General features: G+C 40.1%; 3 protein-coding genes across 7 annotated transcripts in view; all 3 read left to right on the forward strand.

Annotated features, from left to right (window-relative positions):
* The first annotated feature begins 11,640 nt into the window (after window positions 1-11,640).
* elna (elastin a) lies at window positions 11,641-50,278 on the forward strand. Its single transcript, XM_072392507.1, has 45 exons — window positions 11,641-11,913; window positions 21,422-21,487; window positions 21,946-21,993; window positions 23,491-23,589; window positions 23,858-23,884; window positions 35,019-35,054; window positions 35,144-35,215; window positions 36,042-36,071; window positions 37,453-37,524; window positions 38,010-38,057; window positions 38,182-38,244; window positions 38,619-38,636; window positions 38,730-38,804; window positions 39,973-40,014; window positions 40,105-40,188; window positions 40,273-40,323; window positions 40,439-40,534; window positions 40,847-40,897; window positions 41,013-41,081; window positions 41,394-41,444; window positions 41,560-41,640; window positions 41,964-42,014; window positions 42,130-42,198; window positions 42,522-42,572; window positions 42,688-42,756; window positions 43,009-43,059; window positions 43,175-43,243; window positions 43,504-43,554; window positions 43,670-43,762; window positions 44,031-44,066; window positions 44,177-44,263; window positions 46,128-46,226; window positions 46,559-46,642; window positions 46,759-46,818; window positions 46,919-46,951; window positions 47,098-47,169; window positions 47,307-47,345; window positions 47,649-47,768; window positions 47,965-48,054; window positions 48,709-48,798; window positions 49,033-49,122; window positions 49,241-49,270; window positions 49,354-49,386; window positions 49,708-49,794; window positions 49,887-50,278. The coding sequence occupies exons 1-45, from the start codon at window positions 11,838-11,840 to the stop codon at window positions 50,048-50,050; spliced, it is 2,973 nt and encodes a 990-aa protein (XP_072248608.1). The 5' UTR covers window positions 11,641-11,837; the 3' UTR covers window positions 50,051-50,278.
* Window positions 50,279-60,141: 9,863 nt separating this feature from the next.
* On the forward strand, window positions 60,142-104,943 carry limk1a (LIM domain kinase 1a). 3 transcript variants are annotated; one of them, XM_072392508.1, is made up of 16 exons: window positions 60,142-60,406; window positions 62,700-62,799; window positions 81,159-81,297; window positions 93,471-93,580; window positions 95,565-95,771; window positions 95,869-95,974; window positions 96,167-96,366; window positions 96,593-96,779; window positions 97,051-97,137; window positions 98,357-98,488; window positions 98,669-98,728; window positions 98,993-99,058; window positions 99,405-99,573; window positions 99,689-99,744; window positions 100,921-101,078; window positions 101,497-104,943. In XM_072392508.1, the coding sequence occupies exons 1-16, from the start codon at window positions 60,349-60,351 to the stop codon at window positions 101,663-101,665; spliced, it is 2,004 nt and encodes a 667-aa protein (XP_072248609.1). In that variant the 5' UTR covers window positions 60,142-60,348; the 3' UTR covers window positions 101,666-104,943. The 3 variants fall into 3 exon arrangements, with proteins under 3 accessions (XP_072248609.1, XP_072248610.1, XP_072248611.1); XM_072392509.1 differs by lacking the exons at window positions 60,142-60,406; window positions 62,700-62,799 and adding an exon at window positions 70,886-71,055; XM_072392510.1 differs by lacking the exons at window positions 60,142-60,406; window positions 62,700-62,799; window positions 81,159-81,297 and adding an exon at window positions 89,085-89,292.
* Window positions 104,944-133,414: 28,471 nt separating this feature from the next.
* Window positions 133,415-144,179, forward strand: part of septin4b (septin 4b) — a 14,358-nt gene continuing 3,593 nt past the window's right edge. The window contains exons 1-11 of one of the 3 annotated variants that reach the window (XM_072392513.1): window positions 138,745-138,856; window positions 139,791-140,099; window positions 140,426-140,522; window positions 140,638-140,724; window positions 140,809-140,932; window positions 141,097-141,231; window positions 142,163-142,280; window positions 142,360-142,461; window positions 143,172-143,268; window positions 143,448-143,610; window positions 143,777-143,876. In XM_072392513.1, coding sequence (XP_072248614.1) covers window positions 138,761-138,856; window positions 139,791-140,099; window positions 140,426-140,522; window positions 140,638-140,724; window positions 140,809-140,932; window positions 141,097-141,231; window positions 142,163-142,280; window positions 142,360-142,461; window positions 143,172-143,268; window positions 143,448-143,610; window positions 143,777-143,876 — 1,428 coding nt within the window. In that variant the 5' untranslated portion in view covers window positions 138,745-138,760. Of the gene's footprint in view, window positions 133,637-138,744; window positions 138,857-139,790; window positions 140,100-140,425; window positions 140,523-140,637; window positions 140,933-141,096; window positions 141,232-142,162; window positions 142,281-142,359; window positions 142,462-143,171; window positions 143,269-143,447; window positions 143,611-143,776; window positions 143,877-144,179 lie in introns of those variants that run through there. The other 2 variants (XM_072392512.1, XM_072392511.1) reach the window with 2 other exon arrangements.

A 144,179-nucleotide genomic window follows, 5' to 3' on the forward strand; every position in this document is an offset into this window, starting at 1 on the left:
GTAGTGATTACAGTCATTAAAGCATAAGTGGTATTTAAGATATGATCAAATCAAATTACTCTTCGCAGTGCAACAGGGCTCTCTGGAAGCCACTGAGAGTGAATATTCAGTGTGTAGTTCTTTGTGGTTTTTTTGTGTCTTTGTTTTCATTTGAGTCTCAAAGTCAGTCTCCTGAGCTCACTTTACACAAAAGCTGAGTGTATCTGTCTGGTGCAGCAAGAAGTTATTATGAGCAGATCTAAATAAATGACTAAATTGTTCTGCTGAAATAATTATGGACCTCCTGCAAAAGTCATTACCTTGATGATAGCATATGTGTCTAAAATGATAGTATACACCTCTGCATCAGTGGTGCCCTGACACGAGTTACCTTTGCCTTGGAAAGTAATGGACAATCACAGATATCTGATGGGTTGAACTGTACATGTATTTATGCTAAAAGCAGCAGAAACATCTGACCGCAAAACATGTGTCCACTGCATTTCTGTCCATTCGCAGTTAAACTGTGTGTTTAGTTTGTATTGAGAGAACTTGGTGACGTTTCTGTGCAGAGTTAATGTACGGCTTCCTGCTCATGTGATACAGTTTCAGGTAACATTTCTTCATGTGGCAACAGACTTGAGTGTTGAGTGAAAATGTTTTTTCCAAAGTAGTCCTGAGCTCATGTGGTTATATTGATAATGATACCAGGATGGTTCCTCACACAGTGCTGCCTCAAGGCTCGAAGGTCAATCCCATCCAACAGGGGTTTCCATCCTTGGCCATTAAGCAGGGATATTTCCCCAAACTCCTAAATCTTTTCACAATATCATGACTGTAGAAGTTAAAAGAACACAGTTGTGTGTCATTTTGTCTTGAGAAATATTTTTTTGCAACCAGTGATTCTCTAAAAATTTGATTCAAGATGGTAAGTGACAACCAATCCTTTCTTTAAAAAGACTGAACCTTTGGTAAATGCTTAATTTCCAAATCCTGTCCCCTTTACCAAGAACCAATGATCTGCTGCTTGATTGTAGAATCTGTCACTTGAATATTCCCTAAACTTTTCCGTCTTTTCTGCCAGTCTCCCAACATTTTAGTGTGTTACCGTCATTAGCTTTTAAATGTGTTTGCATTTTCCAATTAAAAACAAATTGCTCAATGAATCTAGTTGACGAATTGTCTCAATGACCCTGAGTGAGAAAAAAAAACAATTTATGAACTATTTAACATATTGTTGTCTTCAAAACAACATCATCATTTCCCATCGGCCAGTGTAAAACAGTCGAACCTCTGAATATAGACATCACTAATACCTCAGCAACACATACTCTCACAATGATTTTCAGAAACATTTTTATAAAACCTGTGGAGTGGACATTTTGAGCTAAAAGTCTTTAATGGCTGCTTTCTGCCTCAGACATAGTATTTATCTGCAAGAAATATGGCAATTGGGTTATGTAGCGTGCTTGTTTGTGGGGTATCAATGTTACCAGTGAACTTTCTCAGAGGGGACACTGGTTCCTCGGATTCTGCTTTTCTTAGTGAACCTAAAGGCGATCTGTCAGTGCATGCACAGTGGATTTTATGAGAGTGCAACAGGTTGTATCCCCTTTTATCTGTGCTCTTCCTCCTGTGCCTTATCAGCTTGAGTTTTCTGTGATAGTTAAGTCTATGTTTTGTAGGCTAACCCACAGACAGCCACGAGAGCAGGTTCCATTGATCCCTAGGGGCATCAATGATTTCAACAGGACAAACGCAGCGTTTCTGCTATGCAGGTGCCGTTTTCTCAGCTCCATCATCATCATCATCATCACATATTTGCTTTTGAAAGATGAGAACGTTTTTTCAAATAACCTAAATTGCAGAATAAGCTGAGAACTCGATTAAATTCCATTTGTATTGCTAACACAAACAAACTTATCCAGCTTATCTATTGAAGGTTTCAGTTTATCAGTCTTTCCCTAATATAATAAAGGATAGTTGTGAAGCATATTTATGAAAAAGCCATTTTACACCAATTTCACATTATTCAATAGATATTTAATAAGTATCACATGGGAACTTCCTTCTCTTGGCTTCAGAGCCAGTCCGAACAGTTTTTTTTTATAGGGGACAGAGGGAAGTTAAAACAATATCAAGGAAGTGTGATTGTGTGCCTGTCGGAAATGAGAGCCACTGCACTTAACTGAGCCCTGAGAAGTGTGGTTAAACTAACTCCAACAAAGTTTCCCGCAGAAGTATTTCGTTTCTATGTAGCTTTGATCTGTAGAAACAGGAAGTATCAGTAGTGATGTCCCTTGATAATTGTGGGGCTGACTTTTTAAGTTGGTAAAAGTTTGTGACATGCATGGGAATGTCCATGACTTCCTTAATTAGTTTTCCCATGTCCTTGGTACACCATGACAGCACGTCATTAGCATCTCACTTAATGGCTGTGGTATCCAAAGCATGTCTCTTGCTAGACACCATCTGACTTGATGAAAAGTCATTTCATCGGCCTCTTATATCGTCCATGAATTCTACTGCCAACGCTCTCTTTCCCTCTTTGGTAAATGGCACATTGCCGTAATTCTCTGCCCCAGAGTCCCAAAAACAGCCTGAGAAATTGTCTGATAAGCTAAATATCAAACAGTCTATGAACATGTACACTGTTTATTTTTCATCAACATTGCCTTATTCTGCCAGTACATGTATTTTTCTCTCTATTTTTTTTCTTTTCATGGAATAGAAGCAGTGGGATCCTTGTATGTTTAGTTTTTCTATTTTTGGCAACAGACTGCACTGAAAGTCATTGTGCAACTTCATTAATACAAAAAAAAAACATTGGATTTAGTTAATTATTTTTTTCCAAAGTGTAAATACAAATAAATTATCTAGGCAGGAACATATTATACAAGCTTCTTTTATCTGAAGTTCAAATTCATGATCTCAAAACTAATATTTTAAAGCAAGTCCATAGTCTGAAGATGATTACCTGTCAGCTCCAAAACCCTATAAATACTTAAAGGTTTCTTTACTTTGGTACAGTACTTGTTGACCTAATATTTTACTTTGACCATACAGTGTTTATTTTTAATTCTAATACTGAAAATGATAACATTTAAAATAACCAATGTCTAGTAACAGTCACCAAACATACTGTAGAAGCTATTCAGCGTAACAATCTGTGCTTTACTTTACACTCTTTGCCTGGGTTAACCCCAGAGAATTGATTTATTGAGACTCTGATGTTCTACTTGAGTGCTTGCAAAACACCCCGAATCTTTAAGATTGTAATGCCAAACATGAGTCATCCTGCTTCCTGGTTTGGCCCTCACCAGTTTTCCTTTGGTTCCTTGGTTTGGATCTCATGTTCTCTGGAACCTGCTTCATCTTTAGATCAATGTTAGCTGCAAAGAAGCCACATCTGGATTGAGGTCTGGTTGTGTGTGTCACACTTTGGATGTAGGCCAGTCTACATGTCTGTGTTTGTTGGTGACATCACAGACCATGATGATGATGATTTTTGCTCTGCAGCGTCCCAATGCAAAAAGATGAAGACAAAATGTCTTCATCTGTGGCCTGACGATTGTGGTTTGCTTTCGGCTTGTCTAATTATGTCTGTAATGGCATAAATGTATCTCAGAACAATCTGTACAGTATGAGCTGTTCTAAGTATCTTTGGCATAGTATGGTGCATAAGATGGAACTGCCAGAATCACTTTTTGATTATTCCATGATGATGATATCAGAGCTGATTCGATGCGGCACCCCACAGCAAGATGTAAACACTTATTCAGGGAACAAAGGTTCTTTGTACTAATGGAAATCCACACGCACGCTTTGAAACAGTGATTTTCCTCAAGCTGCAAGAAATGCACAAGAAAACACCACCATCTGTATAACCATAGTAGTTGTTTGAATCTGAGAACGTTGCAGGGAGCCAAATCAGCTCAATGTGAATGCAACCAGGTGACATGTTTACGATCAGTGAAAAATGTTGAACTCATTACATCTGACATGATGCCAATACAGTGTAAGTAAGTTGGCCATGGTGGGCTGGGGCCATAAACTGCACAATTTACAAATATACTGGACATAATTATCTTGTTCTGGCAAACTAGCATTTGTATCTCCCTCACATGATGGCAACTATGCCTGTTTTACATAACCAAAACAGACCTGCTTGGATTATCGTCATACACCGAAATTAACAACAGCAAAGACCTTAATATCAAAGCGCTTCCTGATTCATTTCCTGATTTCACCATGGCTGATATTTGGCGTGGAAACATGCAGGAAAGACCATCCTGTGTGATAATTGTTTTGTCAAAAATTTGACAAATGAAAAAGTTCAATCTAAACAAATTCTTCAGATCAAGAAAGCTTTCAAATGCGTCAACAAATCAATTGTGTCTCAGTCCAGCAAAATCATCACAGACTGTTGTCTGATGTTTTGCGCAATACCTCTTGCCTCTGGTGCCACGGTATTTTGAATGAAATATTGCCACTGATTTGAGCCTCTGATTTATATAGTTGCTAAACTTGCATAACTGAAAAAGTGTTGGAGCAGAAGATTATTTATAATGTCTGTAAATAAAGCCTCCACTGGAATTCAACCATAATGAGTTGATAAGGTTTCTTGTGGTAAACTTGAAATATGCCCTACAAATTTAATTTACTTTCTACCAAAGCCAAAAGTCAAAACTGATTACATTTTGATCTTTGGCCAACTGCGCCCACTGGAGCAGTAGTACCTTTTAAGGAAGGATCTTGTCTAATCCTTAAGACAGTTTGTCCCAGTGAAAGAATCTGAATGTAGCAGCTTTTTGCCATGTGATGAGACCAAAAGAGGATCCAAACACTATTTTTTTGTCAAAGTGCAATGGTAGCTGCACAGCAGTACATTGTGTCATCTAAGAAAATAAGAAATTTATTGTTTCAGGTTTTCATCCAAAGTCTGTAAATGTTACACACTTCTCTGAGGTACTTGTTTTTTATTTGTGACTTAGAATGTAATTCAGACAAAGGTTTTATTGTTCTGATCTCTGTTTCTCATTACAATAGGTTTCCCTTTCATTCATTCATTGAGCTTGCTCGTCTGTAACTGATGTATAGTGCATCTCCCCAGCTGACTGAAGCAGGAATATCTGAGTTATGTCTTTATAGATTTAATGAGTTATTGTTGAGATTAAATGTGAGGTGTTTGGCTTAGATATTTTCCTTTCATCAGCCAAAGTTCTACTAGCAACACCAAGTTTTTAGTGTTGTTTTAACATAGTCATTACGCTTGCTCAGCTCCGACTGTTTTGACAGCTTTATTCGTAAAAAACTACAGTTTGTTCAGATTGTGTAAGTGAATGCACATTGTTTATGCAAAAGCATGCCCTCTGTATCTTAATGCCACTGTTGCTCGAAATTTGCATTAACCTTGCCTCTGAACTAGGAATGAGCAATGATTGTCGAATTTTTGGATAGCCATTGACCAATTGTAAATCGAATATCGTATTGCAATGGAGCTATTCTGAACTAACTAGAAGCTATTAGTAATGTGCTACTACAACCACAAGGTGACAGTGATGCAGAAATGTTTTCCACCTGTCTTGAAAACAACAACAGGAGGGTGCTTCACTCTTGCCAGGCTCCGGTACAACATAAATGGCACTCTGAACTTAGATGCTAATGATGCTCCAACGGGAAGAATTTGTAAAGCAAAAGTCTGCAGCGGTCAAACAATACTATGAGGAACTCTTTCAAAAAAACAAACGAAAATGTCATTCAAAATAAACTCTTCGAAGTAAAGTTAGCATGCAAAATGTTTACTATGACGAGGCACTGTTATTCACAATTGGAGGACCAAGCAAATTTTCTTTCTTTTCTTTTCAAGTGTATGAAAAGTTTGTGACAAGTTTGATGATATATGATACATTTGGCACAATATGAAATATAGCATTGCTATATAGCAAGTGACAACATTACAAAATGAACAGCGGTCCGTTCAAAGATGTTCACGTTTACGAAATGACTTGATCTACGACCATCAACTTTTCAGACATGTTCCATCTGGTACTGTTTGCACAATCATACACAGAGCAAAGGAATGCACACCCAGTGATTGTTTACTGGTTTCAAATTTTTCTTAATGTTTACACAATTTTTGCTCAGGATTCAACGTCATTAAACTTTAGCAGCGCCGAGCAGCAGGATTAAATGCCTTGAAACTAAAGGCTGGTTAATATGTCGTCTTAAGGCGCTGTATTTTAGTCAATGTTTCTTACCTGCTCCATTCTTTCACAACAGAATTATAATGTGAATGAGTCTTTACACATGAAAAAAGCTGCAGATGAAAAAAAAAGCCATACCTCACAATGAAGGATAAGACAAAAGCAATTGCATTATGTCCTGTGTCATTTTGAAAGAGAAAAAAGTTAATTTATGTTGCTGTATAGTTAAAAGGTAAAACTATTGCATGTTTGTTGAAAAGAGTCAGCAATTCATTATTTGATAGCAGCTCTGTGTGACCTCTTGTCAGCCTCCACTGAAGTCCATGTTTAATCTCAGCTTTTTTGGCAAAAACACTGTCTAACTCAGCCCAAAGGAGGAATACCAGACATGAGCTAAAATAGATGTTAAGACTTGCAAATAGATTGAGGAAAACATTGCTCTCATCCAGAATACACTTTTGCTTCCCAAACAGACCAGTCAGCAGGGGCTTTTGGTCTTAAATCAAACATGGAAAGACTAGTACCATGTGTAATACTGCATTAGGTCATTGTCCTGATGTTTGGATTCTTATTAATGATTTACTTTAATCACGGAGTTGAAAACTGTTCAAATATTTCAGTGTTAATGTGTGGTTTTTTTTTGTTGTTGTTGTTTCTTGAGTAAAACAGATGATCTCTTTTATTGTAGGAAATATCATTAAAAAAATATAAGGTTAAAAGAGTTCATTTTCACTATGAATGATGTATCAAAGAACGCCAACTGAATGAGGTCTGATTGGATTTAACTTCCTCAGGTGGTTTTTTGCACTTAAAAGAACAAAAACTAAAAACAAAGTGATTTCTCTTTCTCATGAAAAATGACTGTTTTCATATGTATTTTATGGTCATCTTGAATAAGTCAGAATGCCGTGGCTGTGTGCTGTAAGAAGGCAACATTAAGGTGTGTTTGCACAAAAAAAAATCAGTGGCACAAAGTTACATCTAACTTACACCTAAGGTAAAGGAAATAAACATTAAGGGAATATGAACATTAATGGAGGACGTCACCACCACAAGGGATACTGCGTATCTTGGAAAGCAGAAACCATTAGCATACATGCAACAGTCTGGTCTGTCAGGTCTGTGTCTGAGAGAGTAATGACTTTGGCTGCAGCTATTGCCAGTAAAAAGGACCTGTCCTTAACCTCCTTTACTTGTTTTCCAAAATATTTGTCTCAGGGCAGAACATAAAGATGGACACTGACGGTTTTTGTCATCGATGAGGTGTTGACTAAGTAATGGCCTAAAGATGTTGAGAAAATATGAATCTGCAGGTCTTTATTTGCAGGAAATCTGTCCTGGTACTAATAAAGCTCCGGTTCAAATTATGTTGACGTAATTCCTATGAAAACTCTATTCAATTAGGAGTCAACAAAAAGGTTTGGAAATGTATTTATTAGAAAAAGAAAACACAGTACAGTGAGACCTTTTCTGCCTATTTCTTTTCCTCCCACTAAGTTTTTATTTCACTGTTACATTAATTGCGACAAAACATTTTACCCATTCAGAAGTAATGGTTTGATGAAACAGCTGGCTATTGAGACAGAGGTTTTATGAGGAAAGGAGAGGTTCACCAAACCTATTACAGAAATAATGAATAAGGCGAATTGTTCTTTGAAAGTTATGCTTATCAGGATCATCGTCTAACACAGCCTGTATAATACAATGTGACATCATATATTTATTATTTCCCAAGCATACGTGCTTGTCCCTCGGAGGTATAAAAGTTTATTAAAGTTCATTCTGAGAGCATACACACTGATATTGGCAGTGGGGAAAATTTTAATCACCTTATATTAGCAGGTGTACCACAAAAACGTTTGAATACTCTATTTACTGTCATGATTCAGCTCTTTATTGTCGTCCATCATTTGAGTTGCAGTAACAGAATAACTGCAGCCTTCGGTGAACTGAAGCTTTGCTTTAAGCAATTCAGAATTTTTATAAAGGCTTGGATGTGCAAGTGCTCAGTCCGCAAGCAAGGTTAGGAAAAACTTAAAAAGGAAGATCTCAGAAATTTATTTGCAGCAGCTTGTTGAGATGACTCAAACACTTTTTGTTCTCATAGGTGAAAACACCTTTAATTTGCTGTATTTTCTCAAAGCATCATTGTTTCTTCAATCTTTAACTTCTGCTTTTTCTTTTTCTCTCTGTTTCACAGATACTGTGGAATCTCTGTTTCTCTCTCCTGATCCCTGTGGCAAAGTTTGCATACAATCTGTTTTTGTTTAGATTTTTTTTTTAATCGACCGATATTCATCTTAAAATAATGTGATTGGTGCTCACTACTCGTGCACCTCTTCGGGCCTCCACTGTGGCTACAGGGAGCAGCCCTCTGTGACTCAGACATGACAGGTTCAATTCTGTTAAAGTTTCCACAATTTGTTATGACTTTTACAACCCTGAAAAGCTTGTTGACCATCTCATTTTGATTCGAGCTGAACTAAAAAGTCCACACAGCTGGGCAGCCGTGCACTGTGTTACCTCAGAAAATAAAACAGGAGAGTTGCTGTGAGAGGGCACGCAGCGCAATCATCACTTTATGCCAATTATCTTGCTGTTTATATCATTTGCATTTGCTAACCTATCCTTACTTGAAATAACAACAACCTTGACGATGCAAAATAATTGCTATTGTGAAGCAAATAATAAATAATACAAAAAAAAACAGAAAACTTGAGCATGTATAATTATTCACAACCCTCCTCCCAAAGTCATTACTTTGTACAGCCACCTTATCCAGCAATTACAGCTGCATATCTCTTGGGGTATGTCTCTATGAGCTTGCACATCAAGCCAGTGGGGATTTTGTCCATTCTTCAAAGCCAAATTTACTCCAGCTTGCTGAGGTTGGATTGTTTCCATCAAGACTCTAAATTGGATTTAGGTTCTGGGCTCTGACAAGGACATTCCAAGACACAAAAATTTCCCCTAAATTGAGTGTTGCCTTAGCAGCATGGTTTGAGTCTTTGACCTGGTGGAACGAGAACTTTCATCCCAGTCTCAATTTTTTGGAAGATTAAAACAGGTTTTCCTCCAGATTTTCCCCATATTTAGCACCCTTCATCAGTCCCATAATTCTGACTGGTTTCCCAGTCCCTGCAGATGAAAAAGATTCCCACAGCATGATGCGGCCACCGCCATGCTTCACTGTAGGGATGGTGTTCTTGGGGTGATGAGAGGTGTTCAGGTAGCACCAGACATAGTGTTTTCCTCAACGGCCAAAAAGTTCAATTTTAATCTCATCTAACCACACGACCTTCTCCTATATGTTCAGTGAGTATGCCTTTTGGTGAACTTCAAACATGCTTTCCAGAGCCCAGCTCTGTGGAGTGTACAGCTCATAGAGCCCTATGTACAGATAGACCAATCTCCTCTGTGGAACTTTCCAGCTCCTTTAGGGTTACCTTTGCTGTCTTTGCTGCCTCTTTAACTAATGCCCTCCTTATTTGGCCTGTGAGTTTTGGTGGACAGCCCTCTCAAGGGTGATTTGTTGTGCTGCTATATTCTTTCCATTTTGTCATGATGAATTTAATGGTGATCCATGGCATTTTAAATGTTTTGGATGTTGTTTTTATAATCAAACCCTGATGTGCACTTCTCCACATTTTTTTTTTTTCCTGGGCTGTTTGGTCTCCATGGTGTGCTCACCAGTGGTGCCTCTTGATTAGTGGTGTTGAAAACTCTGGGGCCTTTCTGAAAAGGTATATATTTCATAAAACAATCAATCTGAATTTTTTAGACAGATGTCCAACTTACAGTAAGTAGCACATGGCTAATTACCTTATGGGTATAGACAGCATTCCCAAGGCTATATCTCAACCGTTGTAGCGATAGTTATATGTCATTTATATCGTACACTAAGCTCTTATTTTCCGCACATGAATGACATAACTGCATCTGCATATATTACCACGCTTATGAGATAATGACACAGAAGCATGAATGCAACAGGTAATGTCATTATGGCACAATTTTGTTTGTTATTCCTTTGGTATTAAATGCTTATTTCAATGCCCCTCTCTCTGCAACACTTGAACTTTCTAAATCTTTGTCAATCGATTTTTAGTTCAATTTTTTGTCTATCAACAGCAATGGTAAATCTTTAGTAATCATTGGTATTGCAACATTAGAATTTTCCTTCAGGGATTAGTAGTGTTATTGAATTAAATTGATTTTTTTTTTCTTTTCATTGGACTTCTTGGAGCCTGGTCACTAATACTTCACAGGCTGGTGGTTGGGGACTGCTGGCCTAGACAACTACAATGTATCAATACAATCTGTTACCTCGATGTGTCGTTCTCGTAGAGCTATTGTTCAAACTCTTATTTAAAAACATGTGACTTGTTTTATACCATTAGAAAAGTTTTTTTTTAATGTCAAAGCTGTTCCCAATAACCAAGAACAGGCTGCTGTGTTTTTAAAGAGTGATGTGATGCACATGTTGCAAAAACAAAAATCAGCTGCTGTTGAATCATGATACCTTCTCATCCAGATTTCATATTCATCATACAGTATAATGTTGAATTATTAAATAATGTTATGTTATAAAAATTAAAAGCTTGATAAACATGTTGATATCGATGGTTGCTACCGGTATTGGCTGATCTTACTCTCAGTATTCAGTGATTGGTGATTGACTGCAAAAGTCCTGATGGACGCATCATTAGTTCAAAGGCACTTTGCACTGTTCTGGTGGCCTTTCGTGACCCAATATCTGAATAAAATACTTTATTTTGGGTTTGCTTTTTATTCTGTCACCTGTCTATCGGGTTGAAATATTTTGGGGGAAGTTGGTTTGAAGAACTTTTGTGTTGTTAAGAGCAATGCTGCGAGGTTTAGGTTTATCTGGTCTTCTTAACAGTTCCCTCACTAAAGACCTTTTGAGCTTTCACTGTTACACAACACCCAATAACAATCATTTCTTGCATTCTTTGCTCTCTGTTATCTTTTTTACATTAACAGCCTTCCCATTTCTTTACTTCCACATGGCCATGTCAGCTTATTCAAGAAGCTAGTGACACCGAATGTTTTTCTTCTTCTATTTTTTGGAAACATGCCGCCAGTTGCTGTTCTCATTTTCCTCTACCTCAAAGTTTTCTGGTCTTAGAGACAACAAAAAGAAGTGTGTGCTGAAAACACTTCCAAAGAGAGCAGGTAATTATTCTGCTATTCGCTTTGCTCTTCCTCACTCTCTTTGTTGACTGTTACAGATAAGTGTGCTGCATATCCATGTAAATGCTTGGCAGACAGTTCAATTCCTTCTGGATTGGGGGGGTGGGGGGTTCAGTGTGTGTCTGTGTATGTGTGCGTGTGTATATCTTTTCCTCTCTCTCTCTCTCTCTCTCTCTCTCTCTTTCCTTACTGGCAGCAGCGTCTGTGCTGTTGGCAGGAGTGACCAGAATAAAAACAGCAACACCAGACACAGAGGGGGGAATAAAGCAAAGTGATCCATTGAACAAGAGCCGTTGTCCTCTCTTAATTCCACTGAGTCCCGTATCTTTTATCTTTCTCTGTTTCTTTACCACTCTCTGAGACCTTGGGGAAGTGGTAATTAGCTAGAAGAGAATAAAACCAGCTGATCGGGAGAGGGGTGGTGCATTTTGGAGCGAGATGGCTAACAGAAACATTCTCTTGCTCTTCTGTGGACTCTTCCTCTTTGCACTGATTCAGCCCTCTCTTCAAGGAGGTAAGTGTGCTACATGTGAACACAGCACAGCCATGATATTTGCTGCGTCAGTCATAGGCTTCGAACAGGTGCACATTTAGTCTTTTTCTCGTTGTATGAAAATAAATCTGTCATCAAAAGTTTTGTTTTTTGTTGATGCTTATCCAGTATGAGAGTGACAAGGAATACTTTTTTTCCAAATGAAAGCTCTCATATACTAAAACTATTTCTGTTCTGTTTTTACTATTTCTGTGGCAGCAGTGAGACTTTTCTGTAAAATAAAACTTAAGCTTCGTGATAAATTTTTATTGTTTCAGTTGTTTAAACCCAACAGTTTTGGGGTTGATTTCTTTAAAACATTGCTCAGTATATTTGGTGGTTTGGTCATTTGAAATATAGATAGCTTTATATCACCACATTGTAAAAGAAAACCCCACATAAATGCAGTGCAAGTTGTCCTCACATCATATTTGCATCACTGACATATGCCCATTGCTGCAAAGTTAGTAGTGAGAAGTTTAAAAGTGACGGTTCATTCTTCAAACTTGTTTCTCATGAATTAGAATTTGAACGTATTTCATACCGTTAAACTGACTCCTGCATGCACACCAAAGCATGAATATGTATATATTCACTTGGCTGCCGATACAATCCTAAAAAATGTCAGACAGACATTCTTTCTCCTTCTCTCCATCTGCTCAGAAAAACCACACGGTTCATATTCACCCCTGATGAACCCCTGGATGGATAGACTGTATTTGAGATTCACCCAGAAAGCTTAGACCAGATCCTCTGTTATTGCAGTGGGCAGATATGACGGACTTGTTCCAAGCGCAGTTTAAAGTTTTGCTTATCTGTTTCAGACAGAGAGGGAGAGAGAGGTTCTGAGCATGCCTTTCCTCCCACTATCATACAGCAAGTGAGTTTTCTTTTTCTCCTCTTTTTTGTTCTCGGCCTGCATTTTGGCTGAGAATCTCCAAGTTATTCAGCCCCCAAATGGAAAACATTTTAATCATCTGGGGCTGGAAATGCTGTTGTCAAGTCCATTTTTTGTTGCATTTATTTGCTCAAAAGTCACAGCTGTTGTGTCCCAGGGAAATGTACAAAGGCAGTTTGATTATGTTGTTAGATTCCTGACATTTTTTGTACATACAAAGTTTCACACATCCTTTTTAATTAATTTAAGACGACAAAGTTTGCCAAGCCTGACTTTTTCAGACTGAACTTTGTGTCAATTTTTTTCTCTCCATCTCATAGAACATTTATCATTTATTTTCTCTGCCATCCACATTTCAGTTAAAAGTTGAGGTGCTGTCAGGCTAAATATATAGAAGATAAAGGATCCAACCACTGTCAATATTTACTTAGCAGGACAACTTTGATCAAAAGTTAGTGTTGAATCCATCTTTATCAAACATTCGTCTGGAACTTAAACTGGTTCCATGTGTGTGCTTTCTCTAACCTGAACTAAAAAAAAATCATCAAGGCATGGTCCAGGGGTTAATCATCTGTGAATAGCATGAACATCAATATCACTCAATCCACCCATTTAATGCCTCTGCCCAGAAAACGCCTCTCGTGCTTGAGAATTTCACCCTTATGAATTATGAATTATGATGGAATGCCAGTCCTGTCTGGAAGCTTTCCATTGACAAGTATAGATGAATTATGGTCTCTGAGGGAACATCTGGAGTGTTCTTTGTTAATAGATGTGCCCCCTCCCAGGCTTCTTTCTGACTGTGTGCAGGTAGGTTACAGTTTGGTTATTGCTTCTTTCACTCAGATAAACAAGGCCAATTTGCCTCACATTTTGCAAATGTATGTGTAATGTGTGTCAAATAGAACATGTTTTTCAGTCGCATGTATTTTCCTTCCTACATTTTATAATTAATTCAAGCACAAACCTTTAATTTACATTGTGTATGCCCAGACTTTATCAAGTATCCCATGACATACATACATACATACATACATACATACATACATACATACATACATACATACATACATACATACATACATACATACATACATACATACATACATACATACATACATACATACATACATACATCAATAGTCAATAGTTTGCTTTAAAGTACAGGCACAGTTAATGGCATAATTCTAACTGGCAGAAATGGATTCTGAGCTCAGATGAAACGAGGAAAATAGCTCTTCTTTTTCTTCATAGTTTCCAAAGACTTTAAGAGGTTTTGTGATGTTTTCTTTTGTACAGTTGGAAGCCCATTGGTCTAATTTGGCTCTGGCCAGCTCAACTCTCAGGAATTTAATACATAAAATAAGTAGAATTTGCTTAGCATTAGTTGGTGTTAAAAGAAAACATTGTAGAGTGGATGGCATGCATTAGCAGTCACACACTAAGTACACTACTTATTAAGAGCAGCATCTCTGTCATGCACGTAAACTAATTGCCTTGATACCTCAAGCAAGTGGTACTCGGTAACATATGCTCTGGACACCTCTTTGGCTCCAATCCCAGTTCTTGCAAGGTTGAGTGCCAACCAGACTAATGTGACATTTACTGTATGCATCCCAGAGCTCAACAACTCCACTCTGCTTTTTAAGAAACAGAACATTTGGACCACTGTTTGAGCAAGACACAGATGTTCTCTACAGCAAGGTTTTGTTTGAGCTTCTTTATTTGTGGTTCCACTAAAGCATTTTTAATTGCAGTGAGGGAAATTTAATTCCATACTCATTTGGTAGGATCTGTTTGGCTAGAAGGGCTGATTAAACAAGGTTTGTTAATGTTAAAGAACATTATTTTATATATCCATGTGGTACTCTGGCATGAATCATGTGAAAGTGTTAAGAGATTGCACGGTTCCATCTACATTTTACAGTTTTACATCAAAGCGTGTTGCCTGGCTGGGAAGCCTCTCTCTCTGTATCAGAGAACAAGCCAGAGGCGATTACTAACATGTTGGCCAAAGGTTTCCCTATCACATTTTTACTGTAAGTACCATTAAAAGTGTATGTGGATCAGACCAGAGGTTTATAAACGGATAGGAGTTGTTTAAATACACACAATTCAGAAAGAGTTCCTCTGCATATGTCTGCAGCACAACCTCTGAGTATACCTTTGTAAATCTAAAGGACTTCAGTTTCTTCATAAATGGACGGCTGAGTTGCTAACGATTCAGATGCCTACAGGTTTCACACAAAGTTGTGTCTTACAGTTACATTTGTAAATGATGCTGTGGGGGTATTTCCTTAGTAGTCTGTCCTCCCCTTGGCTTGTAACACTTATCAGTTGACGATTTGTTTAGTTCTTACTCCCCAGCTAGGGATAAATATCAATCCAAATATCTTCCAGTCATATGTTTGGTCTGCAATAGATCAGTGCCAAGTGCTCAACAAAGAAGCAGATTAACTCAGATGATTCATTCCAGCCACTCTGCAAGCCACCCTCACCAGGCTGAGAGCTGCAGTCTGAGCTACCTGCTATCAGGAATTTTCTCTTCTTCAATCCCTTGTCCAAAATTTTGTTAAGTTTACAAACAATATGACAAGATAAGAACAATATTATGTCCGTTTAAAAAAAAAGAATTACAGAAGTGAGAAATTGAGTGAGAAATTAAATTCAGATTAAACATTTGAACAGACACAAAAAAATCCTCTGTCGTGAAACACTGCATTTGTGCAGTTTATTTGCATTATGTACCACATGGATATGTGCATTATATGCATTATGTGCATTTGTGGTGTAGTTTCCTAGTAGGACTTTGAATAAGTTTAAAGGAAGGAGAGGTGGATGTAAACCTGACACCTTTAAGGTTTGACAGTCATTGGTCTAAACCAAACAAAAGTTTTTCTCCTTAATTTAATTAAGGAGCTGAGCTCCTGCATTAAATGTGATTTGAAAACCACAACAGTTTTAAAAAAAATAAAAAATTGTAAATGTCCTATAATGAATATTTCTGAGGTCACTTTAATGGAATCGCTGCAGTTCAGTCAGGTTCCATCAATTAATTTGTTTTTATGAAGGTCCAGGGAAAATTCGGCAAAAACTGAAATGATACCAACGGTGAATTGTGAATGCAGTCATTTGTTGTGCTTTGGACCGGTTTCTGTGTTAGTTCTACTTGATGTGATCCTATAAATCCGTCTCTGGAATGCAGTCATAATATGAACTGTTTGTTCCACTAGCTTGTAGTGATTTCACATTTTTGATGCTTATCTTCAAACTTGGCTTATTACTCTGTCATGTTCAACTCTGCAGGCCACCTCTGCTCCAGACCAACTTTTTTGCTTTTGAATTCTTGTTTAATCTTGTAATGATCCACTGTCAGCTTCCAGAGGAAAGGCTTCACCCAAGACCCCAGAGGGCAAAAAAATGACAGAAAGGGAATCTGGTCTTGAATGCTCATGCATCACATCTGCTTTTGGGAAGACCGAGACGAGGTTGAGCAAGGCTAGAAAGGGAAGTTTAAATCAGGCGCATGTGGGAATGAGATTAGTTTTCTATTTTAAAATTCTTATTTTTGAGATGCTCCATAAATTTTTCTCCTCCATCCTTTCAATATGTTGTGGAAAATAGTCGAAGCAAACAGTGACTGAAAACCGCAGGCCTGTGTCTGATAGCGGCAGATGTAAACAGTGTTAACTTCACTGCACTGTTCTTGTTCTCGTTAGTTTTTCAAGTGGAGTCAAACTTGCTCTCTTTTTCTGTGACAGTGGCATGAGCACAGCAAACAGTTAGTAATTTCATAATGCATTTATTATTTTGTTACAAGCAATAGAGGCAGGGGTGCAGAAAATAACACCATGCACTGGGATCACGGCTGGAGTGTAAGTCTGTTGTAAAAAGAACACCATAACTAGTGTGTTTCTGAGGTTATTTGTAAATGTTTCGCGTGCACTCACATGAGGCTGTTTTACACCCATAACAGTCATGCTCAGTGTTCAGTCATCTCCAAAAACCAATTATTAAACAACCACAGCAAAGGGTCGAGGAAATGTCACATTACTCACCAGCTTGTTGTAAATGAAGGCAAACAAAGCTCTTAAGAGCCACAAAGAGCAATTGTAAAAAAAAAAAAAAAAAAAAACTGCTGTTAACTTGGGAGTTTCTACGGAAAAATCCATCATTGGGTTTGGTTTGATTTTTAAAACAAAACAAGTTCTGACTTACAATTTCCTCACTTCTCTACTATTCAGTCATTATTTTTGGGTGCAATAACCCATATCCCCCATAAACTGAAGTATTGCAGCCAGAATAAATGTACCACTTAAACAGTAATTTGTGATACATCATAATGGTGTTTTCTGAAGTTTTTATTGCCAGTGTTAATGCTAAATAATCTTGCCAGATAAACAGCTGATAAACATGCCAATTCTTTGCAGTCCAAACCAAGATTTAAAAGATATCTTTATGCAACACTATATATTCGAGGAGCTGGACGGAGCCTCTTCCGTTTGTTGGTTTGTGTTTGGTTAATTGCGTCATTTTATCAGAATTCAAAACAAGGGAATTGGAGAATCCAAAACACTCTCATACACATATGTTGTGTATGAAAAGGATTTTCGTCTCAGCCCCTGAGCTTTTGACATATTTTACTTGGTGTGAATGAAAAGTTGAATCTTCGGGAGTTTGAATTCTAGACATTTCTCTGCTTTAGTGTTGCTTTATTAGACGTGAAGTTTGATAAAGTGAAATTGTTGATGTCGACATTTTTTTCAAATGTGTGTATAACTTCTGTGAAATGGCTTCTCATAATAGGTGTAAGATTTTTTAATATAGAATATTCCATAAATATAAGAAGATATGAGTGTATCTTAAGGTAAATTATAAAAGTCATATGATACATTTATCATATAAAATGGTGAATTCTTCCCAGATTTTACGATATCAGTCAAATATTTTCCCTTGTCAGAATGTCAGTGTTTCCATATAGGATCAAATGTATGGAGCCAAAGGGAAAATCATGAAATTAGTTCTGTTGCTTCATATCTGAAGACCCTGCTTACATCCCATATGTATGTTAACAGTTTTCCTGAAGATAATTCAACCTTGTAGGCAATTCCACAACAGCTCAGATGATGGCAATAAATCACATCTTTGTCCCCGTCATGAATGCAGAGGGTTTGTTATCAAATTTTCACTGTTTAAATATGATAAACCTAGTTTAGATAAACCTGCTTGGTTTGGATAATCACGTTGGGACAAGAGCAACACAAATTCCTCTATCAACCATCAATAACTCTTCTGTGAATTTTGGCAGCCACATAATCTCAACTCTTGTTCTAGATTCGCATAATCATCCTGCAAAAACACTCCCTCTCAAACTATAAAGCTTAATTTCCTTTTTCAGTGTATATAACTGCCTGTATTTCTAGCTTACCTCGCTACCTGTCTCCTGTGAGCATTAGAGTTGGACAAAACTCAAATCCACAAGTGGAATGGCAATAAATCAAAATCAGTGTCGGGATTCCTGAATGCATTTACATAATTGTTCTATTAATGCACTTGGAACTCTCTATAGTAATTACAGCAGTTTAGAATAATGGCTTTGACCTGTTCAGTTTAGAGCAGACATTGTCATTTAACTGAGAACAAAAAGAATCACTACTTACTAAGCAAAACATGAGTTTTTGTGCTTCTGAGGTTTCCTTTAAAGCTGGCAGTAATTTATTGATGGTTCTTTACTTCCTCTGTCATTTTGTTTGTTTCTTTAGGCCAGCTGATGGTTTCTTCAGACCTGCACATATATTTCTTCATAGTACAAATAAGGTCAATCTGCCACATGTATGAGCTATTATTGTGAGCGTCATTGCCGCTCATGTAGATGAGCATGAGAGTGACTTCTTCTTTTCTTTGCTACAGTATCGTCACACCAGTGTATAGTAGCTAAATACTGAAAGGTTGGGTTACAGCACTTAATCAGTGATTATTCTGGAGGTGTACCAAGCTCTGTGGAGTAGCCTACAGCCTGAGTTTGTTACAAGCTGCACCAATGGACAGACATAATTCAGGATTTTTGGAGAATTTGGAATAATTTCTCACCATGACTTTGTCCTTTTGTTTTTTTCGTGATACATAATTCACAGCCATTGTAATTGCAGTGAATAACATCTCTACTATCACAAAATAAGGCTAGTTTTCTGTACTCATGATCCTCACAAATTTCAGAAGATAAAGAAATTGACATAATGCTGACCCTTGTAGCCACGTGGAAAAGATGAACTGGCCTTTGGTGTATTATAAAGTCCTCTTTTGCATATGTAACAATCTTTCACAGCAGATATGTACACATAAGTCATACGGTAAATATATTTCTTTATACTGTCAGACTTAATCATATCACAAACACTCAATGAAAAGTCCTGACTGGAGTCAGCTGAAGAATAAATTCTTCTTCATTTGATCCCTTTTGCTTGGTAAGTCAGTCTTGTGCTCCACACACATTCCTGCATATCCCCATGATATGGCTGAGTTCTCAATGAATGTGAGCACATGATGATGACCTAAATTAGACAATTGTGAAGAAATCTTCAGATTTATTGTGGAAGGCCACGTCACTTGGAAAAGGTGAGTGTGTACCTTGGATGCCTGGTCTGTGTGAACCTTATGCCCTCTGTAAAAATGGCACAGTTGCATGGTGAGATTCTGAGCAAAAGGAAAAGTGGAGCAAACTCCCACTTCCATTCGCCTGCCGAGACAGGAAATCCTCCTTTTGATTGCAAAATGAAGGAGAAAAATTGAGAACAATCACAGCACTCATCATGTGGTCATGCACCTGAGATCGGCAACACAGAGCTGTTAACATGGGCAGACTGTCAGATGATCATAAACACAAACACATGTTCACACGTATTACTTACATTCTCTTAGCTTTTTGCTAATCAGATACAGGACAACGTTACTTACTCGTCATTTTTCTTTAAGCCAGCAGGATTTTTTTGTTTTCTCCAGTCAGTATTACAAGGCTAAACCTCAAGAAATTTGATAAGTTCTACCACTGTCCAGCTCTCTGATCATACACATATGCCACTATAAATGTTCCCATTTACACTTCTGCTGGGAAAAGAACACATTCTCATACTTTTAACATGATCACACAGACTGTAAACCTTTCTTAGCTCACTACGTTTTGCTGAAGAAATTATTTAGTCTCAATCACGAATAAATGTTCTTACCATTAGAGTTTGATTGGAATTTGGAGTGTCACAGTAAATAATAATCTTTTCTGGCCATCTTCAAAACAAACAACCATGAACCATGCCAGCACATTTAGAGTCAGCAGCACAGGCTTGCAGATCGTCTTACCTCCATGCTGTCATTCCACCATTTTCTTTCATTCGTAAAGATGGCAAGTTTCCTGCTATAACATCTTCTCATTCCACCCCAGATGGCTCTTAAGAGTGAGTTTCTGGATTTTACAATTCCACTGATTCCAGTTGTTAATTTCCTGACCTCAGCTGCCCAATAGAAGGAATACTGAAATTACTGAGGTACAAAATCCAATGAATATGTCAAAGTTCATAGCTGAAAAGGTGAAAACCCTTTTCAATGCGCTGAAGCTGTATGCCAACAGGCTCTACGGTCTGCATAGATTTTCTTTTATACTTTTTTGACGTGTCTTGAAAATTAATATTCCTTCAGACAGAAATGTCTTGTAATGCTCTTCCCCTAAAGGCCGCACTCAGTGGTCAGAACTGAACACCCAGTGTTCACACAGTGTTGTCTAATAAACACATGAACGCCTTTGACATGTGGTTTAAATTAATTGGCCTCTCAACACATGTAAGAGCCATTAAAGATAATCATTGGGGTCCTGCAGTCCTTTTCTCTCATTTGCATTGTGTATTTGTGATATGAACCAGGTTTTTTCCCCTCAAAAAATATGACTTTATAATTTTGGCCTCAGCACACCAGTCCCATTGGATTTAGCTGTTAGCTGTCCCAGAACAACTTGAGTCATTCTTTTTGCTCCTTTTTTAAGATTTCTGCTGTTATTCCTTGCACACATGAGGCAACTATGTCTGGGATCCAGAACGACCATCTCAGGAGTAACTTTGAATTGCAGCCAGAAATCAGCCAAAAAATAAAGCTGGAGGATGTAGGTACGGGTTGAGGGTGTCCACAGAGCTGTAGCAGTTTTCTGAAAGAAAGCCTCCAACTGCAGCGCCTCATCAGTATTTAAAAACAATTCAAATTTGCTCCTAATTAAACTTACAATGTTCTGTTTTTTTTTATAAGCTTTCAATCTGGTTCTGGCAGGAGATGCTGTGTTCACGTTTCATTGTGAACTCAATTACAGCTATGATGTGGGCCAGATGTTAACATCAAGGACATTTCAGTGTTTCTGTCTGGCTTTAAATATAATTAATGATGTGTTTGAGAATGTTTGCCTAATAAATGAGATTGTTGTTTGGTATTCATAATTACAGGCATTGCGATTTAAAAAAAAAATTGTTGTCTATAAACTGCATGGCAGAGTTTTTTGCAAGTACCACACTTACTGGTGATAAAGGTTGACTTTTCTTTTTCCTACGTGTGTTCCAGGTGTGTATGTACCTAATCCTGGATTTGGAACAGGAAGCGCTGGACCAGGAACTGGATTCTTTCCAGGTGATAACATCCACCGCACTGTCTTACGAAATATGATCCAGGACACAAAAAACAAATCTGTTTGTCTTTAGCAAAAATGAAATGAAAATAAAACTGGGCATAATCACCTTGTCAAATATGAATGTACATGTATAAAAATGTGTCTTTTTTCACATAGAATACAGATTACCATGTTGTACTTGTGCATGTGTACAGTATGGGGATAATTTGAAATAGAGCAAATGTTTAGAGCTATAAAAATGTCTGTATGGACCCCTGCTCCGTCATGATATAAAAAACTCACAGGGGTGCATGTGTAAAATGGTTCAAGATACAGCAACACTCTGTCCAGGTGTTCTGTGAGAAAGTAAGACAAGTGTGACAAGTGTAAGATCATAAATTACTGATCCAAAGACTGTCCATTACCTTTATATGGGTGTAACATAAATCAATAATCTGTATGACTTTTATTTTACCAGGGTCTACTGGAGGAGGCCCTGCAGGCTATAAACCAGCTAAAGCTGGAGGTGAGTGGGGGAATCAACATTTAGGATTTTTCCACCAATGCAAAGAAAAAAATTTAAATAATTGCTTCTGGTTCATCATAAACTGGTGCAGGCATGGCTCTCTCTCTGTGATTTGGATGAATAAATATCAAACAACACCTTTCACTGTATTATTTCATAGAACAAGATTTTTACATTTTTACCTCACATACAATTTTGATCTAAATTTATTTTTGGCTCATCTTCACTTGAGAAACATTCTTATATTGAGCCGAACTTGGCTTCATGCAGGCTGATTTCTGCTATTTTTTTTCATCTATGAAATCTTTCCCTTCATATTTCAGGGTTTTCATATTTCCGTATAGTTGTTGTTTTGTGGAAAGCAGTGTTGCTTTCTCATGTTGTTGATTGTCAGATGGCCATTTGGCATGATGCACAGCCACAGATATTCTCTCTGGTGTTTGTCACTTCACACATCTATAGCAGATACACTCAGCTCTGCAACGCAGACCACTTTAGCAGCAGGTCGCCAACTGTATGCAGAATCTTGGCGTGGCTTCATATCCGATGTGTTGAATAAGTTTGACCCTGTGAATGTTTTTATAGCTAAGAGTGCTAAAGTCAAAGCTGCAGGAGGAGCAGTGCGGTGACTTTTGGAGACTGACATTTTATGTTATGTTTATGTTAAATGTGTACATTAAGTTGGATCATCCAACTTTGTCAACATATATATTAACAAAGAAAAACAGATCACTTTACTGAACATAACTTTTCACACTTTTGCTTTTGGTTTGATCTGATCAGCAGGAAACACATGGTGAAACTTCCTTGTCACAGCACCTCAGACTAAGAAGTAATTTAGTCTTTGCATACTGTTGTGGCAATAAACAACAAGTTTAAGCAAACCGCTGTTATAGGCCAGTTTATTGCCTTGAAATTAGAGATTTATTACTCTTAATTGTGATCTGATGAATAAACCCTAAATTTTCATAATAAGTACTTGATGACATGATAGGGACATTGCAGGGTTTTAACTTGGTTTATGGAGGGCTTTTTAAGCTCATCATTGGTGACAGGCGATTGTTTTTCCTCTGCTCCCCAGGAATTCATTTCTCTGTGATATTTTACATGGAGGCACTTTAATCTCCTGTAGATTAAAGTGGGCTAATCAGACACTTTTAATGCTGATAGACTGAAGCATTTACTCCCTTAACAAAATTCGTACAGGGCTTTCAAAGTCTTACATACATAAACAACATAGCACCAGGTAATTATCTTGTTCCATTCTGTATATACAACACCTTCCAGTTTTGTACAGGCCAATACAACATGATTTCTCTCCAGACTGATGGGGAATGCTTTAGGGTTTGAATGAAGCTGATTAGGATGCTTGGCATCATTGTTTGTAATGGTATGGAAAATCCCTACATTGTTAATGAATGCCAGTTTAAATGTTAACCGTAGTAATGACCATGACAGTCTTGATTCTAGTCACATATCTCCGTTTGACCCTGACAGTAGGAGGTTATGGAGCTGGAGGCAGAGGCGTGGGCCCCGGTGGTTTGGTGCCAGGAGGTGTTGGGACTGGTAGCCATGGTTTTGGAGGAGTGCCGGCAGGTATGAAGATTAAAGAAAAGAAAACTTGCATGAAATTACTTGCTTTAGCGGAGTCATTCAATATACAATTGCCTTTAGGAGCTGCTGTCAGAGCTCATATTCAGTTCCAGCATCTCAGCACTCAGAAATAGTCACAAATGCCTCCAAAGTTGGAAACAGAGTAAATTACATGTGTAACAAATAATCTTTTAAATGTTGGCTCAAAAAATATTATTTTTGTCATATAATCATACACTCCTCACATACTTTGTTTGTTCTCACCCAACAGTTCAAGGCGGAAAGGCCCCCAAACCAGGTAAGTTGAAACATTTGCAAATCTTACTGTATTTTTGTGGAAAGTAATATTTGCTGTACATCCATATAGTATAGATTTCCCTTCTTGGAAGGAAGGAAATATGATGTATTGTTATTGGGTGGAGAAAGTAAGGCAACGTATAGACTTCATTGTCTTCACACACCATCAGAGTAGGCAGACTTACACAGATGCAGGGAGTGGCTTGTTGAGTGGTTGTCACCAGGTTTTTCTTATCACCCACATGTTTTAGCCCTGTAGCTGTTTAGGGCATCCTGACTCCGAAAGACCATTCAGAGGTCCCAGCACTCCTTCACCTCTGCTGCGTTAATAGTCTTAAGGAGTGATGATTGGCATAGTGCAAACAGTCATCAGTGCCTGGCAAACAATGGTGCCAGAGCACTGATGAATGTTATTATAATATTGCAGCCTTACAATATATGGAAACTTCTGTGTTGAAACTTGCCACGGCCCTTCTCTCTGATACTGTACTGTAAATATTTTCCTATGCTGTATTTTAGTATGCGCCCTATTGGTACTCAAGCAATGTTTAGCTGTTGTTTAATTTCCCTAAGCTCTGCTGATACAATCTCAGCCTACCTCTCTGTGTTTCGAAAGATAAGAAACCTAGCAATCATCTTGTAGTCCTGATAACACATGGAGCAGGTTACAGAAGGGTCTCCTTGGACTGCCACACCCAAACCCTCTGACAGGACTTGCCAGAGGGCCATATTGTGAAAATGACCTAATATCCAGTATTAGGCGGAAGTTGATTTTGGCCGGGAATAGCAGAGCATTCCTTGAGAAATATTCTTAACTTTTATTTGAGTTCAACCTCTCCCTCTCCCTCACCAAGTGTACCTGGAAGAAATTAAGTAAGTGAGAAAAAGGGAAGTGAACCATGTTGAGTTACGATTTGTAATCCATACTAATCTCTATCGTATGGAGTGAAAAGCTCAGAGTTAACTCAGATATCAGACATTTTTTTAAGAAAAATATGAGGCTTAAATTCAAAGAGTTGTAATACATGCCGCTTCACATCAGTTCAGTAATCTTTGATCATGGGTTTTCATCAGTAGAATATTGACATGAATATGAGAATTTTCTGTGTAGTTTCAAAGTGTGGAGTTCCTATAATTATACAAATGTACAGTTCAACTATATATAAATCACATGCTATGTTAGTTAGAATCCATCCAATCAGTGTGTTCTTTTGTACTGCATAGAAAATGCCAGATGAAATTATACAAAACAGGCACATGGAAAATCACTTTCATTTTTTTTTTAAAGATACACAAATGTCAACACTGATAAAGTATATGTACAGGTATACCTAAACATACACAAGAAAAGACTTGCCAGTCAACTCTTTTGTGTAACTCATGCAGTGACATTGCATTCCACACATGCACCTTGCCTGGTCAGTAATGGAGAACAGCAGCTGATTACGTGAGTAGCGTGACTGCTATGAATTGCAGCGCAGCACATGCGAGACCTTGTAGATGTTACAAGAATGATGAAACCTGTCAGCATTCAATTTGACAGTACACCGAAGGCAGGAAAGAAAAACTTTGTTCTCATCAACAGCTGTTGGACACCATCCTTTGATGCCTCAAGCAAAGGTGGATTCAGCACTCATGGAGTGATTACCAAAACTTGGCACTAGTAGGCAAGCCTCTTGTCACTTTGAGGCAGCTTGAAGGTGGTTAACATGAAACATAATGTTTGCTGCTGGGATAGTTTTACAACATTATTTCAAATTATCTGTTCTAGAAAGAAAAATAATCTATCTGAATAGTATGTGGAAATTGTTATGGTTTATGTGTCTTTGCGTAACTTGCCTGTCTACCCTAAAACAACAATATAAAACTGAAAATCATGAGCAATATGTTTTCTGTCCGAAACTGCCAATAGTAATTCCACACAACACCATATCAGTTTTAGAGCTGTGAAAACTTACGTGAGCAGTCAGAATCTGTAACGATTTTATTTAGACACTATTGTGTTTCTAATATTTTGTTCCTCCCGTTTGTTAATGAGGGTCCTCGTCGTCTTAGGAAAGAGACTTAACTGCCTGATAGTAAGTCAGTAAGTTTTTTGTGTCTGCTCCAGAAAGAAGGAAGTACATCTATATTATGCATTTGTTAAAATGGGTTTACTGTTCATTGGTGCAGTTGTAGTGCTATGTAACTCAGCACCACCGTGCCCAGCCTCCAGAATGACTTCAGGAAAGTAAAAGCTTATTATTGGCATTTTATTAGTGTTTGCATTAGACTACATTAATTTTAGATAAGGGTACTGAATAAACTGACTGCTGACTGTAAATAGTCTTAATTTTTATACCTTACCTGTACTTTGGCTTTTCACTGCAACTAAACAGATGTAAAAATGATGAGCACTGGAAAATCAAAGACAAAGACAAAATTAATTGTAATTAGAAAATTTACTGTAAATGCATTTTTGATGATTGGTTATATTAGTCAGTGTAGATAAATATCTCTCGCGGTTGTCTTTGTCACACTCGTGATACGTGGAATCGTTTGACTTCTGTGACAGCAAAGCAGCCTGCAGTCAAAGCGCAGCTTCTGTACGTTGAAAATTTAACATTTACATGAGTGTTAGCGGTCAGAGCCTTGAACAAAATTGAACATCTTTTTGATGGTGAACAGATATTCACTTGAAATGTTCTAATGTGATGTTCTAATCATATATATGATCATCTTGCCACTGTAACATTTTAAGCAATAAACCTTGGTTCATTTTAAGAATGAATCAGTCTGGGATTTAAGATGCATGGTCAATCAGTACATATGATTATTCTGGTTAATCTTGAATGTGTCTGGTTTGCCATTATGGTGACTGAAGAAGCAACAAGTGACCTTTTCTCCTTCACAACAATAAGAAAGATATGTTAGACATCACGAGGTAAGATGAGAGACAAGGTGAACCAAGGAGGAAGGAAAGGATTAATAATACTTATGAACAGGTCACACGTGAAATGCATGGACCGTCCAGCTCTCATCAACACATAGGATCATTTGCACATTAATTTGTGCAATACACATGCTTAAGAAAACCTTCTGAAAGACGGGAGATTGATAGATTGAGGTTAGGATGAACGTGTTTCACCACAAGAAGATGAGCTTGGAGAAGGTTTAGTCTCCAGGAACACATATGTTTTTGATTATTCAGACTCAGACCTGTCCTCGGAGCTGCCAGAGACTAGAAGCATCTGCGTGTGAATGTGCTTGACCATGCGTGTGTGTAAATATGTTTCTGATCTTCATATCTCCGAACTTACAAGTGCGATGCCGCATGCACGCACAAATGTAAATGGTTAGTGTTGTTCTGCATGCTGTTTTGGTGACATAGTTTTCTTTTCAGCACACTGACAGCTATACACAGAGAAGCTTGCTTATCCACTCAAACCTTGAAAGACTGAACTTTTTTTACCCATCTATCTTTCCACTTAGTCTCCTTAATCTGTCCCACACTGAGTCTTCATGCAAAGCTTTTGTGATTTTGGAACCTGAACTGTCTGCAAAAAAACTTTGTTGTAGCAGAGCCATTCCACCCCCGCGTTGGACTCAGCTTACCCAATATCTGCACAGCCATCACCGCTTGTTTGTTCACATTGGAAGTCCCTTTTGTTTCTTAAACAATTTTTCTTGGATGATGTCACCGGTTTTTGTAATTGCAGTCTTCAATAATCACACTAATTCGTCACAGGAAATTGATATTAGAGTAAAGTAAGATAAGACAGGGTCTTAATTAGTATTTATTAGTGTCTAATCAGTTACGCATACCATACATTACAGTTTCAAAGTGTGGAATTTTCCCCTTCACTGAACTAGTGCTTTCACTTTGACTCCCTGATAGCTTCCCAGCCTTTTACCAGCCTGCTCTATGTCATGTTTGCTTGGTTGATTTTTAGTTTTTTGTTTAGTTTTTTCCTTTTCCCATGTTCACAATTGATTAACAATCTCTTGGCATGCTTTCACTACCTCTCCTCTGCTCTCCTTCCCAGCAGGTCTGGAGTATGGACCACTATCCTTGTCCATCTGGCAACGCAGCTTAAGTGTTGTTTATGTAGTGATAGCGAAATTTCTTGCTGTTATTTTCCTAAAAGCCTTTGAAGACAGATGGATTGTCAAATAAATGTGTTTTAGTCATTTGTCAAAGTGTACTGAAGTCTGTTAGATTTGAGGGATGTCTTGTAGATCTGTGGCTGTCTGAGTAAAGAGCCTTTTAAAGTTAAATATTCACTATGCAAGTTGATTGTAAAGTATGTGCTCCATGCTTGGTGAATATAAAGGGTCCTTCATTTACTTACATGGCAGTGTTATAAACAGGGCTAATAACTGATTCCTGTAAAGCTCAAATCTAAGTTGAGTTGTGTTTTAGGGCAGGGCAATTACGCAAGTTTACAGAAATTGTGATGTACTGCATGGGTTCTCTCTGCTTACTCCGGCTTCCTTCCTTGATCAAAAAGACTGTGCTGTGATTCTGAATTGACCCTTGGCGTGACAGTGTGTGTCCATGATTGTTCGTCTCTGTGTGGCCCTGCTGTGGACTTATTTTGGAGTATTTGGCGTGCTTTTTTTATTCAGTCATGATGTTTTTAGCTTGAAGCTGCGTGAGTCACAGAAATGTTCTCACTTCAGTGAAACATCTCTCATGGTTTTGCAACATTTATCAGACTCGGGGCTGGGCTAAATGACCTGTGAAAGCAAATTGTTCTTAAATTACATCAGTGTTTGCCCTTCAGGCCTCATGCCGATGTTTTAGTCAGTGTAGCAATACCTCTACATAGTAGTAAATAGCATTTCCAGTGTCAATTACATTATTCATTGCTCATTGTTTTGTCCCATATGTTTGTCATAGTGAGATACCTCCCATGGCTGCGCTGTGATCACAGCCTTTATAATGACAGAAGAACTTGGAAAATGCTTTTGAATCTGACTCAAGGAATCTAACGTCAGCGTTTCTATTTGCATGTTTTGAGGAGAGCAGACCTATCGAGCACTTGTCTCCTCTCTCAACCCTGAGTTGTCAGAAAAGTATTCAGGGGAATGGCAGTCAGATGCATATGTGGACCATCTGTGAGATAAAGTATACTTGGCCAACTTTGCATACCATGGCCACAGGCTGCATTTGTTGACTGGTTTTCTCATCCTGTGCATAATTTTAACATTTGAACCTCCCTGCACATGGAACAAACTAATCAGAAATGATCAGTTCTTCAAATTGTTATTCTTACATGCACTCAATGTTCTGCTGTATACTCTAATGCTCACAGTGTGTTTACTGTAGCTTGCTTTGAGGTAACATGAAAAATGCCTGCTTTGCTTTGTAACACGCTTTGAGGGCATGTGCCAAACTAAAATAGTTGATGGTATGAAAGCTAGGTAAGAGATACCCTACAAACATGGCTATACTAAGTGTTTGCAGAGGAACTGTTACATTCCTTTAGAGATGGATAAAAAGTAAAGTAGGCAAGGCTCTCATCTCCTAGAAAAACAAGGAAAATGGTGAGACTTTAGCTCAACTTGAAAGCCTATAGCATAGCGTGTTCTGCTCTTGTGAGGCGAGTTGTATAAACAATTACATCAGGGACAGTGGATGTGATGTAAAGCACGGTGCACAAATTAACACTGTTTGAATTAAGAGACAGAAATAATGGTATTTGCACAGATGTGTTTGGGTAAGGAATATGTTTGTGGAGGTTAAAGACTCAAAGATTCAGGCTGGTGAGGTCTGGCTGTCACAGACGTCAGTGGGCATGGCAGTGGGGCTTGTAATCCACATGTCGTGCAATGGTGACTTTTACAGTTGCATTTAATTTGGAGCAATTTCTTAGAATTACTCGGTGCCTCAGAGATGATGTATGTGTTCGATGCCTAATTGGTGAAACCCTCAAGAGATCGCCAAATCGTGTAAACTCCTAACACATAATGAAACAAAGCACTTTCTCTCTATAGTAAAGATACAAAAGAGCTATGTAAAAGCAGAAATTATCCCCCATACCAACTGACTCATGACTATCTACACTAACATAGCACTTCTATTACCCTGATTTTGACCTGGACACTGTCCTAAAAGCAAAGTTGTTAGAAAACCTTGGACAACCTCTCCCAGTTTGTCAGTAGGAATTCTCACAGTTTTGCACTTGGGATTGTCTGGCAGAAAGGGCGGCTCAATTTTAGGACCTCTCATTGATAGTGTCAATGACTGCATGGAAAAAGAAAAGCCAAAACAATAAAAGGCTTGCCGCTAAAGTCAGGCTGGCCCACACCAGCAAGAAAGGAAGGAGTTTGTGTGAATAGCTAATTAATCCAATGTGTGATTGGTGCTGCTTCACGCAGCAAGATGACAATGACTGACAGCACACACCAAATGTTGAAATCTTGATAAGGAGCAGAGGAGGTCAAGGGAAAGGGAGGGGGAGAGGATGCAAGCAGAGCTTCAGTGTGTCCACTTGTCTCATAGAATCTGGAATCACTGCAGCACCTCACGTCATCACGCTTTCATCCATCTTGTCCTCTGTCACCTTGTAAGAATGCAATCTGTTCACCAAGTTGGAAATGAAACAGTGTGATAATTTGATACTGATAAGAATCTGGTTTCTTGACAGTGAAGGACATGATGATGGTATTAGCTTTCACAGTGAAGCTTTTATGGGACCACAGCCAAACAACAGAATCTGCCTGTCAGTCACAGAGAAATGTTAATTCTCTGGGGACCTCCAGAGGATCTTTAAAGATCTGTATAGTCTCTATGAAGATCACATTATAAGAACTTTATGCCATAGCACACATCTGTGCTTCTTGCAACTATTATTTGTATGTTTGTGGTTTTCATCATAAGGACAATGAGGGCTTTACATAAGAATGCAGAGTTATCATTCCTCTGTCACACCCTTGTCACTTTACATACCATCACTGTTTTCTAAGTGAGATAACAGAATTAAATAGATATGTGAGTAGCGTTGCTCTCTCCACTGGCTTTTCAGCCAAAACAAAAAGAAAACCTTTGTTTCGCTGATCCTTTTTTTGATTAACTATGGGTTTAAATGGAGAAAACAATGAGAAACAAGTCCCAAAATATTTCCTGGACATTCCAGAGCTCCAGTTATAAGGTCTGCTTTTCTTGCGTCTGCCGTCAGCTACAGTGGATCTCTGCCATGGAATTCTTTGCTCTCTTAAATTAAACCCTTCACCGGGCCCAGCTGGTTCACAAAGTAGAGAGAAGGGGAAAGTGGGAGGAAAACAGGAGATGGAAAAGAGCAAGCAAATGCTTCTTTTCACTTCTCACGTTTAGCTTCCTCCTGTTGCTGCTTCTAACACCTCATGTCTGGTCAGCACAACCGCTCAGACAACAACAACAGAGAAAGGAGTGAGAGGAAAAGGAAAAAGGATGACCAAACAGGGAGAGAAACAGTAAGAGAAAGAAAACAAGAGGCAAGGACATTGTTTTGATTAATGGATGTTGTATTCCTCTGGTCCTGAAACAGAGAATTGCCTTACCTAACCCCAATGGAGAATGAGCAAGAAGTTTCAGTGCAGAGATTGAAAGCAGATATTTCTGTTCACACTGGCTCACATCCATCTCTTGTACTGGACCACAGCTTGAGAACATGACTTGTGACTGAAAGAGCTCGCCGTACTGTCTGGGCTGTTCTACTCGAATGTCAGTCCTCAGTTCAAATTGTGATGTGCATGACATGGTACAGCAGGAGGCAGTGACTATGGCTGCTTGTCCCTCAGCACACTCTCATTCCTCTGGAAAAAAAAAAAGACTCCTTCTTTGAAAGAGGAGATTTGTATTTTTTGTGTGTTCTTGCTGAGATCATTCTTAAACAAGCACCACGAATGAATCACCACTGTTGGGCAATGCTCAATTACAACCCTGTCCCCCACCCCCCAAAGTTGAGAAGCTGTAAACAGCTTGCAATGATTTCAAAATAATTTAGACATTATAATTTTTTGAAAACAGCATAATGACAACAAGCCAATTATTGAAACTGACAAATTCTATTGTGTGTTTTCTTTTCTTTTCTGAATTTCTGAGCCATGTTTAGCTGTGTTGCAATACCGCTGTTTAAGAACTCTCAAAGCTCTTTTGAGCAGCGGTGAGGGGTCATTATAGTCTTGAATGTGAAATGTTTACTGCCACATCATTCCAGATTTCAGCTCAGCAACCTGCTTGTGCACTTGCCACTGCATAGCTGTGAAAGTCAGCAGTTCTTTCTGGGTGGAAACTGGCGAGTAAATCCTGTTCCTGTCACACTTTTCTTTTTGTTATAAATCTAAATAGAGGAAATGATGATGCATTGCAGTGCCGCATCATTTACCTTCCATTTTCCTTAGCCTCCATTCTACTCTCCTGTGTAGTATCAGTTTTCTGTCCTCTCCATCTTCTAAGTAGTGTATTGATCTTTTGTAGGGTTTCTTTATCCAAGGTCCAGAGGTGGTTTTCAAGTGCTCTCTAGGGTTTCCTATTATAGCTTGAGGGTCACTGTGGAAATTAGACATGACATTACTGCACTGAAATCTTTCAGCTTGTCAGCAATCAACTACATATTGGGAGCAGCCCCAAAGAAAACAGATGATTTGATATCAGGTTCTGGGTGCAGACTTTCCATGTGTGTGGTTCATGACAACAAGCAACATTGGTGTGGCCTTCTAAAACCGTGTGATCTTAGAGTCTTGAGTTAACATTCTGTAATCACAATAGTCCAACAAAAGCCTTCTTGTTTGAGCTAACAAGATGGTTTACGTTTGACCAAACAGAGATCTTTTGTACTAAAACTCTACCTTCCATCGCCCAAATATACATTCAGGGGACGGATGCCAAACCAACAAAAGTTCAAGTTTTGTAAGCATGTCTTCAAGCTTTGACCCTGAAAATATACTACCACCAGTGTAGCAATTTGTTTTCTTAACTTGAGAGTGTTTCATTTCCCAATGTTTATTGTTCTCAGCTTTTTTTCTTTTTTTTCTTGTCTAAACCTTGTGTCTGCTCAAGGCCTGCGCTCACGCTCTCACACACACATGCACATCCACACGCTGTCGTAGACTGACTTCTGCGCGTCTGCTTCTTGTCTCCTGATCTCAGATCTGAGAGTTGAGCTTAACGTGGCAGGTGCTGGTTGACCCTGAACATGCCTGCCAGAACCAGGTCATAAGCACATGTGAGCACAGGTGGGCCAGATGATGGATGAATGAGCTAAAGGTCTCCAGAATCCTGCCTGTCTTCACTCTGCTGTATATTTCTAATTGTCACATTGATAAATGCATACACATTTTAAGTGGCCAGGAAGACGTTCTGTTATCTAGAGTGTAAACCAGATGTTAAAGTAATTTTTAAGGTGTTAAGCATCCACAACTCTTGTAGTAGTTCCCATGCAATTTAAGGGATGTGGTGCTCACTGATAAGAATGAAAGAAATGAGACAGAATCAAGAGACAAGAGAGGTTGGAGAAGCAAAAACCCCATCAGTCTTATTTATATTACAATTGATTAGTCTTTATTACCTGGAGGTGTTTCTGAACATGGATGACTGATCAAGTGGAATGAAGCAGAAAGGTTTGAATGAGATGAATTATTGCAAGGACGCTTAGCTTAGCGTCTGGGCTTGCATTGCATGCTCGGTGTTTTGCCAAGGCCTTGGCAAGACCAGGGCCCACATTTGTTCTGACTAAGCCATGAAACTCCACACCAGATCTTTCCCTCTGACTTTCTCTGCACATTCCTTCTCCTCATCAGTATCATTACCTGCACCCCACAGTTTACTGGACCAACTCCACTCTGGTCTCTCATTGTCTCCGTCTCTCTATCTTTTTTTTCCCATGCAGAGTTGTTCTCACCCTTGATTATTTGGCTTATAGCTACTGATGAAAATAAATTCCTTGGTGGACAAGCTTGTTAGCAGTTTCTTCTCGTTTCAAAAGCAGCCATCAGTCTGGCCTCTCTGTCCCAGATTGGAGAACTTCTTCAATTTCAAGCTTCTTTAAATTCAACTATGAGAAGTACAGATCTGATATAGATTTTCCTAACATATTGTAAAACATTAATTCGCACTAGAAGTTATGAATCACACTTGCAGTTATCTGAAGATACTTAAGTACAAAAGAATGAATAAAAAATACCTTCAGTTCTTTAAAGATTTTACATTGATTATGCAATGACTTATTTTGTATTCTATGCCAAGTGACAGGTGGGGAGATAATTTGATATGTATCGAATTTCTTTTTCCAGGAAATTAATTTTTTACATTTGGCAGTTGGTCTGCCAGTGGTATAAGCCTTTATCTAAAAATCTTCAAGTTCTTATCAGCCTTAGAGTACTTGTGAATATGTTTTTTTTCAAAGATTCGTGGATAAATTGTAAATGTATATTTGATTGAATGCTTTCTAACGTTGTCCTCAACACTAGTGAACTTATTTTGAGGCTCTTCTTATTCAGCCTCCTTCAGTTGTCAAGCAGGTGGTGAGCGCTTTGTTCCCACGTTGTCCCCCCTCTTTCCACACTTTTTACATTTCCATTTATTACTATACTCTTGTGTTTTGTTCTTGTCAGCAAGCACAAAACCCAATCTGGGATATGACTTAATATATGTGTCAAGGAAAGCCTAAAGGTTTGACGTCCATGGATTAGCGTGGAGATTTTGGTCTCAAAACAAACAGACTGCTCCCTCCAGTGTTTAGAACTCAGCATAACCAGATGGAGAGCGTTTTTTTGTCATGTAATTTCTATTGAGTGCTATTTTGGTGGGAGTAAACTTGGTTCCCTATACCCAAAGTACAGTCCTTGGCTCTAGAAGCATACATGTAAATGTTTTCAATCACATTTAATTAAACACACATGATAGTGTGTGTTATAGCATTTAATTAATTTTTTCAGTACGCTGCACGGCGTACTTGCAGGTCCTGGAAAATGTTGTGATGAAAGATGGAGTGATGGCTTATTTTTCTTGAAGGATAATTACTGAAACCACAAATAACTTATTATTGCCCCAGTGAAGAAAAGCTCGTTATGTCTTCCCTTGCCTCCATTTACCATTTGTTGTACACTACAGCTCACTCTTTTTCTTTTATTTGCTCTGTTTCCTGGATATGATTTTTTTTCTTATCTAGGGTATGGAAATCTAGGAGCTGGAGGCCTTGGAGGAGGTGAGTGTTTGTAGTCTAGAATTGAAACCAGACTTGGTGCTTTAAGAGCTACATAGTCACTCACTTTTAAAACATTTTGTATTGTTTAGGTGGTTATGGGGGATATGGTGGAGGCACTGGGGGCTTTTTCCCAGGAGCTGGACAGAAAGCTGCCAAAAGAGGTAAAGCTTATGGAAGAAATGTCATGCTAGAAATATGACTCTGGTTTCCTATGGATGGATAAAATGCCATCAGTTATTAGTTACATACTCATTCAAAAATAATTGTGAACAAAGAAACTAATGATTATTCATTGTGGAACCAGACACTGTAGTCTTTTTCACATATGCCTTTTCAAGCTGGGACTTTGTTGCGTATCCTTTTATGTGTAAAAGTACATTAAAGAGGTAGAACAGGGGTTCAAAGTTGATGACACACCTTTGAGCCAGGAATGGAGGTGGTAACAGAGTCAAAACGCATAAACACATCAAGAAGGCATCACAGAGCTAGCCACTCAAACCTATGGCGCTGTAGTCACTCAGCTGACTCTGCAACGTTTGCTTGATGCGTGCAAGGACACAGGGATAAGGACCTGAGCCATCTCTGTTTTGCATGTGGAAAATACGAGGAGGAACAGCAGTGGGGCAAGATGATTTTTTCACCTGTATGGTGCAATGGATACGTGAAAGATGCTTATCCTTATACTTTATTCTTTTCTGACTGTTTTTGATTGCTGCACTGATAGCTTGTGCCTCTCCACGCTCAGTTAAGGATGTCTAAAATGTCCAAATTCAAGCACTAAAGTAAATTATAGAGCTGTTGTGAAATGCTCCTACAAAAAAGCCACATGAAATGTTGTTGTTACAAAAGCAAAACTCTCATGTGAAACATGAGTTACTGTACCTGTAAACATACTCTTATTTTAGTCAGTTTTGAATAAGTAAAATAAACTGGACAAATATTTAACCTTTATAACTAAAGGTGAATCTCTGGTTGTGTTGCTCACAGGTGCAGGAGGCCCTCTGCCGCCACAAGGGGGTAAGTCCGTCTTTGGTTAGTTGTCAGACTACTGAACAGCCTGTAGACTGTGCAGGCTGAAGTGTCGTCAGACTTTGATAAATCTGCATGCTTGGATGTTAGACAGCCAAAAAGAATGTTTTGCATTAATGATTGCTCAGCATGAAAGCACTGTTTGGCAGTACATTTGTATCGTATACTTGCAGAGTTTAGACGGTCTGGACCTCAGCAGAGAGTGATCTGGCCTCACATTCTGGGCTGTGTACATGCACATGATTTGCTTTAAATTAGGCAGACTGATTAAACAAGAACTCAGGGGGCCTCAATCATGTCCAGGACTATACTATGGCAGACAGCCGATTCTTAAGTATTGGTTGGCAGTGACAAAACATCACTCCCTGGAATCACTCTGTAGTGTTTTCGTGACACTCAAAATAACAACTCCTTACTCTGAAACAGCACAGATACAAAAAAAAAGAAAAGACACATTACCTTGCCAAGCTTTTCGTCACCTAACCACACAGACCTCATACTTCCAGGCCGTGCGCAACGTCTGTGTGGCAAAGTATTGGAAACTTAAGACTGAAAATTTAAGAAATTTTAGATAAATAAACAAATGTGTGTTATCTGGCTGCCAAGCTCCCTTACAATGAAAACTGACAGCTCATTTCCTGCATAAAGAGATAGCCAACGAAATGAGACATTTGATGACTTAAGGAAAATGAAATGCCTGCCGGCTGCCTCATCTTATTACAGTAAACATCAACCATGTTGCTTTTTTGCCCAAGGGTGATGACAGACTGGTAGGGCCAGATTAACTGCTCTCAATCCCAATAACCAGTTAGTGCATCTGGCATAAACCACAGACAGGCTCTTCGATGATGTTAAGTCTAACAGGGCCCTCTAGTGGCCATGTCATGGACACTCTCTGCAAGTCTTTACTCAGGAGAGTGATTTTGAATTCCAATTTAACCTAACATTTAAAAATAATCATTCACTATCTGAATTATTTTCTGGACACTATGAACAGGAGGAGAATTTCTGACCCCTATTGTGTCTGCTAGAAACAAGACGGACACATCACTTTCTCCATTTTCTTATTTTTTCTTTCTTTTTAATGAAAATAACATTTCAAGATGAAACTGGCTTCATTTCAGGCACGCTAGAATCCATTTCTCTAACAGACAGTTTGGGCTTAAAAAAAAGTACTTTTTCTAATGTAAAGCAATAAAAAAAATAAATGAAGACAGCTGTCAACAGTCTTTTGGAGGCATAAATCAGTTATAATTGTTTTCAACTCGGCTCCTTTATGACAGAGATGTATGCATGTGTAGTTTTTCTTTTTCATCCATACTCTTTTCAAGGAGCGAAGTAACATCTATGTCTTTTCTTTTTTTTTCAGCACCTGTTATTCCTCAGACAGGCCTGCCAGGAGGGGGTGGTGGTGCAGGAAAGAAAGCCGCAAAAGTGCCAGGTTTTGTAGACTCAATAATAAACTTACAAGGCTGAAGGTAGACAGGACGCAGCGCTTCAGGCAGCTAAGACACTTCAAAGACAAGTTGCTATTGCATGTAGCAGGTGTTTGATGTGGCTGGAAATATTTTCAGAAAACGTCATTCTTTGCAAGTTAATTCAAATCTCTTGCAATTGGATAATTAACTGTTTTAAAGGCTGGTTGCATTTCCTTTTTGTGTAATATGTTCTGGTTATTTCCAGCTCAGTAGTATTTTTGTAGTATCTGTTTTAGGGGCTTCACATCAGCTTGTTGTCTGATGTTTTGGATGCACTTTTGAGGCACTTCAACAGCATGACCACAGAAACATTATACCAATGAATAAATCAATAAAAATACTTTTTTTCCAACCTCCATCCTGTTTGGGGTCATTTTGATAGTTTATTGTCATGCATGTGTCACTGTGGATGAGCTAATACACCATGTCCTCTCATTGGCTGTGTCAGGTGTGGGTGTCCCTGGACTTTATCAAGGTGGAGTGGTGCCAGAAAAAGGTTTGTTTCCGATCAGTCTCAGAAATGATTTACCACATTTGTCAGAACTGTTGGTGTTTTATTTTAAGTTTTGTACTTTGATACTAAGAAGTTGTTTTCGTGTTGCATGTGACCCCCCCTTCAGGGTTTGGGGGCCGTGGAGTTCTGCCAGGAGTCCCCACTGGAACTAATTTAAATCCCAAATCAAGTAAGGTTAAGTTTTATCTTACTCCTAAATGCTGGCTGTTGTTCATTTTCCAGCACTTCTACCATGGTGAAACGAGAGAAAAATAAAACACACATTTTACATAAGACACAATATCCTAAAAGTGGAGATCTTAAGTGGAACACAGACAAATTCTCAGCATAGATGTGGTGGCCAGAGAACATTTCAGGTCAAGAAATTATGCTGATCTGAAGACAATCTAAAGAGTTTGGCCACACAACCAAAACAGAACATATGCTATTCAGTTTAAAGTCAAGTTTTACCGCTGCATCTAATGTTATAACTGAAATAATCGTCTTTCATCCACATTTCATCCACATTTGTCTGAAATATGTGATTTTCTTATTGTTTAACAGGTGGAGGACAACAAGGAGGTAAAGGCCCAGGTTGAATTTGTCTATAATTCATTCTGATATTTTTTTTGTCAGTATTGCCGGTACTAGCCGAATGCATTTTCTCTGCCACAGGAGGACGTGGGTTTGGTGTGCAGATGCAGCCAGGTGTCTTCCATGGTTACCCTCTCAAATCTCCTCAAATGCAAGGTGTGACATGAATCCACAGTATACAGTAACCGCTATTTAGAAGTTTCTCGTAATGTGAGTTGTTCATTATGACTCAACTTTTTCTGTGTTAAAGTTCTTTTCTACAGCAAACAGTGTCTACACCCTGTTTTTTATTACATGGGTGTGGGGGAGGGGGTTGTTAGTAGTTTATTCTAAATAGAGGAGTATGTTTCTGGGCCACCAGACAAGTACCTTTTTTTGTTCCTGATGGGTTTTTTTCCAAATGTCCACCCATAGCTCCCATGCTACTGAGACTGCAGTTGAATTAACATTCTCAGTCATGGATACTAAACTGTGCTACGATATGGTGAATTACCACTTTAATCTTGTAACCAATCAGGATGCTGCAAAATCCCATCAGTGACAGAACGACACATTTAAAAACTTAACTTATTTTTAATTATGTATGTAAGTGATCTCCTCCGAAAGGTTGTCATATGTCATGTGCATGATGAGAGTCGAAAGACAAATATCTACAGACATTATTGTTGTTGTGAGAGCATTACAAAACCAGGGCTCAGGGTGCCGAGAATGTAATTTGAACAGCTTAAGTCATTCAGATGCTTTGGCAGCTGATGGATGTGGTTTACTGACGTCTGTCATGTGAAATGTACAATCTAAACCTGGCATGCTTGTTGGTAATTTGTTGAATAAAGACCATGTGAAAGAGACAGAACAGACTGCACAGGCCTAGCACAACTGCAGCCACCAGACAAATAAATAACCCTGATACTTTACCATGGTGGAGGCCAACCATGAGTAAGTGAACAAATTAATGAATGACCAAGTGAGATCATGAGGGGCTTTCTGCCAGCTGCTTCATAGAACAACAAAAAAAAAACTGTACAAACTACAAGAGCAATTGGAGAACGCAGAGCTCAGCCAAGATCGTTCAGCACCTTTTAGTTGTTAAATGAGGCAAAATGGGGTCCCCAAGTCTGTGCTCTAACTTCTGTTTAAACTTATCAGTGTTTCTGTCTCTGAGATATGATCTTGATGATGTTTATTCAAAGTATCTTTATATATGTTGGCCAGCAAAACAATCTTTAAACTAATGACTGTTGTATTTTAGACTTGTTATTTTGGTATTTCATTAGATATAACTGTGCATGTTCTTCCTCAACTTCTCAACATTTATTCTCTTTAGGGGGCTATGGCGCAAAACCTGGAGGTGGCCAACTTCCGTATGGTACAGAAACTTTGTTTTTTAGATATTTAGATTTGAAATCAGTAAAAATCCAGCAATGAATGATGTGTCACATAACGATGTATGTTTCAGGTTATGGGACCTACGGCAATGTGGGAGCAGGACCAGGAAGAATAGGTTTTGCTGGGCCACAGTCTGGATATCCTGTTGGAACGGGTGTGTGTTTTTACAAATGATACCATCAAATAATGTGGAGAAAGGCAAAGTAAAGTCAGAATGTTTTGGGGTTTTTTCCTGCAGGAGTGGGGCCTGGTGGCATCTCACCTGCTCAGTCTAAAGCTGCCAAATATGGTACAATATCATACTGATTACCGAGAAAATTCTTCCATATAAAGAAGAACATTATGAAAGTTGTTAAACATTAGTACAGAATATGTGTGACTTAAATCTGCATTTACTGTTTCAGGTTTGGGTGGTGGTGGTGGTGGACTGTATCCAGGGCAGGTGCCAGGGCAGGTGCCAGGGCAGGTGCCAGGTCAGGTACCAGGTCAGGTGCCAGGAGGTATAGTACCAAGCATAAAGAGCAAAAAACAATTGTAGTCTCGTGAAAATAGAGCTGTTGGGCAGTAGGAAATGAAAATTTGCTGACCTTTAGTCCTTACTACTGCATAAATTGGATGAAATTACAAAAGAGACCCAGCTACCTGTTGTCTGCCTGTAAGTTTGTGATATTACACAAAACTGTATATCACACCAAAATGAAGGACATTTTATTCATTTGACAATCCCTGGTTTTTGTCGTGTAAATTTCATATAATTTCCTGTCTCAGAATAGTAAAGTAAAGTCCGAATGTTTTGGGGTTTTTTCCTGCAGGAGTGGGGCCTGGTGGCATCTCACCTGCTCAGTCTAAAGCTGCTAAATATGGTACAATATCATATTGATTACCACAAAAATTCTTCTGTATAAAGAAGAAAATTTAAAAAGTTGTTAAACATTAGTACAAAATATGTGTGACATAAATCTGCATTTATTGTTTCAGGTTTGGGTGGCGGTGGTGGACTGTATCCAGGGCAGGTGCCAGGGCAGGTGCCAGGACAGGTGCCAGGAGGTATAGTACCAAGCATAAAGAGCAAAAAACAATTGTAATCTCATGAAAATAGAGCTGCTGGGCAGTAGGAAATGAAAATTTGCTGACCTTTAGTCCTTACTACTGCATAAAATGGATGAAATTACAAAAGAGACCCAGCTACCTGTTGTCTGTCAGTAAGTTTGTGATATTACACAAAACTGTATATCACACCAAAATGAAGGACATTTTATTCATTTGACAATCCCTGGTTTTTGTTGTGTAAATTTCATATAATTTCCTGTCTCAGAATAGTAAAGTAAAGTCAGAATGTTTTTGGTTTTTTTCCTGCAGGAGTGGGGCCTGGTGGCATCTCACCTGCTCAGTCTAAAGCTGCCAAATATGGTACAATATCATACTGATTACCAAGAAAATTCTTCTGTATAAAGAAGAAAATTAAAAAAGTTGTTAAACATTAGTGCAGAATATGTGTGACTTAAATCTGCATTTACTGTTTCAGGTTTGGGTGGTGGTGGTGGACTGTATCCAGGGCAGGTGCCAGGTCAGGTACCAGGACAGGTACCAGGACAGGTGCCAGGAGGTATAGTACCAAGCATAAAGAGCAAAAAACAATTGTAGTCTCATGAAAATAGAGCTGCTGGGCAGTAGGAAATGAAAATTTGCTGAGCTTTAGTCCTTACTACTGCATAAAATGGATGAAATTACAAAAGAGACCCAGCTACCTGTTGTCTGTCAGTAAGTTTGTGATATTACACAAAACTGTATATCACACCAAAATGAAGGAAATTCTGTTAATTTGACAATCCCCGTTTTTTTGTTTTTTTTTGTCGTGTAAATTTCATATAATTTGTTGTCTCAGAATAGTAAAGTAAAGTCAGAATGTTTTTGGTTTTTTTCCTGCAGGAGTGGGGCCTGGTGGCATCTCACCTGCTCAGTCTAAAGCTGCTAAATATGGTACAATCTCATACTGATTACCAAGAAAATTCTTCCATATAAAGAAGAACATTATGAAAGTTGTTAAACACTAGTACAGAATATGTGTGACATAAATCTGCATTTATTGTTTCAGGTTTGGGTGGTGGTGGTGGACTGTATCCAGGGCAGGTGCCAGGGCAGGTGCCAGGACAGGTGCCAGGAGGTATAGTATCAAGCATAAAGAGCAAAAAACAATTGTAATCTCATGAAAATAGAGCTGCTGGGAAGTAGGAAATGAAAATTTGCTGACCTTTAGTCCTTACTACTGCATAAAATGGATGAAATTACAAAAGAGACCCAGCTACCTGTTGTCTGTCATTAAGTTTGTGATATTACACAAAACTGTATATCACACCAAAATGAAGGAAATTCTATTAATTTGACAATCCCCGTTTTTTTGTTTTTTTTTGTCGTGTAAATTTCATATAATTTGTTGTCTCAGAATAGTAAAGTAAAGTCAGAATGTTTTTGGTTTTTTTCCTGCAGGAGTGGGGCCTGGTGGCATCTCACCTGCTCAGTCTAAAGCTGCCAAATATGGTACAATATCATACTGATTACCAAGAAAATTCTTCTGTATAAAGAAGAACATTAAAAAAGTTGTTAAACATTAGTACAGAATATGTGTGACATAAATCTGCATTTACTGTTTCAGGTTTGGGTGGTGGTGGTGGACTGTATCCAGGGCAGGTGCCAGGGCAGGTGCCAGGACAGGTGCCAGGAGGTATAGTTTCAAGCATAAAGAGCAAAAAACAATTGTAGTCTCAAATTACAAAAGAGACCCAGCTATACATTATTACCTGTTGTATGTCAGTAAGTTTGTGATATTACACAAAACTGTATATCACACCAAAATGAAGGACATTTTATTCATTTGACGATCCCCGTTTTTTTTTTTGTCATGTAAGTTTCATATAATTTCCTGTCTCAGAATAGTAAAGTAAAGTCAGAATGTTTTGGGTTTTTTTTCCTGCAGGAGTGGGACCTGGTGGCATCTCACCTGCTCAGTCTAAAGCTGCCAAATATGGTACAATATCATACTGATTACCAAGAAAATTATTCTGTATAAAGAAGAACATTATGAAAGTTGTTAAACATTAGTGCAGAATATGTGTGACTTAAATCTGCATTTACTGTTTCAGGTTTGGGTGGCGGTGGTGGACTGTATCCAGGGCAGGTGCCAGGGCAGGTGCCAGGACAGGTGCCAGGAGGTATAGTTTCAAGCATAAAGAGCAAAAAACAATTGTAGTCTCAAATTACAAAAGAGACCCAGCTATACATTATTACCTGTTGTATGTCAGTAAGTTTGTGATATTACACAAAACTGTATATCACACCAAAATGAAGGAAATTTTATTCATTTGACGATCCCCGTTTTTTTTTTTTTTTTTTTGTCATGTAAGTTTCATATAATTTCCTGTCTCAGAATCATAAAGTAAAGTCAGAATGTTTTTGGTTTTTTTTCCTGCAGGAGTGGGGCCTGGTGGCATCTCACCTGCTCAGTCTAAAGCTGCTAAATATGGTACAATCTCATACTGATTACCAAGAAAATTCTTCCATATAAAGAAGAACATTATGAAAGTTGTTAAACACTAGTACAGAATATGTGTGACTTAAATCTGCATTTACTGTTTCAGGTTTGGGTGGTGGTGGTGGACTGTATCCAGGGCAGGTGCCAGGGCAGGTGCCAGGTCAGGTTCCAGGTCAGGTACCAGGTCAGGTGCCAGGAGGTATAGTACCAAGCATAAAGAGCAAAAAACAATTGTAGTCTCATGAAAATAGAGCTGCTGGGCAGTAGGAAATGAAAATTTGCTGACCTTTAGTCCTTACTACTGCATAAAATGGATGAAATTACAAAAGAGACCCAGCTATACATTATTACCTGTTGTCTGTCAGTAAGTTTGTGATATTACACAAAACTGTATATCACTATATAATCCCTGTTTTTTTTTGTCATGTAAGTTTCATATAATTTCCTGTTTCTAAATAATCTAACAGGAGGATACGGGGCTGGATCCAAGGCTGCTAAATACGGTGAGACGGTGTCTGTTTTATGAGCATTGTTGAAGAAAATGCCCCCCGCCCATGTTCTTTAATAAAACCTCTAACATACGTAAACCAGTTTGATATTCTGGTGTTCCCAGGAATGGTTCCAGGAGGTGCACCAATCGGAGGTCCACAAATACCAGGAAGTGGTGGATATTCCCAAGCAGCCAAAGCTGCTAAATATGGTACGGTCTAGAAAATATTGTTTGCAATTTTTTAACATAATATTACTCTGTTTACTTTGATTTGTGCTGCCAGAGCACACAGTGACAATTCTGCACCACGTTTGTATCTCCAGATGATAATAGAATAACTTGTTTGCATAAAAGGGTTGAAATTGATTGATTCACACATCAAGTCATGCATTGATAGCTCTCAGAACCCTTTATCAGTGCATGGATTGTGTAGGATATAAGAAAACTTCCCAATCTGAGAATTCAGCTTTGTCTTTTCTGTAAATTAACAAAGTAAACAAGTAAATACATACTATTAGCATTTTATTCCTGAACGATATAGAATAGACTTTATTGTCATTGCACACCAGGGTGCAACGAAATTGTGGATATAGACTTTGTTCACACAGATCCAGAGATGTTTAGACATTAACACATTACCACAATTTCTGGTATTTCTGTCATGAATTATGTATTAAAAACTCAGCTATAATTTGAGAGATTTCATAGTTTGAAATATAGGTTGAGGAATACAGTTTTTATGATGTTTAATCCTCTTTTTTCAGGGGCTCAGATGTAATTGAACAAACTTTCCTGAGTAAAGTCCTCATTTTAAATATTTTGTTAAAATACTTTTGCAGTCAATAACATCCTGATGTCCGGAACCAGCGGACATCACCAATGAATGCGTCTCTTCTTTGTTATGCTTTTCCAGGCTTTCATTCCAGCTGTCTTTGGTTATGAATGGTTTATTGGTCTGTCGTTAGTTTTGTTTTCAGCAAGTGTCTTACAACAAAACTGGATTCTGACTTGCATTTGGCTTGTGTGTTTTTTTTTACCTTGTAAAACTCTGGGGCTGCTTTTGGCTGCAAATCCTGGGTCACTGTTTATCTGGACTGTGAAGCTCCATCCAGTCAACACAGCTGCATTTTGCTGACTCTGAGCAGACAGTACACCTTCAAATACTAAAACGCCTTGAACCATATGTATTTGCTCTCATGAAGTTTTCTTTTACCGGTAGACTTGAGGATTAATGACATATCTGCCTCCTGTAGAATACTTCTTACATGGCAGTATGTTGACTACGTTATGAGTCAACAGCGCTTTGTTCCTTTTTTAGAGTAAGACAAACCATTGATTTGGCTGTTCTTTACTGTCATTCTACTAGATTTGTTTTGTTTTTGCAGCATTAGGATGACTTGTTTGACTTGCTCTTAAAGCTCCTTTTTGTCCTATTAAGAAGAGCTTTTCTTAGTATTAAAGACCTGTAATTCCTAAACTTATACTTCAACGTGGATGGAAATATTGTCAAATTGAAATGAGAGTGGGTTACAGTGGGTTGTGTGACCAGTTAGTTTACTTTAACCTCATATAACTCTATTATGAATATGCGTTTGTAAACAGCTAATATAGGAAAGATTGTGCCACTGTCCAAACATTTCAAGGCCTAAATGTAGTATCAGTGACTGTACCTGAGTAGGACAATTGACCACAAATTGCAAAATAACACAACAGCAATTTTATATAAGACTATTTCTACCCCATTTATTGCAAATAATGCCTGATTATCTTAGTTTCGGGATCCTAAATCTGGTTGCAACTCGTTTATACACAAGCATGGCTTAATTGTGGGGTTTCAATCTGCTCTGTAACAGTGGTTTGAGAGCATGAGACTGTCATATTGAGACAGTGTGGATATTATCCTCTAGACTGGATAAACCTTTACTGTTTGACAACAGAAACTACTCACAGAGTCACTCTGACAGTGGGTTGGGTGACCAGTTAGTTTATTAATGTATGTAAATTTGCAATTAGCACTGCAACCTGCTGCTGGCTACAACTGAGACAAGTTTTGAGATAAACTTATTTCCCACAGGATTGGGAGGACCCGGAGGCACAGGAGGAGGACTTGGGGTACAGGGAGGACTGGGGGGCACAGGGGGATACACCGGTGCTTCCAAAGCTGCAAAGTATGGTAATTACATTTTACTTGGATCAGACATTACAACTTGTGTCTTGATTCCTTTTTGGTCAGTGATGAAATAAGCTGCCTGGAGCTTGAAAAAGGCAATGTTCATTTTATTTTACACTTTGACATTGCTGCGTTTCAGATACCAACAACTTTTCTGCCTGCAATGCCCAGACTTACCCCATTACACTCTACTGCAGCTGTGGTTACACTGTAAAATGAAAATGCAGTGAAAGTTGGATGTATTATTTGTGCTTTATGTGGAATACACAGCTCGAGCTGTTTGATTATATTGCTAATTGTAAATGTAAATGTGTAAATAAATTTGTCTTACACAGGAGCAGGGGGACAAGGAGGAACAGGAGGAACAGGAGGTCTGGGAGGTGGAGGATACTCTGCTGCATCCAAAGCTGCTAAATATGGTAACTGAAAATTAAATCTATGGACACATCAAAGGGGAAAAAAAATATTATACCATATTCGTTGCCTTTCAATAACGATTAAGTTAGTGCATATGATCACTTGATTTGTTTCAAAGGTCAAAGCGGTACAGGTGTGGGTGGAGGCGGAGGAACACAATTTTTTCCAGGATATGGATGTAAGAGAGAGTTGATTTACAGGAGCCATAAAATAAATCTTTAGTTATCTAAATCTTTGTATGTCAAATCTTTAATCAAACTATGTTTGCCCTTGTGCAGCTCTGGGAGCTGGTGCCAAACCTCCTAATTATGGTGAGATTTTTACATTTACCATTTTTATTACATATTCATTCATTTCAGTATGTACAGTTGTACAACAATTAATTCCAAGGTTACTAGACTTTATTTGGTTTGCAAATATGATAATGGAATTAGCTGGCAATGGTACAAATTAACAGGAGTCCAACAACCAGGCCTAGGAGGCGTCCCAGGAGGAGCAAGACAGATACTACCTGGGGGTGGCTATGGTGGTACGTTGTTAAAATGGAACTTTAGCTCGGACAAAAAAATTATTTTGTACAAGTCAAGTGCATGTGCTGTTTTTTTCGTACCTATCTTGTGTGATTTAACAAATTATCAGTCCAAAAAATTGTGTGTTTGATCGCAGGTTATGGAGGTGGTGCTGGAGTCAAAGCACCAAAATACGGTATGCCTTCCTAACGTTAGACCATATGTGAGTAAGATGATTGTTTTCAACTGTAGGAAGGCCAAGAGCGCAATTAGAACTGAGTGCTCTGTTCCACCTATAGCTAACATACAAAACAAAGTAGATAATTTAACTGATATCAGTGCAACAGCTGCAAAACACAGCTATGGAAATGTTCAGATGAACATTTCAAATATGTTCTGGTGGAAAAACTGCAGTTTTCAAACATTAACGTAAGTTATTTGAATTCAATTTTATTGATAATGCAGCAAGGATTCAGTCCTCTTTTTTTCTCTCAAACAGGATATTTTGGAGGAGCTGGAACAAGGTTAGGAGGACTGCCACAGTCTGGAGGAGCAGGAGGAATACCTTTTGTTCCAGGAGGTGGACAATACTCCGCAGCAGCAAAGGCCGCTAAATATGGTAGAAAAATTTGCACAAAAACACAGAAACTCTTCACAATCAGTGACATTTATATAAAAATAAACTGACCTTGAACAGGTTTAATTTTCAGTAATTACAAGTGTCTTCTTGCTTTATCTACTACTACCTACTACACATTTTTTTCTTCTGTCATTTGCAAATTAATGATGCAACCTGCTCTGTTTCTCTGAATTAGGTGTTGCAGGAGGAGCTGGAGCAGGATTGGGAGCAGGAGGAGTACCAGGAGGAGGACAATATTCTGCTGCTGCAAAAGCTGCTAAATATGGTATTATGAATGAGTACACAAACACAAACATTATGGATCAAAAGTGCATGTTTACTCTATAACTGCCTCTCATTACTCTCTTTATTACTCTTTCAAATATTTTCTGTATGGCTTTACCTTATCCTACTTTTTAAAATTGTATGTATTCAAACATAAACTGCCAATTAATACTATTTTCTAGTGTATAAACTGTGGTGGAAATTTTAGTAAGGCACAGAGTCAATTATTTTCTGAGGAGATAAGATGCTTTTAATAGTAATATCTTGCAAGAGAGAACAACAGTAGAAAATACAGAGTTGTTCTGACAACTGAGACAAAGACACTGACTTATATTGCCCACTTGTCACGTTATCCCTCCTTGGGTATAGTTGATTGTTCTTCTGCCTTTGCTCCCCAACCATCAGTTGAGGTTACCCAGACACAGTCGTAAATATCAGCCTCACCCCTGCCCCCCTTAAAGTGCAGCTGTCTCATTATAACAAGCCCACCATTGGAAAGAGGAATTTAAGAAAACAGGACAGGGTGGTACCTTGTAGCTGGGTCATTTGCAGGTTATACACAGTAACACTCAATACAATGCATATAAGAATTAATTGTCCATTACAATGGTTATTTTATTGTATTTAACTTTTTAACTCTTTTTCCTTTAACTAGGTGTTGCAGGAGGAGCTGGAACAGGACTGGGAGCAGGAGGAGTACCTGGAGGAGGGCAATATTCTGCTGCTGCAAAAGCTGCTAAATATGGTATTATGAATGAGTACACAAACACAAACATTATGGATCAAAAGACACTCAGTGTGTGTTTATTCTATAACTGTCCGAATATTTTCTGTATGGCTTTACCTTATCCTACTTTTTAAAATTGTATGTATTCAAGCATAAACTGCCAATTAATACTTTTTTCTAGTGTATAAACATGACATAAAATGACATGTGGTCATTTTGTTGTATTTAACTTGCTCTTTTTCTTTTAATTAGGTGTTGCAGGAGGAGCAGGAGCAGGATTGGGAGCAGGTGGAGTACCAGGAGGGGGACAATATTCTGCTGCTGCAAAAGCTGCTAAATACGGTATGATAAGTACACACACATACATACAAACACAAACTAATTTCTAGTGTATAAACTGACATATATGGTCATTTTATTGTATTTAACTTGCTCTTTTTCCTTTAATTACGTGTTGCAGGAGGCGGAGTGGGAACTGGAGGAGTAACTGGTAATGTACAATTATCTACCCCTTATTTCAGAATTTATGCAACATCATACACTGTGCGATGATGAAGGTGTGTATTTATACAGGATATGGAGGCGGTGCAAAAGCACCAAAATACGGTAAGTTGAACCAACCTATTTAAAATACATAAAATTCTAATGAATGGGGGAGGGACTGCCATATATTTCGACATATTTTTGTGTTCCCTGTGAATATAGAACCGAAGGAGACCTAGGTTCTTAGTGTCAAGATGTCACACTTACAAATCCACATGCAGCTATATACAATTTCCTATAGAAATGAGAACACAGTAGTAGATAAATTGGAGACATTAATGTTTGTCGTTCTGTAGGAATCAAACTGTTAAAAAAAGATGTTTACGGGAATGAAATCTAGAAATCATGGCATCAATTCATAGATTTTATGTGGGATTCCTGCAGGAGTCATCACTGGAGGAGGACTCGTTCCAGGAGCGACTCCATCTGCCAGTGGTGTTCCAAATGGTTCTCTTGTTCCTGGGAAACCAGGTGAAACTTTGAAGAGTTCATTATTGTCATTCATGTGCCTTTTTATGCTGTACAAGTTAGGCTTCAGAATTTAAGTTTTAAATCCTTTACAGGAAAGGATGTAGGTCTTGCTGGAACGGCTCAACCAGGTACAGTTAAATACCAAAACCATGCACACTTACACATCTATGCTTTTGCAACAGCTATATTCTGCATACTCATTGCCTGCCAACAAATCTTACACATTGGTTTTATTGCTAGTGCTACCAGCTATTGACCACCTTTAGCTTACAGGATCCAGCTGTGGCAGTATCAAGGTCCACTTCACAGCTTCTGCATTTTATGGCTTTTATCACACTGCGCCTGTTAAAAGCACACTGAATGAAACCGGAACCTGTTGTCTTTTTGGCAGGGCCAACGCCTAGTGCTGAACTTAGGGAGACCCCAGAGGTCCCACAGCCCAGTAAGACTGCTGCTTGCATACAGCTTTCAACCACAAAGTGAAATATGTGACATTTATCTTTTTATGGATTTGTTACTCTGATGTACATTAGTAGGATTCACTCCTGTCTGTATTTGTGAATGTGAATATCTTCCAAACATGGTACCTTACTGTGTCATAGTGTCCATACTTGGCAACCAACTGATTACAGATTTAGGTCTTAAAAGCACGTTATGGTGTCCCAGACTTTAGTAATTGTTTAGCTGCTGTAACGTGTTTATTTAGCTACTTTTGGCATCAGCTTTATCTGCTTTGTCAAATAAAAGAATATTTACATGAAGCAGACACATGTGCTGAAAGAGGAATTGATTTGAGCTGCTGGTTTTCCCACAGTATTAGGCAGTTGTAGCCCTAGTTTTCTTTTTTCTTATAATAACCCCTTAGCTTTTCACTGCAGCTTGCTGTGCTTAATGAATTATTCTCAACATCATTCTTTACATATTGTATCTATTTGTTGTGAGGTCATGAAAAGCGTACTTGACCCAGGATGTCATCTTCCCATTATAAACAGATAAAGGCAATTTGAATGTCTGCACTTACAATATTAGAATTGTTCCAGTTTTGTGATTTTCAGAAACTGTATAAGCTTATTGAAATCATTGCTTTCACAGTTACAGTCCCTTTAACTAACTTTTCTTTTTCTTTTTTCTTTGTTCTTATGTGAAAACAGGCGGTAAGTAACAGCATTCATTGCATTTACTTCCTTTAACGCTAATGTAAGTCTCTTTTGGTTTTAATGGATTTTTTTAACCTTGACTTTTTCTCAACAGTTGCTGGTGGAATCATACAGCCTAGTGGTAAGTGGTACAAGTGACATGATTTTTCATTATTGCTAGTTAATATTCATTCGGATTCATTTCTATTTACCGTTAATGCTATTACATGATGTTGTTTTATTTCTCAGCTGGAACAAGTGTTGGTAAATATGCATAAATTCTCTCTTCTTATTCTATATCAGAGAATGCTAAACATGGTTATTCTGTGTGTTATGTATAGAAACAGTCGATGTGATAAAATCTTTGCCTCCTATATTTCTGTCACAGGTGGAGTTGGAGTTCCAGCACCCTCTGGTGATCAGAACAGTTTTCTTAATCTCTTGTACATTCATTCATTATATGCCAATAATCGAGTTCCTAAATTCACTAAACCCTGTGTTTAATTCTTATCAGAATAAATTCAGTGAGGCTGCTATTTCTAACTCTTTTTGTACATTGTTTTTTGCTTAATGCGTCTGCTGTAAACTTTGCTTGTGTTTTTACAGGCCAAATTCCAACTGGTAAGTGTGAGCAGTCTGGTTTCATCTGCCGTTATACCATACAGATTTTGCTCGATTAACTGCGCCAATCTTACATTTGTCAATAAAATATTAGTGTGTTACATTCATCTGGCCACACGGTGGCGACAAAGACAAATACAACAGCTACTGCTGGGCTCTGCTGCAGTCTGTGACCAATGACGCTGTTTTTTTTTCAGGTGCTGGTGTCAAACAACCGAAACCATTCCTACCAGGTAAAGATTAGCTGAAAATTCCCTCCAGAGATTTGTAAATGTGATTAATTTATTTTTCAGTATGTTACTACATTGTACTCTTTGCTCTGATTTGCTTGCTTTCTGTCTGCATTGTCTTAACGTTTCATTACACTGGCTTTGCCGTTCCATCACCACAAAATTGACATTAAATAAGCTGTAATTGCATAAAGTTACATGAAAATCCTAAATGCTCAGTCCTGAAGTTTAGTGCTAAACATTATTCCCTTCATTTCTACCATCCTTGTAACTTTGGCAGAAAGGGTTACATGACATGTGAACATGTTCCTTATATTTGTCTCTAATCTGTATTCAACTTGTAGACTATAAAACTGTTCATGTTCATGTTCTGTTCATGTATGATGTCATTATAAGTTGAATGTTAAGTTCGGTACATTTGCTATTTGTCCTGTATGGATTACAGGATCAATGCTACCTGCTGGCAGTTTTTTCTTCGACATCAGAGTGCACACTCAGCATCTTAACTCTATCAGACCTCGTCATTATAGATTCAGAACATTCTCATTATTTAATCAATACACTTTTTATATTCCCTGTTTTACATGCGAGCTGCATTTATCTTAACAAGCACACTCAGTCTAGACACCAATTGGCTGAACTTGAATCAATAAAACGACCAGTTTGTGTAAAAGGAAAAGCTGCATCAGGCCTTTCTTAAACCAAATACACTGGCTCAACAGTCATCAGCAGGTTCACGGTTTTTGCTGTTTCGCTCTTTTTCTTGCTTTTTTCTGTGGGACGCTCATGTATGAATGCTAATACAAAAAACAATCAATGTTAGGCGAGTCGTATGTGAGAATAAAAGGGCCCAATCAGGATAAAATCGCATTCAAAATTCATATTTCCTCTCATATTTAGTTGTTATACTGTATTTGATGTTTGGCTTTTATAACATTTCGAATTAAAGTTTTTTTTTAAAGAAGCTGGTCACGTATGGTGATAACAGTAACTAAGAGTTTATTTATATTTATCGCCTTATTGTCTTGATGAGTTACAAGTCCATGGACATTTTGTTGAATGGAGTCTAATAATTTTCATACTAATGTGGAATAAATCTTTCTCTCCACATGTCTGGGTGCAGGCGGATACCCCTATGGATATGGAGGCAAGTCTCCTATATATAGACTATATATAGATAGTTTTGGTTTAATCTGGAGTAAGTAATATTGCTCTTTTTTTGTGCTTTTGTGCCTTATCCAGGTACCGGCACTGGAGTTGGACCAGGGCTTGGAACACTTCCTGGAGCAAAGCCTCTGAAACCTCCAGGTACATTTGTACTTTTCTATCTTAAACAAATGTTCCAACCAGAGTTTCTTCTTTTGGCATATTTGCCGTGTGCTTTCTGTCTTGTTATTTTTACATTTTTGTTGTGTTGTTCTTTATAGTAGCAGGAGGTGGAGTAGGAATCCCACTGGCAGCAGGAGGTTATCAAGGTCAGTACACACCTATTTTTCAACATTTACAGTGAACTCCAAGAACTTAACAATAAAAAAAAAGAAGTAAGTCCCTGACACAAAGTGCAGGAGAGGGGTTGATCTACCAAACAATAATGTCACCCTTCTCTATCATCATGATTCAGGGGGATACAATCCATATCAGCAAGGTTATGGACAGGGTATGTATGAAAGGAGAGGAGCTTAACAACATTAATACACAATCTTCCCCCAACTTAAAAAAAAAACAAATTGTTTGGTCCAGTGCTCAAAGTGACAGTTGGTCAGGAGATGCCATCACATCACACTTCCTGTGCAGGAAATTGGTCAACATGCTGATAAGCGTTTGTATGGTACACACAGAGTATCAGGAATGAGCTGCTTTGATGAAGGAACTCAACTGGCGTTTCAGTGGAGCTTTTCTAGTCTTTCTACATCTGTTGTACATTCCTGTTTGTTTAAATAATCACATATGAGCCAGTCCCCTCTGTGTGTCCTCCTGTAGTTGGACAAGGAGCAGCTGGTGTTGGAGCTAAAGCGCCTAAACCAGGTAGTGTAACAGCCCTCATACTGTTGGAGCAAATGAAAACACAATGTAAATGTGTTTTGAACTCTTTTTCTTACAATCCCCCATTTAGTAAAAGTTGTAAAGCTTATAGTTACGTTAGAAGGCAGATGTGGCGGTTTGAAGATCCAAATTACTTATACGCTACATTACTAATTTCTGCCCTGCTTTCCATTCAAATGATACTAGAAGATTTTCAGTGCTGTATCTCATAAACAACTTTTTGGTTTTGTAGTTAGATGTGTTATACGATAAAGTTCTGTTTGTTGATTAAGTAAATAAGGACATTTTATGTTGCACAGAGAGGTTAATTAAAAACTTCAGTATTCTCTAGTTTTGGTGAAATCTAGTTATGAAATGTAGTTATTTCACCAACACCTCAAGATCTAGCTCCACCAAATGTACCGTTAGGAATTTGTAAATGGAGCAAATCAACAAGAGATAATTTCCCACTGGAGACTGGATACATAATGTCACAGTGAGATTGTCTGAAGATAACACAAACCCCTCAGAGAGTCCTGCCCTAAGATAGCTCGTAACTTGGATGTGGTTATTGTGGATGAGTTCATCTGAGACACTGGCCACATTTTGGGGCGATAGGACAACACAGTAATCATAAAACATACAACTTATACATACAGTGTGTCCCAACATTAGAAACATTTTCACGATCGGTCTCTATACTTTTAATCTGAACAGGTTACGGGAATCTTGGAGCTGGTGGTGGTTATCAGCAAGGTGAGGATTTGTCTCCCTTCTGTTTAATCCACTTTACTCATCAAACATTGGTGGGTTGTTTTTTTCTTCAAATGGATTCACATGGGCGATACACAACAAAATTCGCATGTGCTGTGTATTGGTGCCTTTCATCTTCCTCTCCTGCCCATCAGTGATGGATGAGTGTAATCACACAGCAGCAGTGCAGCCTCCTCTCACCTCCCTAGAGACACTTTACAGACTACTCACAAAAGGTCACGGCCCTAATCTTTCTCCCAGTGGTCGGACATGTTGCTGCACAACATATGCAGCAGAGAGATTTTCCAAATTGTGTATTGTGGAATTATGAAAATTGGGTCAAGTGGTCATAGTCATTGTATTTAACCCTCCATATTGTCAATGTTATTTATAATTTACAATCAAGACGCGGTGAACTGGATCTGAAAAGAAATTCTTCTTTTCATCGAGCCACTCCTATTGTCAGCACTAGTGACTTATTTCCTTCAGTGCATTTTTTTAAATCTCCATGGTAACTGCTTTCTGAATTCACAGGAGTGCCTCCTGGTTATGGAGGATACCCCCAGCAGTTTTACCCAGGTAAAAGATCTGCTTCCTGTGTGCACATAAGTTTTTCTTCCTGACAGACTTTCTGAAATAGGGATTTTGCAGAGGAGTCTGTGACAGAAATTATGTAACATACTTTGTGTTTAAGACGGTGATTAACGCTTCTGTGTAGTGCCCTCTCAGAGTTTCTTGTGCTATAAATCAGTGGAGACAACCCAACAGACAACTAAATTGAACCATTTATCTTTAGAAAGAGGACACAAAAGAAGAAGATAGTGATCCTAACCCTTCATAAACGTGCTGTCTCTGTTTCAGGGAAGCAAATTTAAACAATTAGGTCTAATCATAGTTTTTGAAAACATTCCAGGTGAATTTGCTAATATCCAAGCTGCCTCCTCATAGACGTGGATTATTGCACAGATGTCACTTTAACTTTTCGTCCTTGTTTCTGGGTCAGAAGGTGGATTAATGTTGCACCTGCAGGTATCAAAGCTGAACAGAGGAAATTAAAGAAAAAAACTGAATGCATCACGTCTACTTTAGAGCATAAAGAAAAGGAGAATGTGGCTGATGCAACAAGAAGTTTCCCCTTCTTCAATTTCAGTTCTTTCCATTGAACAACAGAAGAGGAATTTATACAGGGAAATAACATATTTTGTAGCTTTTTGAACATAATTTTTGACATGTCTTAGCCTTCATTGTCTTCTTCACTTTGTACTTTCCTCTTAAGCCAATTCCAGTTTCAACACACTTACACTTTGTAAGTGTCCTTGTAATTAACATTTTACTGGTCAGAGTAGAGTAGAAAGATATCTCATGTTAATCTTGAAAAGGCCTGATTTTTTTATTGCAGTATTTTGTTTTATTTTATGAGTTTTTTGTCACATTTACTGGAGAAACATTTGATTCCTTTAAGTGAAGTATCTGTGGGGGATTTTTGTTTTTCTAAAAATGAACTAGGAGAATTATTTATTTTTTACTTCTGTGCAACTAATTATGAAAAAGAGTTACTTTGCATAAAGTAGCAGATTACATTATTGTTACTGTAATCATTCACTCATCACACTAAAAAGACAAAGCCAAAAGCATCTATACAACATGTGTTTTGCTAAAATTTAGTTTCTGTGTTTTAAATGCAGACAAAAGACTACCGTCACTGTGTCTGATTCCTTTAAATCATTGAGCATTTTCAAACCAGACAGCTCAGCTCTAGGTTTAAGTGCCCCTTGTGTGATCTTTTCTGATGTCAACAATTTTATACTTCTTATACTTCCTGGCCAAAATAAATGCACCAGTCTTTTGAAACAGATCCAAAGTGGTTTTATCTCAGCAGTTTTGTGCTGGCACCAACTCATCGCCTATTTCTCTTTGCTTTTTTACCAAGGTGCATACGGGCCAGCCGGACTGACTCCCCAACAAGGTACCAAATACCTGTGATGTCACATTGTTGAACAAAAAGTCCTCCTGGTGCAGACACGGTCTTAGTGAACAAGTGCCTGTTTAATTGTTTGATTCCTCTCATTCGTTCCGCCGAGCTCATCGGAGGAAGATAGTGAACCAGATTATTTGGATTAGTTTGGATAAGCTGTGTGCTTGTCAGTGCAGACTGTGCAGAACAGCCTGTGTGCTGACAATCTGCAATTTCTTGAACATGGATAATGCTGCTATTGGGTTCATTGGAGGCAAGACTTTACACTAGATATTATAACTTCACTGGCTTGATCTATCACAGTAGCTGAGGTATTGACAAGTTTGAAAGGCAGCTGCATTGACTTCTTAAGGATTTTTTTTATTTTATCCATGAACAATAATGCCTAAAACACACTCACGTTAGAAATAGAGACCTTTCTATCCTTGTACAGCTCAGTTAGCAACAGAGAAGTTACATAAGCATAAACTCTCCCCACAGCGATCGTCATTATGCACAAACCAAACATGTGCTGTTTTGTATGACAGGACGTTTTTGGATGTTGATGGAAGATGGGAGTTTTTTTTCCCAATATATTAGCAGCTGTTTCTTTTTCATACAGCTGTGACCTGATTGACAGTGTGGACCTTTTTGATATTTTTGATATTTTCACCCATCATAGCAGGAAATACAACAGGTGAAATACATATTTTTTCAAATGACAGCACTCAGTCTAGGTGAACAAGTTGTTGGATTCTTGTTTGGTGAAGTTGCTCATTGGGGTCCTCAAATGAAGCTGAGCCATCTTTGACATAATAAGCCTCTGCTCTGCCATTTCCTGCAGTGACAAGTCAAAATGTAAAAGAGGTTTGTTGCTCTTTATTACACATTCATAATCCCAAAAACTCATCTTTGAAGAAAAAAAGCTGGAATGAGAGAGGAGCAGACTGTGTCCAGTCAGCTGGTCTACTGTTTTACATTAAAACCGAAGCCATAGAATGAATTACGTTTAGAAAGATGATCTTCACCCTGCTTATAAAACGAGACTTTAAGTGTTTGTTTTCTTCTCTTTCTTCTGCTGTTTTGTAGCCAAAGCTGCAAAGTACGGTCCACTGCAGGGCTTCCTTGGTGGTGCAGGAGCAGGAGGTGGAGGAGGAGGAGGAGCCTATAGAGGTATGTGTCTTACTCGCATTCTCTCTGATAGGAATGCAAACAATTATTTGGCATGTGTACGAGTGCATGGCTGTGAAATTAAACTGTAGCTCTGCTGGTGTTTGCTGCAGGCGGCGTTGCAGGATGCCAGGGCAAATACTGTGGGAGGAGGAAGTAGAGGATCTCTTGAGATCCAGTGACCTCAAGAAACCATGGTGCTACTGCATGATTGAGAATGTACATTTTATATGCAAACATGCCCCATTAGACAATCTGTAAAGATGTTTGTTTCTACTTACTTGACTTCAGCGTCTGTTTTTATACAAACCCACCGACCCAGAATTTTGTACACGTTCTGATGTGACTTATAGTGCCTTTAATCATTAATGTGTTCAAGTTAATCAGCTTTAACTCTCTATACTGCACCAGCCTTCTCATTATATGCTTAATGTTTGTGTTTTCTATGTGTTGCATCGTGTGTGTGTGTGTGTTATTTAGTCACAAGGTTGTGTTGTTGTGTTAAAGATGCCTGAATCCTCAGCTATCAATGTGACCCACATATGATTTCCCTTTCCCCTCGTCTTCGGTCTGGAGCTCATCACCTCTCTGACGTGTCTCAGGGAGGGCGGGTTGGTCGGAGCATGTTCAAGATCTGATCAAATCTGGCCAATCTTTACGCCGCCCCTTGCTCCCCGTTTTCTCTGCTGCTATTTTTAGGCTTGCTGGATATAAAGCAGCAGGGAACCAGGGCTCTGGCCAACCCATCTGCTCTCTGCGACTTTGCTGATTCTAGTTGCTGTGCAGATCAGTTGTCTCAGCATTTTTTTTTAAAGAAGCTGAAGACAATCAAAAAGTGCTTCATTCTTTACAGGAATGAGGAAGCTTTCAATTTCAAGTAGATCAAATAGGATTCAGTTACAACTTTGGCATGTACATTGTGCATGGTTGAATGTCACTGTGTTAATGTGTGGGACAAATAGAGTGCTTCAGTCTTCTTCCAAACTTTACTCTCATTTATATTAATGTAACTTGTCATTATGTGATTGTTCAACATTTTTGCAACTTGCTTTGACTCATAGTTTTATTGTTATCAGGAAACCTGAGCAACCTTTGCTTTTTGCATTCATTTACTGTTATTAACTGTAGTACAGATTAACGCTTTGTTTAATGGGAGAGCCCCTTGTGTTTATGTGAGGCATAAAATCCTCTTGTTCATTTACTTGAGCTACTTTTATAAAGGCTTTACTGACCAAAGGTTCCTGAGCGCTGTCGCCAAGTGACCCCATCTCTCTAACTGTGTACTGTATTTTGTACTAATTTGATGTTGGCTGGCTTCAGTTCCTTCACTCGGTGCTGTGTAAGAATTGTCTTTGAGCCTCGCTGGGTCCGACCTGGTCTTATGTGGCGTGGGATAGTCTTCATCTTTATTTAAAACTGTTTTTAGAAGGAGGAACAGTGTGGTTTTGCACTTTTTATATCCCCACGACACATGTGACTTGTTCCGAGATACCCCAGCTTTTCATGTGCTTCAACAAGTAACAAAATAAAATGTTTTAAAAGAACACGTGTCTCACTGTTTGTTTTTTTCACTTGGAATACTGGAATACCCTTTTCTGCCTGTTTGAAGTGATGTTTTTCTCCAGGGAAAAATGATAATTCAGTTACTATTAGAGTTGGTGTATTCTAAAGTCTGATATGTTTGTACTGTAATGAAAACAAACCTCAAATTAAGCAGATGTTGTGCTTCCGCCTGAGTGTTGTGGCAAGAAAACTGACCGTAACCACCTTGTGTTGCTTTTCTCCAAAGATCTCCCGGGAGAAAAACCGACCTGTGATCCACATCCTGCAAAAGGAGCTCACACTACTGTTGCTCCATTTGCAGGAGCTTTCTGTCCTGCTGGCAAAACACCACAGTGTCTCTGTGGAGCTGTAGAATATTCTCACTGTCATACCAAAACAGGCAGTCTATCCTTTCCTCATCATTTCTTGAAAATGTCCTGGGAAAAGGGGAAAATAACAGAAGAAAACTGCCAGCTACAGGAAAACAGACCCTGCTTCCTGTAAATGTGCTGCATTTAAACACCATAGCAGGCGCAGGATATGTTACATTTATCAATTTCCATTTGCTCACATTTCAAGATTTCTCTACTTTAGCTGCATTTAACAATTAACCCTCTATACCACATTTCAGCTACTTTTACAATCTACTCTGCTGTTCTGTTTTTTTTTCCAGTCATTGCACTACAATGATTGTAGTACAAATGAACTGACATGCTCGCGTCCTCCTTTTCTACCAACATGTTAAATAAATTCTAACTCCTCTGCAGGAAGCAGATACTTGTAGTTTTGTACGGAGCATGGTGATGGGTGGTGGCAGTCTTCCTCCCGCCTCCTCTCCTTGAGGAAAAAAAAAAGAATTCAATAAACGGGGCGTGTTCCTGGTTGGCCAGCTAGTTTCCCCCTCTCCCCGGCTCAGCTACTTTATTGGTCGGCGACTCTCTTGAATGAAGCGCCGCAGAAACGTGCGGACTCCAGCAGCCGGAGGAAGAAGTGTGGCCCGCCTCGGGGAGAGACCGACTCACAGCGACACTACCGCCGGGTGCGCTGCGGTGCTGGTGGTCGGACACCGGTTATCTGTCAAACAGAGGCGGCTGGCTCTCTCCCGGAGCTCAGTGTCGGAGAGTGAATGAGGTTGATGCTGCTCTGTTGCTCCTGGAAGGACGAACGCATGGGAGAGGAGGAAGGTAAGGGGGCTGCGGACTGTTTTGGGGCGGGAGATGCAGAGACGGCGGCGCATCCTCTGCAAAGCACAGAGGACGCTGCACCCAAAGTGGAGCAAAATCCAGCGCTTTGCACTGCTTCCTCAGCTAGTTTGGACGTTTCCTGAACATACTCGGATGTGGCAGCGGTGTGTCTGCTGGGAGTGGGTTTGTGCATGTTGTGCTGCCACTGAAGCCATGTTCTCTTCGACTCGATGCACCCATCCTGTTTGTATGCAGAGATCCCACTCAGGCCATGCTCACTCTTCATTAGTTCCTAGCCCAAACATGATCTGCATATAAAAATGCAGTACAAAAAGATCGCCTTACTTCAATGCAGACCACAATTGTTTTGTAGGCTTGAACTCAAATGAACAACACATCCCTGTAGGCCGTTTTCTGATACGGAGTTGCTGCTTTCCACACCTACTAAAGACTCAAGTTTGATTCCTTTAATCATGTGTATAACTAAGATTTCATCATTTAAATTAATAGCTGATAGCTGCTTTAATTGACTGCAATTTGAGATTAGCAAGGCTCATCTTTTCTTAATTCCTTGCAAATCAATTCATTGTTTTGTATCTTCTAGACTGTAAAACATGATGACACAGACAGGTACTGTTTGTCTTCAGTGAAGGTTGTAGACTGGCTCTATGACTGCGCATATCTGATGAAATGCCACCTGCCACATGTCATGATATTATATAGCTTACGTGCAACTTACTCTGTCAGTCAGGTTCTCTCAGCAGGACAACGGTGGTTTTATATGATGTTTCACTTTGCATTTCAGCGAGTTGAGCTCATCTGTGGAAAGAGCTGCTGGAATTATCTGTGAGAAGGGAGCCGACAAGGGTGGGGCTCTCCCACCTGTACAGGTTGCACAGCATGTGGAGGCACTGAGATGTGTCTGTTTGCCTCTGCTGTTCTCTCTGAGGTCAGAAGAACTGAAAGCGAAGCTGTGTGATGGAAAGATGAGGCGCTCACTCAGGCCTCAGGCAGTACGGCAATGAGCCAAACTCACTCTGCCAAAGCACATTTCAACAGACAAACGAATAATGTACAATGACACCAGTATCCACATGTTCTGCTGCGGCACTTTTCCAGCTACAGATGTTGACCTCTGAACTGATCTGTGATCAGAAATTTGCTTTTTTATAGCTTTGATGCTCACAAGGGAGGATAAGTGGTTGTGTTTGCTCTTTTTTAAAATTGATGCCGTTTTTCTTGCATGTCAGTCGCCTGAAGTATAATTAGCCTAAATAGACATTTTCAATCCTACAAACTGTATAAAAATATGTTGCTTTTTTTTTTTAGACTTTTACAGAGTTAAAACCAGTGATGCTGTCATAGAGGGATGTATTAGACAGACATTAAGAGGCGTATTTTCTTTGCAAGCAGAGGCAGGATCATTATGAGATATGATGCATTTACTGGCTGCCCTGTTAATATTTGTTGTTACTTTGCATCTCACCTCCTCCTGCTCAGGATGTGAAGAGCGTGTGATTTGTTTTCAGGCAAATGAGCTGCAGCAACAAAAGCATTTACTGTGTGCAGCTCAGTGTCTGCTGCCACCTCGTCCTCTGGAGTGAACAAACCCTCACTTCTGCTTTCTCTTTGATGCATCACGGAATGATCTGTCCCCACTCTGTCCCCACTCTGCCAAATTGTTTCTTCCTGAGACTGAACATTTTGCTCATTAGAGAGGAGGAATCTGCTAATCTGATATGCAGCTATTAACGGTCTTATCAGGAAAGTTTAGTTGTTCTGATGTGTGTGTCGGTTAAATTGGAAAAGTTTAGAGAAAGCCATCTAGAGTGAGCTTTTAAACCAATAAACAAAAATGTGAGTCGTCACAAAGATGAAAAATAATTTTTCTTTAGTTTGAGGAAGTAGTTATTAGAAAATGTTTTAGTTGAGTTTCAATAATCAGAATGATGTTAGAATATTCAAAGATTTGATGCAACAAGTGTTGTTTATGATGAATTTCATCCTGCTGAGTAATCGCTCGTTAAATCTTCCTGAATAGAGCTGCGGTCCTCTTTTACTTGTACTCGTGTTCTGCCGCTGGTAAGAATGGAGGCTGTCAAGCACACTGTTTGTTGAGGTTTTGACTCTGTTTCAGCTGAACTGTGAACCAGCAGCTGTGATTTGCATAGAAAATTAGACAACAGCCTGAGGCCAACGCACACACCTTGTTGTAGGAAGCGCTCTAGCTTTATTGAAGCTTATGAAAAGTTATGTTACTTATGTCTTTCCTGTGTCTTATGTGTCGTTTCAGCTGGCGGAAGTTTGCCCGTTTGTGCGGGATGCAGACAGAGGATCTATGACGAGCAGTACCTCCAGGCCCTCAACAGTGACTGGCACACTGTCTGCTTCAGGTACTGTGAGCACAAACTGACTGCGACACACAAACCCAGAATTACTGTAGGATACTGTAGAATAACTGAGTTTCAGGCCATTTGGGGCACCAGGAAAAAAAAAAGCAAACAGAAAAACAGCACTCGCGTATCATCACCTAATTGTTTAAGAAATTTGTCAGCGTATAAGGTTCTGTTTACACATCTTGTCCCTGGTGGGTGTAATACTGTCCAATATTTAGTCTGCTTCAGCTGTTTTTAGTCTCGATCAGCTCGTGTAGGAAATATCTTCTCTCTGTAGCCCCCAAAAGCTTTGGTATGGAAGCTCTGAGAGGTCAATTACAAGATACCGATCCACTCTTTGTCAGATTTACTTTCTTCTCTGACAGTGTGAGCAGGTGGATATAATCTTTTAAAGTTCCTTCATTCCCTTCCTCAATTTTTGGAAAATGTGGGGAAAAAAATAATTTGGTCGGTGGATTGTTTTTTTTATTTCGGTGAATAGAATGTTCCAGTTTCTTATTAGACCTTTTCCTCCTGCATGAATCAGGGCAGTGAACATTTTGAAATTGAATTGATTATGTTCTTTTCTGTTTTCTTTGGCTTTTAGGGTCATCTTCTTGTTTTTTGTATTACTTGTTTCTCCCTCAAGAGGGTGTAAAGTGAACAACTGCCCTTGACGGTGATAAGCTAGATTTTTTTTATTTTTTTTTGCCTCTCTTTCAGGGCTTCGATAGTTCAGTGTGTCTCTGTTTCTAGTAACTGTGGGTTTATGATGAGACTTGACTGAAAAATGACTTTCTGAAATTATTATTATTTTTTTTTTGCTGATGACTTGAAGCATTTTAAAGGGCGGTTAATGAGAGAGTGGATGGAGCATAGAGCAGAGACGTGTTTGTCGATTAATAGAGATAATAATATTTTTTTAATAATAAAAAAAAACTGTCAAAGATGCAGCTCCCAGATATAAGCATTATGGCATCATGTTTACAGTATTCTCTGCCACCTTCGTTCCTGTAAGAAAACCTTTTTTCATTAGATCTTTTCTTTTTACTTTGTTTGTGTGTAGTTTGAGTTAAAAGTCCTAAAAACAGAATTAACAAGATCTACTTTATGATTTTTCAGTGCTCTCTTGGTTTTTGAATAATTGCTTGTTAACAGCTAAAAGCAACAGCATCTGATAGTTCAATAAATTCCAGACTTTGATCGGGTCACGGCATGGCCTGGTACATTTATCTAATGACTACTGTTATCTGTGCTGAATGTCATCGTTATGCATGATCATTAGAGTTGTTTCAATGCTATTTAAAAACAGCTAACTGGAAATAATGGAAATGTTGTGTTTCCGTCACAATTCTATGTTGTTTTCCTCTTCCGAACTCTAATATTCGACCGACTACAGTTCGATTAGAATCTATCGACACTGTCGTCCTGTATTTAGCTGCAAAGTTAAACAGCAAAGCAGCAATGTGGGCACATTTTAGTTTGAAGTCCGATGAATGAAGAAGAAACTCTTTATTCGATTTGTTGCAAAAAGGTGGCGGTCAAAGACACAAATAAGGCTATTCTAAAACTAAAAAGAAACCGAACGTAAAAACACAACAAAAACATTCATAACAATCTTTCGCATGACCGTTGATCATCGGGTGAAATATTTGTTTTTATGGTGGCAGCTCGAGTCTGAGCCTGCAGGAAAATTAGCTGGATTTACGTCAGATGTGTTCTCATGATTTCGGAGACTTGTACACTTTGTAGAGATGTTGCGGTAACGTGTTCCTGTCACTTAGACTAACAGCCTGCACACATTTCATCACCGGCTTTAGGTTACAGTTGAGGATTCCTGAAGACACAGTAACCCTGAAGCAGAAACATGTCGTTTGTTTCAACAAGTTCTGACTGGTTCAGCCGTCAACGTCTGTACCTCAGACACTTACAGGCTGCTGTCTCTTTGCACAGAAACAGTCAGACTTGAGCAGTCTTATGTGGTTATCTGTTACATTCATACAGAAAAAGAAAAGAAAGAGATTAGGTTTTTCCACTTGTAGACAGACAAGTTTCCATTTTTTTTTTTTCTAGACTTCAAAAAGCCTTCTTGTCCACACTGGCTCGCACATTAAAATACAAAACATAAAATCAAACATCTCCAGCTGCTTTCCACCTTCTTCCTAAATCTCTGGAGAACTTTTACATTATTGTAGCTCTATGCGTAACGTGTTGTGCCACCTCTTCCTTCAGATCAATACGCTTCAGGTCGTATCTGATCATTGATTCAGATTTCCAGCAGCTTGTGCTGAGCTGCGTCATATTCCTTTTACAGTATCACATCCTCAGATGACAAATAAAAATGCAAATAGTTGCACAGTTTGATGAAATGTTAAGAAAAAGGTTGAGCTATACGGTGTCTTTGATCTGCTTAGATGCATCAGTACTGTGGCAAAAACATCTGGAACATTGTGTTATCCTTAGTGCTGTTACTGTAAGAAGTTCAGCTTGTGTTGTGTGTATTATTAACAAGGTACGGTCGTTAATGTTTAATGATAATATCTCTGTGTCTCTGTGTCCTCTGTCTTACGTCCCTCATGGTGCGAGCCTAAGTTCTGACAGACAACAGACCAAACAACCTCTCGTCCAGGAGTTCTTGACTCATGCAGCTTGTGGTCAACCATCTGAACGCACCATCGCATATCAGCCTGTTTCCCTCACCCAGACAGCACTTCGTCCTGAAAATAGAGGGCTGTAGCTTTCAGGTGCAGTCAGTAAAGTCGTTCAGGGTCTTTGCACAAATGAACTGCACATTTTGCACAGAGTGACAACACAAATGCTGCTGTTCAACAATAAAAAAAAACCAAACAAAATAAAGGATAAAATGCAGCAGAAATAGTTAGATAGCTCTCTTTTTTTTAGTTTACACATTTGTTCTTTTTGTCAGCGGGCAGTGCCTACGTTACCCACAATGCACCCAGTCAAAGACCGCCACAGACTTTAATTTAAGTAGCAGTGCAAAATAAAGCCAACAAGAACCGCTCTGTCTACAACTGAACTCTCAAAAAAGTCGAATTTATCGCTATGTTTGACTTGAAGTCAATCATCTAAGTAACATTAAATAAAATGATTATCATGATAATCAAAATATGTTGGTTACTTATATTTCTGGGCTCTGATAGCTGACTTCCTACGTGATAGTGTGGTCCTGAGCACCAACCACTAACTTTTAGTAGCCGAATACAACATGTTACACATTTGTACAATATCTCAGCTGTTAGAAAAGCTCTCATTAGTGTGCGCCTCTCTGCCTCAGTGTCAATAATTCCAGCAGCAATCAATCCTTTTAAATTTGTCACTGCTAGCTCTGTCTGTCTGACTTCATTTACCTTTCCTTTTTTTTTTTAACTCACGCAAGTGTCACTTTTCAGAGATACAAACTCTGCCGACTCAAATTGCATCAACAGAGCAGCAGCAACTGCATATTGACACTGTGTGTTCACACATGTATTTCCTACTGAATCGCTCCACTAAAAAGATGATATTGTCAGCTTCCACTATATGCCACACGCTCATGTTGATGGCGTCCCTCTGACTCTTTTCTTTATTTCATTTTGAGCTTGTCAGTCGGCTGAGTTACCCCTCAGCGTGTCAATAACGATCTCTCCTGACCGGATGTCTGAATAGGAAATCTGAGCAGGGTATCTGGGTTCGATGGTGCGCACGTGCGTGTGTGTGTGTGTGTGTGTGTGTGATGCTTACACAGACACAGTGAGGCTCTGCAGATCTTTGTCCTCTCATGTGAACCCTCTCCCACACACCTTTTATTTGTACAATTTGGACTGCTTATCACAGCGTTTCTCTGGAACTACCATCATTATGTGTGATGTGCTGTGGGTAGTCATCTTGGTGTAGCTGATTCAGCCCTGTGCAAACTTCATCACAATCCTTTGAGACACAACACGTCTGATCCTGTGAAATGTGAGTTGTATTTCCGTCTGCAGCACACGGCTCAGATAGCAGGATTGTTATAGAAAAGGAGGGTTGAGCCTGTCTTGTACTAGTCATCTATCTGTGGAAAACTGAGCAGACATGCAGAGCCCAGAGGTTCATCAGCCCAGGGAAAAGGAAGTGAGCCCACAGAGCTTTTTGGAGAATGTCAAGAGTCGTCCCCTGGGTGGAACGTTAAAAACAAAAACAACACAAAAAGACTCACTGTTTCTCTGGAAATAGCATCGGCCTGCTGTGAACTTCATGGGAAAATGCAGCCGAGCTCCTTTTTCACATTAGCTATTTTCTGCTTTGTGTTTGTCCCAGAGCTAAACTGTTACACAGAGACTGTTTATTAGGAATGCATCAACAATCTTTATTCACTGTCACGAGGGAAGACAAACAAAACTTTATCGATCCGAATCCGATGCACATCTTTATGACCAGACGGAAGCAACCTTTTTCCACTGTTCAGTCAAACGTATTGATTGTGTTGTGTTTCTGTGTCACTGTGGTCTGGTTGTAGTGATGAGAGGGACAGTTATTGACAACATTGTAGTGGAGCGGGGCTCTGTGGAGTGACTGATGTGCTGTGTGATTTTGGGCTGTTAATTTTGAGAATATTAGATTATAAACCTCTGATATTGGTAACTGATTATCATCTTTTTTTATTATTATTGTTGTCTTTTATCTTGTCCTTTTTTATCCTTTTCTATGTTGTTTGGGGGCATTTTGTGTTTGTGTTTTTTCACAGTAAATTTTTTTCACCAAGCTCGAAAAAACACAACTGTTACAGTGATATAAGAATTTCACATTTGTGGTGTTAAACCTCAGCTAACTGTCCATGATATACATCATTTTGTGAGTAACAAATATTTTGCTCACGTTAGCTGCATGAGGCGTATATGATAGATGACCAATATGTGACAAAAATTGAACACCGTCGCTTTAACTGGGGGCCACAGGTCGGGACTCGAAGCCAGGCCTACAGCAATAAGGACTAATAAGGATAAGGTCACAGATTGAGTCTTTAACTGATTGTAGATGCTATAGAATTACATATTTTATGTAATAAAAGGGACAGTTGTGAAATGTTACAGAAGAGCACATCTATGCTCATTCAGACATGATGATAAAATGTGCAGTAGCTGTCAGATTAATGCAAAGCCTGTGAAAGGGGCTTCAGGTTGAAGACTGCGGCTACTTCTCCTTGCCTCCATTGTGGCTTCAAGAGGTAGAAACTTCACTCTAAATCAATCTCAACCTCTCGTTGTGGCTCTAAGAAATGATGTGCAAGAGGATTTCCTGTCCCTTTTAGTTGTTGTGTCTGATTCTTTTGTTTTTTAGGTTTAATTTGCTCATTATATCAGCTATATTATCGAGTCTGAATCAGCAGCTGACAGTGATAGAAATAGATTGTTTTCATTCCTCTGTAGCTATATTGGTAATAAAACAGCCTCAGAAATTTGTATCAACCAGGATAAGGCTGTACTGAAAATGTGCATTTATGAGTTAAAACTTGAGCAGTGCTGCAGTCTCACTGCAGTATCCTGCAGCTTCCTCCCGCACCCATGAAAACTACTTCTACTGGCAGTCACTGCCCAAACTATTTGTCCCAAAGGACTGCACAGGCTTTGCTTATTTGGCACTTACGAGCTCTTTTTTTAATTATTTTTTTTTATTCCCCGAGCATGTACAGTAAATTTGACTTTCAGAGCGTTAGCGAGAAAATATGAGTTAAACTGTTTAGACAAGGCTGCCTTTGTCCAAGGACTGGCTGAAACAAACAACCCACTGGTGCTGTGGGACACATTTGTGTCCCTGTGGCTCACTTTGGCAAGACCATCACCACTATCTCTGTCTGAAAACATATCATGTGAGCAGGTTGAGATGCAGTGAAATTTGGTGAGTCACATAGAGCTGCAGTGACTCAGCTGTTTCCAGATGAACTCTGCCTGGTGACAGGAGCTGCAGGAAATGATATAAACAGCTGGAGACGATCCATCTGTTCTATTTACCTAATTGTCGACACTGAGCTGAGGTTGTTGATGATGCTTTCCAAGTTGAAGAAATTCTTATTGTAATTATTTTTTTTTGTGCCCATTTCACTACACAAAAATAAAGGAAGCCCTCTTTTAAACATCTTCAAACTATCGAGCTGTGTACCCCTCAGGTCTGAAGCAGATCTGACGAACAGCTGTGGGGAAAATGACTGAAATACACACAGGCAAAAAGGGCTGCATTCGCTAGTGAGACGTGATAATCACTGTTGGTCAAATAACATTTGATATGCAAGCATATCTGTCCGTTAACAATGGTCTGTTTCATTATTAAGTGTCAGATCTGAAGTTTATATAAACTTCTATCAAAGCCATTTAATGATGTTAAAATGACCTACCCAAAAACATGTTTTTGGTAACGTAACAGAAATGTAATCTTTAAGTCCTGAGACAGCCTCATACTGCGTATGTGCTGTAAATAATGAGCCATGCTGGTTTATCTATAGAGACTGTTGCTATGGTGACCCGTGGCCAAGATGTCCATGTGGACCACCACCTCCGTCGTTTGCTAAATTTCTTCCCCAGACGCTCTGAGTAGCATCAACGGTGGCAGAAGAACCAGTCAGATCTTAAAACCCCGATTTTATATTAATTTTTTTTTTTTTAAAAAGTGGGGACGCCGTGTAAAATGTCAATAAAAATAGAATGCATTGATTTGCACGACCCCAACAACTAATTTACTGTATAATTCACAACAGAATACAGAAAACGTATCAAATGTTGAAAGAATGACATTTTACTATTTAGAAAATAAATATTAGCTCATTGTGAATTTGATAACAGCAACGAAAGGCTGACAAAGTGGGTGGGACTAAAAAGAAACGACTGGGGGAACTCTAATGAGGTTCACTGATAACAGGATTGGGTATAAAAAGAGGACCTTAGAGAGGCAGAGTCTCAGAAGTAAATATGGGCAGAGGTTCAGCAAATTGTGGAGCAATTTCAGAATAATGTTTCTTATCACAGACATGTGAAGGCTTTGAATATTCCATCAGCGACAGCACATAATATCATCAGAAGATTAAGAGAATCTGGAGACATCTCTGTGTCTCTGCAAGTAGCATGAACGAAAACAATAGCGTACAGCATTAAAAACGGACATGATTCTGTAAATCACTGCATGGGCTCAGGAACATTCATTGGCTGTGAACACAGCTCAAAAATTCAGGTTAAAGGTTTATCAGGTAAATAAGTAATCATACAGTATGTGAACATGATCTGGGAGCACAGCAGTTTTCTCTGGCTCAAAGCTTATCGAAAAATAAACTGAGACAAAGTGGAAAAACTGTGGTCAGGTGAATCCAAATCTGAAATTTGTTTTGGATTCCATGGACGCCTTGTTGTCCAGACTAAACAAGAGAGGGACCATCTGGTTTGTTATCAGCGCTCAGTTGAAAATTCTCCATCTCCGATGGTATGAGGCTTTCATTAGATTAACAACGGATTAATGGCCATTTACTATGATTTGGGTAGTCTGAAAACTCTTGTTAATGTTCTATCACTACATCAACTTACATTCTTCATGCCCTCATCAAGAAACATCCTAGAACAAAAAAAAAATCATCAAGCTATTCAGTAAACTACCATCGGTTGATTTGTCTTTCTGAGGGTGACAGCTCATTGTTTGGGGCTGCTAAAACTTCCGTTCTGAGTGATGTTCCACTTCGGATGTGATAATAAGAAGCTGTTGTCTCAATTCACCTCATCTCATCGTTTAGAAAGCAGAGCACTTCAGTTCCCCTGTTAGGAGGCTGCTATATCTGATTATCTGAGAGGATGAGGAAGGGTTTAACCGATGATGGACAGCTGGAAAATGTGATTAGGGCTGCCAAAATCTTTAAACTGATTGACAAGTGCAGGAAATGGGCTGTTCACATTAGTCCGGGCAGACTCTTTAAGAGGTTGAAAAGAAAGAAATAATCTGCTGTGAGGTAGGCAGGGCAGCTGTGGGCGAAGCCCTTGCTGTCACAGGGTCAGGTCCTCTCCCAGAGGATGGGAAACGCACGATAAAGAAGCGTGACCCTCCTCTCTCGATGCAGCTGCACTGAGAGAGGAAGTAGAGGAAGGCAGAGACAGAGCACAGAAAGGCAGCAGCATTGAAGCCTCTGACAGCCAAGCGGTGCAAGCTGAACATCAGACCTGCTGACATGAGTATGTCCTCAAACTGTCAAAACAAGACCTTCGCTCCCATGGGTGACGCGTCAGCAAAGAACAGATGCAGAGGGAAGCGTCTGCCGCAAAAGCTGTAAGTGATGAATTTGGATTAATTTAGCCTGAAAGAGTGAAAATGAAGTTTATTGGCACGTACAGTCAACTCAAACTGCACGTGCTCGCTTGTTTCAGGGCTTTGGACTCAGTCACATGATCTCAGATGTAGAATGAAGCTGCAGCTAAGCTTTGATCACTAATTAGTGATTATTTGCTTTTCAAAATACTAGAAAACTGAAAATACTGTTGTAAAATGGCTATTTTGCCATTATTCACAATGTGTATCACTGTTTGATCATCTTCATACCCAGGAAACTGAAACTTTGAATGTTTTCTTTATCTTAGGAGTTTCTTCTCAAGTAACTTTTAGAAATATCGGCAGATTAATCAAGATCACTGCTTTTTATTTCAAGTGATTAGTTCTTAACCCTCCTTTACTGGTTAAAGTTAATACAGGATACAGGCGAACGTAACTTTATGCCCAGTAAAGTCAAAAGATTTAAATCTAAACTGATGATTATTCCTGTTTATTGATTATTTTGGGTCATGTTCTCATTGACTTGATCACACGTCAGCTGAGTTATTTCTCACTGGGACTTTTTCTGTCGATCAGTTGACGACCAAAGCCACGAGCTAAGGCGATGTGCTCTGTTTTTCGATGATCGGTAAGGTGGTTCAGGGCTGTTGTTTCACTTCCTGTTTCTTTCAGTCAGACACTCTTAACCTGACATATTTGTAATTAAAAGCAGAATTATTATCCGGTGTTTGCACTTACAATCAGTTTACGTGTCGTGACCAGTGTGTTAGACTGGGATGTAGTGACTGAAGTTTACTCATTTCTCTTTCTGAAGTTACATCTCACTTCCCCAAATACACAACACGCATCGGTCCACTGTGTCCCACTTCTTTATCTCGGAATTTACCCAAAATTTGTTTTGACTTCCCTCTTCTCAAGCTGTGACACTGACTCAAAGCTCGCAGCCCCGCATGTGACTGTCATCATCTGTGTGGTTTGGACTTTATTGTTTTGTCTTTGAATATCTTGTCTGTGTAAGATGTTGCGTTCACTGACACCACATGAGAGTCCAGTGTCCAGTGGTTTTGTGTCGGTATCTTAATGTGTGTGGCTGACAGAGGGGAAACTCATTTGTCCATCTCATTTGATGAAGTTTGCTGCAGAAGTTACCTATTTTTAAAAAAAAAAAAACCTGAACGGGAAACATTTTGTGAAACTGAAACACAGAATTGAGACCCTGAACTGCAGCCACAACACAAAACACAGACATGGCTGCACAGCTGTTCCCATACCTCAGTGGTACTCAGTATCAGTGTAACACTGCTGAACTATCCTGTTATTGAGTTTATGGTCTGTCTGTACCAAATAATCCATTGCTTTTATTCAAACCTGCATTCTAGGATTACATCTAGTTTTTATTCTGCCTTTAATTTCCTTTTCACATTTGTCATCATGAGTTCAGCTGTAACAAAGAGGGTCATTGATGTAACTTCGAAATATTTTTGTCATGATTTGAATATTGTTGTTTTAAGCTTTGTCCCTAAAAGTAATGGTTAGCTCAAAATTTCTCTTTCATTTTCCTTTTTTTTTTAAGACATAGGAAATAATTTCCTGTTTAGTTTTTCCCTCTTCAATCACAGACGCTCACTTTAGTTTTTTCTCTCAATAGCTGCTTTCTAAAATGACTACTTTGTTGCTTCCACCACAGTTTATTTAGGTGTTTGCATAGTTTCTCTGCAGGATGTGAAACTCAGGATGTGTAATCTATGTTTATCTTCATGTGACATGATGTTTTTGATCAACAACCCTTTGCTTGAGCCAGAATATTGTATTTTGAATTGCATATTTGTGAGAATCAGAGTTGCCTCCAGGTCGTCATTGAGTATCTTCAAATGTGTTTTATAAAGTTTTGTATTTTACATTTTGACATAAGCCTGTTATTTGAAAAGAAAAAAGAAGTATTAATAATCTCTTTGAACTCATCACCATCGTGTCCCAGAGTTCATACCAGCTGATAACATTTGAGGGGAGACAGGAGTTGTTCTGTCTCCTGGCACATTTTGATTAATCTCCATCCTCATGTCTCTGACATTTCACTCTCACTGCTACACTTTAATCACACTTTTAAAATTCCATTTTGTGGAGCTCGGAGATGATGGGGTCCAGACTTAAACCCTGAATGTGATTTTTTTATTTTATTTTTTTTTAAAAAGAAGATTAAAGCCCTCATTTTCCTTCCACAATCATGTTTGACCTCAATCATTTAGCAGAACTGTGCAGTGGAGTCACCTTCAAAATATAGAGTGGTGTAAAAACGGGCCTCGCCTTTAGTTGCTAAGTTAAATAACTAAAGTGTGGATGCTGTACGGAAGTGTTACCGTCAGGTTTAGTCAAGATGTGGGATTAATGACTCCCTGATTTACAGAATGTTGATTCGGTAAAGACAATCTTATATTCAAGGTACCCAAAGCTAATTCCAATCAAACTGTAGATGTCACAACAATAGTAATGATAAGAAGAAGAAGAAGTTTGTACAATTATTTGATATCAACCAAGTTGAAGTTAGTCTCAAACCTCAATTAAATTCTGTTTCTGTTCAGTTCATCCACCAGTATTGAAGGGAGCCACTGAAATATGTGATGCTTCATCACCAGAAAGCGTTATTCATATTCTCTTTCAGTGTAGTCAGGATTCACGTTTCAACAACCTGCTGTTTGTTTTATTTTATTCATTTTTAGGTTTGGTTTGTGTATGGATTTACCACCAAAACAGAGCAATCCCCGAAATAAGAAGTGAGTAAACCAATAAAAACGGATCAAATCCTGACCACTGTGAGCCACATGATGCCCCCTTTTTGTCCCATTTCTGTATGTTGCCGTCTATGGTACGCCTTCTCAGTATTCAAAGTCTGTATTCTGCATGTCATGTTATCAGAAACGTAGTTCCACACCTGTGTGATGCGAAAAGACAAGAACTAAAAGTAAATATTTTTTGGGTTGTTCAGATTAAATGGAGAGTTACAGTTATGGAATGGCTTCAGTCATTTCAGTGTACAACCATGGCATGATTTTTAAAAGAATGAAACACTCTGTGATACCAGAGCTAACTTTAAACGCTCTGCCACTAGTTTCACTTCACATGCTAGTGTCCTCGGTTTGTTTTTAAACTCAGACTTGAAAACCTTCTATGTGAACCTTCTTCTCAATGAGAGCTGCTGAGCATTCATCCTGGTTCCCAGAGCTTCCTCTTTTATCATTGATCTGCTCTGGAACAAGTGAGAAGGCCCCAGACTGACTGTGCTGACAGCCAGCCAGTCAGGGCAGCTTAACAGTCACAAAGGAAACTGCTGCCGTGCACCTCATTTACTCACAGTCTGCCGAGGCTTCTGTTTACCACGTGAATAGACCCCCGCCCCCCCCAGTCTCCCACAGCCTGAAACATTTGTTCAGCAGAGTTGAGGCCTTGGAGGGTGCAGCTATATCTGCTGTTTGAAATGCACAGCCTGATTTCTCCTTGCATTTAAGAGCAGCAGCTAATGAATAAATGGCTTTGTAAATGCTGCTGAGCTTGTCTTTGCTAAGGTCAGGGAAACCGACTGGAATCTGATTGGCTGTGGGATTTCCTGGGAGAGTCTGAAGCCACCCAATCGAGAGAGGAGATGAGGTAATGGTGACTTTTTATCTGACAGGGTGACATCATCGCTGTGGCATTCTCTGTTGCTATGGAGATGGAGGGGGGAGGATTGTGGGAGATGGTTGCGTGGGAATGGGACGATTGTCTGCCGGGTGTGTTAATGTGTAAATGCTAAGTAAATCAAACCAGTTTAGGTCAGACATATATGCCCTCATCGATACATTTGGTTAATAGATGACCACATGCCTCTCACACAGGTCAAATTGTCAAGGCCATGGCTCAGACGTCCTATATTTCTAAAGAAAATATCAAGGGTGGAAATTTGGCTCCGCACCAGGAATTCTGAGGGGGGATAACGGGGGTCTCCCCGAGACAGTCTGCCATTTCCTGATCTCGACTTTCACCCGTGTGTGTGTGTGTGTGTGTGTGTGTCTGCATGTCTGTGTGTCTGCGACCACCCCTCCAACCCACTGCCCCTGTCTTTCCCAGAGGCTGTTCTTTCTCTTTGTCAGCGAGGATTTCGGCTTAGCCTGTGATTACAGGAACAGCAGCTGAACATTCTGGCTGTTCCTGTCAGCAGGCATGTTTGTTTCTGTCATCATCAGCCACCACACACTCGACATCCAACTGTCTGATTTCTCCTGCTTTCTCTGGTGAAAGGTATTGGATTATTGATCAGAACTACTCCAGGCATTCCTGCTGTCCTTGCAGAGAAACGTAAGACGGATGTCCTCCCGCGCTTGAAGGAGATGATGGAGGAGTTAATAATTAATGAAGGGATGCACGTGTTTGAGGGTGTGTGTCGGGGACTTGGCGCTCCTCGTAAATCTTTCAGCTTTGCATCTGTCAGTTAGTAATGATCCAACTCCACACCTCTACCGGTACACACAAACTGTTTCCTTCTGAGGCGCCCTGCTTCCTTTGGCGGCCTCACCCACGGGTAATTTAATGACCCACAGTTATACGTGCGCACCTACACACATGAACACACACACCATAAAACGCTGACCAGACGATTATGGTCAGCAGGGTTTGTGTGTGGGAGTCAGACTACACTCTGGTTTGGATTTATTTCACTGCGAGGTGTTTGAAATCACAAAGACTAAGAGTCAGACAGTAAACCAGCTTCATGTATTGTGCAGCTTTGTTCGGATTAGAGCTGTGACAACTATTGATTAACTGTTCAACTGAATCATAACTGAGTTATTTTCATAATGGATTATGTGTGTCAATGTTTTTCAAGTTAAATCGGTGGGAAAAAAGGTCAAATTCTTTCAGTTTAGAAAATGTAAAGATTCACTTGTTTTTGGTTTGTTTTTTAAATTGAAAAACTGTGATGAAAAAAACAAATGAAATTTGCCGAAAATACTTTTCTATTGCAACTATTTTTTATATGGTTTGTCACATTCAGCATCACATTATGTATCATAAAACAGGTTTATTCAGCTGTCTGGGAGCCTGGCAATTCCTTCAAAGTCAATAAGCATATTTACATGAAACTAAAAGAGTTCTCATGTTAGTCCAACTAAAACTAGACTTTTAAAATGCATGTTAATGTGTTAGTCCAACCAAAACTGTAAAAAGAATGGAGCTTCTCCAAACCAGACTATCAAACCATGTGGTTGAGTTCTTTCCTGCTTGTAATCATTGAACTAGACTCAAGAGGGTGCAGGTTCCAAAGTTCAAAGATCTTTGTGTATTTTCCTAAAAACTATGAAGTGTAAGTGTGTATCAATACAGTGAAATTCCTGATAAAGCTGCTCTGATTCACGTTTGTTTTAGCAGACAGCTCAGGAGTTGTGACTGAAAATCAGCCCATAAAGACGACACGTCACTTAAAGCATTTCCATACTGTCGCTCTGCTCTAATAAAATCCTCATTTGATGACCACAGCGTCATCTGACAAAGGTACTGTTCAAGTAACTTAAATATCTGTGCCGTGAATTCAGCTCCACATACGAGTACGATGATCCCCCACAGAGAAAGTTAGAAGCAGCAGAATGTCTTCAGCATTCTCACACAGTCCCTGTACTGATCTAAACTTTGGTTTGATCAGGTTAAGTGGATGTTTGTCAAGATTTTGTGTTCACATAAAGATAAGAAAGAAATATGTTGTAATTCTATTCTTCAAAGCAACTTTGATAAGCAGAACTTTTAACCACCACAAAGCACCCCACCTGTTTTTTTTTTTTCTATCCTACCATGTTATTTGTGTCAGCACCCACTCAGACTTATCTCTGGTTGGAAAGCTAGACTAAACCATTGTACATTACAGACGCTGTGTAAGTAAATGTGACAGCGCTGAGCAGAAACCAGATTGTTGTGGACTCAGATGGAGGACAGTGAGAGGCCACGTACAGAGCTGCCTCCTTTTGACCTGTAAAAGGAATTTATTATCCACTCTGACACTTTCAGTTAATTCCATCGGAGCTTTTAGGAGGAGGGTGGACAGTTGGAGATTTACTAAGTCTCCTCCCTTTATCTTCATTCCTTTTTTCAACATTTGCTTCCTGCCCTCTGGGATCCATTTGGATTTTGGGGTTATTTATGTCTGAACAGCCTGCAAGTGTCTTTGTTATTTTATATATATCCTAGGCCGTTTTATTGTTCATATTATTTCCTTTATTGTCTTACCTACAAATCTTCTCAAACTCACATCTTTCTTTTGTTAGTATTCTGCAGTTAAACAGTTTTTTTGCTTTTTGTATTTTATGTACAGAGAGGTGTCAGAGCTTAGCAGAATGTGAGACACCGTCAGGCTGTCACCCAGATACATTTTTGGAGCATCAGGCAAAGTCTCTCCGACCCTTTCACACAGATAATCCTCTTACACGTCAGTGCCAAAGCTCACACAAGCGCTGTCCCGCCAAACTGAGCCCAGAAGCACACACGATTAACACACTAACCGCTTTGAATAGGCTTTCATTTTTACTGCGGTGGAGTCATTTTTCCCACCTATAAAAGTCTTGAGTTGTAACTCAGCGTTGCTGCTTGTCTGCTTTTGCTCTCAGATAAGATTCTCATCCTGGAGGCAGAAAAAATTAGGCATCTTTCTATGGGAGTCACCCATATCTTTAGTACTCTGCGTCACCTCCCAGTTCTGCTCCGAGACATTTCTGTGAACATAGCAGCATTGAAATCCCTCCGGCCTATGTGAGTGTGTTCATCCAGGTATGACTTTGCCTCAGCAGGGTTTTGCAGTAAAAGGCAGTTATTGAGCGGCAGAGAGCCAAGACAGCTGAGTAGCTGCTGCCTCGGTGCTGCGGACGTCTTCTAAAAGCCTTGACCCACTTCGAGGTCTCCTCCTCCCCCCGTTCATCCGAACATGTAGCATACTATTGCAGCTCTGCAGCAATCTGCTGAGCTGCAGAGAAGCTCTGCATGCAGACACTGGGGAGACAGTCTAATAAATAAATTGCACATGTGTCTGGGTGTGCTTCAAGGTCATTCAAGGTGGGCGTGTGTGCAGCTTAATAAGATGCAAGACCCTGGGCAAAACCATGAAGGATTGCTGCTTTTAAGTAGCAGCTCTGCAAATTCTACTGCAGAGAGGAGTGCTCAATCAATTTGCCAATTATTGATCTGTTGTTTGGGCTTTCGAATGTCATGAAATAGTAATGAATGTCCTTCAGAATTCCCTTGGCCCATGGTCAACTTTTTAAACGTCTCGTTTTGTCTGCTCCAAAGTCTGAAACCCAAAGATATTAAGTACAGTATCAAATAAGAGGAGTTAAAGCAACAAATCTGAAAAAAATATAAAGCTGGAACATGGCAATGTTTGTCAGAAAGCAAGTAATTCACAGCCAGAACAGTAGATAAAGGGTATAGCAGCCCTGTTTGCAGACATGCTGGATGGTCTGTTTATGTTCAGTATTGGGTTTGCTTGTAGCAATGCCCAGTTTGAACTTAAGTTGTCACCAGACCAAACTAGACGAGAAGTTGTTTTCTGGCACATAGCATTGCAATGTTATAAAAAAATAAATAAATAATGTAAACCTGGTATCTTTTTTTCCCCACATAGAGACAAACCTAAAGTACAATCTTCTTTTTGCCTAAATATCAAATCAGTTCCCTATACAAGAGCTGAAAAATGCCACTAACTTTAAACATCAAACTTAAATGTCTGTGAAAACTGGGATGAAATGTGGGGAAAAAAAGGGATTTGTTGTGCTCTGGTCTTTGAAGCCTTTCTCACTCTGTTATACCTTTGGAGCAAATGGACGTCATTTTAAGATGCCCTCAGCAGAGATGAGGCCAGACGGCTGGCTGACAGGAGGAAAGCTCCACGGGGAATGAGTGGAGACACTCAGTTAGTCATGAATGATAGACACAGAGATTTAATCAGATAACAAGCCTCAGAGCACGTCAGCAGTACACTAATTCTGCCTGATTGTATATACCAAGAGAATTAGTGTACATTTTGATTTATGTATGGTCATCTTTGCCTACCTGCATGAGACAGTTTACAGACATCCTTTCTTCCTGTTTTTCGTGTTTGGTTGTTCCAAGGTGTGTTCAGCAAAAGCTCCTGAGTCATATGAGAGTGTAATCTTATTTCCTTGCAAATTCTGTCTTATCGCCCACCATTTACCAAAAAACTAACTGCTCTTGTTTTACTTTGAATTTCAAACCAGCATCAGGCTGTCTCCTGGTCTTTGTCATCTATGCTTCAGTATACAACATGTCTGCTCAGCTGTAGGTTGTAGCAGATTATTATGGCTAATCATTTCAGCACCAGAGGTCCATTTTCAGAAAATCAGAAGACATTGAGCTGCTGCCCACAGCTACAGAGCTGCAGAGCTTTTTCAGGGTTTTGATTTATTTATTCTACTCCAAGATTAACTCTATTCTAAGATTAATTTAAAATAATCTGAACAGGTACTTTCACATAAGTGAATTTAACAGCTTAACTCCTGATTAATGACTATGTTGCTGAAGCTGCTGTGCAGTTTGTCTTCTTTCCTGAAGAAGATCAACTTCTTTTGGGCTTTGGGGCTTTTAACTGCTTAACAATAGTTGGTTTGATAACAGCTGACAGGAGATGATGTCAAACTTTGTGGTGTGTTATTTAACTGGAGAGTGTACTTAAGCGTACCATTTTGCAATATTATTTTCCATTTGGTTGAACCGAACAAGTTTTTTTTCAGTTGCCTGTGCAAATGCAAATGATTCAGAGAGAGCAAATCGCTGCTTACTGTCAGTGTTATGTTGCGTTTTTCCTCTCATCTCATGACATAAATATTCTGTAATGATAACTGAGGCAAAATTACTAAAGCCAAATGATCATTTACTTTCTACATTGTCTCTTTTTACTTAAATATGTTTATTCTTCATCCTGTCTGCGATGCACTGATTTTTAATTGAAGTGTTTTAAGAATAAAATGCTTCCAGGTAATCAAAACCAGCCCATGGCACACTTACAAGGGAGCTCTGGAGATGTGTCAGCATTCATATTTTCTTTTCTTAAAAAAAGGAATAAATAAATGAACTGGGAACATAGATCTATTGGTTTATGTTTGTGAAATGATTCATTCTTGTTGGCTGTAGGTAAATCAAAGAAAAGTCCGATGATTTATATCAACATGCACACTCACAAATATAACTTGTTGAAAAACTATTAAAAAAAATGGAAATAATTATTGCACATGTCTGTCTAGAAGAAGCAGGCAATTCTGTTGTTTAAACTCAATATATTTAGGTTTTATTCAGCTTATTTACTGCAGCTGGGTCTGATGCTGTTTAGTTGCGTTAGCTGAACTATTTTTACATTGGTACAAATTACACTAGAACACAGAAAAGGGTTCTGAGTAAAGCAGCTTGGGTCATGGAAATACTGGAAATATTTTCCCTGATTGAATTAAGCCCTGTGAAATAATTGGTTGCTGAATATTTGATATATTCAGCCGATTATCTTTGTAGTCCACAGACCGTGCGTAGTAAACTGTTTACATGTGCAGCTCGCATCACATCCACAGAGAGATGGTGGATTTTGTATTCTTTAACTACAGACACTGCCTTGTTTTGTTTTTTGTGTCCTTCTTTCACCATCACTCTGTTTTTCTACTCTTGCTGTGATGGCGATGTGTGTGTGATGGATTCACAAAGGGATTTATTATCACCATGAAAACTGTAATTTGTGGCCCTGCAAGGTGTGATTAGGAGGTTTAAAGAACAGTTTCCAGACCGCAGCACAATATTATGATCTGTCAACACAAAAATAACTTCTTAAAGATCCTGTTGGTCTGACCTGCTGATGGAGGGAAACACTAATGCTCTTCTCACTCACATGTACATGTGTTGACAGTTTGTGCCGAAAGCAACCGCTTCCATTGTTAATAAGCAGCTAATCACCTCAGAATTGTTTTGTTGATTTATTTTTTTTCTTTCTAGATTTAACAAGCTTTCTTTCAGTTCTGCTGGTATGTCTGAGACGGTTTTATCCTCATTAAAAATGTTCATGAATTGCTTTTGTGTCTGTTTCGGTCTCCTAGGTGTTGTGAGTGCAACGCCTCACTGTCCCACTGGTATTATGAAAAAGATGGACGGCTTTTCTGCAAAAGGGACTACTGGGTCAAATTTGGGGAGCTGTGCCACGGCTGCAACGACCCAATCACCACCGGGCTCATCATGGTAAGAGGATCTACCAGCGGATTAATCTCTCATCACCCCCACTGGCTCTTTGTTTGCTGATAAAACTCGAGTTACACCCTGCAGCTGTGACAGACAGAGCTGGCAGATTTACGGACACACCTGAGTCCGTACATTAACAGTCTGTGCCTGGTTGTCCTGTGCCAACATACATGGACCCACGCAGGATCTGTGCCAGACCTGTAACTGACCCCGATGCCTTTGGCTGCTCTGTCAGATTGTCTTACGGACCACCGGTGAAAGTCAGAGCTGTTGTTGGGAGACAGCAGAGGACCGTGCGCACAATAGATGTTGTCAGAGTAGCGGGAAGCAGAAAAACAATGAGCTGCTTCTGCTGATAAGTGCTGCTGCGTTATAGAGAGGACCAACATCTCAGGAGTGTCTATTTTTCGATTAGTGACTGAATCACACACATTCAAAGCTTGTAGAAAGTGATTTATAATGCATGTTGGTGTAATGAAATATGTTGCCTCCATATGTCAGAGAGGAGCAGCCGACTCTTGTCTGTGTGCATTTGTGGCTTGAAAGCAGACCTCTGCCGATCAGAGCAAACACAAAGCCATTGTGACAAAGCCATTGGGAGCACATGCAGCCTACTGAACTGCACTGCACCCTGCATGTTTTTTTTGGGACCGTTTATGCTGTTTTTGTGCTTTCACTGCAAGCGCTATAAGTTGAAAATCTCTGCACTTCTCAGAAAGGTGCTGATGTCGTTGATTTGGCTACTTCAAAGGCAAAAGGGCAGAAAATGTAAGCAGAAAAATGGAGGTAAAGCAGCTCCGAACATCTGTACAGAGTTGAACTCAAACGCAACAAACAGAGAAGAGCCCGTGTGTTGGAGCAGATCTCCTGGAAGCAGATGACTGTTGTGCTTTCATCTCTGTATGAGCTGCGAGCTTAATTTGAGTTGTGTAGGAAACACTGTCATGAGTGGGAGCTCTGCACAGTATTACTGCTTGTGAGGTAGAGATTTGCAGAGAACCAGCAGGTCTTAAATCAAAAGTCTGGAAAACATTTGGATTTTGTTAGAGGGAAGGAAAACAGGACTGAAGTCGGTCGGTCATTCATAAAGTCTGTAGAACTGATAGAGAGATGATTTTGTATTTTTTTATATATATGATCCTTGCTTTTTCCACACTACCCACTGAGGTTAAATTAGAAATATCAGTAATGGACAATATGAAAATATGTCATCTGAATGAGGACATAGGTGAGACTTGCTTTGTGGAAAACTGTGGGTTCTCTGTTTGAAGATTATATGACAGGGGAAATATCCACAGAAAACACCAGCTGATGATCATTAGTAGCAGTAAATTGTTTAAGTTCCCTTTAAGGTGGGATTTAACTTAAGTGCTTGAAGCGGTTATCGGTGCCTAACTGCCACTTCATAGTTTAATTACAGACACAGTATCAGTACTTTTAAATTGTTGTTTAACTTTGCTTTTAGTGCCTTTAAAGCCTCCTGTAAGCCACCAGCAATACGCTGACCATGTGTACTGCATGAGAGGCTGGTTAAAGTGTGAAGCTGAGTTCATTCTTCGCTCATGGAGAATCAGGTCTGACACATTTATCTCTTGGTGAGTCAGCATCACAGCCTCAATGAGCAGACCATTCATTTATCTGCCTCTTCTCTATTTATCTCTGACTTTAGTGAGAGTGAGTGTGTGTGTGTGTGTTTTATCATTTACACCACATTCAGACAGATTACTCTTTGCAGTGCAATCTCAGTAATGAAACCTGTTGGGGGCTCTAAAGTGAATTGGGTGGAGAGATTGCTGCTTCTCCCTCCTCTTCTGGTTTATTGCTCCTCTTACTTTGCAAAGTCACTGATTGACTGTCTCCATGGTTGCACTTTAGCAAATTTGTTATTGGTCAGGCTTTAGTGCCAAGATGCCCAGACCATGTGTATTACTGTGCTGACATTAGGTCCAAGGTCAGCCCTGTACGTCTGTCCTACACCCAGAGAAAAAGACCCCGCACAGTCACCCAGGCACCTGTGCAGGCCAGGAGGGAAGTAATGCTATTTTTAAGACCCTGTCAGTGAAAACAGCCAGATAATGCAGTGATGAGTCAGAGCCTGCAGATAGTCAGCCTATGAGATATGAGTAAGGATAAGCCTCGTTTGCGTTTCATGTGATTTCGTCACCCCTGCATCCACAGTGTCCACCATACAAACTCAGTCATACTGTGTGCCTTTAAAAAAAAATTCTATTTCTATTTTATTTATTGTTTGAGAACGGTTGTTTGCTTGCAGCTTAAGTGCAAGTTCTCTCTTTGTTTTTTCTTCTCATGATTATCAGCCACCTTTTGTGTGTCTTAGACATACGACCATTGAGTAATGTGAGCTTAGTTTTTTATTTAGTTCAAAACACTGAGAGAAGGAAGACTCAATGATGCAGTCAGCACGGCAACATAAACACAAATTAGTTTGTTTCGGGCTCGCTGGAGCGTCTGCATGGGAACAATAAATCTGCAGGCATTTAAAAGATGCATTATGCAGAGAACTTTCAGTACTTTTTGTTCCTTTTTAATGACATTGAATGGTTGAAATTGTCTCCTACATAGTTATTAGAGCCGCCTTGTGGATGGGGCCATTGTTCTTGTCAGGGAACATGTGTCGCCGCACAGACATCACGTGAACTGTCTGTGTGTGAGTTCAGTAAGTCAGCAGCATCAGCCTTGTCCAAACGGGACGTTATTCAGCAAGAGAAGTGGTTTTCAGTTATTTACTACCTCAGACTGATTTATGTGCTGAGCAATGAGTTAACTGGTAAATTGACTGTCTCTCCTCGCATCCCTCTTTCTGTCTGTTCGTCCAGCAAAACCACCGACTAACGGATGAATCTGCAGTAATTTCAGTCCATTTCACATTCACTTTAGAGTCCGTTCACCTTTGTGCAAGCAACTCAGGACTGAGATCCAGCTAATGGGATCCGAGCCAAACTTCGACCGAGGCCTGTAAGGTATCCATGCATTATCTTTACCGCCACCCTCTGTGGTCAGCCTTGTAGCCTTGTACTTTGCTGGTAAATTGTTAAAAGTATCTCGGAGAAGTTGCCACCAACTTTTTGGGATTAGTTGAGTTGGAAGATCCATTTTTATTAAGTTTAGTAAAGCTGGTAAATAAGGTGTTAAAAAGGTAAATGAGGAGTTAAGCGTGGAGTATCAATTCTTGCTTACACTCATCACAAATATTACACGTATGCTTCCAAATAACTGACGGAACAAACAGTCATGGCGCATCTTAAAATCTGTTGGTCAATCAGACAAACAAAGGCAAAAAAGTCTAAAATGGACGCCTAATTTCTCTAATTTTCCCGCTCAGCTCCATAACAGTTTCCTTGCTGTGTTGGCAATCAGAGAAACATTCAGCAACATCACAAACTTCATCGCGTTACGTCGGTGCTTTTGCTGTGTGCGTCTACAAGGGGCCCCGAATGTAAAAGTTGTGTGCGTTTGATTTTGTGAGTTTGCCGTTCAAGTTTTAGGATTGAATTTCATATGAGATCGACGGTAAAACTCAGCCTTAAACAGAGTTTTAAATTCATTTAAAATTCATTTCAGTTATTTATTCTGTTTAAATTTTTTTGATACTCCATTTTTAATGTTAAAAATAGGACTTCATCTTCAATCTTCAATCCGCTCTGTGTTAAAAGCTCTTTATGACTCTTTTTTTTGTGTTTGGGGACGTTGCCATGGCATTGAATGAATGAATGCCAGATGACTCCCTGACGACACGGAGTTATAAATGAAAATCTGAACATCTAAACAGTAAGTGACGAGCACAGCTAGGATTGGTGAGAGACTTGGCTTTAGGTAGAACAGGAAACACAACGGTTCGTTATAATGCTTCCAAAGTAAGCAAAGAACAAGAAATAAATGTGATTATTTGAGAATGACTATTTCACATAATCACTCTGAATGAAATCTACACCCATTCTGGGAAAGGTCTCAAGGAGTGATGACATTTAAATGCACAGTTAGAAAAACTCTTTGTGGTAAATTGATTAAAAAGCACACCATTACTGCTTGTGCTCCCACTATTTCTACTGGTATGCTGTCTACAACGTTACATGCATTGTTATTGTCATCAAACAGCTCCCATTACATCAGCTGTCCAGTTAATACATGACATATGTGTGCCACCCATATTCCAGCATTAGTAATACCTCATTGCACAATAAACATCAACATTGTATCTCAGTGAAGTTGCTGGGAGAAAAGAAAAGTCCTCATTTACTTGCTAGTTAGGGATTTTTTGTATTTTCATCATGTTCCTGGCAGAAAGGCTTCAGTCAGATGGCTTTGGCTTTGGCCCGACTGGAGTTCTGTTCATTCTTGGGGACTTTCTTTGTTTCACTTTTATCTTTCCGTTCCTCAAATCACAGAATGTACAGAAACAATTGGAGGTGAAATCCAAGCTGTTTCTCTGAAGTCACGCAGGCTTTGGGAGTTTCATTTACGCCTAATAAAATCGCAAAACATTGTTGTGACGTTACATCGCGTGCTGTAGCTCTGCTATCAGCCCCCTGTTGGGGCTCACACAACAGCTCCTCTCTGATGTGAGACCAGCTCTCCAGTGTGAAGTTGGTGCAAATGTTTAATCATTAAAACAAACCGGAGTCCTCTCAAATTAGATGAAATCGTATTGATTGACTTTTTATACTTTTAACTGTTGGGCAGATTCGATTTGAACCCAAACCAAACCAAAAGTGATACACACATAGTTGATGTACTGATTGAGAAACTGAGATATTTTCATGGAAACTCCCGGCTCTACATTGTTCTCAATCAACTCCCACTGGTATGAGTTAGCTGTGGGTCTGCCTGTTGTTGCTGTAAACGCCTAATGACTGTTTGGCCTCTAAGTGAAGTCAGACATTTGTGTAAACGGTGTTGGGGAAAGTATTTTTCTTGCTGTTCAGGTTTCCTTCTTCGAAGCTGTTGTTGATTTTATTTGTTACTGAATCAACTTTGTTGCAGTGTTGGGACTTGCTTAAATTGTGTAACCATGAGGATACACAAGGATACCTTGAGGACTTGTGTTTCTATACAGAAGAGTGTCCTGCTGTCAAAGCTTCTGCCTCAGTGACACTAACACAGCTGGATGGCTTCATACTGGGAGCTCAAACCCAGATCACCAGATTCAATCAGAGATCTTTCACCTGACTGTGACCTTTAGTGAACTGCATTTACAGTCTTACTTATCGTTTCCTCCTTGCAGTGTGGAAACACTGACGAAAGCGTCAGCCTCTGTAGGCTAAAATCCCCCCCCCCCACGAGGCACAGTTGTGGGCTGCGTGGTTTTAATGTCTGACCTCAGCGGCAACAGGTTTGACTCAACTCAGCTTTTGCTTTTTGTAGACATTTTCAGATAAAGTCAGGTTGTTATTCTGCCGTCAACCTTTTGAAATGAGAAGTCACTGATGAAATTTTCCTCTGTTTAGGTTTGTAAACTTGGAGAAGAAAGGGAAGAGGAACAAAGTCAATTAAATGCCTCTGTAACGTAATCTCTAATGCTCTCTAACGTTTTTAATTTGTGTGATGAATTCATCTTCCATGGAACGCTGATGTGTCATTTATTTTTTTCACATGAAGCCAAGTTTGGATTTGAAAAAACTTTACTCCATGAAATATTTACTTTACCATAATTTCAGATTCTCCTTTTTATTTTAATTATAGAGGGAGGAGAACTTACAAGACAGTGTTGTTAGAAACTTTGTATCTTTTTTCGAAAACGAAGAAAACTCGTAGTTTAAAACCATCACAACCAACCAACAGTACAGATGTTCAGACTTTAACAAAGAATGCAACGTGACAGTTCCACGTTTCAGTCCCCCACCTTTCCTTCAATGTGTGAGCCCAAATGTTTTTCTCTCTCTGCTTCCGTCAAACAGTTATTCTTGTCCCTGCATTATTTTACAAAGTCAAAACAGTGTCATTCACAACATCTGTAAATAATCTGATAACTCAAACTAAACTGTAATCACATCACCTGCCTGCTTCTCGACCTTTCCCCTGGATGTTTTTTCTGCAGTTCGATTTTCTCTGTGTTGTCCAGTTTGCAGTGTGGCCTCCCCAACTCCCACTGTAACTTAATCATGTTTAGCCTGCCAGCCATCCCTCTCTCTCTGCAGTCTGTCTCCACCACTTTATCATAACAACCAGCAGGCAGTACTGAGAGTGCCCATCTATTAATATCAGCACACTCAGATGGTCCTCCAGGACTGGCTTTAAGTGCGGACGGGGTCTACACTTGGTGACGCAGGGCGCGTTGGCAATGTGTGATCCAGATCTGTTCTCTACGAGCAGAGAGTTCACCCACCTGCACAGTATATAAGACAAGTGACTGTCTGCCTTAAAAGTCACGAATAATTGAATTGAATTTCATACAACAAGCAACACTGTGCAGCCCTTTGTATTGATCTCTTTTGATATTGTGGATCATGCGATCATGTAGGACTGTCTGAACATACTGTGGGATGGTTAAAATGATCTATCAGGCAGATCTTAGTGCATTGTAGTCCTTTCAGCTACCTCAGTGTCACCAAAGGTGTTCCTCAGGGATCGTTACTGGGACCATTTATTTAGATTTTCTATGTATTAATCATCTCAATCGAAATCTGTCAAATTCTTTTTTTATTTTGATGAAACAGTGATTTAGTGCTCATACTCAATGCAAGATCAAATCTCCCGAATCCTCCACCTGTTAATGCTGTTCAGGACTATGAGAATCACTCTCCCAATTCAATTACCTATTTGATGATTCCCTCGACTTCACTGCTCACATTCAGCAATGGGTAAAGAAATGTTCAGATTAAAACGGCTTTTCTTTCTTTCTTTTTGAGCCCCAAAAGAGACTTATTTACATGCATACATTATTATCGGTTACAAAAGTCTTAGAGAGCTGGTTTCACTAAACAAGTAAAAAAAAAAAAAATTCTATTCATATTAGAAGAAGATCTATGTGGTTGTAATTGCCCCTGTTTGGCCTGCAGTGACTCGGGTAATAAAATATTTGGAGGTTTTGGTTTCTTGAGTTTTTTAACTTTTATACTTATACACAAGTGTAAAAGTTCCTCTTTTATGATATCTGCACATATTTATTACAGTGTTTGTGTTGTTGTGTTATTCCTGACTACCTGAGCAGCTGTAAATCTTAGCCAGGACACTCTTGCGTTAGAGACATTGAATCTCAAAGTATCTTTTTATTTTCTTGGTTGAATAAAGGTTACATACATTTTTTTTAAAAAGTATATTATTTTAGGTGTTATTATATTGTTATAACTCAAATATGTTATCCTGACATTATTGGACAACACAAAGAAAGATGAGAGAGCTGAATCAATGTTCATGTGCCCCTTTTGCACCTGTCCTGAATTATTATGATAAACTTGAACTGAATACATATCACACACAAATAGTCCATGAGGAACATTGTCATTATTCCTTCACATAATATTTAACATATCACACATTTAGGTATTTTCTGCTGGTTTTCACAGATTATCAAATAAAACTGCAAGACATGAGGCTGCATGGGGGAGGAGGAGAAGGAGGGGGGAGGGATTTACTGAAGACACCAGGCGGTGGGGTTGGAAGGGTGTGTGTTGGAAGTCCCGGCTGGCTGGAGCATGTGCAAGAGTGGGCGGGGCCTAGCCGGAAACGATGAGGTCATAGCAAAAGTAAGAAGGAAGAGGAAGGCAGGCCGGGAGGAGGGGGGAGCTTGAAGGAGTGACATTGATTCAGAGATGAGCTCAGCTGCAAAGGCGTGGGCTACTCTCCTCCTTCCCCCTGTGCCTCTCGGACTCTGCCGGCTTGGCTGCTGCCAGTGTTTTGTTGTGACAGCGGGGGAATCGCCTGCCTCAGTAGAATGAACTAGAACAGCGAGGAGAGGCACCGGCTCTCGCTGACATGGTGGGAGACTTATTTTTCTGGAGCTTCTGCTGTCTCAGGCTGTGGAGGAGGGATAAGAAGGTGAGGCTGATCACTGCTGCTGCTCTCGGTTACTGCGTGTGTTGGGGATGATGCACTGTATTCATGAGCCAGTGAGGACCCAGGCAGGGAGGTTACTGATGGGATGGGGTGCCTGTCTCTTTTCATAGTATGGCTTTAATGTCAAACAGTTACAGTTAGAGTCTAATGCTGTGTTTTGTGGTTTCTTTTGAACTGGGTCAGTGCTTCTTATTTTAATTACAGGTCTGCTGCTCCTTTTCCACTGCCCTGCGCTCTCTTTTCTCATGTCATGAAAAAACTGATGAGACATGGCATGCCTGCTATCTTTAGAAACCATTCTCTCGCATAATTCAGATAACAGAAGAATTTAAAGTGTGAGAGCATTAAGGGGGAGACTATTTTTATTTACCTCACGCTACTAACACTAACCGGTTTCCTAATTTAACCACCGAGGATTCGAGACTTGCAGAGAAGAGCAGACTGAATTCATTAACCGCATTTCTAAAGCTGTAGCCTGTGTATGTGTGGTACTGTACTGTTTGTGGCAGAAGGGGGTTTCCATTCAGAGTGCAACAATGTGGCCCACTGTTTTCTATCTTAGTCTTTCCGTCTAATTGTATGTTCCTAAATTATTTCTACTGTAGCTTGAAAATCTGTGAGCGATCTTAGCAAGCAGGGCGACTTCTTCTTTTCACTTAATTTCTGTTCCAACAACCTAGATTGCAGCTTTCTGCAACATTTAGATTATGTTTGTGTATTTAGCCCTCAGGGATTCCCTTTGACACATGTCTGGCCTAGATGCAGTGCTCTCCCTCTGTGAGGATTATTAGATACCAAATGTATGTGTAAAAACATCCACATGAATGGAATTTTTTTTTTTAATCACCTTAGCAGCCACACGAACCTCGGTCACATATCTTGTGTGTTCTTGAGTTTGACTAATGAAGGAGCAGAGTGCGTTAGATCAAACATAAGATTAAGCACATCCACACTCCCCCCATAATTTGGTGAAGCCAGTCATTAGGTGGTTCATAATGAGTTTGGGCTGCATACAATTGCAAATCGGTTGGTGTGTATAAGTTCATACAAACACAAGAACACTACTAGAACAAACGCTACAAAAACGTATTGCCAAATGTAATCAGCACAGGAAAATGTGAAATGGTTTGAGCAAATTGGAAAAAAGGCATGAGGAAAATGTGAAATAACTTGTTATGTGGGTAAAATGGGAAGCAAGTGACTCAGTCAGAAACTTAACAAATATCACCGGCAACTAAGGAGCAGAGATGAGAGTGAAAAACTGCGTAGAGCCAGAGAAAAGGCATGACCAATTTCAGTATTTTTGTTTTGTTATTGCAAGTTTTTTCAATTATTTCCGAGTGACTGTCATCGCAGATTCCTGCTCAGTAACTCACGTAGGTCTTTCTGACATTTTAATGTCCAAAAGTGCGATTACACAGACTTCTGTTCTGGAAAAGTCAACAAGGAAGAGTTGTCAAGACAGTCTGATTTACCACTAACATGCTTATTAGCTGTTTAGCTTAGACCATTAGACTGTCATAAATTCTTCAGAATGGTGTGTTAGTTACTTTTCACATTCCACAGCCAAATTAGAGTACCGGTAACTCGCATGAATCACTGGAAACAAACCACGTTTGACAGCCATGACATGTCAAGCCAACCGTGTTTGTGGATGACTGCTGCCTGATGGAGGTAATTAGCTAAAGCTGTTGACCATTTAGTGCGGCCTCTCCCCTGGTTTCTCTCATACCCTTTTCTGTTTCTCTACAAGAACCCACTGCAAGCAGTCATTGAGTTGTGTGGTGACAAACTGCATCACTGTTTTATTAAACGTATTTCCAAAGCTGTTTGAATCATCATGTAGATGATTTGTCTGTCACATGGTTGAAAGCTCACAAACAGCACAAAACTTTCAGCTGAGGTTACTGTAAGACCTCAAGATAAACAGTTAATGCCATGGTAAAAATAATGCAGGATAAGGGGGCGCACATAGTGGAAAATGACGTTGATATGATCAAGGAAACATTAAAGCTCAGTAATATAATGCAGTGTTTTAATATTGTATTGTAAGTTTAGTACACGCTGCGAAAACCTTACCCCTTTTTGTTCTTGAGCTGCATTTCCGTCAGTAAATGCATAAACAAACTGCGTTGTTGCTGAGGTTGAGGTTGCAACTTCACACTTTTATTGTTAGCATAAGCCACACTTGCACTACACAACCAATGGAAATGAAACCAACTTATTATAAACGGGACGATGAGCTCATAAGAAATTAATTTTGCACACATGCAACACACTTGAAGACCCCCTGACAAGATAAGAAGTGGAATCAGTATATAATACGTCTAATGTCTTTTGTCTTATGACAGCTGTTGGTCACATGGTTGATGCCGCATTCGCAGATGATTTGCTTCATTGCAAAATAGTTTTAATGTTCTCTGTTTGTCTTTAAGCCCACACTGGAGAGGAAGCATGTCTTTAATGTGAAGGCAGCAGCTGTCCTCTGTCAGATGTGGTCTTAAAGTGGGTGTGTGCATGTGTGTGTGCCTGCTTGGCAAGCAAATGGCGGTCATAATGTCAGCCACTCACCCTTTACGTCTCCGTCCAGCTGTCTTGTCTTCCTGTCGTCTTCCATTTGTGGGGTTGCACCTAAAGTGACAGAGAGCAAAAATCTACAGCTTTCCACGATCAAATGGAATGATAAAGCTTTCACTTTGGAATTACCTTTTATTGCAATAATTGTCTCTTTAAACTCTGTTGTGTCTACAGTCTCTGCTCATTTCACATTAATTGTTTATTGCTTTTTTATGAGGTTTTAAGAGAGCAAATAAAGAAGTTAAATCGGTCAGTTAGTAGACAGCTGTTTTCTCTCTAGACTTTCTCTCTGTCATTTTTTTTTACACTCCAACTTCGTTAATCTTTGTCTTTTTCTGGCATCAAAGCCAAAGATATTGTCAGGATGCTACTAAGTAGAAGGCAATAGGAGGCACCTTTCTTTTAGTGTTCAAAGAGAGGGAACTGAATTACTTAAAAAGCTGTTGATTAATCAACATGGTATTCTTACTTGGCAGCTTTAGGGCTCTCAACATGTTTGTGTGCACTCCTGGTTTAACTGCTGCTCTCTCAGGAGGGTGGGGCAGCAGACATATGGGACTTTATTGCTCCTTTGATCTTTGCATTTTCCTTTTTGTTTTGAGTTTAGTACTCATTCAAAAGTTGCTTTCTCTGGGTGGAGTGAATGCTTAAGTTTTTCTTGCGCCGTCAATGCTGCAGGTCACAGTTGAGGTCACAGTTGAGGTCAATTATGTAGGACTGCAGGTAAACACTTTTTTTTTTTTTTCTCATGGCATTTTATCTCAAGAAATTCAAGAATGAAATTTCTGAATATAAAGTGCTGCATGCGGTGCCCCGAGTTAGTTTTTTTTCTTTCTTTTTACTAAATTAGCATTGCAAATCACTGCTGTTGAGGAAAGCTGTCAAGGGGCCGCCTCCCTACCAAATTTTCTTCCACTCAAAGCAAAAAAATGAAAGCAGAAACGCAGCCTCCAGGGAGCAAACAGCTCCGGTGGGCTCAGCCTTTAGACCCTAACAGTGTTGCTCGTGTTTAATCCTGGTCAGTCATTGAGCGTTTGAGTGGGTGGATAATTTACATCCACATTACGCAAGTTAAAGAAGGCTGATAATAATATGTGAAGGTGAGGGTCACATAATCAGTTTAGTCAATATGATATATGTGATCATTTTTAATGGACGTGGTCTAAAAACAACTAGAGCTAAAACCACCAACAGAACGTCATCCTCAGCTCTGACAGTGTGAGTTAGCTGCTCATTCCTTCCTGTATTTGGCCATAATTCAATTCCACCTCTTGTTTGCAAAACTGCCTCAAGCTGTAAAGGACATCTGGCTGCATCAAACTCAATCTCTTGTAACCCTGCGTTACCCGCAGTGACCAGACCTCACCCTGCTTTCCAGACCGGTCATACAAACCTCATGTTGCCTGCCGCTCCACACGCACCTTAACCACTGCTTTGAATGTCTTGCCTTCAGGGGACTTTTTTTTTTTTTTCAGATCAGAGAACAATGAATTTAACATTGTAATACGTCATGAATATTTCTGGGAAACCAACAAAGGAATGTTTATTAAAGCATGATTTATTTATTTTTTTTCTCCTTACAGGTTGCTGGAGAACAAAAGTATCACCCAGAATGCTTCAGTTGTCTGAACTGCAGGGCGTTCATTGGTGATGGAGACACGTACGCTCTGGTTGAGAGATCCAAGCTCTACTGGTGAGCATCCGTCTATGCATTGTTAAAAAAATTCACACATTGGATCGCTGTCTTTGAAAATCTAACCAAACTCTGAATTGCACCACACAGTCCTTCTTAAATAATTTTCTGGCAACCGCTCGATGATGCCGTTTGTGCACTGTCATTCTGGCTTTCACTTCTTTTGGTACATTTCCCCCATGCTGCCCTCTCTCACCAGCTAATCCACTTGAAATCCTTCTGAAACCAAGATCACAAAAATGTGAATATGCACCCAAAGCTCCCGCTGACTGACAAAATCCTAAACTGATTCGGCTTATTTTGCACTTCAAAGGACTGCACGTCAATGTTTTGGCAAAGTGTGGCGACCAAAGAAAATTCACAGCACCCATATTTGAGTTTACTGTTTAAAAAAAAAAAAAGAAAAAAAAGTTTAATTTCATATTTATATATTTTCCAGAAATATTTGTTTGAGGTTTGTAGGAGCAATTTACCGTGATTGAATCATTCGAAAGGCAGTAAACTGGGAAAAGAGCTTTTATATTAACATATAAACAGTGCTTTTATTGGATTTATTTATTTTGTTCTTTGACAATGTACATCAGTCAATCAGTCGATCTCTATTAATGTGCTGCTGTTCTATGAACCAGATGTTAATTTTCCCTTTGAAATAACAACAAAACAACCGCAGCTCAAACTAATGTAGCAAGTATCATGCAAAGTAAAACGCATACAATGCAGGCAGCTTATTTAAGACTCTACAGAGACGACGGTTTTAACAGCCCAGGCCTTTAAATGTTACAACATGAAATATCGTTGTGTCACAGATGGGTAAAGTAAAGGCAGAAGTAACTTAAATGCAGCAGCTGGGTTTGAAGGCAGAGCTGGTTGTTTCATAATAGAATTAGAAGAATTAATGTGTTGTATATGTAATTACATGTGTTTGAGAACTGGGAGGCTTTTTAATGTGAAGGTTTTATACGCCAAAGGAGCTTTTCTTCATTGGGACAACAGTGTCAGCTCTTATTATGAATCATCTTAATCTTTCCCAATCACTTTACTGTAATATGATTTTAACAAAGAGAGTTACAGTTTGAGTGTCATGTTTGACGTGCGTAGTTGCGGGGTTGTGTAAACGGGACGGTTTGCGAGCCACGAGCTTTGAAAACAGAACACTGGATGTGACACGAGGCTCAATGCAAAGAGATGCACTGCTGCGGCAAAGCTTTAGGCATGTTACATTTTTATCCAACATGCGGAACTATCGGGAAGACATCTCATCATACAGCTGGAGTCTTTAAATAACTAAAGTCATGAGCAGCTTCAGCAGACGATACGACTCCCACATTCCTCTGATCTCACGAAGTCAACCCAGGAGAACTGGTTACGTCTCAGTGGCCACACAAAATGTGCATTTTTATCTTTGTTTCTTTATCTTTTCTTGACTTTTCTGAAATCTGAACTAAATTAAATGAGGAAACTCTCATTTGGCGTGTTGTGACGAACGCATTCACACAGCACTGTACCTACAGATGGAAAAGACTGTTCTCTGATTCTCTAAGCAACCGCGAGTCTGGCAGATCATTACATTCACTGACAAATTGATCCTGCTGATGCCGGAAAGAAAATTAGCAATTACTTTTATCGCTCATAGTCGTAAATGATACAGAAATGAGCCCTGTTTAATCATATTAAGCTTCAGAACCGTGGCCTTATTTCTGAATGACCTTGTGGTTATTTTCCAAATCTGTCGTGAAACTTCTGAAAAGGATTTGTACGTATTAAAGAACACCCTCAGCTCCAGACAATGTCTGCACAGTGTTGTCCCGACTGCATGTTCTCAACATCATGTGACGCTGTAAAAACTGATGTAATGAGAACTTGCGGTTGCTCTTATGACTGCATGGTAGTCTCACAAGGTTTTCCATTTTCTGCACTGCCTCTTTTCTCGTAAGTCCATATCATTTCCTCATCCTCTCCTCCTGTTCTTCTTCCCTGTCTGCAGTGGTCACTGTTACTACCAGACCATTGTGACCCCGGTGTCGTTGCCGGACTCGCCATGCTCCCGAATCCCACACACCGTCACGCTGGTGTCCATCCCGGCCTTGGCCGAGGGGAACAAAGGGCGAGGCTTCTCTGTGGCTATCGACCAGCCGCTCAGCCCGACCAATGGCTTCAGTCCCGAGAATGGACGCACTGTCAGAGTCTCCCAGTGAGTGTTCAGCATGTTGAAAAGGATCTTATCCCAGATCTGTGTCAAAATGAAAGCAATATGCACAGAAAGGATCTTATTATTCTTCTTTATCCAGAGTGGATGCTGACTGCATCAGCCCAGATGTGAAAAACTCCATTCATGTGGGAGACAAGATCCTGGAAATCAATGGGACCCCCATTCATAACGTTCCCCTGGATGAGGTATTCACTGCCGTCAATCATGTCCTCCTCACCAAGTCATTAGATTTTTATCTTCCAGTTGTATTTCCCTTTGTTTCAATACACAACATCTAACAAATAACACAGGCTGTTATAATAAGAAATAACAAATACTGTTGAAAAAACTAGCAAACGTGACCATGATTGTGATCTGAGCTCTCTCTTTGTCTCCAGATCGACCTGCTGATCCAGGAGACGAGTCGGCTGCTGCAGCTCACCATCGAACACGACCCTCATGCTCAGGAGCTGGAGGGAGGCTCCTCAGAGGCCGAGGAGCAGGTGGACGGCCCCCTGCCAGGGGGCCCCAGTCCCACCCTGCCAATCACCCAAGCCCCAAACCCAGGCATCAGCAACCTGAGATCCCGCATCATTACGTAAGAAATGACACCTTAAGTTCTTTGGTGAAGAACCCAAACACTTTGAATCACTCTTTATGTTTCATGGAACGTAGTTTATTTTACTACTTTATTTGAATTTACCTTTTGAAACGTATCCTGTATTTGTATGGATTACAGATACTGTAAACGCTCCATCAAACAGTAAAAAGATATATTGCTCCTCATCACTGCTGTCTCTTCTTCACCTCTCTGTCTCACTTAGGAGGAGTTACAGCATTGATAAGTCGCCAGGCTCCAGCAACGCAGCATCGCCCATCTCCCAGAGGAAGGAGATCAATCGATCGGAGTCACTCCGAGTCGTCTCCAATCCGACTCACCGGATCTTCCGGCCGTCTGACCTCATCCACGGAGAAGTCCTTGGGAAGGGATGCTTCGGGCAAGCTATCAAGGTGCTTTTGAGCTTAATTCTCATAGCAACTTATGTGTAAAATAAATTTGCCGCATGTAGTCGTATTTAAAATGTCCAGCAGGTGGAAGCATTGAGATGAATAAGAGAAATGTTCTGGGGATGGAGGATTTGTGTCTGCGGTTTCAACACAAAATAGTTTTGATCCCGTAGAAGTTCCCATGAAGTCATACAGATGATAGAATACTTTACATCAGAATAACCTCCCAACTTTTTGCTCAACTTAACGTTTGCATTGTTTTGCGTTGCCGTAGGTGACGCACAAGGAGACCGGGGAGGTGATGGTGATGAAGGAGTTGATTCGCTTTGATGATGAGACACAAAGGACCTTTCTGAAAGAGGTGAATTGAGACAGATTATTCCAGATGATTTATCATCTAGGAGGGGTAGATTTAGTCATTTTAGTCTACTTGGTTATAGAATTACAAGCACATTCATCATGAATGAAAACATCACATGCCCTGTGCCCGCGAGTTGGAGAGGCAAACTTTTACTGGTTTTGGCAAATTCAGGGACCAGTAGTTGTAAAAGATACAAGAAACTCTATTATGTGTGTGACCTGAAGCTAAAAATTGTGGTTGAAATGCGAAGCTGCTCTGCTTGAGTCCTAACACTGTCTTTACTTCCAAATAATGATGAATAAGGCTTACTTATTTAAGTCCCACAAAATGTTTAAAGATAATAAAGGATGAATTGCATACATTTAAACTTCTGTTGGACTCTCAGTCCTTTCCACACACTATATAGTTGCTAGAACGATACCTTAGTCATGCTGTTGATTGCCTTGCTTGTTCCTACTGACCAAACACAGGCCATGTGAGCATAATAGAGTGCTTTTAAATAACAAGCTGAGGTTGTAGAAACGACAGCATTCGTGGTCAGAATGGTGTGCTCCTCCTTTCCGGCTCTCCCTCACACACACACACACACACACACTCGGGGGGGCTTCAGTCCCACCTTGAATGGGCAGGTTGTAGAGTCGTCATGATCTGAATTTCTCCTCCTGTTCCTGTATAATGATCAGCTATACTTCCATTTCAAAGCATCTATATGGGCGTTCCACTTGGATTATGTTTACTTATGTGTGTGGCTTTAGCTTTATTATTACACTGCAGCAGCGCTCAGTCCCTGCTTTATAATTTGCGCAGGCAACAGGCAGCATAAAGATCGTCTGTAAACCAAACCCCAACCACAGTTAAGCATGACTCTTACTTCTGCTGGCTGCTTGTTTGTAGGTGGCCAGAGACATTTCTGTGACACTCCACACCCTTTCCTCTAGCCAGATGGCTGGTGTTGATCATCTCATGTATCTCTCTCTATCAAACAATTTTTTGCTTTTAAAACCTGATTCGCCCGTAAAACAGCAGCAGTTTGCTCGTGGTTGCTAAGCAGCAGACATGACTTCAAAATATTTACACCGTATCTGATGTGTGACTCAGCTGGCAGTGAGTCACATTGATCTGTAAGGTACTGAACAGTGCTTCCACGATGACACTGTTCGATACCTCTGCTGTTAATTTGCTCCAAAGACGTTCTGACAGTGTGTGAAAATGTCCGCAGGTGAAGGTGATGCGCTGCCTGGATCACCCCAATGTTCTCAAGTTCATTGGAGTCCTCTACAAAGACAAAAGACTCAACTTCATCGCAGAGTACATAAAGGGAGGAACCTTGAGGGAAATCATCAAGAAAATGGTAAGCAAAGCATGTTTTCAATGTGCTCCAACTGTCGGTTCAAACACCAAAATGCCCCTTGTTAGTGATGCTGAAACGGTCTGGTGTTCCCTCAGGCGCACACCTTGTGGTTTGTTGATGTACAGTTTTAATCCATCAGCAGCAACTGATGGACACAACTTGTGTGATTCGTGTTTGCAGGACAATAACTATCCCTGGAACCAGCGGGTCAGCTTCGCTAAGGACATCGCTTCTGGGATGGTGAGTTCAAAGACAGAAACCTGCATGTCATCTTGATAGAAGCAGAGGAAGTTGCAGAGATCCTTGATATTCCCACTGTTGTCTCCCTCTAGTGGTCATGTCATAGAGCTACAACACTTGTGCGAACAGAGTGCACAAACACTCCTTCATTCAAATGTTCTGCAAGTTGAACATATTGAGTGTTAAAGTTTTGCCCTGGTGTGAGTACAATGATGGATGTTAGATTAAAGCTTCTGCTCTCTCCTATCTCTATCCATCGTTCAGACATATCTACATTCCATGAACATAATCCACCGGGACCTGAACTCGTACAACTGTCTAGTCCGAGAGGTAAGAACTTCCAGATCACTTGTGCATGTGACACACCTTTGCATAAACAAAACCAGTGCATCCGCCTTTTGCTGATCCTCTTCAGATACAAAAACAAAGGAGATCTTTGTTAGCTGTTCTCACAAGACTAAGTCTTTTTGAAACAAGGGTAACTAACACACAAACGCTGATCTTACCTGAAGAGAGAAAGCTTCACACAGAAGAAAACAAGGTTAAGGTTAAAGCTCTCCGAGGGAGCTTAAATCTGACTAAACACCAATGCTAGCTTGAAGCCTTAATGTCATTTATCACATTTGTTGGGTCAGTGTCATGATAATGAGATGTTATGGCATATTTGATTATATAGGACAACACAGTGGTGGTGGCAGACTTCGGCCTGGCTCGGCTCATGGTGGTCGATAAGCACGAGGAGAAGCTGTCGCAGGGAAAACTGCCTGGCCTGAAGAAGCCTGACCGCAGGAAGAGGTACACTGTGGTGGGAAACCCCTACTGGATGGCACCTGAGATGATCCACGGTATGAAATACAGCAACATGTGCTTTGCTATGCCACAGCGCAGTCTTTTTATTCATTTTTTCCTTAACTTGTTCAATAAATAAGCAGCCTAATTTTGTTTTTATGTCCTCTGCAGGGAAGAGCTATGATGAGAGAGTGGACATCTTTTCCTTCGGCATTATGCTCTGCGAGGTAAACAGCCCTTCATCTTCTATAAAATATGACATATGAGATAAGTGAGATTTTAAAGAGGCTATTGCTTCAATAATACCTGAACCCTGAAAATAACTCGTACCTTTTCTCAGTTGTTTTCACTGCCATCTAAACATCATTATTTTTTACTCAATATGCTGAACTGTAGTTTACCATCTCATCCTCTGAAGCACTTTCAATCCCCTGGAGTCTAAAGCTTTTACACACCAACACGTTGCTTTTGTCTTCAGCAGGAAAATATACTATCTGCATTCAGGTGCGGGTCAGATAACTGCAGTGGTTTGGGGTGTTTTAGTAGCACTCATAAGACTGTGAACACGGCCTAGAAATAAGCTTCAAAACATGTGACGGATCGGTTTTGTCAGTCTGCCCAGTGGTTGGCAGCTCACTCTCACTCCTGCTGTGTAGGGCTGACCTCTGAGCTAAAGTGGAACTATTTTTCCTCAGAAAGTCCACCACAGCCTGTAGGATAGCTGAATGGCATCACTTCCTGTTGCATGTGTTTTTTTTCCTGGGAGAAATAATTGGAACCCAGTCGTAGTCAGAGAGTAAACGTGCTGCTTTTGGCAGTGGGAAAGGAGTCTGTCTCCTCGTCTCAGTGGGTGCACACACTTAATGTTGCCAGCTGTAATTTTGACTCTTTATTTCCAATTCTTCTCGGCCGTCAGTGTGTGAGAATCTACTTTTTCGACTGCTTTTTTTCAGCAATTTGTCAACGTTCTAAGTTCTGCTCATATTAAATACAACATCCATTTGCTTTAATGTAGGAACAGTCTCACTCTGCCAAAATTCAACATTGAAGAGGGAGCATATTTTCCAGCAGCCCCTCTGAGCAGTAGGCTTTGGGCCTGGCCACACACCATCCTCATAATGTGGGCTCAACAGTTTAGTTCAATCAGTCAGAGGCCCCAGAACATTACTTCTCCAGATGGACATCATTACCCAGCAACTACAGAAGGGATTAGAGGGAGCAGAAAAGCAAATCTGTCCTCATGTGGCTACTGACAGGCAGACGGGTGATAGGTGTGGTCGGTTAGCTTCAGTTTGGAGGGGTTTACTGCTTTTCAGCAGCATGGCTGATGGGGGCTTCTGACGCTTCTCTCTTCAAATCTTTTAACTCTTTCTCTGTCATTTGTTTCTCTTGCCGTCTTTCAGATAATTGGCCGGGTGAACGCAGACCCAGACTACCTCCCCAGAGCGACAGACTTCGGTCTGAACATATCTGGATTCCTGGAGCACTACTGTCCCGCAGATTGTCCCCCGACTTTCTTCCCCTTGGCTGCTGTGTGCTGCGACCTCGATGCAGACAAACGGTCAGACATCTCCAACATGATGAAATGAGGATAATACCTAAAGGGACAGTTCACCCAATATAAAAAAAAACTTTTTCAGAGCAACTGCAGCTTCATCTGCCAGTGATAAAAGCTCACATTTTTTACACTGCGTATCATTTATTCTTTAAAACAGATGCAACCTGTATTACATGTTACTACTATTTGGTGATGGTTCTTTTTTGTTAGAAACAAGAAAACGCAAATTATGTGGATTAGCTGAGGAGACTCTATTGTATTGCATGAAATACAACTAACTCATGCAAAACACTTAAAGTATCAGCATGTTTAGATAAAACCGTCTAAAACAAGCAGTTTTTTTGTGATTTTGGGTGAATTTCCCTTTGAGAGAATCAAAAATGGTTCAACTAACATCCCCGTGTGCTTTCTTATTGCTTAGACCTGCTTTCTCCAAACTGGAGGAGTGGCTGGAGAACCTAAAGATGCACTTGGACATTGGTCTGCCCTTGCTGTCTGAACTGGACCAGCTGCACAAGGCTTTCTGGGAACACCACAGCATCACACACCCTGAGAATGGCCTGCACCCCCACCCCGAGCAGCCAGAATAAGGTTGGAGGAGGGAAGCAAGAAGAGTGGGAAGGTGGAGGACTTGTGTAAATCCCTCCCCAGATTTGAAGCAGATGATGATGTGCATAAAGGCCGTTTCAGGCTTAACAAATAGACTCAGGGGGAAAATGTGGATCTAAAAAGCCACCTGTGTGAGATTCACACACATTTGATTCTGCTGCACCTGGCGCTAAAGTGGAATAAGTCATATGCAATCAGACACAACTTTCAAATCATGACTCTTGAGTCAGGTAGACTTAACATAAGTGATCCCACCAGTAAAGAAAACTTTCTGTACTTACTGTAGTGTGTAAATTCAACCAGAAAAAGTACTCAAAAAATGTAACGAAGCAAACCTTCAGCCTCTTCTCTTTGGGCCACTACAGAGTACATTGTGCAGTTTGTGTTTGCAAGTGTTGCTGTGTGTGGGTGTGTGTTTGCGTGTGTGTGTGTGTGCGTGTTTGGTTTGCTTTTGGTTTGAAACTCAAACTCAGATCTGATGTGATTTAGATCCGCTTGTACAAGTGAAACGAACCCTGTCCAGCTTTAAGTATCTCACTGAAGAGTGCATGACTGTAAATAATGCTGTCAGGTCAAATCCTGGTTCATCGTGTCCTTCCGACCTTGTTTGGTCAAAAACCACTAATCTGCACATGGCGCTGCCCGTCTCGCTTATTTATTGCGTAGCACTGACTTTACGTTAAGGTACACGTCTGTGGCATAAATCTGGTACGTCTTCTCTCAGTTTTAGGAGCTGTTAGCGTATCTCATTCACATTGACATTCAAACATATACCAGTGTACATAGCTTCCAACAATGTAAATGTTTTGAATATTGTAAATGTACAGACATATTTTCTATACATATGCTACATTGCCATATTTTCTATTGGCTGAGTAAAGGCGTGGCTGCAGTTGGCCCCATCGCCAAACCCTTTTTTTTCCGGCATGTCACCACTGAGTGAGGTTAAAGGATTTTAACATTTGAGATGCGTGGAACTGTGGAACCATAAACCACCTCCAAACTTCAGTTTGAATTCAGTAAACATTCAATTCTGTCATTTCGTTCCTTCAGAAAAAAAGGCATTTCTCAGCATTCGATTGGTCATCTCAGTTTTCGTGTAGCCAGATGTGTACTGGAATACATGTCATCACATCAAAGTTTTAGAGAGGGGTCACATACCCATGTAAACTTGTTGAAATAGAATCTATGTTCTATTATTAACTCTATTATAACCATACGCCGGCCCTAATTTTACCCCCAAAATTAATTTTATCTCCAAACTGGTAATAATAAGCCCTTTATGTTAGGGGTTATTATTACCACCTCCTTTAGACTCGACCTGACTCCAACCCCTGTGCTGGAATGAACTTGATAATACTGGATTATTTAATCACATTGAACTGTAAGGGGGGTTCGTTACCTTTTTGAACCTGCTGTATATGAATCTAGATAATATGATCAACTCAAAAAACATGATATTCTGAGGACAATCAACCAGTTATTGATGATTCACGCTTTTCTCATGTACTGTACAGTAGTTAAGATGATGGAAGAGCATCGCCAGGTACTGCCTCATGTCAGCTGTCTGTCCTCATGAAAATGTCTCTTCTCCTGACGATGACCCACTGTTTGTTTACATGTAAAGCCAGCTGTACTGTAAATATCTCTGTATATACCTGTCTGTCCTTATATCTGTCTGCGAGTGTTGCCTAAACACTCTTCAGTAATAATCTCTTAACACTGTCACATTTTTCTCTTGCACCTTCGAACTTTTCATTTCTTTGAATTTCTCGCCGTTTCCACGAGCTGCATGATGTACAAGCTTCAGCTTCTCCTCCGAGCTAATTATTTTTTTTCTTCCTCTGGATATTCTGCTTTTTGAATAAGAAAACTAGTAATGAAAGACAAAAAAAAAAAGTCACGACAGTAAGCGAGGCTGATAAGAAAACGAGCGTGGGGGGTCAAACACATCTGTTTTTCTATATCTATTCCCACTGAAATCCTTTTGTATACATTTTAGTACTTTTGTTTGCACTAAACGGCTGGTTGAAGCCATGTTTGTTCATTTTCTCTCTTGGGCTACAGGTGATAAGGAAATGACTTATGTCAGTTCAGGTTGATAAATGAATGCAAGTCACTGATAGAGCCTTTCAACTGTAAACAAAAAAAAAAATGGGTTCTGGGAATTTCATCCTCTCCATAGCAAAGCGGACAGTTTGAGGGTCAGCCACACGACTGCTTAGATGTCGTGGATTTTTCATTAACTGGTCAACTTTAATTTGGATCTTATATGACACAATATAAACGATATTCAACTTCAAGACTAAAAAGAGGCTGAATAGCATCTGAAAGTTTGATTGGCTTTTGCTTCTGAGAGGATGTGATGTCCCAGCTCTGCCTGCTGCCTACAGACTGGTCCTTTGTAAACGATGTTCTGTGTTGTTTCTGACTGCTTGATGACGTATGTGATGCCCGCAGAGGCTGCAGCCGTCTCTGGTCTTTCTGACAGTAGAGCACTTAAACTGGCCTCCTTCACCTCTTCCTCATCGCACTCCTTTGGCTCAGGGCCGTGATTTTCTGGAGCTTTCTTCACCATTCAGTTAATTCAGCAGCTTAACAAGAACCCAGCAGTTACAGTGAGACTGGAAGAGCATGCAAACTTCTGTCACTGTGTAGGCTGAAAACGCAAACCCTAAACACGCCCCTCCAGGTTGATGCGTTCGTCCGTGGGTTATGCACACATGAGTGGCTTTGCCGTGTTTCCTTCATCATTCCTATCTGAGCCATACTGAGCATGTTAGATGTGTCAGCGAGGACGTGTTGATGATCAGTGAATGTTGCCCCGCAGCACTTCTTTGCAAAGGATCGTTACCTCTGAACAATGCTGTGCCTTTGTTGTAAGCTAGCCTTGCCAACGACTCGAGAATATGAACTGGTTTCCTTTTTTTTTTTTTTTTTGTTATGTATCTTAAGTACAAGCCTGATTCAAGTGGACTGCATATCATAGCTGATACCGTGTTGTAAAAGATTTCATCTTGCTCTGTATCATGTTTATATTTTCCAGATCCCCATTGTCAGTTTTGATATTTTAAATATTATATTCCTTTTATTTTTTTTGTCTTATTTAATTTTTTTTACACAAGCTGTGAAAACAATTCTGCACTTTAATCCTGAACGTGAACATTTAGACTCTGAGGAGGCGACTGTTTTTTGTTTTTTTTGTTCGTTTTTTTTCTTATGTCACAGCTAAAAATAAAACTGTTGCCCCTGAAACAAACCAGAGACTCAGAATGCTCATTCTTCTGATAACAATACACTCCTGAGGTCTATATTCACTCCATCATTCACCTCCTCCCCCTACTGAAACACATATGAGAACAAAGACTCAATGAGTTCTCACTTGAAGAGCTCTATTCACAGTTTTGGTGGACAGTTGGTGTGGGCTACTCGAATGCAGTAAAAAAAAAATAGTATTCATTTCTGCATGAAAAGGGGAGTGTTTGCAAGCTGACCAGCAGGTGTCACTGTTGTTCGCTGCAGTTCATTATGGTAAACCAAAAATAAGAATGTCAAAAAGTATGACGAAGTTAAATCCACTGCTGCTCCTCTTCCAGCCTTTTGACAGTATATCAATGCACAGCTCTCATTTATTCTACTGTACAACAGGCATTCAAATAATTTACTCAAGTATGGTGCATAATATTACACTGAAAATACAAGTAAAAAATAATTAAAGCTTCACACTTTACACTTTTCAATGGCTCTATTTCTCAAACGGGTCAAAACGAAACTCGCTCGTGCAGAAAAATGGGTCCTGCTTTTGTATGACTAGTTGGATCACCACTTAAATTATATTATGTTCAGATATTTTATTCTTGTAGTTTTATTCAGATTTCACTACAATTATGTGGTTGTTGTGCCAAATGTTCTCAAAATTAATTATAAGTACTGTTGGGCTCAGATGAATTAGCCTGAATAGAAAAAAACATTAAAAAGCACTAAAATTAAATCTTAGATTTGGTAGATTACATGGGCAAAGTGGCTAGGAACAATAAAATGACTTGTGGAAATGATACTTGATTAAAAGTTCATTGTATGAGGTGTATGGCTGTCATCCTAACGTTAGCTCATGCTTAAACAGTGAATGTGTTTAAATGTGTATTTCTTTATTTCATTAAGAGTAACTAAGAAAACTGTGAGCATTGACATTATCACAGTCAGACAGATTTAAGAGTCACCTTCAAATTGCTTTCATCTCTAAACATCCTATTCTTTATGGTGTTTGGTTTGTTTATGTGGAAATCATATTTTGGAACTCTACAGCACCTCTTTAACCTCAAGTCAAGTCAAGGCAAAGTTCCAGTGCGGTGGAAGACGTCTCGTGGATGCTTCCACAACCACCTGGTTTATTGACTATCCGACTAACAGACCGTGGTTTGAGAGACTAAAGAGTTGTGTGTCTGAGAAGGTGGTCAGCAGCACAGGAGCACCCTGGGGGACTGTATTCTCACTGTTTCTCTTCTCTCTGTAGACATCACACCACTAGTATAACTCAGAGTCCTGTCGTCTCCAGAAATACTCTGCTGACTTTACAGTTGTTGGATGTATCAAAAGAGATGACTGTGGATTTTAGGATGGAAATCGTAAAATTCAAAATTTCAGGTGGAAAACTGATTATTGCAGGAGGAGCTTTGGTCCCACAGATGTCTTTAGATCCCATCAGATTGTTATTGGTGGAATTTGGCGACTGGATCAAAACCTCAGATCCTTAAGGTGTTCTTTGAAATTTTTGTAAGAAAATTTTCCTGGGTCCACTGATGTCTCGTTTAGGGGACTTCTGTTGCCTTTTGGGGAGTGTGATCTGTCTGTAAAAAGGTTTACGCGGGTGCCAATATTCAATATATATAGAGCACGTGTATATATATATATATATATATATATATACATTATTATTATAATATCCAAGTGAACACAAGGATGCAGTATTTTTTCCCAGCAGAGCACTGCATTGTAACAAGATGCAGTGTTATTGGCTTGACCTGTGAGTGGTTGTAATGGTATTGATCAATGTGCATCATACTGTATAACTGTCAAATATATTTGCAGGAGTGAACACTTTCACAGATCCTTCATCCCATCAGCGACGGGTCTTCAACAACCACTGCTGACATAAAATTTTCTGCAATACAATTGTGGACTATGTTCATAACTATGACTTGCGAATGTGCAATATGTTCTGTATATTCCTTACCTTACTTTGTCTCATAATATAGCTCATATATTATTGAATATTAAGTTTTTCTTAATGCTATTCTAAAATACTGTATTCATTTGATGCTATTCTATTTTGATTCTCGCGAATTTTAGTTATATTGCTATTGAAACTTGATGTGTAATATTTATTTTGGTCACCTGTGATCTGTTGTGGCTGTGTCCTATCTTATCTCTTATTTATTGGTGTACAGGGTTAAAAATAAAAATAAAAACTGTAGAAGCCAGTTTATATCCAAAATGTAAGTAACAGTGAATGTCAACAGCTAGTGACACATATTGTACAAGCACATACTGCATGCTACCTTGTTGTGATCTGTTTTGCTTCATTACCTGTGTTAGATGTGCGTAATTTGCACTTATCCCCCTAACATTTACAGTTCCTGAAACATTTATTAATCTATTTTTCATGGTTCTTTAATTCACCTCTAATGCCAACGTTTTTGCTTTATGTAGGGTAACTAGGTTCAGCAGTTTTTCCCTTTCGGACGCACGTGACCATCCTCCCCTCTCATCCACGTGTGATTGTTTTCATTCCGACGCTGCCGTTGCCGCAGAGGCCGGTGCGTCGTGACGTCACAGGGCCAGCAGGCAGGGGGCACTTAGTCAGTTCGAACCGCGGCGACGACGAGTGTGAGTACTGGTGCAGCTGCTGGCTCACAAACACACACCGTGACAGGGGTAAAGACGGATTTGTCCTCAACACAACACAGCGCACACGCTTACATTTTCCTGCCTCTGTGTATACATTTAGAGAGGAAATTAAGGACATTCCGAAGAAGAAGAAGAAGAAAAAGAGGCTGCAGCCGTTGGCTCTAACTGAAACTTTGAAATGGAAAATTCGTCCAGCAACAACCGGTTTCGGTCCGCAATGTTCAACCACGGTGAGTGTTTTTACTCCAGCCCAAGCATGTGCGGTGTTGTGCTAATCAGGAGATGCTCGTTTGTTTTGGGGATTTCACCCGAAACGTCCTCCCTTAAACAGATTGTATATGTATTTTTCTATCTGTGTGAAACGCGCAGCCCCTACTGTCCCAACAGCGGGACCATTTGGCCACAGGTCAGATTGTTATCCCGGTCTATAAGCCGACGATGACATGCATATTTTTCACTGTTAATCGTGCAGATATTTCACGCTCTGACAGCACAGCGGGTACGCTTCGTCCCGTTAAACGAAAATCCGTAAAAATCCTGGCAGCTCCACACGGGACACTCGCAGCACATTGTAATCCTGCAGCTGTGCAACACCCGCCACACTAAACTATTCCTGGACCACGAAGACGTAGCTGGATCGTACCGATAAGTCAAGCGTTTTTGTGCTTCATGACTCGACCCATGTCGCTGTTTGTTTGCTTGCTTTTTCCTCTTCTACTCGTAGTTTGAATGTGTGAGGAAGATTATTTGCACCTGCGCCAAAGAAAGACCTTTTCTTCCTACTTTATTTTCCCCCTTCTCTCGTTTTGTAAGACATTTGGAATTTATGGTTTACATAATTTAAATATGAAACACCCCATCTAATAGTCTATAGAATGGTAGGTTTACAATGAAATATTAGTATCTTATTAAATTAATCTTCACCTGTTCATTTAAGAAAGTTATAACAAAACAAATTCCTGAAATGTGTTTTCTCTGAAAGCAATAATAGTTGAATAGAACAATTCATAGCTAAAAATATAATTCAGTCACAGACCAGGTGACTTAAAGCATATCTGGCCTCTTAACACTGACGTTTGCTATTCTTTGGTACCATTATAATATGTCTGCAGTGCCACAATAGGAATTTACAACATACTTCTGCAACAACCCAGAGCTGATCCCTGTTTGGTGGCATTGAAGGGAACGAGTTTCCTCTTCATTTCTGAAAACAGCGCTTGCTAAATGAGCCGTGTCCCAGGTTGTGGCAGACATTCGCCAAAACAGAACCAGCTCTGACCCAGTAGGGCCTGCCAGATTTGACCATGTTTTGGCTTCGTGGTGATGGACCATTTCAGGCCCAGAATTAGCTGATTTGGACCATGTGTGGCGGATTGGAATTTTAGCAAAATGCCAATGTGGTTAGATTTCTGCATCCAGACTGGAGCCACTTAGCCGATTCTTAGTTTTCATTCCTAATGTACTCCATCAGGTACTTTTGACCGGATGGATTCTGAAGTTTCATGGGGCCAAATCGTTTTGGATATGTGCCACTTTTCTTTCAAGCACTTCTAACTTGTGATATGGAGTACAGAGGCTGTGTGGCTGGTGGGTGGTGTCATGTAGGCAAAGATTTGGCACTTTCAGACCAAACGGTGGCCTGCTGAGGGTTATGAGGGCTGGAAAGCTCCCTAAAGGACAACACACTTTGTAGAGCGTTTTCTTTGGTTGCATTTTTCTCCACAGATAATGCTGGAACGCCAAAGTGACACTGAGTCAAGTCAAAATTCTGTTCAATGTCCTTCGTTTCATATAACCTGGGCTTCACTTCGCCTAATTTTTTAAGGAATAATATCAGTAACTGTTCATTATTTAAGCAACGTTTACCCAATGCCAACAAAGTTTTTTTTTTTTTTTTTTTTTGTTTGTGATGACAGAAGATTGCCTTCATGCTTAGACGATAAGCTTCATGGTGGCAGCTAAAAGATCAAACAATGGGAGTTCTGTGAACTGTGCCCATCTACAGTTCCTTTGGTACGCACACAAAAAAGCAGGTTGGACTTCCTCGAATAGTTTTAGGAACCTTGAGAAAGTTTTTTTGTGGTCCAAAATCGACCATGGAGATTAGATGCTCTTATGATGTCTTGTGCTGCATCCAAAGATGAGAAAGAACCTCAATGCTGGAAAATATGTGGCGGAAACTTTCAGGTATGCCATTTCTATATTTAGTTGTCTATTTTAGTCATGCCCTGTTGTTATATTATTTAACCAGGAATTAAGTAAATAAATATATGCAAATGTAACTCCACAGTTCATATTACTTAATTGGTTTAATCGGAAACCACGAAATGATCCCTTAATAGACAACATGAAACTGATCTTTTCTGAGTCCTTGTTGCAGAAAATGAAACCGAGTGCCCAAGGATTCACCTTTAGCAGCCATGTCCAACATGTTTTTGTGCAGCTGCCTCAGATTTTACATCATGGTGATAACTTCAAATGTTAGTTTTTCCATGTCTTGCTTGTTGCTTGCCCCCGTTTCAGCTACCCCGTGATACCCGAGTTATCGATTCATATCAGTCAGTGACTTAAAAACAAAGTTAACGGGACATCTTCAATATTTAATTTCTCATTTTTGTTGGACTTTTTCGCCGAACTGACCTGTGTGCTTCTTGATTTTTTTTTTGTCTAATTTAAGTTTGTCTTTTTTAAATAACACATTTCATCGATGGAGCGGTATGTTCTTTTCCAGGAAACAAAATGGTAACTAACATCGGAGCACACTCACTTAAAAACAAAAGTGTAAAGGTAAACAGCATGTAGCAGGACAATGGGTGGTGGGGGTGGGTGGCACAGTCCACAGTGGTTAGCATTCCTCAGGGAAAACACTGTGGAGAGATGCTGCCATCCTTGCTGCTTTCTGTGGCTGCACTGACAGCATCACTGGTGGCGGATTTCAGCATGTAGGTCAAGCGAGGAACCGCAAAAGAAAATCAAGAGGGTAGCCATTATAGTATGGCACAGAAATTTAACATTATTCACATGCACTGCGTCTGTGTAATAAAATGCTTTCAGCCCTATATTTGCAGACATTTTTGGAGAGCTGTGGTTGTGAATGCTTAATTTATCTGTTCCCTTGTTTGCTTTGTCAACATTGCACAGGAGTCCTGCCACAGTAATTTGGTGCAACAGGAGCGAGGCCAAATCGCTTAAAGAGCATCGGCTGTAATACGCAGCTCATACCTTATATCATGTGGGACAGCTCAACCATTGCCTGTAACAGTGCTGTTGTTCCTGAAGTGGTTGTAAACTGTGACAGAGACGATGATGATATTAGGTTTCTCTGGCCTGTGTCTCAGCACCGTCTTCTCTGTGAGGTTGCAGGCAGCGATTGTCCTGAGTTTAAAGTAGTGAATCAATATTTGTAATGGTGCCAGTAAGTGTCCCGGTGCAGGCTGCTTGAAGTAGAGACATTTGTTTAGACTCTTAAGAACAGACCCGGGCAGACTCAGTAAAAGTCACAATCTCATGACTAATTACTTAAGAGTCCAAGTGTTCCAGAAGTGCTAGCCTTTGATTCATAAATGTGTCACAATCCTGATTTATGTCCTAAACATTTACAAGTAGGATATTTATTTCTTTGCATATGGTTGTTATTGACCATATTTCCAGCAAAATACTTGTTTTTATGAAAAAAACCATCATCTTAAGAATTGACCGACGCTTTTATCAGCCACTTAAAACCTGCCAGACATCCTTGCAGCAACTTATTTGAGGAACACAAGCACCTTCTGCCACCGAGGACCAACTTTCATGCAATCTTTAAAGCATACTTTGATACTTGAGCAAAATCCTCACTTGAGTTTAATTACACCTAGATGTGTGCACCCTGGTGCTGTCATCAAATTAAAAGTGCATTCATTACATGCCGTGTGTATGTACAAAATCATGCAAATGTCTGTTTGAAACTTTTAGACGCTCAAGAAAGCTAAATATTTTCTTTCAACAGGCTGGTCATGCTTGGACTTCGTAGCATTGAGAAATTATGGAGCAGTTAGTCTTTTGGAACACATTTGTGATCATCCAGGAAATGTTTTATGTGACATATGTGAAGAATAAGCGTCCTTTTCTTAAATGAAAATAAGTGAATGATCAGGTGTCAAATACACATTTGATCACGAATAGAAAAAAATAACCTATCCACGTCAGCATTGATCGTTTCTCAGGATTTCTTTTTGCCTATTAAATGTTTGAGAGAAATGTGTTTGTTGTTTGATCAACATGTTGACAACAGTGTGTTTCTCTTCCTCCGGCATGTCTGACCTCTGCTGGATGTGGATTTTGGAATACTTCCTTGTGCTGACCAATCATCCTCCTCTGACCAGATGATGAGGTAAGAGTCCAGGATTTTCTTCCACCCTGCTGCTGAAGACAAAACTGCCCTCTATTATCTCACCAAAATTATGACGCTGTGGTCTGTGGATGTCAGTGTATTTCATTTGTGATAACCGTTGCAGTTCAGTTGGGTTTTGTGCACGTTGTACAGTTTTAAATCATCGGAACAGTTTAAAAAGACTCATGTTCAAACTCAGCCTGTGATTTCTGCTGTGAAAACATGTGTGACTGATCCTAATGTGCTTCAGGGTTGTACTTGACACCACAGACATATCTGCTTGTGAATAGGTGTGTCCACAAAGCCCAGATTTTCTTGTTCCTCATCTCGCAAAGTGACAAGTAAGAATCTGCTGTGTGCATCAGCTTTATTTATGTTTCAGTCTGCATTTGAGTGGTTCCAGTTGCCTTCAGCAGTGTACCATAGTTTCAGTGATGGTGATCCACTGTTATCACCTCTCTGGTAGCAACAAGACTGTCACCAAACTGTCGAAACTCACTCCTCCCTCCAATTTATTCCTCTTTTCTGTGTGTCTGCTTCCCAAGATCTTTGCAGCTGTGTTTGACCCCACTGAGTGTGGATGAAAGGGATGTGCGTTTGTTTTCAAGCCCTAACAGTTGTCCGACTGGCGTAGAGGAGTGGATTTGTTTAGGTGTGACAAACCCTTGTTCCTTCCTCAGCAGCAGTCCTTGCCCATTCGACTAAACTGCATGGCTTGCTGACCGAGGGAACACCATGTGAGGACATTTTCAGCATCTCTCTAAGATCCAGTTGCTGCTGCTCACCTCTGGTTGGTTGACAGCATTCACTCTTTACTCATAATCTCTTGCATATGTCCAAGTCTTCCAAAAAGTTGTTATTTTAAAACTTTTATAAGCACCCCTATGCCTGCACTGATATAACTGAAGTGTCCTTCTTCTTCTGCTGCACCCACTCTCGTGGTTGTAAACGATGCAGGACTCTGGGGTGTGGTGGAGCAAGAGGGTGACTGTGGCTTCTTTTTGTTATCCTAAAAACACTCATGCACTCACACACACACACACACACACATACAGAGACAATGATGTCACGCACGATGGGCAGTGCCAGAAGAGGACGGTTGTTTCTCTTGAGACTCCTCCACAAAAACACTCGTGCACATACACACATACACATCCACCCTGGTGCATTCCTTTGTGGCTTTTGCTCAACTAGCCATTAGTTTCTTGTGCCTTCAATTGCTGCTTGCCTCTGCTGCCAAAGTGAAGGCAGCCTATAGTTGGAATTTATTAGCCCATTAGCTTGCTAGCCTTTTGCTGCGGATGCCGGTTTCCCCTTTGCTCGGCTTCCCTCACAGCTATGTCTGCTTTTATCATTTGCCATCACGTTCAGGGTGTGCACGCTCGTTGCATTCACTTACAAACTGGAAGGGCAGAATATGCAGATATGCAGCACCACACCCACTGATTCACTGACTCTTTTGTTAAAGAAACCCATACAGAACATATTTTTGTGAGCAAAAGACAACAAGTAATTAAGCCAAAAGAATGACAACCGATGGGTGTGAGTTCTGATGTTGTAACATTTTGTTATACTAAGTTAACCTCCTTGTTCAACACTGTCGAACGAGGACGAATCAGTCCACTGGCTTTAATTCCATGTTTGTTTTTTCCCCACATCGATCAGGTTTGTTGTCATGTGAATCGCAGGCATCATGCAGTATCAAATGTTTGTTACATTCAGTTTTACATTTGCTGTGTTTCTATCGTGCATTACATGATCTCAGTGACTCGAACAACAATTCTACTCTGCTTGTGTCCCTTTATGGAGACAGGGTGCATATCACCCCTCAGTGAAACCTGACCATCAGTCAGTGTAACTCTGCACCAGGTTAAGTATGCGGGCGTTATTCTCTGTGCCTGCAGTGCGAGTCGCTGTGTGATGGCACAGTGGTGATGCAGACGTGGTTTTGGCCTGTGGATTTGGCTTTGACAGGTGGAGCTCTGGGCTTCTGCGGTTTGATGAGAGGGCAAACAGTCGGGTTAGGGAGCAAGTACTCAACACCTTATTGAATACAAGGCCAATGTAAGCCAACACTAAGGAGATGGTGAAAGATGTGTGCTTAAAAAGGATTTCTCTTCAACGTCAGATGTCACTTGGTGTTGACTAGGTGTAAAAGCTAGTTTTTCCATAGGAAGAGAAGCTGCACTCTGCCATTCTCTGCTCTTAAGCTAAAGTGCTGAAATCCTCCAACGTCATCACAAGGGTGCACTGTATTTCTAATTCAGTACTTATTTAGATTGTTTTTCAACTTTTTCACATTGTGGATATTCACACATGATGGTTATATAATATGATTTGTGTTATAACATCCATCTTTCAGGAAGATGTTGATGTCACAATGTGACAGCCAAAGTGTAAATGAGATATTGAAGTACATTTGTTTGTAGAGCTCATTAGGTGGAACAAAATTACATACAGTAAGTGACCAGTAAAGAGTTGAACCATGGACTCTGGTGTGGAGGAGATATTAGCCGATGTGGTATGTGTAGAAAACACTCGTTCAATCAGGTCACTGTGGAAAATGTATTATTAATGATGCCTGAATTTTATGTTGCTGCTTTATAACATTTTATCTGCCTCAGTTTGAGTGTGCTCGTATTGTTCATGCTGACTCATTGTCACATTTGTCACATACATCAGTGAAGCTGTGACACCATGAAGGCAAAGTGTAAAAACTGTCAAAATAACACCGCCACCAACTGCAGCCGTAATATGATTGTAGAGTTGATGCCGATTGGTGCGTCTATAGAAAGGATGCGTTGCTTTGGCGACCGATAAACAGCTTTCTTTAAAATGAGTTGTTAAATTGCCCTGTTTGGTCCTCCCTTGACATCTTAACCTCCTAAGCTCACTGCTTCCTTCCTGTCCCTGCTGGGCAGACTCACCAGACCCTCAAGCTAAGTGGCTTGTATCTTAATTTCTGCAGCTGTCCCACGTCACACAAAGCCAGCCCTCTAGCCTCCAACCTCAGCACTCTGCAGAAGTTTTCGTAAGAGGCTGACCTTAAACATTCTTCTAGCCTCATAGAAGTGGCCCCTGCCAGTCCCCCCCCGATCGCTATAAATAATCTCAGCCCAGTTCCCATGGTCCACGCCGAGGTCTCTGCACTCAGATAGCAGCGTTGGATACGCTGCACCAGAAGAGCAAGACCGCTTTCTGACAGCTTTACATGCTGAGCGAAACTGTGGCAGGTGTTGAGGTCGCTGCAGTTGTTGTGAAACATGCCACTATGAAGAAGCGGTGCTGTTACCAGCTGGGCTGTATGGTGGTGGGGTAGTGGTTAGCTCTGTCGCCTCACAGGATCGAATCCCGGCTGGGGCCTTTCTGTGTTCTCCCCGTGTATGTGTGGGTTCTCTTTGGGTACTCTAGCTTCCTCCCACTGTCCATATTTCAGGTTAATTGGTGACTCTAAATTGTCCCTAGGAGTGAGTGTGTGTGTGTGTGTGCATGGTTGTGTGTCTCGTTTGTCTCATTGTGGCCCTGTGATGGACTGGCGACCTGTCCAGGGTGTACCTGCCTCTCATCCAATGACAGCCGGAATAGGTTTCAGCCGCCCCGCGACTCTAAATTTGATGAAGCAGGTATAGAAAATGGATGGATGTTACCAGCTATATTGCTTATTTGAGAGTTAGAATGACTCATCTAACAAAATTTGCTGTCCTCTCACTTTATTAAGTGATTGAGGGATGTAACGGGTATCACAGTTTCTAATCACACTTATCCTTAGATTTCTAATATAGCTGTGATCAGAGTCAGATCCATTCCTTCCTTCTAAACTATGTGGGACAAATCTTCAGTCTGGTTTGAGGTGCAGTCATCTTCGGTCCTTTTGGAATAAGCCCATTGAAAATCTATTTACCTGCACAAGATATGCAAATATTTTACCATATGTATGTCATGATTTCTTTAAAATGCACTAATCAACTGCATTATAAACGAGAAAGGGAAATTCACATTATTGTACTATAAATTTAGCTTTAAAAAAGGTATCATTGTCATTGTTTCCCCATGTTGGTCATTGTTATATGAGCAATTGCTCTGATTTGTGATTTTCTCTGCTAAAAGTCTCAATAAGTAAAATATTGACATTACAGTGTGGATCCTAATAAAGGAGAAGATGAAAAAAGTTATAGTAATTGTAATTTATTTCTCTGTTTACATTGATTGCACAATCATTTGGCCAAGTACCCCCACGCACAGTGTCTTCAGATGTCATCTTAACCAGCAGTAATGTGTGCTCAGTGACAATGAATGGAATTTATGCTCCAGATATGCTGCTTGTTCAGTGAAAGACATGGATGTCACTGTCATGCTTTTGATTCGATTAACACGGGGTTAAATCTACCATAGGATGAAGTTCACGTGCTCTGCAAGCAATCCTGATGAAAAGCATTTTGAGAAATGAAGGACATGTTTCAACTCTGAATTGTGCAGTTTCTTTCAGTTTCTGTCTGCGGTGCAGTTGCATACAGCGCAGGCAGAATATCAACCAGAAGGATGTTCGTTGGGATGGTCAGTTGCTTGGCCTGAGAGTCAGGATGTCTCGATCTAATCTTTAGAGAGTTTACTCTAACTGCACGCACTGTGAAGACACAGTTTGGCCCAAGGCAGATAACAAGACTGTCCTTTTCTGTTGATCTCTTCTATCATGGTTAGAAAGACGTGATGATATCTGGCAACCTCAGAAAAAAAGGGAACTATGTGAGAGAAGTGAAGGGACACAACCGAAAAGATGAAGGTGGCTGAGTTTTACTGGAATGTGGGAAGGTTCAAATGGCACATAATACTTTACAAGTCATGATTACAACACCAAAGGCCATCATTTAAGACAACTAATACAGTTATTCATTATTATACCTAACATTTGTTTACTCATCTGCTGCAATTGGTTTTCATCACTTCTTTTTTTACTTGGCCTTCTTGAATATATGCTGAAATCTGCACATGAGTTTGCTTGCATGAGTGAATGTGATCGTGTGCTAATGCACAGAGATGAGAGCAGCAAGGTAGTCGGCTGCAGCGGCCTCTGTTCTCCATCTGAAAACACTTCCAGATGCTCCCACCATGCTACTGGACAGTGAAAGGAAATTCCAAGCAAGCCAAGAGGAAGAGCAGGAGAGATGGTGAAGATCATCTTGTGGACAGGGGATGTAGTAAAGGATAGTTAATGTCCCTGGAAAATGCTTCCCCTGTCTCATAATAGTCTTCAAATGGACCTGCTCAGGCTTGATTTTGATATAATGTAGGTAAAGGGGTGAAAAGAGAAGATTATACGATGCTTAGTAAAGGATGTGAACAAGAAGATATGAGTAAATAAGTAATAAGGACAACCGGTAATGAGAAAGGGTGGTAAAAGCTCACTGAAATGCAGTCAGGGATGGTATCTCATCATAAAAATACTTGTTTGTATTCTACCATTTGCACCATCAGCATCAGAGCAGCAGGCAAACATACAGACTAAACACATTCTGATACAAGTGATGGTATCAAATTGAAGCACTTGGATGTTTTTAAAGCGTGGAATGTGTTGGCGTGCTGTGGCACGATGATAGACGGAGAGTGGCGTTAAGGAAATGGTCCTAAAATTGAAATTTAGGAAACAGTTTATTGGAAGAGGAAATTTGTTTGCGCAGATCTGTCTGTCAGTCCCTCTGTTATTTAATCATTCATGTTTGGGGCTTTGAAATGCCTTTAATGAGTCTGATTTTCACCTTAAATTGTCAGACTGAAACAGAAGACCCTCACTGCAACTGAGTGACACTACACAAACAAGCAGCCCGCTCCCCCAGGTCTGAGGAAGCTGTCAGAAATGAAACCCAGATGTAATCAGACTGGGCTGAGACCAGGTGTGTTTTCACTGTAAAAAGTTTCTTTACTCCGCATATCACATCAGACCATTTTGTGTGTGTGCTTGAGTAAAAGAGAGCACATGTGTGAGTTTATCCACATCGCCTCACAGCCAGCCCGTCTGAAACCAGACACTGAAGCCATGACCACAGCACTGGCACACCACCGTTCAGTAAATATTTACAACTCTTAGTGCGGTTTTATAGGAATAGTTTCTGTGGTTGTGTAGCACCATCTGCTATTTTTGCAGTAGCAGTAGCAGTAAAACAATGTCAGATGAGATGATGCTATTACCTTAAAAAAATCTATTCAATCGTTCCATGTGCACACCAGTGCTCAAAGATAAAAATACTAACTATTTGTGTTGTTTGAACAAGGTTTTCTGAAACTAAATTAGGTGTCAACTACTTCTATTAGCACAACGAGGATGTGGGTGGACTATATTAAAAGGGCCGCTTTAAGTTTTCCATCATCTCATGACCTATGACTTATATTTAATGTTGGGTTTGTTAGCTGATTTGAGTTTTACTTGGTTTGTTATTTCAGAACTGAGCTGGTTCGTGTGGCAAATGATTTCGAAATGAGTTATTTTGGAACGCAGCAGATGGAAACCGTGAAGTTGCGAAGGCTGGGATTTGGAGTGTCTGAAGTGAGCGTCTGTGAGATTGGATCATACAAACACATGTGCCTCTCATTGAAGGATCAAAGAGGAAACACGTGGCTGCTGCCCCCCTCGATGTCCTGAACTTCTACCCGTTTTACTCACCAATCCCTTTTAAGTGCTTTTTTTTTTTTTTTTTGGTCTTCCGGTGAAGGAAGGAGCATGTATATCTAAAATAGCCCATCTCACTCTTGGGCTTTAGGCTTTCTCTCTTTAACCTCCTCATAAACTTACTCGCATACCTTTTACACGTTGACCTCCCTTTTATTCAGACACTCCAACCACACCAAGATCCTTCTTTATATCCATACCCTCGCCATGCGTCTCCATCCTCATTGCTGAGGAGGTTTCTGAACCTAAAATTAACACATCAATATATTTTAGAATTTCTATTTCATCTTTGGGTCCTGATATGTGGTTGCAGAGCTACAGTTAATTAAGATGGTGCATAAGGCTGCTTATAAGCTTTGATTCATGGCTTAACAAAGATTGAGGCACTAGAATTGAAATTTCTCAATTTAAAAGCGCTCTGAATAAATTTGCAAATTGTACCTCAAGATTTAACCTAAATTTAAAAAAAACAATAACATAGTGTTCAAACCCCTGATTGGCAGTTAAGCCCAGCAGGAAACCATACTCCCATTTATCGTTGCTCTGTGTGAGGTATCTTTAATTACAGGTGTCTACCTCATCACGTGTGTGTCTGCGTGTAAATGTGTGCCTATGATCTTCAGAAGTTAAGAGGACCCAGGAGACCTCCATTACTGACTGCTTTATAGAGCTGGCCTTATGAGCAGCTAACGACTTCCTTATTTTCACTGTTAAAAAAACTCTTACAGTTTTTTTTTTTTAGACTTCTGGTCACTGAAAGAAACAGAGAAAAACATCCGGTACTTTTAACAGATTTACAGGTTGCTACGGGCAACTCATTATGGGATGATATACTTTGCCACTGCCTATCCAGGGCTTTCTCTTTTGTATTTGTTTTTCAATGAAACCTCTCTGGCACAAACACAGGAAACCAGGTTCTTACAGCAGCTGGGGCACCAAATCATGTTTAACTGTGTAAGCTTGTACACCTGCTGTTAGACTTTGTCTAGTTGTCAGTGAATCTAAGTCAATGTCAGTGTTGCATTTAACAGAGTTTAAATGACCTCATTAGTTTGTAAATTAGTGCGGACCAATAAAAAGTGGCTGTTATATATACACTCTACCTCATTATTACAGATTGTACTGATTTTTGGTCACAGGAAGGACCTACTTGTTTTTGTCTCTTCATATCCATCCATTACTTATTGTCATATTTTGGTTAATTTATTTGTGCAAAATGGTGCTTTATTTAAAAAAAAAACAAAACACTGTGCTGTTGTTTGACTACAACTACTGTCTCTTTCTTAAAAAAAAAAAGATGCGTCTCGGTCTTGATGCTGTCATTGCAGTGCAAAGCACAGGCATGACATCAAATCCAGTGCAGCTGCCGTACTCAACAGAATCAATGCTGCATCTTTCACAGCACTCCAAAGTACAATGTGGAAAACAAAAGTCTGGACACACACTGGAACCACTTGTCTGCTGGAGCTTTAAAGAGGGCCTCCACACAGACAACACTGGAAGGAACCTGCAATGGGAAACCAGTGTTATAATGTGTTGCTGATGTCAAGGTATTTTCCATAACAAACCAGGCCTGTTGTTCCAAATAATAAAGTCTGTCCTAATGTTTGAAAAAAAAAAAAAAAAAGCTGATTTGTTTGGCAGTCGGGACATAGCCTCAGATTAACATGCATTAACAACTTGCTTGCTGGTGACGCTGCTTTCCAATCTCCGGTTCCTACCAGCTGTGCTTGTACAGAGGCTTTCCCCCCCAAAGTGCCCGCAGCCTGTCTATTTTTGAGTGTGCACAGGTCCATGTTGACCACTATAGCCTTCTGCGAGTAGCAGCATGAATTCCACTCAGCGCCGCTGTCACTCTAAATTTGACGATGTCCTTATGTGTTGTGACTGATGCAAAAGATGCTTTGAAATCCAATTTGAATCCAGATGAAGATGCTTCTGTAGAGATCAAAAGAGCATTCAATTGTGCTTTTTTTTTTTTTTTTTTAACTAATTGGATGCTGTGTTTTTTGTTCTTTTCATGTTTTTTTTGCCAGTCCAGACCGTCTAAAATCAGTGAATACAATCTGGAGATGCCCCAAAACTAACCCGTCAGCAGTCTGCACAAGCTCAAAAATGTGCAGAATTTGAAGTGTTCAAGGCGCCTCTTCAGGCTCCAGGAGTCTCCTGCCTCACAGCAGAGCCCTGAGCAGCACATAAACACTCGGTGTCCTTGCCCTTTCAGTCCACCTGTTGACCGCAGGAGAGCACCAGCCGCCCTCCTGCGTCACCTGTCTGTGATATTTATGTTTGTGAGAACGCAACAGATTTGAGGAGCACTCTGAAGGAGGCGGAATGTATTTAACTTGTGATGATTTACACCATGGAAGCAGAAAAAGAACATGTCAAGAACATTTCGAAAATGGATGTTTAAAATAAGTGACCTCATAACTCCGAGGCTCTGAGTGATTTCTCTTTTAAGTCGGTGAGGTGGGTCTCGCGTGTCCCCCAACATTGTGATTCTTTACGGCTAGCAAAGTGGATAAAGGGGAGTATTTCAGGCACTTTCAAAGTTAAGCAGCGCTGTAAGAGTTAGTTTACAGTCTCACTTCACGCTGTTCAGTTTATTTTTTCATTTTTGGCAATTTATTCAGAGAGACTTGCAGAGTGCAAGTAGCTATGTTTAGCTATGTTTGGCTACTTTCACACCTCCATGCAGCCAGCCAATCATAGGACGATCTCAAAGCACAAATACTGGATCAGTAGTTTCTGAAAAGTGCAGCCAGCAGCTCACACAGTCCTGCATAGAAAATGTTTTTTGGAGAGGAGGTTTGAGTGCTCTTCTGACGGAGCATAAATCACTCTTAACTAGTGTAGTTTTCCCCTTTTCTTGGCTTTTAGACAATAAGGAGAAACTTTGGAAGTGGGCAGTAAGATGTAGCTCTGAGACGTTTGTGGTCTTTTCCACTTCGGGGCTGTGCTCGTGGCATTGTTTTTCACTGGGAAAACTGCAGCATGTGCGGCTTGGGAAAAGTTCTCTTGGCATTGCATAACATCGCAAGACAATGCAAACCGATCCCTGGTGCTTTAAAGAAAATAAGCTTGACACAGAAACATCAGTGAGAGTTCCTCTGTGACACGTAGAAGCATGAGGAGTATATTTCTGTCATAAAGCACGTCTCATAGTATGATGGAAATTTGGAAGTTTGGCCCGTCCAAAGCGTATCTCAGAAACCTGTCAGAAGTTGTTAATCTTTTGTGGAGTTTGGGCCAGTTTTTGACGGATTTACAGCTCGCTGTCGTTAGTGCTGGAGCGGCATTACACCAGCGCTCTCTAAATACCTTTCTATTTTTCGGACAAAAGCCCAGTTTCCTCACTAAATGAACAGAGCGGTTATGGTGTAGCGTTGCCATCCAGTTTTCCTGGGAATCGTGCCCAAAGGGGTGCCCCCTTTCCCTGCTGTATTATCATCTGATGATGGTGTTGACATGAAGACCTGCTCATTGTGAAGTTGCTAACAAGACTATTCTGCACACAGAAGCTGAAATTTCAGGTCTTGTTTCTTCACTACATCAAACCATTTCACATAAGCCCTAAAGAATGAATAACTTGAGTTAAGAATGTAGTGTGAGAGGCCTGTTTTTCTTTTGAATCAACAGCTTGGCTCCCCCGGAGCCAGACTATAGCAGGGCCCGTCAAACAAACTCAGGCTGCTGACTTAGGAGTCTTGTGCTTACTGGTGTCTGGCTATTAATAGAACCAGCCTGAGAATTCGGACTAAGGTCAGCAATCAGATTCCTGCTCTCTTACTGATGGAGAGGGAGACGAGAGAAAAAAATCCCCCCCCTCCAACCCGGAATTATGCGTTTTTCACATATCTAATCTTGTATGGAAACCTCAGTTATGTTGAATGCCTACTTTCTGAGGTAGTAGTACCCATTTCTTTAGATTCAGGGGCTGCCTACTGCTCTGCTGCCTACTCTTGGTTACTGCTTTTTATGTGATTCTCACACAGAGTACACAGAGTTGTACTCTAAAAAAGTACAATGGAGTTTCTTATGAAAAATGTAATGCGATAAAATCTTTCTCACGTGGCCGCGTATCTCTCCTTTATAAAGTCATTTGATATGTAACGTGATACATTTCATACATTTTTCAACACAACAGGCTGGTTTGATTTGACGAGATTCAGTTAGATTTGAAGCAATCTCATTCAGTTCTTAACATTTCTTTATAACAGATATTTACTTTAAGAAATAAAACAAGCTTTTTGTTTAGATTGGATAGTAATTGGCTTCCTTGAACTATAGATATCTGTCAAAAGACTCTGGACTTTGAAGCAAAGGGAGAGATGCATTTAACAGTTGTCGTTTCACTTCATTTTTTACTTTGATATACACGTCTGGCACACATTTGTCAGTGAAATACAGTCTAGTCTAGTTGCCATAGCTCTGTTGTATGTACAGTGGCATGTCATCAAAGCTATAACTCTTAATCACACGGAGAGTTGGTCAATCCTGAGCAATAAATTGGGCAACAGATGCTGTAATTTCCTTTGACCTGGCCAAGTTGTGGCTAAGTTGTGGTTGGAAACTGTCTTCATTATCCTCGTCTTTACCTTCTGTGTTGCTTGTGCTATCCAAGTATTCATCAGGACTTCTCATTAGATAAGTGTTCAGATTTGTTGTGCCGCCGCTGAGCCTATCTGGTCCTCGACACACTTTTTTTTCCGCTGTTCCTTCCTTGTTAGAAAATCCAAATCATATCCAGACGTTAGATTTCATGGTACATTGCAAAAACCGCATTAGAGTTGACATTTTCATTTGTGTAATTTTACCTATAAGCGTGACATGCAAGATGTAAAGTTTTCATTAGTCCAGCCAAATTCAGACCATAGCTAAATTACTTTATTTGCTCAAAATGCATCTTTAGAATATCTTCCAACAACCGAAATCAAATACTCACAGACAACGTTACAGTGTAATAATTCCACAGACCGTTTATACCCAGTGAACACGTGCGCTGTACTTTCTTTATGTCTATCCAAAATGTTTTGGTTTTCTTTACATCACAAACGTGGCTCTCTGGACAAGTATTACTCGCACAGCTCGACTGATGTGTAGATGACGACAGCTTTGACAGCAAGCTGTCCACTCACTCAGATGGATAAACAGACACACGAGCGTCAGTTAACATAAACGCACAGTGGCACACATCTGGAGGAGTTTCCAGCTTAGCTCAGAGACTCAGCCTGGCCGTCACACAGATGGCACAATGTCGCAGATGGCCTCTAGGAACCCAGTATAACCCTGACAGAGGATTGTGTCCGAGACCTTATCAGTACATCATGACCCACTAAGATTATACCAGTTGAAGGATTTTATCAGATTTATAATGCACAAAAAAAAAGGTAATTTGTTCTTGTTGGTTCTAAATAAATCGAGTACATAAAAGGGGCATATTGTAGCATGGCATATATATCTGTGTCATTCAGTGAGCCGTTTGCAGCTTTAATTCTTCTTTAATTGAATGTTTTGCATCCTAAAAAGGAAATCTGATTTCTAATGTGCAAGCTTTATTAGAAGTTAGAAGAAAATATGGATTTTCTGATAATATGAGCAGCAGTTCCTAATATCTGCTGCTAAAAACACAGAGAATTGCAGCAGCTGTAAAGTCCAGAGCTGATGGAGGCAATAGGAGTTCTCAACAGTGCTGTTCACCAGCCAGCCTCTGTTATATTCTGTGGTGCATGAGTTTTTAGTTTGGTGTGTGTGGTCTGACCTCTTCGGCTGTTTCCTGCACACTCTCTTATACAGTAATGTTACGAGTGATAATAGTATGCTATTAGCTGAATGCTCAAATAAAAACGTGAATTCAAGAAAGAAAAAGGAGCTGCACAGTTTATTTGTATAAAGCAGGTTATTGTATCAAATGAATTTGTTTGGGTTGGAGCAACATAATCTATCAGGGTTGATTTCTTCAGTTTTTTATGTTCATTAAGACTTTTTGTGTGTGTGTGTGTGTGTAGTTTGGTTTCTTTGGGTAACATAAATCTGCTGTTTTTGGTTTATAGAGATTACTATACGAACATCTGGTTGAACGTCTGCAGTGGCTGCTTCGGCAGCAGATGCCGGACAACGGGGCTTTTGAGCATGCCGAAAACCGTCTGCGATGTACCGTACAGTCGGCCAGTTATTTTTACGGTTATTGTCGACATGTTTAACTTCCTCTGCGTGGGTTGGGGGAAATTCAGGAATGTAAAAGATTATACTTTATTGGGAAGCTGGTCAATTTTTGTCATTTTGGAAACATGCCTGAAAAGGATGGAGTGAAGCGAGGGAAGAAGGGGGGGTAAAGGAGAAAAAAAACCCAGCAACAACCCCCATAGATGGTTATGAGATGTTACTTGATTCTGGGCCTGTAATCTTTGCATCAGTGTCTACATTACTGAAAGCTCTCTCTTTTCTTTTTTTTCCTCTTCCTTTCTTGCTATCATCTTGTGGCTGTTGCTAATACCTCCAAACGTACCCCTCACCCACATCCTTCTCTCCACATCACTGTCACGTTGCGCCACGGGTGGTGCAGACCCTGCAGCTCTCAGCAGCCACGAAGACCCAAAGGCAATCACACAGTGAAGTTCATCACTCTGCTTCTCTCTGCAGCTCCCTCAGTGGGAAAATAACATCACAAATATTAGCCTTGCCAGTTTTCAAAGTTATTTATTCAAGTCAGAATTCACTTTATTCCCAAACTCTGGAGCCATGCTTGGTTTGTGTGCTTGGCTCTAGCTACTAAATAATCCAATGATTTAAAAGAAAAGGTTCAACTCAAGAAATGGGCAAAATGCTGCACAGATGTGAACGATATACCGCTGCAGCTCAGTTGGATGGAGCAGATGCAAATCTGAGCATTCGTAGTCTGCATCATTTAAAGTTGTACTCTAAACTTTTATCATTTATCTATCCTATCCCTGTTTTTCTTTCTTTGCAAAAACCCAGTTGTGGACGTATGTGGAGGACTCGGGAGATTGTTTCCAGCTTTTGACATTTTATTTTCCATCTAAAAATGGCAGTGACAGTTATAGAGTTACTGCTGGCAGGCAAGTAGGTTATAATACAAGAAAAATTTCTGTCTGACGTTTATTGCTCAAGTGTTTTCACATCTGCAAGAATCCCGATGTAAAAGCGGGTCCCGCCACATTTCCGCCGCCAGTCAAAGTGTTGATTTTGAAACAGTATTTCCAAATTTAAAGACTTAAATGTTGGCTTGCTTTTGAGCAACGACTATTAATAGCTGCAGTATGATGGAATAAGTCAACATAAGTGAACTCTATCCATAATTATCCCAGTAATATAGAGCAATTTAGTTGTCCCAATGTTCTGGGTTAAAACCTGCAGGTCTGAACTATTTCCTTTCAAACCTCTTCAGAGAGCAACAGTAATAATCTCTCAGCTCAGAGTGCAGTCCAGTGGTTCACTGATAATTGTACAGTACAAAACTGTGGATTAATTTAATCAAGTAAAACATGATTCCAGACCGATTTTCTCTTAGTGACAAATATGAGCTTTATAACACAAGTGATAGCTTGGAAACTGCAGCATCGAACATTGGCAAATTCATCCTTAACCATTGCTCTGTTTATGTATAAGAAAGTGGGAAAACAAGCTGTGCCTGTATGAATATTACCACGCCCTCCTGAATGTACTCAAACACAAAAGCTAGAACAGCTGTTGGCTTGAAGCCAGTGGCGGTGCCCCCCCATTTTTGTAGCTTTAAAATGATAGTGGTTAAAACTAAATGTCCCTCAGAAGGTGGCTGTTCATTCCACCACTGTATTATTTTCTTTCTTTGTCAGTGAATCTGTCTGATTAACTACCTGAGAGAGAATAAAGTGTTAAAAAGTGCTGTCAGTACTATCAGAGGAGATGTCCCTTTTATTACGGGTGCCCATGCCGAAGATGCGGTCTTCGTTTCGCAGCACGTTCTCTAGTTTCTGTTACCCCCCCCTGAAATTTTTGACTCTTTGATATCCCATCTCTTTCCTGAATGATCAGATCTGCGAGTGAGCGTGAAATACACAAAGCCTTTCCTCCCATTTTCTCTCTGACCATCACACTCAAGCCAGTCTCCCCCTTTTCCTCCTCTCTGTTATCGCTGCTCCTTTTGCAGTGTCACCGGCAGTCAAGCTCAGTGCTTGCGTGCGTGCAGCCTTACGTTATTAATGCCTGGCTGTAAGACTGTGTAACTCCGCTGCAGCTGGAGGCATTAAAGGTTTGTCTCCCAGGTCCCGGAGCCAGCTCACGGTTGATCGACATCCTCTGCTGGGCTGTGCGCTGCGTCTTTGCCATCTGCAGAATGGTAAGTGTTGCTCGTCAACTGCATTGTGACGAGGGGTGAAATGTGCTCTGCAATACGACGCGTGCCCTCAGTGTTGCATTGATTGTGTCCTCTGAACCACTGTGCTTTTAATTAATGTGCCAGTTTCTGCCTCTGCTCACTCCGTCTACTCCTTCTAGATGATGTCTCGGTGGCAGTGCTGCCGAGGTCACAGAGTTGAACAGTTTTCACGGCTTTTTCACTTCTCAGCATGCAGATGCAGCATAGTTTAATTCCAGCTGTAGACGAGACAGACAGCTGTGAACCGGAAAGGTTAATCAAACGTGCCAGAGTGTGAATCCCAAATGAACGGTGGCATGCTTGTTAGTTTACACAACATGTGTTTGAGCTGTATGTGCTGAAGTCTCTGGCATCTCATATGAGTCAATTGGCAACACATCCCATTTGTACTAGTGCTGAGCTTTCAAAGCTTTGTGTGTGTGCGTGTGTGTGTTTGGGCATCAAGATTAGAGAAGAGGATTACATACGGGAGGAGGAGAACAGATGGAAAAAGAAAAAGGAAGGGAACAATTATGTGTGGTTCATGTCGAGCCCGGGCCAGTCAGGCACCACCAGAGTCACCAACGCCATCTGTTGAGAGCACGACTCGCAGACTGGCACAGCTCTGAATCCTTAAGAATTAGCATAAATCCTATGGTTTAATTTCTTTCATTATTCTCCTGTAAAAGATCCGTCTGTACATAAATGTAACTTTTTCTACACATTCATCGAACGATTAGGTTGGGAGCTGTGACCGCTGATTCCACATGGTTGGAAATGAGCTCTATTTGGGGTTTTTTCTGCAGGTGAAGCCCAGATATAACAGCCTAAAAACCCTGAACCTTTTCCTTTACAGCTTTTTGCGTGGAAAGATTTTTGAAACTGTAAAGGTCCAACAAAGGCAGGTGAGAGCTCCTGCTTTATATCAGCGGTGCACAGTGGTTATCTGCTGCTTCAGTTTAAGGTTTAAGCTGCTGCTTCATCGGTGAAACTGTTTGCAGCATCAAAATCTTTTAACACACAACATGTAGCTGAATTTCATAAGAAAGAAGCAGTAGGGTTTGACGGGAAATCAAGTCTGTTTGGCACTGTACAAATATTAGATCCAGATGAAACATCCAAGTCTTGTTGATTAAAAGATTAGATGGTTATCTATTGTATATTTATCTCTTTAGTGACCCTCCAACTTTATTTACGAAAGGCCTAAACCCAAAGGATGTTTACATGGTAGATCTCTAAAGTGGTACTTTTGTTGGAAAGTAGTTTGTACAGAGGATGACTCTCACATGCTCAGGCTTTCTGTGCTCAATAAAGATTCGACTTGTTCTCACTTTGAGAAACACTTCTCTGCTCTGGCTTTGTGCTAACAATTGTGTAATAGCTGCATCAAAAGTGCACTTATACACTGACGATCTGTTAAAGCAGTTCACTTCACTTTAGACCAGTTCACAACGACACTCGTCTCAAGGCCTCTTAACAAGAAAGTGAACAAGTTCAATACAGTCCAATTAGATGCAGGCGAATTCTATCAAATTCTACTGAGTTTGTTATAATTGTATTCATATAATCACGATTTCTAAACAGTTTTAGCCTGTTTTAAACCGGCTTTATCAACTCTTTTTTTGTTTGTTTTAAAGCAGGGTTGTGTTTAGTTCTGATGAGCAGTGTGTCACCTCCAGTAGACGACAGTCAGAGCACTCTCAGTTTGGAGAATCGAAGAGGATTTCTGCCTAAAGACCTAAACTAAGAGCTATTCTGAGCGGGGTCACAGAACAGCAAATTTCTGCTATTTCAAAGATTTTACTATAATAATCCAGATTTATAGAGGTTGAAAGTAAACTGCATCACTTTTTCCTCAGACTATTGTTCACTTTTTCAGTATTTTTAATGTCCTAATCAAGAGTTTCTCCTCATTAACGACTGCAGTCAGAGTATTGAGTCTGATGTTTGCATTTACAGCACACAACTGCAATCTGCACACCATAAGTATGATTAAAGTTATACAAATCAAGGCCTTGGTTATGCTTGACAACTCAGTAGCTCTAAAATACAGTAAGGAAAACAATCTGGTTTTTTTTTTTTTTTTTTTAAATCGGCCTCGTACAAACATTGCCTATTGTTCTTTTTCACATAGTGCGGCAGGCTTTGTGTTTTTATTTTTCTATGTCTTTACAGAAAAGCCTTTGAATAGATGTTTCGTTTATTCATTTCTTTTTTAGGTGGGGTTGTGTGAAGCTTGTCTAAGATGACACAAACCGCAAGAAGTTGTCACAAAGTTTTGTGGATTTTTACATCGTTTCACTTTGGCCTAAGACAAGTATTTACATTGACACCAAATGAAGAACGTTCATGTTGCACCGGTAGTTCAGAGTCACTTCACAAGCATTTATTGACCAGTCAAGGCAACATATATTGTCTCTGGTGTTTGATATTTTGAGATTCACAGCTGAGTCTGATGTCACAAAATCTCATTCCATATGCCAGGCGACGCCTCACAAGGTTTACAGGCTTATGGCTTTAACTGAAAATAGATTCCAATCATAAATCGTTTTTTCTTTTTTTCACAGCTTTAGCTGATAATAATATAATAATAATATAGAAGTAAAATTGGAAGTTTTGGGTTTTTTTCCCCAGGACTGTGTTTTTGCTGTATTATAAACTCACACTTCAGGCAAACTGTTTTATCCATACTGCACATGATGTAATGAATAGTCAACCTCCAACAGTGCCAGAGCTGGGGGGTTGCAGATTGCGGTTTCTGGATCTACTGTTGAAAAAGTAATGAATCTGAGAGAGTTTTGCTACTTCTGTGTTGGTTTCCATTCAGTCGCCACCTTTGGGAAAGCAGGAAACCCAGGCCAGACACTGATGTAATTTCTCTTATTGAATCTGTTCGAGACACAATGCAGCTGTGTTTCAGCAGATCTGTGGCTCCGACTTCAGACTTCAGTAGTGTTGTGATAAGGCTCACGGGGAGCCAAAAATCACACGGGGTGGTTTTGTGTTCGTGTAATGTGGGAGCTAGACAGGCTGGAATTCAGCGTAGCAGGAGCAGGGCCACACACCAACCCGCTGACTTCCTCTCACCAGGGCAAATGGAGTGCAACACCCAGCAGATGTTAAATCTTGTTTGTTACCTTTAGTCTCACAGGTGTTTTTCTCTGCTCTGTTTGAGTGGAACACAGAGGTCTAAATAAATCTTCCTCACACTTCTTTGTACACTAAAGTCATGCAGTTTGATCTGTGGTTTCTTCATGATTCAGCAGCAGTTTGTTCAGATTCTGGTTCTCATTTTGAATAATGACCAAGAATAAACAGTTGAAGTCTTTTAAATGTCCAGATGTCTGCCAAAGGTATTAGAGTTAAATGCAATTACTCAGTTCTGGGGAAACCAGGCTTTTGGTTGCTGCTTTTGAAGTGTACTGGGTCACTGATTTAGATAAGCACTGTATCTGTTTGTGTTTTACACAATTCTCTCAGGTTACACAGCACCATCAACACTGTTGCTAATGATGCAGTTCAGACTATTAAAAGTGTGAGAATAGATTACAAACAGAGTTGAGCCATCACCCCAAAATTTACAATAGAAGCCATACATAAGGCCATAATTGCTCCTGTTATCTGCCTTTTGTCCCTCCAGTTCTTTGTATTTGTGTGAACCCCCCACACCCCCCCAAAAAAAGAAGAAACATTACTGAAGGGATCTTTGGACAGATCTTGGCCCAGCTGGAAATCCCACTCTCTGCATGGTGATATATTTTTTCATTTTCATTGGGGTTAGGCTGGATAAACCACATACACAACCACCAGTAGCTGCAGATTCCAGCCATATCCCTTTTGAACCTGTAAAACTTTAGATGACTGCTGAGTGGAGTATGTTGTGATTTAAAATGAATTGAACAATGGAATTCCTCACTGGAGATCTTGGAGGGCCTTTCCCTTTCTTTAGGTCTTACACTGGAAACCCCCCCCCCCCCCCCCCCCCCCCCCCCCTCAAAAGAGCCACATGAGGCTTTGTTGCAGCAAGCCACCTTTTTTTTTAAAGGGGAAAAAACAAAGCAAGAAAATACTTTAGCTCATTTCCAACAGGAATTTCTTAGCGTCAGATAAAAATCCTTAATTGAATGGAGGAGGAAGTGTAGGAAGTGCAAGTTCAGCGAATCCAACGTCTCCTAGTTCCTCACTACTGTGGAACAATATTTATGTTCCTGCAAAGATGATGGTATCTACTTCAAAAGGTGGTAGCGTATACTGTGTGTTACTCTACTGTTAGGATGTGTCGTGCAGTTTCTCGGACAGCACAGAGAAATTTTATGTCAAATTCAAAGTTTCTGCATGTTTACTGCATATTTGCTGTGTTCTACAAGCGACACAGGCTGGCATTGTTTCCTGCTGAATGTTTGCATGCATGAGGTTCCCTGCACGAGGTCAAATGTGGACTGTTCATGCCTGCGATGAAAGTTGAATGCGGTGTTACCATCACTGTGTACACAAACACTTGAGATGAACAAAGTCTTTGGTAAAGGCCTCAGTAACACTGATGCTTTCCTGCTGCTAAAGGCCTGCTGTAAACGAGACCTACGATCCATGCGCGGACACTGCTTTACACGACTGCTTCTCCAACAAAGTCGAGCCGTTTCCAGTCACGAGCAGCAGGTGGCACTGCCCTCCCTCCACTGTCCGCACTGCTTCCTCTGCAAAAAAAATAAAAAATCAGTGTAAATCTAAACGTATGACATGACAGAAAGTGTCACGCATCATGCAGATGCAGTTTGTTGATCACGCTTCCCTCTGTTTTGTCACTTCAGTCTCGGTCAGGTTTTTGAATACCAGTGTGGTGGTGCTGTCTGAGCGGAGTGGCTTTAAACTTTTTCCTGTCCTGCTGGCCTTAAGCCAGGTGAGCTAACCGAGGACAAAGAGACACTTTAGTTACGAAGGGCAATGTGATCCCCAAAGCAGCGCTTTTCTGTCCTACCCGTATGTGTTGGGCATTCATGAACTTCAGGTTAGTGCAGGCACGTGTACATTTTCATGCAGCCTGATATTGGGTTTCTCCAACTATCCATACCCTGGGCACTGTCAGCCCTTTCACAGTTCATGATAATCACCCCCATGATGTGATCCAGCCACAGAGGATTAAGGCAGCCCTACAGTCATCTCCCCAGACACAGTCTTTCCTTACAGGAAGTGAAGTCTCCTGCCTGTAACTCTCTCATCAGGCCAATTCTGAGCATGTGTAACATAAAATGGAGGTTTAAGTGAGATTTGCCTACTGTGTGGTTTGTTAAACTCGCACGTCTGTTGACCTGACGCTATTTGTGTTGCTCAGTCTACTACTTATGGTACTTATTATAGTTGCATAAGTTGGCACGTTTGCAGTGAGTGCCATTAAGATTGGGATCGTGTTACGATTAGTTCCTCCTCCCATAAGCAGAAAATGAATTCTCAGCAGAATTTTGCCCATAACACTCAAGATTAGATCTCAGCCTGGACACAATCTGGGATTTTCAAAGTGCATAAACTTCTTTGTCGCATAGTGTCAGGCTATGCTTCATTGTTGGGTGTGTTGCACTCTATTAGATCTAGAAACCAAGTCATGCACTGCTTCACTGCGCTGGTATTTGACTTTCAACAAAAGAAACTCGAATGTTGAGCACAATTTTCTACTCGGAAATCCTTTGACTTCTGCATAAAACCAGACGCAGTGACTTAATCACAAAATCCTTATTCTTTAAGACTGAGTATCAGACTCGCAGAGCACAGACATTCATTGAGATGAATGGAAGAAGCTTTGTGCTCTGGCCTACTTAAGTGTGTGTTCGTGAGACAGAGAGTGTGTATTTTATAAAAAAAAAGATTATTTGCGGCATGTAGGCCACAAGTCACCTCTTCTTCCCTCCATGTTCTCACTCACACACACTTGCACACACACTCCTCTCGTGCTGCCCTGGCCCTGGCACTGCCAGCTGGGAGGTCTGGGTTGGATGTGACCGTCTTTGTAAGAAATTATCTACACACTGCTGTATTGTCTTTGTTTCATACTCAACCCCACAACTGTTTAAATTTTCATGTAGCTGTTTCTCTATAGTTTAGGTATAACTTCTTATAAATCTTCTCATTCTGTTTAATTTCAGACATTCAGTACATGCACTCTTCACTGATGTATGGCTACAAAGATTATGTTTGTGCATGTGTTCCAACTTCTATGCCGATCTCACATTTGTAGCTTTAGTAATGAGGGCATGAAAAGGGCTTGTGCCAAGACAACAGGGCAGATGTCGTTAATGGCCCCTGCAGAACAGCAGCTCTTCTCAAGACGTGCACACACGAGCTCCTGCTGCTGCTTATCTGCATCAGCTGCAGATTGGCCAAAGCTGGAGGGCAGGGCGGAGCTCTTGAAGTACTCCAGATTCGGTGGCAGAGATTGAATCTGTACCTGTTTGGAAAAAACTATGTTTCCAGACTCAGCGTGTAGGCATGTGTAGGAAAACAACTGGATGCCACATGACTGGCGAGGCGAGGAAAGTGGATGTGCTTTTGTAACGTGGAGGTCCCAGAAACTGAAGTAGTGACACTGTGTGGTGAAACTACAGGATTTCCACTGGGTCTGAAGGAATAATATGGCTGCAAATTCAGAAAATAACAGTGACACAGAGGTATGTGTTTGTTGCTTTTTCTCTTGCTGACACTGCATTAAGAGTATCTCTTTGTTTGGTGTTTCGCTATCGTTTTTCCTCTTTTAATTTACAGTAAATTGCACACTTGAGAAGACTTTAGTCTTAATTGTGCTTTCCATTGCTTTGAATTTGAGAAGTTGTGATCACAAATACTTGCCTGAGCTCTATAGCTAAGGGATAGTGTTTTGACGGCGGATTATTTTAGTCTTTCCGTCTCTTTCTCTCTGTGTACTGAGCCAGCTTCACACAGAGCTCTGCTATAACTATCCAAACAACCACAGCATTCACACAGAGCGCACATGGCTCACATCACCACCTGCTATTGGCCTCATCACAAGGGGAAACCTTACTGCTATTCAACATGCAACACACACAGGCGTCTGTTTTTTTTTTTTTTGGTGGGAATGCTTTTCAAAAGCTGCGTTCATGCTTTCTTATTTAAAACAAACAAACAAAACCCACAATCAGCGGGAGCATTATATCACTGTGACAGATGCATATGAAGTAACACTTTTAGTCGTAATTTAATCATCCTCTTCCAAACCTAAACCAGCATACATTTCAGTAAACCTCACTGCCAACAGGCGCAAAACGTGCCAAGCAAAAATGATTTATCATTCTGTGAATACTAGCAAGGCTCCAGTAGGTAATTATTGTAGATGGGTTATAAACTACTCTTTGGACTGCACTTCCTCCCAGGCTGAAATATGCTTTCATCATAGGTCAATAACAACATGCTGTATAGTTTCTTTATGACTTAATGCAACTTTTGATCGCATTTCCCATGTCGTACAGGGAGCATTTGAAGAGGGCTTTCCCCTGAGAGCTGCGTTAAATGCAACAAATCATCATCCATCAGTACTGTGTCAGCCAAACCCACTGCCACCATCCAACAGCAACAAAGCTGCTTTTTCAAACATGCTACTTGTTTATGTTCAGCTGGCTTTCATGTGCTTCAATTGTTTCTCAGGGGCTGTATGCTCACCCATGAAGGTTTTAGCCCCAGTCATTTTTCTTACAATAGTATCCTTGATAACCTTTGACTACAAAGGGTATTACTTATCTCAGTAATCGTGCAGCAGCTTATTATTTGTCTCTTAAGAGTGCTTATTAGAGTTGATCAAAATCATTGGATCCACTGGTGTTGACTGTATATACAACAGACAGCACTGTGGTCAAATTGCCACTTTAGCTCCACTTTACTCATTTCACATGACGGACAGGACATTCCAGGCCAAGATGTCCTCAAACGAAAGAGTCCTGCTGTGCCCATTTCAAGGCTTCAATACACACCATAAGTGCATTTTTATCTGTATTGCAGGAAATGCCAAAGAAGCCACTGCTGAAGGAAGATATGTCACTGCCAAGGGCCTAATGTCTCAGTCCACATACCATTGTTTAATTTCCCCCTGTCTCATTTATTTGGCTGTGTAGAAAATATGGATAAATGTTTTTGAGTAATTTGAGGAAGTCTTTAAAGTTTTTTTTTTGAGTAATGTGAGGAAGTCTTTAAAGCTTTTTTTGAGTAATTTGAGGAAGTCTTTAAAGCCAAATGCACTTGAGTTGGCTTACTGCACATGAAGGCTTATTGGTCATAAATGAGTTCTGAGGCTCGTTTGCTTCGGAGGGATTTCCAGGTGTGTATTCTGCATCTGGACCTGATCGTACCTCTCTGGACTCGTAGCTATTGCAGTGTAGTTCCACCTGGTCTGAAGTTGTTCTAAAAAAAACTACAAACTACATGGTAAACGCTGCTTAAGGTGAACTAACCCTCTGCCACTTATGGAAATCTTAATTAGCTCAGGTCTCAGCTGAGACTCGTTCCACTGGGAGATTCTGTGCTTGTGGCTGATGGAAATGTGTCAAATTGATGTCAGAACCCATCAGGTTTTATTCGAGATAGAGAAGATTGTTTTCACATGGTCAGTTGAAGGTCTGGAAATAAGGATGGATTTCTGTAAATGGTCAGACTGTTACAAGTTGGTTATTTTGGTTTCGGTTTATTGGTTCTCTTTCCAAACTTAAATACCTTGGAAGTTTTTGCCCTTCTTGTTGTATGAGCTTTCTTTCTTTGTATGGCTAAGCAGAGCTCAGTTGATGTATCAATATGATATCAGTCAGTCACATGCTCCATCGTTATATTGATTGATTGTTTGATCTGTTTAACACGGTCCTGGATGTGTCCTTTCTTTCCAGTTTAAGCAGACTGACTAATGGGAAATGCCTGTTTATGAGGCCTCCTAGAAGGACAATTCATCCTGTGGCCTTCAACCATGTTATTCAGTATTTTTGGATTTTGAGTCAAATTTCCATCTGGATCTTCAGTTGGATTAGATTCAAGCAAAGAATCAAGTGGTACTCTGGGACCGGAGAAACTCAAATGTCTAGTTAATGTGTGGAAATGTTTGCATGTTGAAAGTGGGAAAATGTCCCCTTTGTTTAACTTGAATTGCTAAAGTTGAACTATCCTTATATATCCCTTTTTTCTAAAGAGTTAAGATGGTACAGACATCAGGGGGAATATTTCGACTGTGTTGCTGTTCTGTCAGGAGCATTAAGGAGCTCAGATTGTTCTTAACTTTTGCTCTTTTACTGCATCTGTATTATCTCTCTAGTTTTTTCTTCTTGCTGACTTAAGCTGAAGTATTGAGGCCATGACAAGGTTAACGTGTTTCTTTAAGTGTCTAGAAATTCATTTTCAATTGATGTCCTTTCCCCAAAACTTTTTCCTCTGCAACTTATTTGACATCAGTGACTTTAATATCAAGACAGGAAATACTCTGCTTGGAAGTTAGTGAATCCACTACCTGCGCACGGTAATAACTGGCTCACCGCTGGGTTTTAGATGTGGTGCAACCTGATAGTGAGAGGCTTAGAGAAGCTCAAAGGGTAGGGTCATGTTCAGGAATGCCACCCGGAGAAAAGAACAAAAGTACAAACATACTCCTCGAGAAGGTTGCATGTGAATGTAACGCAGTTTATTATCTGGTGAGGCTATCATAACTGTAACAGTTTGAGCCATGTCATTTTTATCATGGTGGTGTCGCTCCGATAAAGATGAGATGCACTCTGCGGAGTTTGCTGCATTAATCTGCTTATGAATGAGGAAATCTCCCGAATGCTTAATAAGGTCTGTGGCGACAAGTTCTTTAGCGTATGAACTGTGTATGACTAATACATTTAGTAGCTTAATTACTTAACTAATTTGCCTTGTCAGCAGTTATGCTTATCTGATTATGATGGATAATGAAGCAGATCACCAGGCTCATCATCTGGTGGATGCAGAGCTTATCTTTGCTAAACTTTTTCTTTTTTTCTGTTCTGTTGTATTACTTCTTTTGTTTTTTTGCTTTACTAGAGTTAACCATGGATTCTTAAGTATGTTGCTGTTTGTGTCACATGACCTCGGGTGATTTGTCCTGATAATGCTGTTGGCAAACTGACAGAAAATTATTTGGAACCGTTTGTCGGACAAAACAAACACAAGAGGGGACGTCACTTTAAACTCTAAACAAAGTTTTAATGGCCGTCTTTGTCGATTCTCTCACATTAGTGCATACTGCTTGGTGTTGCCTGCTTGGTGTTGCCTGCTAAGGTGCGGCTGCAATTTACATCATGAAGAGGTCGAAATGTCTTTGAACAGGACAGTGAACTCCCACACAACCCCCAAGAAAAAAGTGCTGGATAGATGAAATGTGAAGGCATAATGACAAGCTTTACATGAATGCTGCAAACCACATTGTAATGGTGCTCAGCCGTATAGTAGATTCATGGTTTGAGGATGTACCCAGTGTGTGTGGGTTGGTGCGTCACCTTTGAATGGTGACATGGGGCTCGTCGATGCTGCTGATCCGTTCCCTGAGGCGCTGAGAGGTTCAATGGAGCTGAAGGACGCCATGTCCTCTGGGATGGAAGTGTATAAATGCTGGAGCCGCTGGTCTCTGCTGTCTGTTGCCTGATGGATTTGGTATGAAGAGCTTCTTTAGCTGAAGGAAAAAGAAGAGGTTTTACGCTCCGTAAAAGGTACAACAGGTGAGGCACTGGAAGCGTGGAGGTAACCCGCTGCATGCAGAGAGGGTGGATGCAGTTTTATGATCCACTTTTCTGAGGGTGAACTAGTTTGTGCTCTAAATTTGATTCTGTAATAGCTCGAATAGCAATTTTCCAAGGAGCGCTCAAGTGAATTAGCTGGAAGTCACTTTCTTTTAACTTTTGAAGCTTTTCAGCATCAACCAACTGTTTTACACAGTTCATTGTACTTCTGCACTAGAGTTGTCAAAGCGGTGCGATCGACCATCTCTGTGCTCTTATGTAGGTCACAGAACCCTCCATGTTGGACATTGATCACAGTAATTTGGTTGTACTACAGGAAAGCCTGTCAATTTCTGTGCTGCCCTTAAGCTGTATTATTCCCAGAATAATTGAATCTGTTGGCCATGGGTGGATGGAGACTATGTAGAAGTGACAGATTTATTCAGAATTCATATTAAAATGGAACCAATCTGGTAAAACTGGTAAAACAATCATGATTTCACATGGTTCTAAAATACATGTAATCTCTTTAAATAGAGGAGATTTTTGCTTTACTGTTTAATTTTTCATCCAACCATCAGTGGCTTTTTGCATTATGTAACTGCGGCTGGGATCTGCCGGCGCTGACATTGCAGGGAGTCGTACATTCATGTTGGTGTCAAAAAAGTTTTGGACCGGAAATGTGCTAATAACTTAATTCTGTCTATAGAGACACCCCCTCAGAATACAACTATGCACCACTCAATCGTGTTTTCAATTACTCCGCCACACAGTCATCTCATCTGGTCAGGGGTCATACCATTTCTTTACTAAATGGTATGCCATTTAATATGTTGTTTATTTTCCTTTCTTTAATCTTTGATTTTCATTCTCCTCCTCATCTTCTTCTGTCTCATCTGAACACGTTCTCTCCTCTTGTCATACGGCTCATGGCTCTTGAACCTCGTGCTCCTAATTTTACCTCGACGGACTCCTTTTCCTCCCCCATATTTCCACGATCCCTGTGTCCTCACCCCATGTGTGCTCCTCTTCTGACTGGAGGTCACAGAGTGCAGTGTAGCCCCAATTGCAATGGAGGACGGTGACCATGAGCCTCATTCTTCATCAGATGAGCAGGACTCCTGCCCAGCTTCCCCCAATCACAGCAGGTCCCACAACGCCGCCCAGGTATCACTGACACCCCCAAGAATAGTTTAATTCCCCATTTTACCCGTCAGTCTTAAGTTCACTTGGACATTGCTTAAAATTGCATGTTGTCATGTCCTACCATAGCAACCCCTAATCTAATGTAGAGTGCATAAATATAGCATGAGTGGAGTGTCTTGGAATGGGACTGTAGCTGAATTAAATAGCCTTGTTGCTTTCTAAGGGACACTGCATTATTTATCCAGCTGGGAGACTTTTATCTGTGGGGACCGGAGAGCTGTGGTAACTGGAGTCCATCAAATAAACAACAGTAAAAGTAAAATCTACAGTAAATGATCAACGTTTTGTATGGCAGTATGGCCTTTTTTTTCCTCATATTAGTGAGATCAGAAGATTTTTAACCCATGTAATAGAAATAAGTATCACTCTCTTCCAGGGAAAGTACAAAGAAACTAATGTCATAATATTACAGCTCATTTGGCATTTCAGTCATTGCCCCGAGTCACCATTCACCTCTGACAAGATCATTCTTCAGTAATAGTGATTAAGATAATTGAAGACAGCTGAACGTGCCTTTGCACATACTGTAGTTACAGGCTCATTCACATGTTTTATAACCAGTTAATCAGGTTTAAAGAGCGTAAAGCTAGATGACAGAACTTTCATTGGTAAAGTCAGCATTTGCTTTGCACTCATATTAAAGTGTCCCAAAAAACAAGGATCAGCTTTCTTAAAGAAGAACTTAGTCCATGTAAATGTCAGAATCTTGTTATCTTTTCTGTGCATTTTAAAGCCATCACCTTGAAAAGTACAGCAATCATTTCTAAAAATGTGTGCCGCCTGGATCCCCAAAGCCTTCATTTGACACTGGCACTCTACCTATCCTGTACCTATATTTCCTCCTCGTCCTCTGAACCGCCCCCATGTATCCCCTCCAACCTTGGTGTTTCTCTAGAATTCAAGCCATTCAGACGACTCAGAAGTGGAGAACTTAATGCACGACCCTCAGCATCACCGAGGGCAAAGCCAACACCGCCATCATGGCCATGAGGCTCATGATGCAGTCAGAGAGGCAGAGGGCCAAGAGCGCCCCCACACCCCGTCTTATCTGCGGCCCCCTGTGGCGGGTAGAGCCCAGTCAGATTCAGGTTCAGACCCCAGCTTGCCACAGAGCAGAAGTGTGGAGTTTGACTTGGCGTCCACCATCAATCCATCCAGACCGAGGAGCCCCTGGGCTCTTTATGACCCTTATGACAATAATGAGGTAATACAAGGAGGTGACAGACCCAGAGAGGATAAACAAGCTCTGTATGGTTTAGCTCTGCTTTTAAGGCTTTAAAGTGTTCATCTGACTGGTTGATCCACTTGACAGAGTTTGTGCACTTGTGCAGTGAGGTTCAAAACAAACTTTTTTTTTTTTCTTGTAATGGGACATGAAGGCAGGATGGGTGTTGCTGTGTGTGTTGCTGACTTTATTTAGAAGCTAAATTCTTGTTGTTCGATAACACTGACGCATTGTTACGCAGATCGTATATCTACAGTATATGCGTTTCGCTGATGGAGCTTTTTCCCCTCTGTGTTTACTTTTAGGACCAGGACAAGGAATATGTGGGTTTTGCAACGCTTCCAAACCAGGTGCACCGCAAATCAGTCAAAAAAGGATTTGACTTCACTCTCATGGTGGCAGGTAAATCCTAGTTTGCACATTAGAAGACATTTGATCCTAAGCCTACCCTTTAGTTTGACTGCTAATCACAAGGTCTTAAGCCCCGCTGTTTTTCTTTGTTGTTCTTTGTTTGAAGGTGAGTCTGGCCTGGGAAAGTCCACCCTGGTCAACAGCCTGTTTCTCACAGATCTGTACAAAGATAGGAAGCTGCTCAATGCTGAAGGTGATGACGACACCACTTTCCACTTTTGTGTGTTGTGTTGGGACTGCTTTTTAAAACTGAGCCTCGTTTCTGTCTTCCCCCCAGAGCGAATCACCCAAACCGTTGAAATCACCAAAAACACGGTGGATATAGAGGAGAAAGGCGTCAAACTGAAGCTGACCATTGTGGACACTCCTGGATTTGGGGATGCTGTAAATAACACTGAGTGGTACGTGTCAGCCTTAACGAGGGAATTAACCCCAGACTAACTGAAGCTGCTGCATGAATATTCGTAGATGGATAACCTCATTTTAGCTCTACTGTTGTTATGAAAATCACGTGTGCTCTTGCATCGCCTCAGAGGCTGAACGCCCCTTTGTGTTTCTGCTCTAGCTGGAAGTCGGTGGCCGACTACATCGACCAGCAGTTCGAACAGTACTTCAGGGATGAGAGTGGCCTCAACCGCAAGAACATCCAAGACAACCGCGTACACTGCTGCCTCTATTTTATTTCACCCTTCGGTCATGGGTATGACAAAGCTGCGGTTCTCTTCTAGGCATTAGCGAGCCCGCCTGCTGTCTCTTTTCCTACGAGTGGGGAATTTTTTACTCCTTTCTGCTGCAGTACATGACGTCTGTATCCAGCATTTATGTGTATCTAGAAAACCAGATAACAACTATCTTCACCCTCCCTAACAACTGATCAATTTCATCCCATTACATGTGTTCATTCACAGCGTTTGTCCGCACTAACGGAGATTTATCATAACCCTCCAGTCTACCAGTATATCGCTGTGCACTCAGCCCAATAAATTGTTAATGCAGCAGCTCTTGCTCCGAGTTAAAACGGTGCTCAACTGCCTTCAGGTGAATTTACATCTGCTGCAATGCTTTCACACTAATCAGTTGCTCGTGCTGATGTGGTACTTTTCAGCACAGTTGTACACATGCACTGTTCCACATCGCTGTGCTCATCATGGAAGAAATTCACAGTAGTGAATAGTCAAGTGACGGTGCAGTGTGTGGTCATTGTGACAGAGGTGGAGAAACTGCTCCCTCTGCTGATGAGCTTCTATCATTACTCATCAGATAAAACACTGACTGATCAGTTCGCTCCACATTCAGATACAGATCAAGTTTTCTACTTAACAATCAGGCCAAAAAAGAAAATATGACCATTGATTCATATATCCATACCTGAATAACATCCACTCTAAATCACTGCATATCCAAAAGCATTTGTGGAAATCCTAATTCAAATTCAAATCTTTTCAAAGCGTCTTAAGAGCATGGTATCATGCTAAGAGCATTTTTATCACTAACTGTCTTAACAGTGAATTATCAGTTGAAAAATAGCATCATTTCACTCATGTAAGGATACTTTTATTATTCATCTGTGACACAAATGTGTGCAGTATGGTGCCACAGCATCTTTAAGGAGTGTTTTGCACCTTTTCCAGCCTTCGGCCTTTGGATGTGGAATTTATGAAGGCTCTGCATGAGAAGGTCAACATCGTCCCAGTCTTGGCTAAAGCGGACACACTCATCCCTAATGAGGTCAAGAAAAAGAAATTGAAGGTAAGACGATCAATGCTCTAGTCCTGACACGTGTTTTGTCACATCTGGAAACTGAATTCTGTTTTTCTTATCCCTGAAGATCAGAGAGGAGATTGAGCAGTACGGTATCAAGATTTATCAGTTCCCTGACTGCGACTCTGATGAGGATGAGGAGTTTAAACAACAAGACCACGAGTTGAAGGTGAGCAGCGGAGCCTCCAGATGTCTTTCAGTCTCTTTTCTTTTAATCGTCTTTTCCACAGTTTGCAGGACTAACGGAGCACACTTTGTTTTGATTAAGAAAACTCAGGTTGTTCACTATATGTCAAACAGCATTATCTGAAAACTCGAGAAGCCATTGAACAAACAAGAATTTCCCAAAAACTTAATCACTTGATCTGAACTCCATCGAGATGCATTTGACCCTGTTAAATAAGAACTAAAGGCAGCTGCAGTAAAGACCTGACAAAGTGTCACAGAGGAGAGAACCAGTTATTTTGGTGACGTCCAAATTAAAACAATGGGATTGTTTTTATGGTTCTGTTAATTTGTGCATTTACTTTCAGAGGAGATGGTTTTACAATGAAAGAGATGTAATTCCTAAACGCTTCTTCCAATTTTAATACAAGTATTCTCAACTTAAAGCCTAAAGTCTGCGCTTAAAACTTTATCTTTTTTTTTCTTTTTTTCATATTTAGACACCAAACTCATTGTTTGTCCTGAAAACATCTCATCCATTAATCCAGTTATTTAGTGAAGTGGCATTAAGATGAATATAAAGACCATATAAACAAGGTTAGTGAGGATAGAGGGGGCATCAGTGTAGCCTCTGATAGGAGGCATCTGGCTGTCCTCCCAGATGCTTTTGAAATGTCATTTTAATCTTACGATCTTTTCTATTCTGCCTTTAAGGAAAGCATTCCTTTTGCTGTAATTGGCAGCAATACGGTGGTGGAGGCCAAAGGGAAAAGGGTGCGAGGCCGTCTCTACCCCTGGGGCATCGTAGAAGGTAATTCGCCAGTTTAAAGTGATTTATGGTTAAACTGATTCAAGAGTGAGAGCAAAAGAGAAAACTCTCTTTAGACAACATTATGTGTTGATATACATACATAAGCTGACATCTCACATCCAACGCACAGCTGCCTGCATGGCATAGTTCATAGTCGATCTTCACTGTGTGGATTTCAGTGGAGAACCCGGCACACTGCGACTTCGTGAAGCTGAGGAACATGCTCGTTCGCACACACATGCAGGACCTCAAAGATGTGACCCGGGAGACTCACTACGAGAACTACAGAGCCCACTGCATCCAGAGCATGACCCGCATGGTCGTAAAGGAGCGCAACCGCAAGTATGCTCACACAAAGAGACTCAGATTATCAGTTAGGTTGCATGGTTTTTCTTTATTCCTCCGAGGCTCCCACAATTACCTGGTATCTCTGTTTTGAAAGAGGTCAGCAGCTCGTGAAATACATGTGAACATGAAATGTTTCTGTTCAACCCACATTTCTCTGCAGTAAACTAACCAGGGAGAGTGGCACAGACTTCCCCATCCCCATGGTGCCCGGAGTGGCAGAGAGCGAGACGGAGAAGCTCATCCGAGAGAAAGATGAGGAGGTACGGCTCGCCGACCGTGAACTGGAGTCTCATCACGACCAAGAGCACAAGTCTTGGCACAACTCTGAGCAGCATGAGCACTCAGACCCTCAGCCCAGCCAGGAAACGCACTCAGATCAGAAAGCTGACGAAGCCTTCTGAGTGTCGCGCAGATCTAGTTTATCCTTAAGTTTTAGATTTTTTTTCTTAAAGTGGAAGAACATCGCATTTATGTTTTTGAAGACTCAAAAACACAGCGTGATGCAGTTATATTTATTAAACCTGTATTATAAGAAAAGAGTTTGTTACAGTAGCGTCTTTGAG

Source organism: Leuresthes tenuis, unplaced genomic scaffold, assembly GCF_036924035.1.
Source record: "Leuresthes tenuis unplaced genomic scaffold, fLeuTen1.0.hap1 SCAF_9, whole genome shotgun sequence".
Lineage (NCBI taxonomy): Eukaryota > Metazoa > Chordata > Actinopteri > Atheriniformes > Atherinopsidae > Leuresthes > Leuresthes tenuis.

Excerpts from the sequence above, each read along its gene's own strand:
- elna (XM_072392507.1), top strand. The coding sequence starts at position 11,838 with ATGGCTAACAGAAACATTCTCTTGCTCTTCTGTGGACTCTTCCTCTTT. Across the intron at positions 47,170-47,306 it reads ACCTGGGGGTGGCTATGGTG|GTTATGGAGGTGGTGCTGGA; the intron begins GTACGTTGTTAA and ends GTTTGATCGCAG. Across the intron at positions 48,055-48,708 it reads TGCAAAAGCTGCTAAATATG|GTGTTGCAGGAGGAGCTGGA; the intron begins GTATTATGAATG and ends TCCTTTAACTAG.
- limk1a (XM_072392508.1), top strand. The coding sequence starts at position 60,349 with ATGAGGTTGATGCTGCTCTGTTGCTCCTGGAAGGACGAACGCATGGGA. Across the intron at positions 93,581-95,564 it reads GAGAGATCCAAGCTCTACTG|TGGTCACTGTTACTACCAGA; the intron begins GTGAGCATCCGT and ends CCCTGTCTGCAG. Across the intron at positions 99,745-100,920 it reads TCGGCATTATGCTCTGCGAG|ATAATTGGCCGGGTGAACGC; the intron begins GTAAACAGCCCT and ends GCCGTCTTTCAG.